The sequence below is a fragment of the Muntiacus reevesi genome, chromosome X, assembly GCF_963930625.1.
Source record: "Muntiacus reevesi chromosome X, mMunRee1.1, whole genome shotgun sequence".
In the NCBI taxonomy this organism is placed as follows: domain Eukaryota; kingdom Metazoa; phylum Chordata; class Mammalia; order Artiodactyla; family Cervidae; genus Muntiacus; species Muntiacus reevesi.
The window spans coordinates 53089104-53195283 of record NC_089271.1 but is presented as its reverse complement, the minus strand read 5'-3'; the positions used below and the strand labels follow the sequence as shown (position 1 = coordinate 53195283).

General features: G+C 40.1%; 2 protein-coding genes and 2 non-coding genes across 8 annotated transcripts; 3 read left to right on the top strand and 1 right to left on the bottom strand.

The window, feature by feature from the left end:
* Nucleotides 1–4373: 4373 nt before the first annotated feature.
* On the top strand, nt 4374–4480 carry LOC136154880 (U6 spliceosomal RNA). Its single transcript, XR_010660586.1, has one exon. It is a non-coding gene; the product is annotated as a U6 spliceosomal RNA (small nuclear RNA).
* Nucleotides 4481–5763: 1283 nt separating this feature from the next.
* TRNAC-GCA (transfer RNA cysteine (anticodon GCA)) lies at nt 5764–5835 on the top strand. The gene has a single exon. It is a non-coding gene; the product is annotated as a tRNA-Cys (tRNA).
* A 2336-nt stretch (nt 5836–8171) lies between these two features.
* On the bottom strand, nt 8172–64044 carry CCNB3 (cyclin B3). 5 transcript variants are annotated; one of them, XM_065915238.1, is made up of 12 exons: nt 63932–64044; nt 59943–60071; nt 57593–57679; nt 45333–45463; nt 41010–43791; nt 40127–40225; nt 38797–38889; nt 16278–16415; nt 12912–13067; nt 11556–11705; nt 8702–8832; nt 8172–8479 (listed from the first exon to the last, which is right to left on the bottom strand). In XM_065915238.1, the coding sequence occupies exons 2-12, from the start codon at nt 60033–60035 to the stop codon at nt 8407–8409; spliced, it is 3933 nt and encodes a 1310-aa protein (XP_065771310.1). In that variant the 5' UTR covers nt 60036–60071; nt 63932–64044; the 3' UTR covers nt 8172–8406. The 5 variants fall into 5 exon arrangements, with proteins under 5 accessions (XP_065771310.1, XP_065771312.1, XP_065771311.1 ...); XM_065915240.1 differs by having other exon boundaries at nt 16347–16415; XM_065915239.1 differs by having other exon boundaries at nt 40127–40222.
* A 15249-nt stretch (nt 64045–79293) lies between these two features.
* Nucleotides 79294–91826, top strand: AKAP4 (A-kinase anchoring protein 4). The gene is made up of 6 exons (XM_065915828.1): nt 79294–79418; nt 80457–80552; nt 87249–87299; nt 87526–87627; nt 89176–91287; nt 91513–91826. Exons 2-6 carry the CDS (start codon nt 80457–80459, stop codon nt 91666–91668), a joined length of 2517 nt encoding a protein of 838 aa, XP_065771900.1. The 5' UTR covers nt 79294–79418; the 3' UTR covers nt 91669–91826.
* The last annotated feature ends 14354 nt before the right edge of the window (nt 91827–106180 follow it).

The following is a 106180-nucleotide window of genomic DNA, read 5'->3' as shown; positions in this document are numbered from 1 at the left end:
AAATCACCACTGGTTTGTTGGATTCTCAAATTCTTATGTTCTTCTTTAATCTTCCCGCAGCTATTTACTTTTCAGTATTCTCAAACAGCTGTGCCGTGAATTCTGTCCAGGTTTTATAACTGTGTTCAGTAATGGACAAAGAGTAGCAAGTACTTAACCATCTTACCCAGAACTATAATCTAGAATTGAATTTTAAATAAATCACTCTGGTGATTATATGGAAGGTGAATTTGAAGGGAACAACACTAAAGATAGGAAGATCACTTAGGAAAGTACTATAGTAATCTAGGTAATAGATGAGATCTCAAACCTGGGCAGTCGGTAATAGAGACTATGATGAGAATGCCAATTCAAGAAATATTTAGGAGGTAAAATTGATTAAGACTCAAAGAGGTCACCCTCTTACAAGGCCATAATTGAAACATGTAAGAAATTCAAAGTGGTCAAGACTTTTTAATGGCTCCATTAAAAAATACTTAGGAATAGATAATAACAATAGAAATATAAAAATTATACTCTGACAACTGTAAAACACTGTTGAAAAGAACTACTTCAATAAATAGAAAGGCATATCATGTTGCAGCATAAGTCCTGACATTTGGATTTTCTCTTTTTTGTAATGCAAATGTCTGACTTAAGCCTTGATTGCCCAGACATCCACTTCAAAGAGGCACTCACTTCAAAGATGGCAACCTCAAAAAACATTGGTAGCCAGCCCCACCCCATTTGCTACTCCTTTGTTACAGCAATCTTATTTGATTTGATAACTGACCATTTGGACTGCTTATTTTTTCTCTTCTCTGGCTTCAAATTCCACTCTTGCATTTTAAAATTCACCAATAACGAGAGAGCCCCAGAAACCCTAGGTTCCCACCTTCAATAAAAACTTACTCACTCATTCTCTGTCTCTATGTGTGTCACTCGATCTCCCTCTCTCTCCTCTCCCTTTCTGTCTCTGTCTCTCTCTCTTTCTCTCTCCCCAAACCCTTGATCTTTCTGTGTGGGCCCAAGTATGCTGTGTATTTTCCAGGTGGTGGTGATGGTTTAGTCGCTAAGCTGTATCCAACTCTTGTGACCCCATGGATGGTAGCCCACCACCACTCCTCTATCCATGGGATTTCCCAGGCAAGCATACAGGAGTGGGTTGCCATTTCCTTCTCCAGGGGATCTTCCCAACCCAATTGCCATGACAACCACCAGAAAAACCCATACAAGGACTAAAAAGAAGTATTATTTCAGTTCAGTTGTTCAATCGTGTCCAACTCTTTGCAAACCCATGAACGCAGCACGCCAGGCCTCCCTGTCCATCAGCAGCTCCCGGAGTCCACCCAAACCCATGTCCATTGTGTCAGTAATGCCATCCAACTATCTCATCCTCTGTCATTCCCTTCTCCTCCTGCCTTCAATCTTTTCCAGCATCAGGTCTTTTCAAATGAGTCAGTTCTTTGCATCAGGTGGACAAAGTATTGGAGTTTCAGCTTCAATATCAGTCCCTCCAATGAACACCCAGGACTAATCTCTTTTATGATGGACTGCCTGGATCTCCTTGCAGTCCAAGTGACTCTCAAGGGACTTTTCCAACACCACAGTTCAAAAGCATCAATTCTTCTGTGCTCAGCTCTCTTTACAGTCCAACTCACATCCATACATGACCACTGGAAAAACCATAAACTTGACTAGACGGACCTTTGTTGGCAAAATAATGTCTCTGCTTTGTAATATGCTGTATAGGTTGGTCATAACTTTCCTTCCAAGAAGCAAGCGTCTTTTAATTTCATGACTGCAATCACCATCCACAGTGATTTTGGAGCCCAGAAAAATGAAGTCAGCCACTGTTTCCCCATCTATTTGCCATGAAGTGATGGGACCAGATGCCATGATCTTAGTTTTCTGAATGTTGAGTTTTAAGCCAACTTTTTCACTCTCTTCTTTCATTTTCATCAAGAGGCTTTTAGTTCTTCTTCACTTTCTGCCATAAGGGTGGTGTCATCTACATATCTGGGGTTATTGATGTTTCTCCCAGCAATCCTGATTCCAGCTTGTGCTTCTTCCAGCCCAGTGTTTCTCATGATGTACTCTGCATATAAGTTAAATAAGCAGGGTGACAATATACAGCCCTGACGTACTCCTTTTCCTATTTGGAACCAGTCTGTTGTTCCATGTCCAGTTCTAACTGTTGCTTCCTAACCTGCATACAGGTTTCTCAAGAGGCAGGTCAGGTGGTCTGGTATTCCCATCTCTTTCAGAATTTCCCACAGTTTATTGTGATCCACACATTCAAAGGCTTTGGCATAGTCAATAAAGCAGAAATAGATGTTTTTCTAAAGCTCTCTTGCTTTTTTGATGATCCAGCAGATGTTAGCAATTTGACCTCTGGTTCCTCTGCCTTTTCTAAATATAGCTTGAACATCTGGGAGTTCACAGTTCACATATTGCTGAAGCTTGGCTTGGAGAATTTTGAGCATTACTCTACTAGTGTGTGAGATGAGTGCAATTGTGTGGTAGTTTGAGCATTCTTTGACATTATCTTTCTTTGGTATTGGAATGAAAACTGACCTTTTCCAGTCCTGTGGCCACTGCCGAGTTTTCCAAATTTGCTCACATATTCAGTGCAGCACTTTCACAGCATCATCTTTTAGAATTTGAAATAGCTCAACTGGAATTCCATCACCTCCACTAGCTTTGTTTGTAGTGATGCTTCCTAAGGCCCACCTGACTTCACATTCCAGGATGTCTGGCTCTAGGTGAGTGTGAGTGATCACATCTTCATGATTATCTGGGTCATGAAGGTCTTTTTTGTATAGTTCTGTGTATTCTTGCCACCTCTTCTTAATATCTTCTGCTTCTGTTAGGTCCATACCATTTCTGTCCTTTATTGAGCCCATCTTTGCATGAAGTGTTCCCTTGGTATCTCTAATTTCCTTGAAGAGATCTCTAGTCTTTCCCATTCTATTGTTTTCCTCTATTTCTTTGCACTGATCGCTGAGGAAGGCTTTCTTATCTCTCCTTGGTATTCTTTGGAACTCTGCATTCAAATGGGTATATTTTTCCTTTTCTCCTTTGCTTTTCACATCTCTTCTTTTCACAGTCCAAACCACACCCCTGCTCTAAGGTAAGTCAAGAATATCCCTCCCTCTCTTTCGAATTACCCACCTTTTACACTGAACCTCTTATATATATATGATGTCTCTGCCCAAAGCAGGTTGAGAAGTTGATTTGCAAGCTAAATTCCTGCTTCTCCATTATTCAGCCAGCAGATAAAGCTTGTGCTGTTCTAGTCTTGGGGCTTCCCCAGTGGCTCAGACAGTAAAGAATCTGCCTGGAATGTGGGAGACTGGTTTCAATCTCTGGGTCAGGAAGATCTCCTGGAGAAGGTAATGGTTACTTACTCAAGTATTCTTGCCTGGAGAACCCCATGGACAGAGGAGCCTGGCGGGCTATAGTCCATAGGGTCGCAAGGAGTCAGATATGACCTAGCAACTAAACAGCAGCAGCAGCAGTTCTAGTCTCAGATTCGTTTCATTATTAGCTGTGCAAATCTGATCAGGAAAAGAACCTCCCTGGCCAAGACAAGAGGTCTGAGCCCAGGCTAGGACCCAAGCATTGGTCCAGGCAACCAATTCAGTCACATGTCCTGCTGCTGCTGCTGCTGCTGCGTCACATCAGTCGTGTCCAACTCTGTGCAACCCCATAGATGGCAGCCTACCAGGCTCCTGTCCCTGGGATTCTCCAGGCAAGAACATTGGAGTGGGTTGCCATTTCCTTCTCCAATGCATGAAAGTGAAGAGTGAAAGTGAAGTCGCTCAGTCATGTCTGACTCTTGGCAACCCCATGGACTGTAGCTTCCCAGGCTCCTCCATCGATGGGATTTCCCAGGCAAGAGTACTGGAGTGGGGTGCCATTGCCTTCTCTAGTCACATGTCCACATGCAGGAAAATGGAACTGGATTCCTATATCACACCACATACAAAAATTAATTCAAAATTGATTTAAGATCTAAATATAAGAACTATAAAACTCTCAAGAAGAAATAATGCAGGTAAATCTTCATGACCTTGACAAGCCATGGTTTCTTGGATAAATTTAGACTTCAACAAAATTAAAAGCTTTTATGCTTCAATTAACACAATCAAGAATGTGAAAAGACAATTCATAGAATTAGATAAAATATTTGAAATCATAAATATAATCCCAGATTATGTAAAGAATTCTTACCATTCAATAATATAGAAGTAAATAAGCCAAGTAAGAATGGGCAAAGAATTTGGACTGATATCTCTCCAAAGAGGATACACAAATGGCAAATAAGCGCAAGATAAAAACGTCCAACATCTTTAGCCATTAGGGAAATGTGAATCAAAATCACAAGAAGAGTGCTCACTCTGGCAGCATATATACTAAAATTGAAATGATACAGAGAGCATTAGCATGGCCCCTGTGCAAGGATGACACACAAATTTGTGAAGCATTCCATATTTCTTCTAGACAGACATTTCTCCAAAGAAGACATACAGATGGCTAACAAACACATGAAAAGATGCTCAACATCACTCATTATCAGAGAAATGCAAATCAAAACCACAATGAGGTACCATTACACGCCAGTCAGGATGGCTGCTATCCAAAAGTCTACAAGCAATAAATGTTGGAGAGGGTGTGGAGAAAAGGGAACCCTCTTACACTGTTGGTGGGAATGCAAACTAGTACAGCCACTATGGAGAACAGTGTGGAGATTCCTTAAAAAACTGGAAAAAGAACTGCCATATGACCCAGCAATCCCACTCCTGGGCATACACTGAGGAGACCAGATCTGGAGGAGACACGTGTACCCCAATGTTCATCACAGCACTGTTTATAATAGCCAGGAGATGGAAGCAACCTAGATGCCCATCAGCAGATGAATGGATAAGGAAGCTGTGGTACATATACACTATGGAATATTACTCAGCCATTAAAAAGAATTCATTTGAATCAGTTCTAATGAGATGGATGAAATGGGAGCCCATTATAGAGAGTGAAGTAGGCCAGAAAGATAAGGACCAATACAGTATACTAATGCATGTATATGGAATTTAAGAAGATGGTAACGATAACCCTATATGCAAAACAGAAAAAGAGACATGGATGTACAGAACGGACTTTTGGACTCTGTGGGAGAGGGCGCGGGTGGGATGTTCTGAGAGAATGGCATTGAAACAGGTATACTATCATGGGTGAAATAGATCACCAGCCCAGGTTGGATGCATGAGACAAGTGCTAGGGCTGGTGCACTGGGAAGACCCAGAGGGATGGGATGGAGAGGGAGGCGGGAGGGGGGATCAGGATGGGGAACACATGTAGATCCATGGCTGATTCGTGTCAATGTATGGCAGAAACCACTACAATATTGTGAAGTAATTAGCCTCCAACTAATAAAAATAAATGGAAAAAAAGAAAAAGAAAAGAAAATCACAAGAAGATAGCACTTTCATGCCCACTAGAATGGTTATAATAAAGACAGATTATAAAAAGTGTTGCAGAGGATGTAATGAAATTGGAACCCTCATACACTGCTGATGGTAATGTAAAGCAGTACACAATCCAGCAATTTCCCTCTTCAGTAAATACCCATGAACAATGAAAACATATGTGCACACACAAACTTGTACATGAATATTCAAAGCAGAATCATGCACAATAGCCAAAAAGTGAAAACAACCCACATTCCCATCAACTGATGATTAGATAAACAAAATATGCTCTATCTTTACAATGGAATGGACTTCCCAGGTGACTCAGTCGGTAAAGAATCTGCCTGCAGTGCAGGAGACCTGGGTTCGATCCCCAGGTTGGAAAGATCCTCTGGAGGAGGGCATGGCAACCCACTCCACGATTCATTCCTAGAGAATCCCCATGGACAGAGGAAGCCTGGTGGGCTGCAGTTCACAGGGTCACAAAGAGTCAGACATGACTGAGTTACTAAGCACAGCACATACAATGGAATATTTTTCATCAAAAAAAGGAAATGAAATACACATGCTACAACATGGATGAATCTTATGTTAAATGAAAGAAGTTAAACATAAAAGGCTATACACACTGTAAGATTTAACTCATATGAAATGTACAGAACAGCTAAATCTACAGAGACAGAAAGTAAATCAATGGCTGCCTAGGGTTAGGGGACAGGGATGGGGTGGGATGGGGACTGACTGCTAATGGGTATGGGGTTTCTATTGGGATGATGAAAATGTTCCAAAATTTGACTGTGATGATAAATGTACAACTCTGTGAATATACTAAAAACTACAGAATTGTACATTATAAGTGGGTGAATTATATGTCAATAAAACTGTTGAAAATGCATAAGGTTCAAAGAAAATCAGTTATATAGAACCAGAGGAATCAAAAGATAAACACAAAATCTTGATAAAGAAATAGATGTGCTTCTTTAGTAAGGCATTAAATAACAAGATTCAGGCCTAAGAGCTAACTTACTTTTGAAGTAGTGATGAGTGTAAAATAAATTTTGAGACATGTGCAACAACTACAACAAAAATGACTGACAGTTTCATTAGCATCACTAAAGAACAACGGAGGTGGAAAAAAGGAGGGAAAGTAAAACAGTCAATTGTTTCCCCTGATGAAGCTGCAGGATTCAAAAGTGGGTACAGACAAGAGATTTCCTTTTAGTGAGGTTGGAGATTTGCAAGAGGGCTTCCAGCCTAGTGCTTTTATCATGTCTATACAAAATTGGCTGTACCAGCTAAGTCACTACCAAGCAGCTTGGACCTCTCTGGCTATACCCTTCAGTCCCTCTGCAAGGCAGTGGGAGGGGACAGGTGTAAACCTAATGATATTTGGTCAACAAAACAAAGCAAGCTGGGAGACAGAATGGAAAATTAACACAATGGGTAAGAAAGCACTAAGGTAAGAAAGCATCTAAGGCACGGCATGCTCTCCCTCCTGTTTCCAACTCATCAGAGAAGGAGATATGACCAGACTAGCCTGGGGACTCGGGTGAAAATTGGAGAGTCTTCAATGACTTCCCACTCTACCAGATACCTACCTCCAGGACTAAATTTCAAAATATTTGACAAATGATAATCAGCCACAGAGCAATCACAACAGTTGCCAGTCACAACACTAGGACAGAGCCTTGGAGATCTCTTGCTATGACAGACATTACCTGATTCAGTTGCTATATGGTGGGGAGGTCCTATAAGTCCTAGAGGCAAGACTGGGGCAGTGGCTCTTCATCAACTGGCACAGAATCTGTTAATAACTGAAGTGGCAGATTCTTTACCGTCTGAGCCAGCACAGAAGCGCCGTATCAGTATACCTCACCACAAATATAGGATAGAGTAGAACCTACTGAAAGCTTTATGAAGGAAGGATTGAGCAAGTGGTTGATGCTTCCATTCATGGGACATCTTGTAGATTTCACCAGTGGAAATTTCTCCTCTTGACTGAAGGACCAAAAGAGATTTCAGTGCACCACACCAAGTTTTTTTTTTTCAAATTTAGACTCTAGAAAGTCACCTAACTGCAAAAGTAGGGGTACATTTCAGTGAAAATCCTGATCCCTACCTTTTCATCATGTTTAGTTCAGTTCAGTCGCTCAGTCGTGTCCGACTCTTTGTGACCCCATGAATCGCAGCACGCCAGGCCTCCCTGTCCATCACAAACTCCTGGAGTTTACTCAAACCCATGTCCATTGAGTCGGTGATGCCATCCAGCCATCTCATCCTCTGTCGTCCCCTTCTCCTCCTGCCCCCAATCCCTCCCAGCATCAGGGTCTTTTCCAATGAGTCAACTCTTTGCATGAGGTGGCCAAAGTATTGGCGTTTCATCATGTAGGAAGAAGCAAAGAAAGCAGGCAACCAGAAAAGGGGACTGATGGATACTGGGCCACACATCCAGCTGCCCCAGATCTGAACACTGAGGCCTGTCTGTCTGTAAGGGGTCTCTCTCTCTGGACTGCTCCCCCCAGCACCAGGGTGCTCCTTCTAGAGACTCATCCATCAGTGTACATCTAGCTCAATTCCTCTTCCTTTGAAGAGAAGGCCTTCAAATAGGGAAACTGGATAAGCCAGATCCTGAGGCACAGCCTTTACTAGGCAGGGGACAATACATCTGTGGGCTACGTATGGGGCTCCTGAGCAATAAAGGGGAAGTGAGTCATTTTAACAACAACCATCAAGTTTTATTAAATTTGTTATCAAATATTACAACAACTTCTTTTCTTTTGTAAAAAAAAAAAAACTTAAATACTTATAACAACATCAGTTTGGGAAAAGACAAACAGTATAAAAATGAGGAAAAGTGATGAAAAGACAAATCCAAAGACAGAATAAATACAGCCTATTTATGCGCCTGGCCAGCCCTGGTGGCTGCTGCCAGAATACCAGACCCTCAGCCTCAGAATTAGCAAAACTTCATATTTTTTTCCAGTGTCAACATGTCCAAGGGTGGGATTTTGGTGACTTCAAAGAAGATCCTGCAAAAGGAAGAGGGGTCTGCTCAGTGTGAAATAGGCCAAAGCAAGGAGGCTCCATGGAATAAGAGGGACATTGGCCCTTGGTTCCCTATCTTGCTTTAACTCTGGAACAGAAAGTAAGGTAAAAAAGTACCTGAATCCTTCTTTCCCCTTAAGTGAGGTTAGTCTGGGCCTCCCCACGATGAAGCATAAACCCAACCTCAACTGGAGACTGATACTTACTTGTGCGAATACTTGGAACGTACAGTCTTGAGCCTATTGCAAGAATGAAAATTCACTAGGATGTTCAGCTGCCTGACCAAGGTGCGAAGATCAGAGATCTTGTAGCCACTGTAATACTCCAGGATAGGAGCCTGGAAGAAACAACATGAACAGTCACATTTATGGCAGGAAGCAGACCCTTCCTGTCTCCAACACCCAAGTCCAAACCTCCTATCCATAGTACAGTCAGGGAAGATAGTCAAACAATTCAGACTCATACAGCACAGATATCGGCCAATCATTATAGGGTACTACCTAGAAAAATATGTTCTATCTGCAAGCTAGTGGAATGGCTATATCCATATGTACCAGCTGGATATAAGGCCCAGTCATAGGTATTTAAACTGAAATCCACTAAGAATTCAAGGAACAGGACAGACTTTATAACTTATGCACTCTCAAGTTAAGAGCCAATGGCTAGGCAAACCTCAGAACAAACTTGAGGTCCCAACAAAACAGCCAATAGGAACTTAAGGTTGTTCTTCCTCTCTGGCTCGAACGGCTATCATTTCATGCATTTATTTTCTCATTCAACTTTAAGGATGCCTAGCATGTGGCCAAAGGAGTACAGCAGAGTGCTTAAGACCAAAGATTCTGCAGGCAAGCTGCTAGGGTTCAGATTCCAGCTCCACTTACAACATGACCTTGAACCAGTTACTTAACTTCTCAGTACCGCTGTTTCTAAATCTGCCAAATGGGGATCATCACAGTAATTACATTATAGGATTAAATGAGCTAATATACATAAAGCACATGAAACAAGAGTCTAGCACATGCCCATACCATATGAGCTAGGATTAATATTAACCAAGCCTCATACACAATGCTGGGAATACAAGGATGACTAAGGCTCCTGCCCTTGAGGAGTCTGTAGTCTAGTGAGAGAGACAGACATGCACACCAAGAATTACAAAATGTGTGGGAAGTGCTACCAGGGAAGGGAGCATGGGACACTGGAGGAAGAGAGCTGTAGGACCCATGACTTTTGTCTGGGAGAGCCACAGAAAGCTTTGTAGAGAAGCATACATCTATAATAGGTGCTAAAAGTCTAATGGGAGTTCCACAGGTAGACAAAGGAAGATTTATTATTCTGCAAAGCAGGAGTTTTCTTACAACGTCTTGAATTATTCTCCCTGAACTCATTTTTTTTCCCAAATATCTTACCTGGAATTGGGGGCAGGGGATCAGAAGTCCACCAATTTGGATCCCTTTCCCTTTTACATGGCCCTGAGATACTTCTGCAGGAATCTCAGGGCTCTACTGAATATTGGAAACCACTGCCACAGGCAAAGGGCAGTCATTGGAATGCTGCTATCACCTCTCACCATTTCCTGTTAATACATTGCCTGCTCTATCCATAGGAAATATCTTATCTGCCTCCCCAAAATCACACTTATTGCCTTCACGTCTTTTCAATCATTCTTCCCTCTACCTAGAATGTCCCTTCTCACATGTTCCTACTCATCTTTCAGGACCCAACTCAAAAGTCACATTCTGTGTGAAGCCTTTCTCATATATATATATGTGAAGCCAGACTACCTGGGTTCAGATCAGGACTGATATTTAGCTGATGTTAGTACATCCACATCAAATATTAAAATACTGAAATATTTCTATGCTGGTTGGCAAGCAGTTTGCTGCCCTGAGCCTCTCAATCGTCCTCCCTGAAGACTACCAAACTTCCCCAGGATCCAAAGCCTGGGTCAGCATAGGGCCTCCAGGATCATGGCTCCAGAGCTATGGCCACACCCATTCTGATTGTAGAATAGGTATATACTTTGAACAGACTCGTAGTTCTCAAAGCCTAGCTCTGCTTCTCATTAGCCAAACATGGGAACTTATTTCTTATCTGTCCAATAGGGATAATACTGTTGATTTCATAGGGTTGTTGTGAAGATTAAGCGAGTTAATATACAAAGTGTTTAGACCACCATCTAAGCATTCAATAAATGCTAACCATTATTACATATTCTTTTTCATCATCATCACTGCCATTTACTGAATGCTTCCTCTGTCCCAAGACATTTCGGGGCCTTGTCCAAGTTCACACAACTATTTTTAAGGTTCTTTCTCAGCACACAGAGGTTATTCCATCAGTAGTGGTGCTAGAAGTTTTAGGCTGGAGGGGCCTTGGAGAGGTTGGGAAGAGTATGCTCATTTGTGAACACACTTTTTCTACTTGGATTTCATTTACATCTCAAAAAGTTCATAGTTTCCTAGAGTTGTTTTTATTCACAATTTTTCATAAAATTAAGAAAGCATCAAATATACATTTTATTTGTATTGGGGAAGGAGGCTGTGGAGGCCTTCCCCTTCAGAGAAGAGTACTATAGTATATGTCTGAGTCCCCTGTTACGTACATGGACAGTTGCTTTCACTGCTCTATTCTCTGGGTCAGTACTTGCCAAATCCTGTGCCAATGAGCTCTCCTGTAGGGGGTCAACCTTGCTGAGAAGATTGCAAGGAGCAGGGGTGGCATGGAGTATGGCAAGAAGTGGGTCTACCCCACCCCCTGCCATAATCAAAATAATTTCACATTAGTCTGTTTTGTGATATTGGGCTTTCAGGTAAGCTGTCTTTAGAACAAATGGTACTGTGACAAAGAAAAATGAAATAAAATACTTCAAAACCAGGGCTACAGAAAACCTTTAGGCAGCCAGGCCCCTAAAAGGTCAAGATGTTAAAGGATTCATAACAGCACATATGCAGCAGTTTTGTCACAGAGTCTCCCACAACCCTAACTTACACCTTCCTCCAGCTGACCCTGTGCTTTTAAATCCCTACCCAGTCTTCCCCACTGCCCGCAAGTATTTACCCAGTGTCCGAGCTCGTTCATGCAGAGGGCCAGGAAGAAGGAGGCAGCAGCAAGCTTGGAAGCCCTCTCCTGGACATAGTCATATTCCAGCAGGGTCAACTCACAGATGAAGCGGGACAAGGTCAGTGTCTTCATGCTGGCATAGACACACTAAAGGCAGGAAGAAGACTGATTCAGAAATCAACACAGAACACTGGCACCAAGCAGATGACCCCTGCACTCACTCCAGTTATCCTACCTTGGGCCTAAATGGTTCTCTGCCTGAGCAATGTACTTCTGCTACCATGACTCACACTAAGGACCCTGTCCCTAAAGCACAGAATCTTTAGGAGGGGTGATTCTGAAATCAGCAATGGTATTTGCCATCTTTAGGATCTTAAGTCAAAACACCAACTGTGCTTGTGGTACCCTCCCACCTCCCCTTTCTGTATATACCATCCTTTGAAAAGCCAAAGGCCTCCAACTGCTATCTTTGCACCAGATTTCAGACTAGAAATCTTTTGTTTTAATCTACACACACACACACACACACACATATATACACACATGTGTAATACATATATATATATTACATATATACACATATATATTTATGGGCTTCCATGGTGGTTCAGAGAGTAAACAATCTGCCTGCAATGCAGGAGACCCAGGTTCAGTCCCTGGATTGGGAAGATCCCCTTGAGAAAGGAATGGCAACCCACTCTAGTATTCTTGCCTGGAGAAATGCATGGACAGAGGAGCCTGGTGGACTAAGTCCATGGGGTCACAAAGAGTTGGACACGGCTGAGCAACTAACACTTTTCATGTATATTTATACATACACACACACACACAAATCCTACCACAAAACACACTTGTAGAATAAGTGAATAATTACAAAGTGACTTCCCCTGTAAGCAATATTCAGGTGAAGGAAGAGAACTTTGCTAGCATCTCCTCTAAACTTCCCATGTGTCCCTTCCTGATTAAAGAATCTTCTTGGGTGGAGAGGGAGGTGGGATGGGAGACCGGGATGGGGAATTTGTGTAACTCTATGGCTGATTCATATCAATGTATGACAAAACCCACTGAAAAATAAAAAAAATAAATAAATAAAAAATAAAGAAAGAAAGAATCTTCTTTCCTTCCCCTACTCTGCCCTCACCTCAAAACTTTACAGGCATACCATGGAAATCTGCAATTTTCTCTGCCCACCACCACCACCACACTCCATAAAGATCGCCGTTCTAGGAGGGTGGCTTGAAGAAACTCCCCTGTTCTGAGTTGTCCCTTTCCCTACCACTCAGGGAGCCACTCTGGGAATGGAGGGGACTAACTCAGCAGTGGGAAAATGAAGATGTGCATCCTCCCTCTTACCCTAGCATATCTGCGCAGAAAATGATAGGCGATGGGAATGTTGATATCAAATTTGAGGATTTTCAGGATGCTGGCTTCCATGGCGAGCATCTCATCTCTCTTATAAATATCATTGCAGATGTACAGGAAGTCATTCACACTAGGTGCGCAGCGCTCCTATGGGTGGAGAGGAGAGGCAGTCACAACCAGGCAAAGACAACCCATTCCTCTCTGCTTGGAGATGAAAGGCAGGGGAAGTGGGGGTGAATGATAGGAGGTAATAACATCCCCTGGAATAAACCTTCAGGGTAGCTCTTAGAGCCAGCATCTGGTTGATGTGAGCAGTCCATCTGAAAAACAAAATCAGAGACATAGGAGGAGAGAGGACAGGCCTTTTGGGGTAGATTCTTACAGCACTGGAAGTGGCACAACACAGCACATGGACTGGAAGCACTGATCTCTCTTCTGATGAGTGAGAGCCAGAAATGGGAAATCTAAGGCCTGCTCTGAGGGGAATGGAAGGAAAGAGACCACAAAAAGGGGAGCTAGAGATGGAAAATAAGCCCACACTTTGTTGCCTAGTCTAAAGAATGAATAAGGATGTTTGGGAGGGGGCACTGTTGGGGTAATAGGCACTGAAAGAGACAGAGAGATGGGCACAGAGGGAACCCAAGCTGAGACTGAAGGTGGTGGGAGGATATGCAAGGGGGGCTACACTGGGAAGATCCAGGGCAGATGGAGGGTGAGAACAACACCTCTCTCCCCATTCAGGAGCACCTTCCTATGTCCCGCCCTCTGCAGGCTGAAATTTAGCTTTGGGGTGAGGAAGAGGAGGCAGGAAGACCCCTGAATCTTTTCTCTACCTGCACCTCACTGCCCACTCCAGCATTCTTTTCACAACTTTCTCTATCTTCAGATCACAAACTGGACCAATCTTCTGGGTTTGCAGACAAGGAAATTGAGGCTCAGAGAGAGAGAGAGACTTGCTTGAGGTCACACAACCACCTAGTGACAAGGGCAGAACAAGAAATTCTCCCTTCCACTGCTCTACTTACCAGTGGTTCCTTCCTTTCTTCTCTTCTCCTATCATCTCCTTACCTCCCCTTGCAAAAGTCTTTCTGTACTTCTCAATCTTGTGAGGGGAAGATTTTCTTGCTCCAAAATACCTAGTGGGGTTCCTTTGTCCCAACAACCAAAAGCCAGGTACTCCTGGTTCCAAAATCTGCTAACAAGAGCACCTTGTACTTTCCTCCTCCCTCCTGTGCTTGGCTGGCCAGGGATCCCTAGCTTATTTTTAACCCCCTTGAGGTTGAGGCAGGAAATACTTGCTCAACCCACAAGGACATCCCTAGGTAGGCAGAGGGAGGAGGAGGGAGAAAGCGAAGGAAAAAGAGAGATGAAGGGGAGCAAGGGAATGAACCAGGAAGACAGTGAGCAGGGAAGGGAATGAGCTAGAGAGGGAAGTAGGGAACAAGGGAGAGAGTGAGAGAGGAGGAAGGGAAAGAGGAAAAAAAGCAAGAAGGTTAGGAAGCAAGGACAGGAAGGAGGGTGGGAGGATAGGAATGAGGGAGAGAGCCAGGGAAAGAAGAGGCCAGGGAGGAAAAGAGAATGGAGCAGAACAAGGAACAAGCATGAGTGAGAGGGAGTTGAGCAGAGAGGGAGCAAGGAGAGAGGGGGAACAAGGGAACCAGGGAGTAAGAGAATAGGGAAGGAAATGAGCCAGAGAGGAAAAACATCAGGAGAACGAGGGAGGGTGGGAGGGAGAAGAGAGAGAAGGAAGAAAAAGAAAGCAAACAGGGAAAGAGGGTGGGAGGAAGTTAAGGTGGGGGGGGGGGAGTCATGATGCCAGGGTACCATGGAGCAAGGATGGGAGATAGGAAGGGAAGAAGCAAGTGGGGAGGGGAGAGAAGGAACCAGCAGAAAAAGAAGGGGGGGAAGGGAAAGGGGTCAGAGGGGGAGGGGGAGGGGAGCAGGCACCAGCAGAGCAACAGGAAGGAGAGAGAAGGAAGAGCAAGAGAAAGAGTATGTGACAGAGGGAAGAGAGTTATCTAGGGAAGGAGAGAAGAGAGTGAACAAAGGAAAGGGAGGGAGGGTGGAGCATATGATCGAGGGAGAAACAGGATGGGTAGGAGGGTGGTAAGGTGGTAGGAGGGAGGGATAGAACTAGGGTAGGAAGGAGAGGATCATGGAAGGAGGGAGCAAGTGAGGAGGGGAGGGAGTAATCAAGAGAAAGATAGAGAAAAGGAGGGCTAGAAAGAGCAAGAGAGTGGGTGGGTAGATGGAGGGAGGGAGGGAGCTCAGCATGGAGTGAGTGAGTGTTCAAAGCATGGACGGAGGGATCAAGGAAGGAATTGAAAGAAGGCTGGAGGGAGGAAGGGAGCAATGGAGCAAGGGTGGAAGTGTAATGAGCGCAGAAACAGAGTAAGGGTGGAAATGGAGTGAGGACCAGAAGCAGGGATGTGAGCCAGAACTGGCACAAGAAGGAAGCAAGTAAGGAGCAAAGGAGGGAGAGTTCGAGTTAGAGAGGGAAGTACTGATCGAGGTAGGAGCTAGCGAGTGAAGAAGAGAGTGAAGAAGGGAAGTGGAAAGCTACTTAGGGACACAGCTGAGGAGCGAGCACAAAAACAAATCCACAGTTCTAAAGGTGTTTGCACTCAGTAGAAGTTATTACTTCTCTGTTCCTAAACCATAAGGTCTTATACTGTTAGCTTATCTGAAGGAAAAATGAGAGTTAAACAAGACCATTTAGCACCTGAGAAAGAGGAAAGAATCAGATAAAGTAGTTAGATGGATTATGGCCAGCTACTTGCTTTTATAATGCTACTTCAAAAGTAATTTACGTGGACTCACTATCATCTACACTAAGCTATTTTCTCTTGAATGTCTCCAGCACCTAGATTTGGAAATGCTTCCATAAACATGCAATTCAAGACTCCACCAGAAGGAGATGGAGTTGCTGGAAGAAGAAAAGGGGGTGAGGAGAGAGAATTATGGTCCTGAAGGAAGCTTTAAAAAGAACAACTCATTCAACTAGGAATATGTCCACATATACACATTTTCAAAGAGGAAACAGGAGAACTTTGTTGATGCCAGGAAACAAATACACCACCATTTGCACCCAACACCAGCTTCCCTGCCATGGAAGACAGACAAAAAATTGATAGGAAAACTTAATTGTGTTTATGAATGCAATTGTATACACAGAGATACATATATGCAAATGTATACACATGCATACATGTGTATACATGTATATAATATATATATACACATGCATGTTATACACATGCACACACACATACATATGTAAATGTATATACATACATATATGGCTTGGACAGAAATTGATTGATTAATTTCCTCCAAGTCCCATGGATTTGGTCTCACCTCAAATTTTGCTGCAATCATAAAAGCAGTGGAACCAAGGAGTTGTAACTTGTCTTTCTTGCATATTACCTTCATAAGGTAGTGATCTACCAGCTTCACTGCCAAGTACAGGGTCTCGTGACTCATCTCAAAGGTCATCTGGAGGAATACACAAACAAGGCAGGAATCTGCATGTTGTCCAACTGCAAAGCCATATCCATATGGATCTAACTACCTGGTCTGTGGTATTGAGGACATTTAACTACAAGACCTAGCCAGCTGAAACTGCTATGAGTGTAGGAAATGCTTCAGCTAGGTGCCTGGCTGTACCTCTAGTGCCTCTGAGGACCCTGGCAATACCTATCCCTACACATTTGGGTAAATGACAAATCTTACATCAGAGGGAGATGCTCTACCTTCTCTATGAGCATCTTGAGTGAACACACCCTCTCTCTTTCACCACCAAAACTTAGATTCTTGCTCTCTGAATTTGCTACTTTATAGTGTAAACCCTAAGCATTGACTTTTTGTAATGCCAGCGCCTGGCTTAAGTTTTGATTGCCAAAGTATCCACTTCAAAGAGACATCCACTTCAAGAATGGCTATGTCCAATGAACACACTGCCAGCCACAAGATGAGATAAAGAGCCAGGCCACCTTCCCCATTGAGGCTTCTTTGTTTTTGAGATCTTGGTTGGTTTTGATAACTGACCATTTGGACTGATTTTTTTCTCTTCCCAGGTTTTAAATTCTTGCTCTTATGTTTTAAATTTGCCAATAAAGAGTGAGCACCAGAAATCCGAGGCCCCCACATCTGACCCAGTAAAAGCAGAACCCCCTGGCCTGCATGTTTTTATGTGTGTTGTTTCTCTCTCTCCTTCCCTCCAACCTCAACCTCACCCTGCAGAGCCAGCTATGCTGTGTAATTTCCAGGCCCTTTAAGTAATAAACCTGTATTTTTTTTCAAAGTTTCCTATGGTTATTGTTGAAGAGTGTTTTGCTATCATAATACGAACCACAGAGGGTAGTCCAGCCATGACATTAGTTATTGATAGGCTGAGACCAGCACAAAAAACACTATTACCTCATACAATGAACTCCCAAAAGAGATGTTTATTTAGCTCTGAAATAAAGGGACTTGTTTATTAGTTTATTCATTCATTAGTTTCTCTTCCCAACTAGATATGCTATTAGAATATATGGACCGGGAGCAAGTACCAATAGCACAGTTTGTAAGTGAGCTGAGGGGCTAAAGAAGCCAGAAAAAGATTAAAGCATTAGTAGTATAACCTTCCTTTCCTTCTTTCTCTTATTTATCCTTATTCTTGCCTTCACCAACTCCAAGAAACTGTCTCCTATAGCCCTAGTCCCACAGTTAGTGCTAGCCCATTTGGCATCTTTGTGCAAATTAGAAAAAAAAGGTGTCTCTCTGGGTGAATGCAACCCTACAGGCACACATCTTATCAAGTAGACAATACTTTTATATAAATTAGCAAAAGGTGCCCTTGTCTCAGGGCATAGCAACCCCATAGTCAGAATGCACAGCTTAGCAAATAAGGATATTAGCTGGATTCCAGCCTGCTTTTGCCTTGGCTAGAAGCTGTGTGTAGGCACAATTTGCACTCATGGTCGTCCTACACAATCCTCACAGAGGCTTCTTCCTCATAATACCTTGGGTTCTTAGGATTCAAAAACAATGCAATCTATACTAGCCCTGTAATAGGGAATAACAAATCTGACTCCATATTGGGTCTGTTTCTTTTACTTTAACCTTTGTATTCTGTTCCTTACTCTACAAGTTGATTAACTTGTAAAGAGATGTTGCCTATAGCTTAAAGTATACATAATGGCCCATCTGCAGGAATCCTGCCCCCCTCCAGGCCTGAATGTTAAACTAAAATAAATTCAGCTCAAAGGAAACATCCTGACTCAGTCCACCTGTGAATGACTGCCAGAAAGAAAAAATTAACATATCCCCCAGTGGCAGAAACCAGGAAATATTTGCAACACGGGTTATGGCCTTTTACTTTACCTCTCACCTCCCCCACTTATGGCCTTCTACTTTACCTCTCACCTCACCTACTCTTTGTTTTATAAAAGAAACTATCATCCAGACCCTGGCAAGATGGTTCAGACTTCCAGCCTTCTGAATAAAGGTCACTATTTCTTGCCCCAACACCTCATCTCCCAATTGATTGTATTGTGCAGCAAGCAGAATGAGCTTGGACTTGGTAACAGTCCAACACCTTAATCAATGTGTGAATCCCCTCTAAAATCTCCACCAAATACTCAGTTTCTGCCACAGAATCTCCAAATATAACCTGGCTTTAACAGAAACCAGAACCTGATTTTAACAGAAAATTCTTCTTTCTACTGAGTAGAAATCACCCTTAACGTAAGCTTACTTACTTCTTTGGGCCTCCTTTTTCATTGCCTAATATTATTGACCAGAGGCTAGATAACCAAATGGAGGTCTATGAAAAGCAATGGAGAAATGGATGTATAACTGGATGGGTAAATAATTACCATTCAGCGATAGATATATTACATTTCTGAATAACAGAAATACCATGAAGCTTTTCTTATTGCTCCTGGGATATGGCCTGGATGTTCTCAGAAATCTGGCTTTATTGGTTTCCAACTGCTTCTGCAATAAATTACCACACTCAGCTGGTAAATAATCTGCTGGCAATGAGGGAGACCTGGGTTTGATCCTTGAGTTGGGAAGATCTGCTGGAGAAGGGATAGTCTACCCAATGCAGTATTTTTGGCCTTCCCTGTGGCTCAGCTGGTAAAGAATCTGCCCGCAATGCAGGAGACCTTGGTTCAACCCCTGGGTTGGGAAGATCCCCTGGAGAAGGGAAAGGCTACCCACTCCAGTATTCTGGCCTAGAAAATTCACAGTCCATGGGGTTGCAAAGACTTGGACACGACTGAGCAACTTTCACTAGTGGCTGAAAACAATACAGATTCATTACCTTACAGATCTGCTGGTCATAAATCCATTGGGATTGCTGGATTAAAAAGTGCAGAGTGTTAGGGCTATGGTTCATTCTGAAGGTTCTAGTAGAGAATCTTTTTTGGCTTCTAGAAACTGCCCATATTCCTTGGTTTGTGGTCCCTTCCATCTTCAAAGCCAGCAGTGGCCAGCGGAGTCTTTCTCATATTGCATCACTCTCTGCCTCTCTCTTCCACATTTAAGAACACTTGTGATTATAATTGGGCCCACTTGGATAATCTAGTATAGTCACGTTACCTTAAATTCAGCTGATTATAATCTTAATTTCATAGTTTAATTTTCCATTGCCATATAAGGTAACATACTCAGATTCTGAGGATTAGGATGCAGGCATTTTATTCTACCTACTACATTTTCTAATGGAACATACAAGAAAGGGATGGGGAGAGTTCATGCAGATGAAGAGTAATGACTATTACCTCCAAGTGTCAAGAAATTGAGGTCAAATAATTACAGGAAAAAAAGTATAAAAATGAAAAACAGCAATTCTCTGAGGATGACTTTGTGAGCAAACAAAGCTAGTGGATGCATAGCCTCCTTGCAGTACCTCACAGGCACCTGGCCACTCATGCAGTACATCATTATCAAACGATAACATCAAAAAGAGTAGGTAGTATCCGAATGAATTGTTGAAATGTGGAGTCAACAAATATTTAAATTAGCAGCTGTGTCAGTTACAGCACTCTTCCTTCCTTGAAAGTGAGATGAGACCCTTCTAACATAACTACCACTTGGGACTACACAGAACAATTCTAATCCTTCTTGTGACAGCCCCTCAGCTACTGTTTTAATTATTATGTTTCCTATACATCTTCATTCTAGACCAAATAATTTGACTTCCTCTATTTTTCACATGATATGGTTTTTCTGACTGCTCAGAATCAGGCTTCAAATCAGGAGCCTAACTTTGTGCCAGTTAGAGAAGAGTGGGTAATTCCAACCAGCTACACAAAATGAGGACAAGCTTTTCATCACAGGAGCAAGGTTCTCTCCCTCATGACTGTCTTTGTCTAGCATATCCTTCCAATCTTCCAATTCTTCAAAAAAAAACTATTTTCCATATTGGGAAATGGATAAGAAGAAACAAAAGGAAGTGATAAATCAATCAAAACTATAGAAAATACAAAGATTACTTTTAACATTGAACTTAATCTTAATATATGTTTAAAATATGTGTGTATGTATTCATATATGTTAGGAAGCATATATGATAAAATTCATCCCAAGTTCCAAAACTCAAAGACCATCTTCTATGAAGATGAATAAACAGAGAAAAATCTATGAGATATATGAAAAAGAACAAGTAATTTTTCAAGGAGAAATGCTTTGAGGAACCAGAGCAAGTGTCTATGTATTGAAATCTTTTCACTCCAAAGATCTAGAATAAACTTTTTAAAAGTAAACTCTCAGTGCACCAGCCCTGACACCCTGTCTCATGCATCGAACCTGGACTGGTGATCTATTTCACATATGATAATATACATGTTTCAATGCTAGTCTCTCAAATCATCCCACTGAGTCCAAAAGTCTGTTCTTTACATCTGTGTCTCTTGCTGTCTCGCACTGGGATGACTCTGAGGGATGGGATGGGGAGGGAGATGGGAGGGGTTTCAGGATGGGGAACACATGCACACCCATGGCTGATTCATGTCAATGTATGGCAAAAACCACCACAATATTGTAAAGCAATTAGCCTCCAATTTAATTATTTTTTTAAAAAAGCAAACTCTCAACTAGATCTGAGAGAACACTGAATCTATGAAAAGAGAATACTCCAAGATCAAGAAAGACTAATTTCTAATGAAAAAGTAGCTGCTACTGCTGCTGCTAAGTCGCTTCAGTCGTGTGCAACTCTGTGCAACCCCATAGACGGCAGCCCACCAGGCTCCCCTGTCCCTGGGATTCTCCAGGCAAGAGCACTGGAGTGGGTTGCCATTTCCTTCTCCAATGCATGAAAGTGAAAAGCGAAAGTGAAGTAGCTCAGTCCTGTCTGACTCTTAGCCACCCCGTGGACTGCAGCCCACCAGGTTCCTCTGTCCATGGGATTTTCCAGGCAAGAGTACTGGAGTGGGGTGCCATTGCCTTCTCCGGAAAAAGTAGCTACATAAATAAAATGCAATAGAGGCAGTGAACAGTATATTAGATTATGAAAAAAACCAAATCAATGATTCAAAGGCCACTTTAAGAAATTCTCCCAGAAGTGAGAGGTAAAAGAAAGTCGAGGATAATGAATAAAAACTTGAGACTCAAGGAGAACAGATTTTGGAGACACACACACACACACACACACACGGGAAATCAAAATGAGAGAAAAATAATAAATAAAATTTCTTCTGAGCCAAAGAAAGACTGAATCTTTAGAGTGAAAGGACCCACAATATACCACATAAAACTGAAAACAGATCTGCATATAGACATGTAAAAATAATTATTTATAGGGAATGTAATATATTAAATAATAATCTGAATCTAAAAGTCTAGATTACTTTGATTAAAAACAGGAGAAGAAATAAACTCAAAGTATGCACATTATCTTATCTTTCTTGAGAGTAAATTAATAGGTCAGCTCCAAAGGGGTAGGTTAAGTAAGCAACAACAATATCCATATGGAAAAGAATGAGATAGGTGTATACTTATATGGGAAGATTATTAAGACTTATTAAGAGAAAAGAGCAAGTGGCACATGACCTATTCATGTAACAAAAGATATCAAAAAACCCACACTCAGTAAAAAGCTATATTTTTATATATGCGTGTATGTATATGCATTCATGTATTATTCATATAATTCAACATTTTTAAAGAAATCATAGTCAAATACTTAATAGAAGTGATAAGACAAAAAAGATACATTCTAAATTATAGTTATCTCTGAGAAATAAGGATAGAATAAAACAGTTGTTTTTGTACATACACACACACAAACATATGAATACACACATACTTTAACCATGTATTAATTTTGTAGCTTAAAAAATTGTATCGAACAGAGTGGTTAAGGTGAGATGGAGGGGGTGAAGAAATGCCAGGATAAATTAATTAAAACAATGATTATGGATGGTTATCACATTGCTCTTAGACTTTGATAAGTTAAGCAGAAAAAATAAATTAGCATATAAATTATACAATAATTATTAAGCCAAAATTAATTGATATAATGATTCTTGTACCCTGAAGAGAATACATATTTTCTTCAAACATCAGTGAACTATTTACAAAAGCCCATTATATCTGAAGCCATGAAGAAAATCTCATTAACTAAAAAAAAGCAGAAATTATCATTCAGGTCACATTCTCAATACACAATATAATAAATCTAGAAATTGACAATAAAAGGATAAACCAAACAAACTAAAGACAAGCAATGCATTTGAAAAAATCATAAGCATCATTCTTAAAAAAGCCTGGCTCAAAGGGAAAATAAAAATTGCAAAATTATTGAGAAAAAACAAGATAGCTACAATACTATCTTTCAAAACTGGTAGGATATAGTCAGAACTTTACTTAGAAAAAATATATATATAGTTTTGGGGTTTTTATTATGAAGTCAGAAAAAAGTTAAAATAGACTAAGCACTCATTTTAAGATGCCAGGGAAAAACAGCAAATAAAATTTAATAAAATAAGAATAAAATAAAAAGGTGAAAGCAGATGGTAATGAATTTCATTAAAAAGAGAGTTATGTATTTATCCATGAGCTGGTTCTTTGACCAGAGGACTGTATCAATCTTTTTTGATGAAAAGGCATGCAAATACATGGGAGAGAGATTACACATCACACACATTTTGAATGAGAAAAGAAATAATTACAAAGGATTGTAAAAGAATACCATGTGCAATCTATAGTAATATCTGTGAAAATATCCATGAAATCAATGATTTTTAAGGAAATATAAACTACAAAAATGACTCAAGAAGAATAATAAGACATTAGGTGTGCAACTTTCAAGATGGCAGAAGAGGAAGATGGGGAGATCACCTTCCTCCCCAGAAATGTATTAAAAATACATGTGCACATGAAACAACTCATACAGAACACCTTCTGAATGCTGGCAGAAGATCCCAGACTTCCAAAAAGGCAAGCCAATCTCCTCAGAATGAGGTAGGGCAAAAGATAAAGATAAAAAGAGACAAAGGAGTTTGGAAGAGGGACCTGCACCCAGGGAGGGAGCCATGAAGGAGGAAGAGTTTCTGCACATTTGGACACCCCAGCACGGGTGGGGATGGGGAGAGCTTCAGACCCTCAGGGGGAATGCAGCAATAGGTGCTCGGAAGGCAAAACAGAGAGAATTCACCACAGAGATGTTGTCAGCCAGCACTTCCCAGCCAAGAAGCACCTTGCACACCCACTGTGGCAAGAGGGGGGCTGGATGCTGAGGCTCAGGCCTCAGGGCTCAGGCCCCAGGGAGAAAACTGGGGTTGACTGCTGTGCAGATACTCTGAGGGGCTAGTACAACACAGCTGAGGGAGTCCAGGAAAAAGCCTGGGCCTCCCAGAGAGGCAAGAGTTTGTTGCCGCAAGAACCCCTAACTCCCCAAGCTCACAGATCCCAGGAACCCACCTCCGAGAATGCCAGAGGTGGGATAAGCAAGGGCTATGAGCTGCCTGACCCCAGAGGAAGATATGCCTGGCTGCCACCAAAGTATGCCAAGCCAGCAAGAGTGCCAGAGGTGGAACTAGATGTGACTGCAGTTTACAATCCCAGAGGGAGAATGCAAGCTGACTGGCCACTGCCAAGGCCTCAAAGCCAGGGGGAGTGCCTGAGACAGGGACTAAATGCCACCACTGCAGTCCTGACCACAGAGGTAGTAGCTGCGACCAAGTCATAAGCAGGCAAAGGTTACTGCCCACACCTCCCGGGGAGCCTAAACAGCTTGGCTCTGCCAAGGGACATACAACTCAAGGCTAATTCCCGTGGGAGAGCACATGACCCACCTCAGACGTTAGCAACTTCCTACAGGCCTGAGTCCCAGCAAACAGTCCCCAAGCACCCCAACTATGGCCTCCATAACCCTCCCTCTCCACAGCCCAACTGAGCAAGTGGGCCCTAAAAAGCTGCTACCTTTACCCCCACTAGTTTGGGTGGGGAAGAGACACAACAGGGTGGCCTACAAGCAGAGCCAGATCTAAAATCAAAGTGGAGGACCAGGGGCTGTGTGAGAAAAGAGGAGGGAGGGAATAAACTCCTGCAGTTGCAGCTGCAGTGGATTACATGCACACAATTAGCCTGAGACTGTGGAATTTGCAGGCAATTGTGAACTTTGGGAGCAAGCACAACCTGGAGTAAGGCCAGATCTGAGTCTGAGCTGACCCCACAGCAGGTCCAGAGACCTTCCTAGAAATATTGAAGGACTTCCTCAGTACACAGACTGGCTGGTGTTCACTATGTGGAGAGGACAATGGCGGAATTAGAGCACATTCTTCTTTTCTTGTATTCTTCTAATGTTGTTCTTTATTATTCCTTTAATTATTTTTATCTTCTTCCTTTTTAAAAACATCTTATATTTAAATACTTATTTTATTTTTTCCTATTTTTGCAGTACTCTTTATTGTGCACTTTTTCCTTCTTTTTGATTTTGTATTTTTGCTAGTCTAGTTTTTAGTATTCTTTTACACTTACGGGTTTGTCTATTGGCTTGATTGCTCTCTCCTTTTTGATTCCTGTTTTTATTCTTTTTTTGTCCTTTTTCTTTTTTTTCTCTTTTCTCTTTATAAGGGAAGTTTATAGCAATACAAGCCTACCTCAAGAAACATGAAAAACATTAAATAAACAACCTAACCTTAAATTAAAAGCAACTATAAAAAGAAAAAAACCCCAAAATTAGTAGAAGGAAAGACATCATAAAGATCAGAGAAGAAATAAAAAGAAACAAAAGAAACAACAGCAAAGATCAATAAAACTAAAAGCTGGTTGAAAAAATAAACAAAACTGACAAACCATTAGCCAGATTCATCAAGGAAAAAAGGGAGAAGACAAATTAGAAATGAAAAAGGGGAAGTTACAACAGACAATGCAGAAATACAAAGGATCATAAGAGACTACTGTAAGCAACTATATGCCAATAAAATGGACAACCTAGAAGAAATGGACAAATTCTTAGAAAAGTATAATCTTCCAAAATGATTCACAAAAAATAGACAACATGAAGAGACCAATCACAAGCACAGACATTGAAACTAATCAAAAATCTTCCAATAAACAAAAGCTTCACAGGCAAATACTACCAAAAGTTTAGAGAAGAGCTAACATCTATCCTGCTCAAATCTTCCAGAAAATTGCAGAGGAAGGAAAACTTCCAAACTCATTCTACGACACCACCACCACCCTGACACCAAAACCAAACAAAAATACCACAAAAAAGGAAAATTACAGGTCAACATCACTGATGAATATAGATGCAAAAATCCTCAACAAAATTTTAGTAAACAGAATCCAACAACACATTAAAAGGATCATACATCATGATCAAGCAGGCTTTATCCCAGGGATGCAAGGATTTTTCAATATATGCAAATCAATCAATGTGATACACCATATCAACAAATTGAAAAACAAAAACCATATGATCATCTCAATAGATGCAGGGAAAGCTTTATATAAAATTCAACAGCCATTTATGATTAAAACTCTCCAGAAAGTAAGAAGGAAAATATCTCAACATAATACAGGTCATATATGACAAACTCACAGGAAACATTATTCTCAATGGTGAAAAACTGAAAGCATTTCCTCTAATATCAGGAACAAGACAAGCGTGCCCACTCTCATCACTGTTACTCAACACAGTTTAGGAAGTCCTAGCCACAGCAATCAGAGAAGAAAAAGAAATAAAAGGAATCCAGTTTGGAAAAGAAGTAAAACTCTCACTATTTGCACATGATATGATACTATACATAGAAAACCCTAAAGATGCCACCAGAAAATTATTAAAGCTAATCAATAAATATAGTAAAGTCACAGGATATTAAAATATACAGAAATCCCTTGCATTCCTATATGCTAACAACGAAAAATCAGAAAAATAAACCCACGCACTTATGGGCCATCTTATCTTTGACAAAGGAGGCAAGAATATACAATAGAGAAAAGACAGCTTCTTCAATAAGTGGTGCTGGGAAAACTGGACAGCTATGTATAAAAGAATGAAATTAGAACACTTCCCAACATCATACACAAAAATAAACTCAAAATGGATTAAAGACATAAATGTAAGGCCATAAACTATAAAGCTCTTAGAGGAAAATATAGTCAGTACATTCTTTTGACATACATCACAGCAAGATCCTCTTTGACCCACCTCCTAGAGTAGTGGAAAGAAAAACAAAAACAAACAAATGGGATCTAATTAAACTTAAAACTTTTTGCACAGCAAAGGAAGCAAGAAACAAGTTAAAAGACATCCTTCAGAATGGAAGAAAATAATTGCAAATGAAACAACTGACAAAGGATTAATCTCCAAAATATATAAGCAGCTCATATAGCTCAATATCAGAAAAACAAACAGTCCAATAAAAAAATAGACAGAAGACCAAAACAAACATTTCTCCAAAGAAGACATACAGATAGTCAATAAACAATGAAAAGATGCTCAACATTACTAATTATTAGAGAAATGCAGATCAAAACTACAATGAGGTATCACCTCACACCAGTCAGAATGGCCAAAATTAAAAAAAAAAACTATAAACAATAAATGCTGGAGAGGGTGTGGTGAAAAGGGAACGCTCTTGCACTGTTGGTGGGAATGTGAATTGATACAGCCATTATGGAGAACAACATGGAGAGTCCTTAAAAAACTAGGAATAAATCTACCATATGATCCAGTGATCCAACTACTGGGCATATACCCTGAGAAAGCCACAATTCTAAAAGACATATGTACCCCAGTGTTCATTGCAGCAGTATTTACAACTGCAGCAGTATTCCTGGACATGGAAGCAACCTAGATGTCCATTGACAAATGAATGAATAAAGAAGATGTGGTACATGTATACAATGGAGTATTATTCAGCATTAAAAAAAAGAACTTGATTCAGTTGTAGTGAGGTAGATGAACCTAGAGCCTGTTACACAGACTGAAGTAAGTCAGAAAAACAAATATTGTATATTAACGCACATATATGGAATCTAGAAAAATGGTATTGATGAACCTATTTGCATTGAAGGAATGGAGACATTGATGTAGAGAATGGACTTGTGGATACAGTGGGGGAAAGAGAGAGTGTGACAAATGGAAAAAGTAACATACACATACATACACTACTGTGGGTAAAATAGATAGCTAGTAAGAAGTTGTTATATAACACAGGGAGCTCAGCCTGGTACCCTGTGATGACCTAGAGGGGTGGGATGGGGGAGGGGAGAGAGGCTTAAGAGGGAGGTGATATATGTACAATTATGACTGATTTGCATTTTTGTATGGCAGAAACCAACATAACATTGTAAAGCAATTTTCCTCCAGTTAAAAAATAAAACCTTAGGAGGCCAATAACCATCAATGTTATTAGAAAAAGTTACCAAAGAGTGACACACACAAATAGCATCACACCTCAATGAGTTCATGAGCAAGTTCTTCAAGGAAAATGTAACTCCTGTGTTAAATTTAATACTGTAGGAAAATTTCCCTAATTAATTAATTTCCCTTATTAATTAATAAGCTAGACTGATCCTGGTACCAAAACTGAATACAGATAGCATCCTTTACACCAAAAACTTATAAAGGAATCTCTAGGTGGCGCCAGTGGTAAAGAACCCCCCTGTCAATGCAGGGGGCATAAGAGACATGGGTTTGATCCCTGGATCGGGAAGATCCCCTGGAAGAGAGCATGGCAACCCACTCCAGTTATTCTTGCCTGGAGAATCCCATGGACAGAGGAGCCTGGCAGACTGCAGTCCAGAGGGCTCCAGAGTCGGACATGACTGAAGTGATTTAGCATGCATGTATGTGTGATTATAGAAGCAAAATTCTAAATGAAGTATAAGTACATCAAATCCAAGAGTAAATTAAATAAACCATGACTAAGTTCAACAGAGTAGATGAACACAAAATATAGAAAAAATTAATTTCTTTCTTAATATGCTAGCAATAAATTTTTAAATTAAGGAAAAAAGGATAGGAATTCCCTGGCGGTCCAATGGTTAAGAAGCCACCTGCTACTGCAGGGGACACTGGTTCAATCCCTGGTCCAGAAAGACTCCACATGCTATGTGGCAATTAAGCCCATGTACCACAACTACTGAGCCTGGGCTCCAGAGCCTGAGAGCTGCAACTACTTAGCCCACAAACTGCAATTACTGAAGCCTGCACACTCGAGAGATCATGCTCCACAACAAGAGAACCAACCACAATGAGAAGCCAATGCACTGCAACTAGAGACTAGCCCCTGCTTACCACAACTAGAGAAAACCCTCACGCAGCAATGAAGAGCCAGCACAGCCAAAAATAAATGAATAAAATAAAATATTTTAAGGATAACACCCATAACATTTAAAAATTTCTCAATACCCAAGAAAAACATTTTTAAGTCAGTGAGACTGATATGAAGAGAATCTTTTAAAACTTAATATTGTAAAAGAAGACCTGGTAACAAGATAGATACAACATAACTGGCTTGGAAAACTCAATATTGTAAAATCTGTGAATTCTCCTTTTTTTTTTTTTTTTTTGAATTCTCCTTGAATTAATCCCAACAGGCTATTTTTGAGAACTTGACAAAATTTTTCTACATCTCACCTGGAACAATTAATGTGTAAGAATAACCATGAATACTTTGTAAAAGATTAGTAAAGAGGTAATATATGTATTAAAAAAAACTACAATAATAAAAATGGCATACCACTGGTGTTAGAATAGATAAACATACCAAAGAATAGTTGGAAAGACCATTAACAAAGCCAAGTATATGTAATTAAAGATGTCATTTCAAACCAGTAGCTAATGACAAACAATAAATGGTATTAGAATAAGAAGAACTGGGTTGGAGAATGGTGTATAAAGGCTGACACCAAAACCAAAATAAAATCCAGATAAAGATTTAAATGTGAACATGAAACTATAAATGTTCTAGAAAAAATTCAAAGAAATATTTATATAATTATGACTGAAGAAGGCTTTTCTATGAGAAACAAATCTTAAAATCACAAAGGTAATAATTGATAGACCTGACTACTTAAAATGTCAATGCTCCTATACATCACACTAAAATAATACATTAAAAATGTCACTTAGTCAGTACAGTTCAGTCACTCAGTCTTGTCCGACTCTTTGCGACCCTATGAATCGCAGCACGCCAGACCTCCCTGTCCATCACCAACTCCAGGAGTCCACCCAAACCCATGTCCATTGAGTCAGTGATGCGATCCAACCATCTCATCCTCTGTCATCCCCTTCTCCTCCTGCCCTCAATCTTTCCCAGAATCAGGGTCTTTTCAAATGAGTCAGCTCTTCACATCAGGTGGCCAAAGTATTGGAGTTTCAGCTTCAACATCAGTCCTGCCAAATGTCACTTATCAGAACTCAAAAATATAACATCTGATGTTGCTAAGATTATGAGAAAATAATCACTTTTATTGAGTACTGGTAAAAGTACAACTGCATTGATCACTTGCTATTCTTTGGAACTCTGCATTCAAACAGGTATATCTTTCCTTTTCTCCTTTGCCTTTCACTTCTCTTCTTTTCACAGCTATTTGTAAGGCCTCCTCAGACAACCACTTTGCCTTTTTGCATTTCTTTTTCTGGGGATGGTCTTGATCCCTGCCTCCTGTACAATGTCACGAACCTCCGTTCATAGTTCTTCAGGCACTCTGGCTATCAGATCTAATCCCTTGAATCTATTTCTCACTTCCACTGTATAATCGTAAGGGATTTGATTTAGGTCATGCCTGAATGGTTTTCCCTACTTTCTTCAACTTAAGTCTGAATTTGGCAATAAGGAGTTCATGATCTGAGCCACAGTCAGCTCCTGGTCTTGTTTTTGCTGACTGTATAGAGTTTCTCCATCTGTGGCTGCAAAGAATATAATTAATCTGATTTCGGCATTGACCATCTGGTGATGTCCATGTGTAGAGTCTTCTCTTATGTTGTTCGAAGAGGGTGTTTGCTATGATCAGTGCATTCTCTTGGCAAAACTCTATCAGCCTTTGCCCTGCTTCATTCTGCACTCCAAGGGAATATTTGCCTGTTACTCTAGGTATTTCTTGACTTCCTACTTTTGCATTCCAGTCCTGTATAATGAAAAGGACATCTTCTTTGGGTGTTAGTTCTAGAAGATCTTGTAGGTCTTCATAGAACCATTCAACTTCAGCTTCTTCAGCACTACTGGTTGGGGCATAGACCTGGATTACTGTGATATTTAATGGTTTGCCTTGAAAACAGAGATCATTCTGTCGTTTTTAAGATTGCATTTTGGCCTCTTTTGTTGACTATGATGGCTATTCCATTTCGTCTAATTTTGGTCATCTGAGTTAAACTCACCCACTCCAATCCACTTTAGTTCGCTGATTCCTAAAATGTTGATATTCACTCTTGCCATCAAAGATGGGCTCAATAAAGGACAGAAATGGTATGGACCTAACAGAAGCAGAAGATATTAAGAAGAGGTGGCAAGAATACACAGAAGAACTATACAAAAAAAGATTTTCAGATAACCACAATGGTGTGATCACTCACCTAGATCCAGACATCCTGGAATGTGAAGTCAAGTGGGCCTTAGGAAGCATCACTACAAACAAAGCTAGTGGAGCTGATGGAATTCCAGTTGAGCTATTTCAAATCCTAAAAGGTGATGCTGTGAAAGTGCTGTACTCAATATGCCAGCAAATTTGGGAAACTCAGCACTGGCCACAGGACTGGAAAAGGTCAGTTTTCATTCCAATCCCTAAGAAAGGCAATGCCATACTAACACATATATATGGAATTTATAAAGATGGTAATGATAACCCTATATGCAAAACAAAAAGAGACACAGAAGTACAGAACAGACTTTTGAACTCTGTGGGAGAAGGTGAGGGTGGGATGTTTCAAAAGAATAGCATGTATATTATCTATGGTGAAACAGATCACTAGCCCAGGTGAGATGCATGAGACAAGTGCTCAGGCCTGGTGCACTGGGAGGACCCAGAGGAGTCGGGTGGAGAGGGAGGTGGGAGGGGGGATCGGGATGGGGAATACGTGTAACTCTATGGCTGATTTGTGTCAATGTATGACAAAACCCACTGAAATGTTGTGAAGTAATTGGCCTCCAACTAATAAAATAAAATTTAAAAAAAAAAAAAAAGAAAGGCAATGCCAAAGAATGCTCAAACTTTCAGTGCACAATTGCACTCATCTCACACACTAGCAAAGTAATGCTCAAAATTCTCCAAGCCAGGCTTCAACAGTACGTGAACTGTAACTGTGAACTTCCAGATGTTCAAGCTACATTTAGAAAAGGCAGAGGAACCAGAGATCAAATTGCCAACATCCACTGGATCATCAAAAAAGCAAAAGAGTTCTAGTAAAACATCTACTTCTGCTTTATTGACTACACCTTTGACTGTGTGGATCACAACAAACTGTGGAAAATTCTTAATGAGATGGGAATACCAGACCACCTTACCTGCCTCATGAGAAATTTGTATGCAGGTCAGGATGCAACAGTTAGAACTGGACATGGAACAGCAGACTGGTTCCAAATCAGGAAAGGAGTACATCAAGGCTGTATATTGTCACCCTGCTTATTTAATTTATATGCAGAGTACATCATGAGAAACGCTGGACTGGAACAAGCACAAGCTGGAATCAAGATTGCTGGGAGAAATATCAATAACCTCAGATATGCAGATGACACCACCCTTATGGCAGAATGTGAAGAAGAACTAAAAAGCCTCTTGATGAAAGTGAAAGAGGAGGGTGAAAGAGTTGGCTTGAAACTCAACATTCAGAAAACTAAGATCATGGCATAGATGGGGAAACAGTGGAAACAGTAACAGACTTATTCTTTTGGGCTCCAAAATCACTGCAGATGGTGACTGCAGCCTTGAAATTAAAAGACACCTGCTCCTTGGAAGAAAAGCTATGACCAACCTAGACAGCATATTAAAAAGCAGAGACGTTACTTTACCAACAAAAGTCTGTCTAGTCAAACCTATGGTTTTTCCAGTAGTCATGTATGGATATGAGAGTTGGACCATAAAGAAAGCTCAGCACCAAAGAATTGATGCTTTTGAACTGTGGTCCTGGAGAAGACTCTTGAGAGTCCCTTGGACTGCAAGGAGATCCAACCAGTCCATCCTAAAGGAAATCAGTCCTGAATATTCATTGGAAGGACTGTTGCTGAAAGCTGAAACTCCAATACTTTGTCCACTTGATGCAAAGAACTGACTCATTTGAAAACACCCTGAAGCTGGGAAAAATTGAAGGCAGGAGGAGGAGTGAATGACAGAGGATAAGATAGTTGGATGGCATCAGCGACTCAACGGACATGAGTTTGGGTAAACTCCGGGAGTTGGTGATGGACAGGGAGGCCAAGCGTGCTTCAGTCCATGGAGTCACAAAGAGTCGGACACAACTGAGTGACTGAACTTACTGAACTGAAAAGTACAATTGGGCAAGACACTTCAGTAGCATAGTTGTCTATACACAATTGGGTAAATTTAATTTTTTAAAGCAATAAATATTTATTGAGAGCCCCCCAAAATAGTTTCCTACACCCACAAAAATTTAAATATTCATTGTGTTGGTCTAATACTTCTATTCCTAGTAATTTATTCCAGAAAAACAAAAGTACATTTATGACCAATGCAAATATATGCATGTTCACTACAGGGTTATTGGAAATAACCTATATGTCCATTAATAGGAGGCTGAGTAAATAATTCCAGTTGAAGAACAGAATACTACAGTCTAAGGCCATACCACCCTGAATGCACCCAATCTCATCTGAACTTGGAAGCTGAGCAGGGTTGGCCCTGGTTAGTACTTAGATGGGAAAACAGAATACTACACAGTTGACAAAACTGATGTAGAAAAGTCAATTTAACTAGAAAGATATTTGCAATTACATGAGCATTGTTACATGAGAAAAAAAAGCAAGTCATAAAGAACTATGAAGAGGTCATGACAATCCTAAAAATATATGCTCATATGCTCTAAACAACAGATTTTCAAAATACACAAAGAAAAAAAGTGACAAAACTGAAAAGAGAAATAGACAAATTCATAATCATAGTTTAAAACTTCAATACTCTTCTCTCAATAACAGAATTAGTTCATGGAAAATCAGCAAAAATAATAAGGAAATTAACAACATGAACCAACTGAATCTAACTGACATTTTATAGAACACTCACTCCATCCAACACAGCAGGATACACATTCTTCTCAAGTGCATATGTAACATTCACCAAGACAGACCATATCCTGAACAATAAACCTTAATTTTTTAAAAAAATAATTAAAAATCATACAAACTGTTTTCTTTGATCACAGTGGAATTAAACTACAAATCGATACCAGAAAAATAATAGTGAAATCTCCAAACATTTAGAGATTAAACAAACTTCTAAATAGTTCAAGCAGTTAAAAGTGGTACTTAGGGAGAAATTATAGCAATTAGGTGCTTATATTAGAAAAGAAGAAAAGTCCTAGGACATCCTGGTGGTCCAGTGGTTAAGAACTGGCCTGCCAATGCAGGGGACATGGGTTTGATCCATGGTCTGGTAATATCCCACATGCCATGGGGCAAGTAAACCAACGTGTCACAACTACTAAGTCCACTTGCCTTAGCGTCCGTGCTACACAACAAGAGAAGCCCCCACAATGAGAAACCCATGCACCACAACTAGAGAGTAGCCCCTGCTCACTGCAACTAGAGAAAACCTGTACAACATCAAAGACACAGCACTACCAAAAATTAAATAAATAAATATTTTTAAAGAAGAAAAGAATTCTGAAATCAATAATCTGCTCTTCTACCTCAAACTAGGAAAAGAAGAGCAAATTAAATCCAAAGCAAGAGAAAGGAAACTGTTAAAATTAAAGCAGATATCAGTTAAACTGATAAGAGAAAAATAAAGAAAACAAGTGAAACCAAAATCTGGTTCTTTGAAAAGATCAATAAAAATGATAAACTCCAAGCAAGATCGATAAAGAGAGAGAAGACACAAATTACTAAATATCAAGGATGAACGACTAAATAATCAGCAAATACTATGAACATAAATTCAACAACTTAAATGAAAGGACCAATTCCTTGAAAATCAGAAACTTCCAAAAGTCATCTGATATAATAACTTGAATAATCACATTAAAGATGTTGGCAAAGAGAAAGACACACAGATCAAGGAAACAGAATGTAGAAATAAGTACAAAAATAGGCCCGCACAAATAAGGCAAACTGTTTTTTGGCAAAGGTCCAAAAACAGTTCAGTGGCGAAGTATATTTTTCCACAAAAGGTGTTAGAACAGTTAACCATATGCAAGACAATGAACTGACTTCAAAACCTTTATACCTTATAGAAATTCAACTCAAAATGGATTATAGATTTAACGTTAAAGCTTTAAAACATTCATACAAAATATAGGAGAAAATTTCATGACCTAGGTTTAAGCAGAGTTCTTAAACATGACACAAAAAGCACAAGGCTTTCCTGGTTGTTCACATGGTAAAGAATCCGCCCACAGTGTGGGAGACTTGTGTTCAATCCCTAGGTTGGGAAGATCCCCTGGAGGAGGGCATGGCAACCCACTCCAGTATTCTTGACTGGAGAATCCCCATGGACCAAGGATCCTGGCAGGCTACAGTTCACAGGGTTGCAAAGAGTTAGACATGACTGAGCGACTAAGCATAGAAAGATAACATAGAAAAATTGAACTTTATAAAAATTAAAAACTTTTGCTCTACGAAAGACACAGATAATAAAAAAAAAAAAAAAACTGGTGGGATATATTTGTAAATCACACATCCAACAAAGGATTTGTAACCAGAACATATAAGGAACTCTCATAAGATGACACAAAGAAAATAAACTATCCAATTTAAAACTGGGCAAAAGATATAAACATTTCACCAAAGACTACTTCATACAAGCAAGTAAGTATGTTCAACATTATTAGCCCTTGAGGAAACACAAATTAGAACCATGGTGAGATTCCTCTATAAATCTATATGGCCAGAGTTTAAAAACAAACAATACTAAGTGCTAACAAGGATGCAGAGCAGCTAGAACTCTCATATATTGCAAGTAAGAATGCAAAATGATAGTCACCCCGTAGCACTTTCTCATTAAGTTAAACATACACTTATATGACCCAGAAATCCCACTCCTGGGTGTTAATGTTGGAAATAAAAACTTATATTGACATAAAACCCTGTACATTAATGTTTATAGACATTCTTCTCACAGTCTCAGAAACTGGAAACAACTCAAAATGTCCTTTAATGGGGGAAGGTTTAAACAAACCTTGGTACATCAATACCATGGACTACTACTCAGCAATGAAAAGGAATGAACTGTTGATACACACAACTTGTATAGATCTCAAAGGAATTATGGTAAGTGATAAAAGTCAATCACAAAAGGTTACACAGTATATGATTCCATTTATATAACATTCCTGAAATCACAAAATTACCGAAATGGAAAGCAAATTAGAAGTTTCCAGGGACAGGAAGGTGAGGGGAGGGAGATGACTGTGGCTATAAAAGAGTAAAACAAGGGATCATTCTGGTGATGGAACAATTTTGTATCTTAACTGTGGTATGGTGCTTATGAAACTTACATGTGTGATAAAATTATATAGGCTAAACACACACACACAAATAAGAGCATGTAAACTGGTAAAATATAAATAAAACCTCTGGACCTTGACTGTGATATTATATGACAGCTATGCAAAATGTTACCACTGAGAGAAACCAGGTGAAGGGTACACAAGACCTCTCCACATACTATTTTTTTTGGTAACTTTTTGTGAATCTATTATTTCAAAATGTTAAAATTTCATAGAACTGTATACCAAAAGTCAATTTTACTAATTATTTTAAGATATAAAAATTAAAGTTACAAAAATAATATATATAGGAACACATTTTCTACAACTGTGATTCCCTATCAAAGGTAACATTAGCATGGCTTATAGAACTTAAAAAATATATGATAAGTCTCAGACAGGACCTGGGCATCTGACTCCGTGATCAGTGTACCATTTTAAAAATGGGGGGATACACCTCCCAGAATATTGGAAATAAAACGAAACAAATGGGACCTAATGAAAATTAAAAGCTTCTGCACTACAAAGGAAACTATAAGTAAGGTGAAAAGACAGCCCTCAGATTGGGAGAAAATAATAGCAAATGAAGAAACAGACAAAGGATTAATCTCAAAAATATACAAGCAACTCCTGAAGCTCAATTCCAGAAAAATAAATGACCCAATCAAAAAATGGGCCAAAGAACTCAACAGACATTTCTCCAAAGAAGACATACAGATGGCTAACAAACACATGAAAAGATGCTCAACATCACTCATTATCAGAGAAATGCAAATCAAAACCACAATGAGGTACCATTACACGCCATCAGGATGGCTGCTATCCAAAAGTCTACAAGCAATAAATGCTGGAGAGGGTGTGGAGAAAAGGGAACCCTCTTACACTGTTGGTGGGAATGCAAACTAGTACAGCCACTATGGAAAACAGTGTGGAGATTTCTTAAAAAACTGGAAATAGAACTGCCATATGACCCAGCAATACCTCTTCTGGGCATACACACTGAGGAATTCAGATCTGAAAGAGACACGTGCACCCCAATGTTCATCGCAGCACTGTTTATAATAGCCAGGACATGGAAGCAGCCTAGATGCCCATCAGCAGACGAATGGATAAGGAAGCTCTGGTACATATACACCATGGAATATTACTCAGCCGTTAAAAAGAATTCATTTGAATCAGTTCTAATGAGATGGATGAAACTGGAGCCCATTATACAGAGTGAAGTCAGCCAGAAAGATAAAGAACATTACAGCATACTAACACATATATATGGAATTTAGAAAAGTGGTAACGATAACCCTATATGTAAAACAGAAAAAGAGACGCAGAAGTACAGAACAGACTTTTGAACTCTGTGGGAGAAGGTGAGGGTGGGATATTTCAAAAGAACAGCATGTATATTATCTATGGTGAAACAGGTCACCAGCCCAGGTGGGATGCATGAGACAAGTGCTCGGGCCTGGTGCACTGGGAGGACCCAGAGGAGTCGGGTGGAGAGGGAGGTGGGAGTGGGGATCGGGATGGGGAATACGTGTACCTCTATGGCTGATTCTTGTCAATGTATGACAAAACACACTGAAATGTTGTGAAGTAATTAGCCTCCAACTAATAAAAAAAATTAAGAAAAACAAATGGGGGGATAATAAACACACATGAATATTAACACTCTGTAGGTTGTGGGATCATAAGTAATTATAATTTCTTACTTGGCTATAATAAATGTGAATTTTTGTGCAATAAAAATAACAAAAATTTTTTTTTAAATTCAGTTCTTCATTCCAGCTGGTCTCTAAAGAGTCAGACATGACTTAGCAACTAAACAACAACAAATAATTACTCCTAGTTTCATGCCATCTGTGAATTTGATGAGGTGATCTTCTCTGTTCTCATCTATATCATTTAGAAAAAATGTTGATCAAAACAAAGTCCACTGACAGTCTACTAGAAATCTCTTTCTTGTTTGGTAATGATCAGCAATATTTGTGATCAATTTTACTTATTTAAGATCTACTCAGATTCTATTTTATCTAATTTACTATTTTTCATCATTTCCAAAGAATGACATTTTCATGCTTTGCTGATGTTCAAATATACCATGTCTACCACATTTCCCTGGTTTGTCACTCCAAAGTGAGCCTGAACCATTACTCTGGTATTTAAAGGATATTTAACAATATTACCTTTTCTTCTGCTGAACACAGACTATGCCTTTTATTTCCTTGCAAACTACAGAGCAACCCCTTCAATTCTATTCATTCAGCAAATATTCACTGACACCTACAACATCCAGGTACTATTACACCTTCATTAGTGTAAAGTAATAATTAAGTATTCACAACAATATTCCCTCAACAGTCAATTCTGAACAAACAGCCATCTGTCCTGTTTGGGGCTATACTGTCCTTCCTATTTACTCATCCCATCCAAAGCTTGAAAGACTTTGTTACTGGCCCTTATCCAATCACTACGTATACTTCTACAAGATTTTTAAAATGACTGAACTACCATAGCATTATTACCATTTGTAGAAATCTCTCTCCTTCCACTGGGTTCTCACAGTGTCTTATTAACAGTCTACTTTGTATTATTCTTATCTACCTGCAAGTCTTATCTTGCCCTCTAGGTCATAAGCTTCCTGAGGGTAGGAATCCTGGCTTATTCAGCTCTGGAGACCCAGTAAATTTTTACTGTGTTTGAGACCTGGCAATGCTGAGTGAATAATCAATAAAGAGAATAGCAGCCCCTTAAGGCAGCAGTTGTCAGGCTTACCTGCACCTCCACCAACCAGTCCACAAGAATGGCCCTCATGTTACTGTTGATATCAGTCTGCCTGGTCATATATTTTTTAAGTATAAAATTTTCCTGGCAGTAAGAAAGAAATATTAACAGATAAACTCTTCTTGTAGTTCAAAATTATAACTTAGGAAAAACTATATGCAACTAATATCTAAAAACAAATTATAACTTAAGTAATTTCTTCACAGTTCTAACTCATTATTTTTAGCTGGTATCAGATAGAGGCAGAGCAAAGTATCCTTTCCCAGACAAGGTCAGTTATCCTTGGGAAATGAACACACAAGATATTCAAGTGTCAGGGTGGATATTGAGGTATCTAGCAGAATATGAAATATAGGCAGGAATACACCTATGACTATAGATGAATACCAACAAGATTCTGCCCCTTCTTTGCAATTCAATCAAAAGCACAATACCATTCTGTATAGAGGAGTCCTTCTCAAACTTTAACATACATATTTGAAAGATACTTGAGGATATTTAAAATTTAGAAAGTCTGGGTTTCTGCATTTCTAACAAGATCTTAAGTGAAACCAATACTGCTGAGCTAAGGACCACACTTTTAGTATAGCAAAATTATCTCTTGCTTCTTCCAAGATATACTAGACAAAGTATAGGCTCTGGAGTCAGTTCATCTATTACCATGTCTCTAGAGAAAAGATGAGACATTCATCACTCCTCTTATGAATGGCCTGCTAAAATTCTAGTTAGTACATAACCTTGGTCCCATCTGTTCCACTGAGAGAGAAAAGAAAATTTGGAATTGATGAACATTAGTGGTAAAGGAGACTGGCAGATTTGAAAGGAGAAAGAAAATTTTACCAGGTTGGAGAGCTGGAACAAAGAGTCTGGTTTTATATGCAATGCCAGAAAACTGCATAGAGAAGGGGAAAGATCTCTAAAAGCAGTCACTCAGAAAGGGCCTGCTTGACAATTTTTGTGTCTGAGATTACCTCCTAAGCAATTAGAGGTGCAGGTTTATGGTTTCTAAGGTAATTAGACTTTAGTTCATATCCCAGACCTACCACACACTAGTTGTTTTGACTGAGCAGTTTCCCCCAACTATAAAAAGGAGATAATAATACCTACCATCATGAAGCTATTGGGAGAATTAAACAAGATAATTTTCATAAATCCTTTAGCACAATGTTTAACTCATAGTATGCTACCAGAAAACGTCAGTTGCTACTGTTATTATTTTCCTCATCATTATTATCTCCCCTTTAAAGCTGCATTTGAAGGATGTATGGTAAGGAAATGAGAACTGGAAAATCATTTCCCCTCACCCCCATCCCCTACATACCTCTCTTTTCTTCATGTAATTGAAGATATCCTTAGCATATACTGAGCTGAAAAATGGATCGCTGCGGTCTATGTCAGTATCCCCCACTGGGGTCACCTGCTTGGAAATCATCAAAAAGACATATCAGGAGAAAGATTCCAAGAGAAGCTTACACACACATAAAAAATTACTCCTTTCTTCCCACTTTTATCTTCAGCTCAAGCCTTTGCCCTGTAATCCTCATACTGTTAAGTCACCAAGAAATACTTAATCCTTGTACATACCTGCTCTGCCCTAAGAACCAGGCACTATTATTACAGGTAAGCACAAGATTCTCCAAGAGAGACATTGTGATCTTACAATCTTCCAGCTTATGTCACCTGTTATGTTTCAATGCTTTGGTTGGGCCCAGTTCATCTTCTTGTTAGCCTTTTCCTCCCTTCTATACCTTTAACTAGGTTATTTTGCCTACATCCAGGTTGTTTCTCCTCCCAAGTACCAAATCTCACCTCATTTCCCTTCTAATTTACAACTTATAAACCATCTTCCTTAGAAGATGCCTCTGTGAATTTAACTCATCTTTAGCTAAGGTACTATGTAATGCAGATTGCAATTACTAAGAAAGGCAATTTCCTGAAATTGTCTAACCACTACTGAAATACATACACACAGAGTATTCCAGACCCTTGAGGGTGTCCCTGGAATAAGTACTTTCTAATGGCTCAGGTATATCACTATGCCAATCATGAAGTCAAGAGATTCTACAAGGCCAGTTTGGTTTAGTATCACTTACTATATACAACTCAATTGCTTAGGAAGGCAAAAAAAAATCTCTTTGCTAGCAGAAACCTCCAGGACAACAAAGAACACTTCATCTAATTTAAGAAGAAAGAAAGCAGAATACCTCCTGCTGTGATCTCTTGTCATCAGATGAGAAAGGTTTATTGGAATTGGATTCACAAGTACTGGACTTGCTTATGGTACTGCACGACATGGTGATGGTGTTGGACAAGCCTGTTCCAGATTCAGGGGTGGCATCTGGGCTGGTTTCAATTTGGAGAGTGAAATCTTTGAGAAAGGTGTCTTCTTTGTGAGTGAGAGTCTTTTGCAAGACCAATGGCTCCTTCCAGACAGCCTCCTTCTCAATCGTGGAATCATCCTGCAAGGCCAAGGACTCCTTCAGGATGGCGTCCTTTTCAATGCTGGGCTTCTCCTGCAAGGCTTGTGGCTGCTTAATAATGCCCTCCTCTTCACTGGTGATGTTCTCTTGCAAGGTCAACTGCTTTTTCAAGAGGAACACCTCTCCCTGAGCAGTGGGCTGCTTCTTAAAAGATGATTGTCCCTCTATGCTGGCTGCTGCCTCAGGGGAGAGCTTTTCCTTCAGAACCAATGGTTTCTCAAAAAAGAATTTCTCTTCAGTGGTGCTTTTCTTCTGCAAAGCCAACGGCATCTTCAAGAAGTCCACTTTGCTATCAGTCTTCTCCAAGACCAAGGACTTCTCCATGGTGAACAGTTCCTTAATATATGATTCTTCTTTAGTGGTGATATTCTCCTGTAAGGTCAATGGCTTCTCTGAGAGGGACGCCTGTTGCAGAGAGGTGTGTTTCTCTTTCAATACAGATGGATCCTGGAAGAGGAGCCCCTCTTCCATTGTAGACTTTCTTTTTAAGGGTAACGACTTCTTAAAGAGTGACTCCTCTTCAGAGGTGGTTTTCTCTATGACCATGTTCCACTGAGTGATTTGCCTCATTTTTGGAGATAATGGTGTCTTGGTAAGAACTGCCTCATCAGTTGAAGACTTCTTCCTACATGATTCTGGCATCATAAAGGAATTCTTACCTTCAGCAATCATATTCTGCAAATCCAACAGTTCTTGGCAGATAGACATTATTATTTGAGTGGCACATGTTTGCTTCGTTAAAGGTAATGACTCCTTGGTAGAGACTGCCACATTTGTGTTATGTGTCTTCCTAAATGATAGTGACTCCATAAGAAATTCATCTTTACTATCTATTCTCTCCTGTAATGCCCAAGGCTTTTTCAAGGCAGCCATATCCCCCTGAGTGGTGTGCTCCTCTTGCAGTGCAGATGGTTCCTTCAAGAGGGACTCCACCTCAGTGGTAGGCTCCTTAATGAGTGATTTCTCTTCAGAAATGGTCTGCAATACTAGTGGCTTGGTCAAACAGGACTTACCCTGAGTGGTACACTTCTTTAAAGATAACAGCATATTGGTGGAGGTTGCCTCCCCAGTGGTAAACTTCTTAAAAGTCAAAGTCTCCTTTTTAAGTGATTCCTCCTCAGTTGGAGTCTTCTGCAAGACCAAGGGCTTCTTCAAGATGGATGCCTCCTCTAGAATGGTGTGCTTCTCCTGCAGTGCTGATGGCTCTTGGAAAAGGGATTCCTTAGTGGTAGTTGACTTCTTAAAGGGTAATGGCTCCTTAACAAATGACTTCTCTTCAGATGTGACCTTCTGCAATACTAGTGGCTTCTTTAAGTGGTATATCTTCCCCTGAGTAGTATGCTTCCTCTTTAAAAGTAGTGGCGTCTTGGGAAGTGTTGCCTCCTTAGTAGTGTGAGTCTTCCTAAAGGAAAGTGGCTCTATAAGAAAATCATCTTCACCATCTTCCTTCTGCAATGCCAAAGGCTTCTTCAAAAGTGTCACTGCTCCATCAGTGGTATGCTTCTCTTCCAACACTGAGAGGTCCTGGAAGAGGGACTCCTCGTTAGAGGTAGGCTTCTTTTCAAAGGAGAGTAACTGGCTAATGAGTGCCTTCTCTCCAGAGGTGGTCTTCTTCAATATTAATGGCTTCTTCAAGTAGGTCATCTTCCTCTTACTCTGAGTAGTGCACTTTTTCTTTAAAGGTAATGGCTTCATGGTGAAGGTTGTCTCCTCAGTGGTAGATTGCTTCTTAAAAGCCAATGGTTCCTTAAAAAGTGATTTCTCTTCAGTGTCAATCTTCTCCTGAAAGGCCAATGATTTCTTCAAGATGGATAATTCTTGTTCAGAGGTGTGCTTCTCTTGCAGTGCAGGTGGTTCCTGGAAAAAGAACTCCTCAGCAGTAGGCTTTCTCTTAAAAGACTCCTTAGTGAGTGGCTTTTCTTCAGAGGTGGTCTTCTGCAGTACTAGAGGATTTTTCCTACAGGACATCTTCCTCTGAGTGGTACACTTTTTCTTTAAAGATGATAATGGGTTGGTGGAGGTTGCTTCCTCAGTTTTAGGCTTCTTCCTAACATTCTGGAGCTCCATAAAGGAAGAATCCTCTTCAACACTGACATCCTGCAAAGCCAACTCCTCCCCCGAGCAGGACTGCTTTCCCTGATATCTGCACATATTCTTTAAGGATAATGTCCTATTGGTGATGGCTGCCTCCTCGGTTTTATGCTTCTTCCCAAAAGTCATTGGCTGTTCAACATCACTGTCACTCTTCCCCTGCAAGGACAGTGGCTTCTGCAAGAGGGACATTACCCCCTGATTTGTGCACTTCTTTGAAGGTAATGACCTCTTCAAGAGGACTGCATCCTCAGAAGTGGGTTCCTCTTTTAAAACGAATGACTTTTTGAAAAGAGATGCTTCCTCAGCATTGGGTGTCTTAGAGCTGGTAGACATATCCAGGGTGAACAGATTATCTATACTGTTTGGCACCATGGTGGTTGAGACTACTACTGGTGAGAGTTCTACGTCATATCTGCAACGGAAACAATGTCTGGGTGAGAAGAATGTAGTTCCTAGAATCCTTACCTATCATTTCATTTTGTCACTACACTTACTAAATGTATGGAAAGGGAAAGGACTGCAACCCTAAGAGACAGACTAGAGGGTAAAAATCAATGGGTAACATAGTAAATCTACTAAGTAGCATAGTGTATAGTTTCTATGATCTAGGTCCTCACACTTTTCTAAAAAAATTCCCCCTGAAATCCTTATCTTGCTTTTTCATATATGACTTATTACCTTAATTTATATAAAAAAGGCTTTTATTATAATACTTAGCACATTGTATGAGTGATTTGCTTATGTATCAGTCTCTCTCACTAGCTGCATTTGTCTTTGTCTATCAGCACTAAGCATCTGGTGAAACTCAGATTGAAATTAATATTGTCTGAAGGCTTATGAGAGAGGATTATAAGAGAGAGGCTTATAAAAGGCTTATGAAAGCTTATAAGAGAAAGTTGGTCTGGTACTTAATGTTCATGGTATCTAATCATATTCCCTTCACCTTAGGTTATTCACAAGATGCTTTCCCAGTGAAGGTAATAAAAAGACCAAAATAAACATCTGTTGACATGTGTTAGATGCAAAGCTTTGTTTTGAATAGGACTGCACTTCAATTAGAATGATTAACCTGGTGTGACCAAATCACTGGATGACTAGAAATCAGAACAAGAAAAGAGAATTATTGGTAAATATGATCGATCTGAACAAAAGTACCTCAAAAAAAACTAGATATTATATGATTCCATTTATATGAAACATCTAGAGGAGACATATCCACAGAGTTATATCCATAACAGATAGTAGACTGGTGGGTGTCTGGAGCTGGGAAGGGGTGGGGAGGAAGACAGAAAGGGGGACTGGGAAATCTAGTCTTCCTAAAAGAAGTAATTCCCACTGGAATGAGGAGAGGATATAGAAAGGCCTTACTCCACTTTCTAACTCTTCTTGCAATGAAAGTTTTCCTAGGAGTAAATCCTTTTCCCAAATCTTAGGTGAGAATACGCATATCTACTTGCAGAACCTGTGATCAGTTCCCTAAAAACAGCTGGAAAACACACATTTTTGGCCTAAGGAGACAGTACTTTCTCTAGAGTAACAAGAAACAAGCCTCCCCCTAAGGCTTCTTAAGGGATAAGCAGACTGGCAAGCTATTAATCAGCTGCTGAGAATCCCCTGAAAATTGGCTCCATACTCACGAGCCCAGACTTGCTCAATCAGGAACTGAATCACCAAAAGAGAGAAAACATGAACACAAGATCTCTTGGCAAATTCCTCAATGACAACAGCTCTTTCAATATGCACACAACATGGGGGTGAGGGGCAGAGGGAGGGAGAGACAAGAGGCCTAGAATTCTTTAGCAACTTAGACCATCTAAACACCCAGGGTTAATATAGTACTCATCACTGGGGCTCACTAACAATGTTCTCAATGGGGACAAAAGGCAGTCGAAAGGATGTCACTCCCTCTCCTTTACCATCTAAAGTAATGCCATCTGAGTTCTCTCTACTCACCTTTTTATATTCATCTTATTGTTTTCAGGCAACCGATTAGCAGATGTGTTCCTATTTCTCTTCTTAGAAGTATCTTTAACAAACTCATTATTGGCTTCCTTCTTGGGCTGGACAGGTTGACTTTGAGGAGCCTTAAAAAAAAAAAAGGTGGGGGGCGGGGGTTGGTCAGGAGAAGGAAGCAAGGAAATGAGAAATGGAGAAAGAAAACCTCAAATTACTCAAAAAGTGGTTCTTATAAGAAAGTCCTCCTGTCTGAAGGCCAAAAAAAGGCTTTTGAGTGTGGAATCTGTAAAGAAAAAAAAAAAAAAAGAAAAAGAAAGTCCTGACCTACGTCCTCACCCTGGACGCCTTGTTTGAGTGTTTTCAGAAACACCAATCAAAATATCTCTCAACCAGTATGGTACTGGTGCCAACTAATCATGATGGAAGCTAGCAGTACAGTAGTCCTGGTACATATTAGCTAAATTGCAGCCCTCAATGATTTCAAGATACATAGAATATAGTGTTGATCTCCATACTGGTTGACAAATTCCCAAAAAGGTATTTTGTAAAAGTCACATTCCATTTTGACCCCATAAGACATTCAGAGGGGGGAAAAGACCATATAACTGGCTTTGCTGCCTGAGAATGCCAAGATCAACTAGCGTTTCAGGGAAGACCTCTAACACATCACTATCTATGATACATCTATCCCATCTCACTGAGGGGATATTTATTTAACATGGGGCTCTGGGGAGCTCCACCAAAAACTCTAATCATGACTAATTCTATTAAATAGTAGAAGAAATCACAGGACTGTGAATAACATCAATAAAAAATCATTTTAATGGTTATGCCTTTAAAATAAAACAAATTTAATCTAATTATATTCCAAATAAATACCATAACCACACTGAAGGACAAAAGAAAGAAAACAGAAGAAAATACAAGAAACAGCTAATCCAAGTAAACACAGGCTATATACCCTCAGTATATACACCCTCAATCAGGATGAGTCTGTGGGGTGGTAGGAAATATCACAAATCTGTAACTCTTTTTAATAGGTGTTTTTAATACGGTAGTGCGGAAGAAGTAATTCTGAAACTTTTAGATGTATTATAGTATTGAGTAAATATGCTGATGATCTTGGGAACCATGGTTCTCATTGTAAAGAAGGAACATACAACTATGGATTGAGGAATATAAGAAAGAATCCTGTGCATTGGAATGGGAGATGTGTAGACTCATGATTTCTTACACAGGTATATGTATATATGCATCTGAATATATAGGAGTGTGTGTTACTTGTATATATAGATATATGTGTGTATATATATCTTTAAGTACAGATATGTGTGTATGTATAATGTATATGTGGGCTTCCCTGGTGGCTCAGAAGTAAAGAATCCGCCTGCCAATGCAGGAGTCCCAGTTTCATCCCTGGGTCAGGAAGATCCCCTAGAGAAAGAAATGGAAACCCACTCCAGTTTTCTTGCCTGGAGAATCCCATGGACAGAGAAGCCTGGTGGGCTACAGTCCATGGGGTCACAAAGAGTTGGACATGAATTAGTGACTAAAAGAACAAAAAATATGGAGGGGAGGAGCCAAGATGGTGGAGGAGTAGGATGGAGAAACCACTTTCTCTCCTAGAAATTCATCAAAAGAATAACTGAACACAGAGCAAACTTCACAAAACAACTTCTGATAGCTAGCTGAGGTCATCAGGCGCCCAGAAAAGCAGCCCATTGTCTTTGAAAGGAGGTAGGACAAAATATAAAAGATAAAAAGTGAGTCAAAAGAGCTAAGGACGGAGGTTCGTCCCGGGAAGGGTCTTAATAGAGGACGTTTCCAGACACCGGGAAACCCTCGCACTGGCGGGCCTGGGGGAAGTGTTTGAATCTCAGAGTTTGAATCTGACTGGGAGGGATACAATAAATAAAACCCACAGATTACGAGCCTAAAAGCAACTCCCAGTACAAAAGTACCCCAGACGTCCGCATCCGCAACCAGCAAGTGGGGGCGGAACGGAGAGGAGCGGGCGGCATTACTTGGGGCAGGGTCCGGGTCTGAGTGCCCTGAGGTCAATCGGAGGGAGCTTTTGTGAGTTCCCAGCTTGAACTGTGGGTCAGCAAAAGAGAGAGAGAAAATTAACCGGCCCGAACACACTGCCGGCCGTTCGCAGAACAAAGGGACCGAGAAAGTCCTGAGAAGAGCTTGCAGGCTGCGGACCGGCCCAGCCCCGCCGGAGGCAGGAGGCAGGGGGGAGGGGAAGGGGGCAGGCTCGGCCCCAAAGACCACATCCCCTGCCGCACTGCAAACAGGCCTCCAGTTTCTAATCAAAGACCTCCTGAGATTCTGGATGGCCGACATCCGCCGGGAGGGTCGCAGCGAGACACAGGGCGCAGGCACCCGACCGGCATGGGCGGGGACTGGGGCTGGGGACGCGGAGGGCAGAAGGCGCATGCACCCGACTGGCGCGGGCGGAAACTGAGGCTGGGACCGCGCAGGGCAGAAGGCGCGCTGCACGCGGGGAGAGAGCGCCCGACAAGCGCCTGGCTGCCTGAGCCACTCGGGCGGCCTAGGGACAAAACGCAGGCGCAGCTTTGTGTACTGCGCTTTTGTGGATCACCCGAGGGCTGGAACCGCGCACAGCGTGGGGCGCGCTCCATACAGAGCAACTGGGAGCCTGAGCAGCGCAGACGGAGAAAATAGTGCCAGCCCCTCCCCGCAGCACGACAGAACTAGCTACCTGATTAAGAGTCCACCTCCGCCCGCCTGTGTCAGGGCGGAAATTAGGCGCGGAAGAAACCGGCAACAGAAGCCAAATAAACAAAGGGAACCGCTTCAGGAGGGACCAGTGCAACAGATTAAAATCCCTGAAGAAAACACCTACTTCACCGGAAGGGCCTGTGGATATCGAGAAGTGTAAGCTGGAACGAGGAGATATCTGAAACTGAGCCAAACCCACACTGACCGCAACAGCTCCAGAGAAATTCCTAGATATATTTTTTCTTTTTTTTTTTAAATAAGAAAAAAAAATTTTTTTTTCTTTTTTCTCTTTTATTTTCCTTTAAAACTCCCTATTACTCCCCCATTACTCCTTAACTTTCATTTTCATAGATTTTTACGATTTTTTTAATTAGGTAAAACAATTTTTTTTTCTTTTTCTCCTTTTATTTTCTTTTCTTTTTTCTTCTTCTCTTCTATTTTCTATTTTTCTTTTTCTCTTATTTCTTTTAAAGTCCTCTAGTACTCCTCTTACTACTCCTTAATTTTCATTTTCAATACACTATAACCTTACAGAAAAAAAAAAAAAAAGAAGAGAAGCCCTATTTTTAAACCAAACTTCATATATATTTCTAAAATTTTTTGTATGTTTTGGTTTTTGTTTTTAATATAGTATTTTTAACCTCTACTCTAGATTTTTAATTTTTGTTTTTCAATATATGATATAAATTGTGAACATTTAAGAATCCAATATTCAGCTCCCATTTTTATTCAGGAGTGTCTTGATTATTCTCTCCCAATCTTGACTCTCTGTTTTCTACCTCAGAACACCTCTATTTCCTCCTTTCCCCTTCTCTTCCCAATCCAATTCTGTGAATCTTTGTGGGTGTCTGGGCTACGGAGAACACTCTGGGATCAGACAACTTTGTAGATCTGTCTCTCTCCTCTTGAGTCCCCCTTTTTCTCCTCCTGCTCATCTCTATCTCCCTCCTCCCTCTCCTCTTCCTCATGTAACTCTGTGAACCTCTCTGGGTGTCCCTAACGGGGGACAAACTTTTCACCATTAACCTAGAAGTTTTATTATCAGTGCTGTATGGTTGGAGAAGTCCTGAGACTATAGGAAGAATAAAACTGAAATCCAGAGGCAGGAGACTTAAGCCCCAAACCTGAGAACACCAGAAAACTCCTGACTACATGGATCTTTAAGTAATAAGTGACCGTCCAAAAGCCTCCATACCTACACGGAATCCAACCACCACCCAAGAGCCAATAAGTTTTAGAGCAAGACATACCACGCAAATTCTCCAGCAACGCAGGAACATAGCCCTGAACGTCAACATACAGACTGCCCAAGGTCACACCTAACACATAGACCCATCTCAAAACTCATTACTGGGCACTCCACTGCTCTCCAAAGAGAAGAAATCAAGATTCACGCACCAGAACACTGACGCAAGCTTCGCTAATCAGGAAACCTTGACAAGCCAATCGTCTAACCCCACCCACTGGGTAAAACCTCCACAATAAAAAGGAACCACAGACCTCCAGAATACAGAAAGCCCACTCCAGACACAGCAATCTAAACAAGATGAAAAGGCAAAGAAATACCCAACAGGTAAAGGAACATGAAAAAAGCCCACCAAGTCAAACAAAAGAGGAGGAGATAGGGAATCTACCTGAAAAAGAATTTAGAATAATGATAATAAAAATGATCCAAAATCTTGAAAGCAAAATGGAGTTACAGATAAATAGCCTGGAGACAAAGATTGAAAAGATGCAAGAAATGTTTAATAAAGACCTAGAAGAAATAAAAGAGTCAATTAAAAATGAATAATGCAATGAATGAGATCAAAAACACTCTGGAGGGAACCAAGAGTAGAATAATGGAGACAGAAGATAGGATAAGTGAGGTAGAAGATAGAATGGTGGAAATAAATGAAGCAGAGAGGAAAAAAGAAAAAAGGATCAAAAGAAATGAGGACAACCTCAGGGACCTCTGGGACAATGTGAAACGCCCCAATATTCGAATCATAGGAGTCCCAGAAGAAGACGACAAAAAGAAAGGCCATGAGAAAATACTCGAGGAGATAATAGCTGAAAACTTCCCTAAAATGGGGAAGGAAATAGCCACCCAAGTCCAAGAAACCCAGAGAGTCCCAAACAGGATAAACCCAAGGCGAAACACACCAAGATACATATTAATCAAATTAACAAAGATCAAGCACAAAGAACAAATACTAAAAGCAGCAAGGGAGAAACAACAAATAACACACAAAGGGATTCCTATAAGGATAACAGCTGATCTATCAATAGAAACGCTCCAGGCCAGAAGGGAATGGCAGGACATACTGAAAGTAATGAAAGAGAATAACCTACAACCTAGATTACTGTACCCAGCAAGGATCTCATTCAGATATGAAGAATTCAAAAGCTTTACAGACAAACAAAAGCTGAGAGAATTCAGCACCACCAAACCAGCTCTTCAACAAATGCTAAAGGATCTTCTCTAGACAGGAAATGCAGAAAGGTTGTATAAACGTGAACCCAAAACAACAAAGTAAATGGCAACGGGTCCACACCTATCAATAATTACCTTAAATGTAAATGGGTTGAATGCCCCAACAAAAAGACAAATATTGGCTGAATGGATACAAAAACAAGACCCCTATATATGCTGTCTACAAGAGACCCACCTCAAAACCAGAGACACATACAGACTAAAAGTGAAGGGCTGGAAAAAAATATTTCACGCAAACGGAGACCAAAAGAAAGCAGGAGTTGCAATACTCATATCAGATAAAATAGACTTTCAAATAAAGGATGTGAAAAGAGACAAAGAAGGACACTACATAATGATCAAAGATCAATCCAAGAAGAAGATACAACAATTATAAATATATATGCACCCAACATAGGAGCGCCGCAATATGTACGGCAAACGCTAACAAGTATGAAAGAGGAAATTAATAGTAACACAATAATAGTGGGAGACTTTAATACCCCACTCACAACTATGGATAGATCAACTAAACAGAAAATCAATAAGGAAACACAAACCTTAAATGATACAATGGACCAGCTAGACCTAATTGATATCTATAGGACATTTCACCCCAAAACAATCAACTTCACCTTGTTCTCAAGTGCACACGGAACCTTCTCCAGAATAGATCACATCCTGGGCCATAAATCTGGTCTTGGAAAATTCAAAAAAAATGAAATCATTCCAGTCATCTTTTCTGACCACAGTGCAGTAAGATTAGATCTCAATTACAGGAAAAAAATTGTTAAAAATTCAAACATATGGAGGCTAAATAACACGCTTCTGAATAACCAACAAGTCATAGAAGAAATCAAAAAAGAAATCAAAATATGTATAGAAACGAATGAAAATGAAAACACAACAACCCAAAACCTATGGGACACTGTAAAAGCAGTGCTAAGGGGAAGGTTCATAGCATTACAGGCTTACATCAAGAAACAAGAAAAAAGTCAAATAAATAACCTAACTCTACACCTAAAGCAATTAGAGAAGGAAGAAATGAAGAACCCCAGGGTTAGCAGAAGGAAAGAAATCTTAAAAATTAGGGCAGAAATAAATGCAAAAGAAACTAAAGAGACCATAGCAAAAATCAACAAAGCTAAAAAGCTGGTTTTTTGAAAAAATAAACAAAATTGACAAACCATTAGCAAGACTCATTAAGAAACAAAGAGAGAAGAACCAAATTAACAAAATAAGAAATGAAAAGGGTGAGATCACAACAGACAACACCGAAATACAAAGGATCATAAGAGACTACTACCAGCAACTCTATGCCAATAAAATGGACAACTTGGATGAAATGGACAAATTCTTAGAAAAGTATAACTTTCCAAAACTGAACCAGGAAGAAATAGAAGATCTTAACAGAACCATCACAAGCAAGGAAATCGAAACTGTAATCAAAAATCTTCCAGCAAACAAAAGCCCAGGACCGGATGGCTTCACAGCTGAATTCTACCAAAAATTTAGAGAAGAGCTAACACCTATCTTACTCAAACTCTTCCAGAAAATTGCAGATGAAGGTAAACTTCCAAACTCATTCTATGAGGCCACCATCACCCTAATTCCAAAACCAGACAAAGATGCCACAAAAAAAGAAAACTACAGGCCAGTATCACTGATGAACATAGATGCAAAAATCCTTAACAAAATTCTAGCAAACAGAATCCAACAACATATTAAAAAAATCATACACCATGACCAAGTGGGCTTTATCCCAGGAATGCAAGGATTCTTTAATATCCGCAAATCAATCAATGTAATACACCACATTAACAAATTGGAAGATAAAAACCATATGATTATCTCAATAGATGCAGAGAAAGCCTTTGACAAAATTCAACACTCATTTATGATTAAAACTCTCCAGAAAGCAGGAATAGAAGGAACATACCTCAACATAATAAAAGCTATATATGACAAACCCACAGCAAACAATATCCTCAATGGTGAAAAATTGAAAGCATTTTCTCTGAAATCAGGAACGAGACACGGATGCCCACTCTCATCACTACTATTCAACATAGTGTTGGAAGTTTTGGCCACAGCAATCAGAGCAGAAAAAGACGTAAAAGGAATCCAGATAGGAAAAGAAGAAGTGAAACTCTCGCTGTTTGCAGATGACATGATCCTCTACATAGAAAACCCTAAAGACTCTTCCAGAAAATTACTATAAAACTCCTAGAGGAGAACATAGGCAAAACACTCTCCGACATAAATCACAGCAAGATCTTCTATGACCCACCTCCCAGAATATTGGAAATAAAAGCAAAAATAAACAAATGGGACCTAATGAAAATTAAAAGCTTTTGCACCACAAAGGAAACTATAAGTAAGGTGAAAAGACAGCCCTCAGATTGGGAGAAAATAATAGCAAATGAGGAAACAGACAAAGGATTAATCTCAAAAATATACAAGCAATTCCTGAAGCTCAATTCCAGAAAAATAAATGACCCAATCAAAAAATGGGCCAAAGAACTCAACAGACATTTCTCCAAAGAAGACATACAGATGGCTAACAAACACATGAAAAGATGCTCAACATCACTCATTATCAGAGAAATGCAAATCAAAACCACAATGAGGTACCATTACACACCAGTCAGGATGGCTGCTATCCAAAAGTCTACAAGCAATAAATGCTGGAGAGGGTGTGGAGAAAAGGGAACCCTCTTACACTGTTGGTGAGAATGCAAACTAGTACAGCCACTATGGAAAACAGTGTGGAGATTTCTTAAAAAACTGGAAATAGAACTACCATATGACCCAGCAATACCTCTTCTGGGCATACACACTGAGGAATCCAGATCTGAAAGAGACACGTGCACCCCAATGTTCATCGCAGCACTGTTTATAATAGCCAGGACATGGAAGCAACCTAGATGCCCATCAGCAGATGAATGGATAAGGAAGCTCTGGTACATATACACCATGGAATATTACTCAGCCGTTAAAAAGAATTCATTTGAATCAGTTCTAATGAGATGGATGAAACTGGAGCCCATTATACAGAGTGAAGTCAGCCAGAAAGATAAAGAACATTACAGTATACTAACACATATATACGGAATTTAGAAAGATGGCAACGATGGCCCTATATGCAGGGCAGAAAAAGAGACGCAGAAGTACAGAACAGACTTTTGAACTCTGTGGGAGAAGGTGAGGGTGGAATGTTTCGAAAGAACAGCATGTATATTATCTGTGGTGAAACAGACCACCAGCCCAGGTGGGATGCATGAGTCAAATGCTCGGGCCTGGTGGGCTGGGAAGATCCAGAGGAATCGGGTGGAGAGGGAGGTGGGATGGGGGACCGGGATGGGGAATACGTGTAACTCTATGGCCGATTCATGTCAATGTATGACAAAACCCACTGAAAAATAAAAAAAAAGAAAAAAGAAAAAAAAAGAACAACAAATATATGTATTACATCCAGATATTTCCTAACTCTCTCTACAGAAAGGGCAGAAAAAGCAGATACCTCAGTAGCACACCTAGCACTGAGATCTTGGTCTCTAGTACTATTCCCCACTCAAAGGAGCAGGAATTCTTTGGAAAAACAGTTGACTCCCTGTCTGAGATAAAAATAGGCACATGATGAGTCTGAGATATCCTGTTATGCTGGAACGAAAATGCTCAAAAAAATGATGAGAGTATGTCACAAAGACACAATAATTAGATTCAAGGGGACCCTAGTGGCCAAATCTGGGACAATTTGAACACCAAAATAATATAATAATGAACAACAAACCACTGAAAAATAAAAATTCATAAGTCTATATTAATAATAAACAGGGAAGAAGGGAAGGCTCTGCTTATAGAATGCCAAGGGCAGATTGGTAAATGGGGAGCAAGAGCTACAGCTGAAAAAATCGCCATAAAGGCTGGGTTAGGCAAAAATCATCTGGGTACTAAATCTAGGGGGCATGTTGATGAAAAGCAGTTATTTGCAGGCTCTTAAGAGTGTGTCCCACAGACTGTTAGTTGCAAGAGGGAAAAAATCAGTCATTATACAGTAGAGAAACCAGACAACATCTTGACTGGGTGATCAAAATTAACCTCACCAATGAGTGACAGATGGACATTGTATGCCTCCAGCTGTGATACCCTAAGGACAGACCATCACCTATACAGTACTCTAGTCATGTATAACACCAATCTAATCCCATGGAAACATTAGAAAAACATAAAATGAGGAATGTTCTACTTTTTAAAGGGGGGTTGAGTGGGACTTTATTCTTCAGAAATGTCATAAAAAACAAAGAGAAGCTATGGAAGCATTCCAAATTAAAAGAAGCTAGAGACATGACAAGTAAACAACCCTAGACTGGATCCTTCCCTGGAGGGGGAAAAATGCTTATAACGTTGACTACAAAGTCAATGGGAAGGATGGGAATATGGGCAACAAATTACATAAAAACATTACATCAGTGTAAACTTATGAAGTTGACTGCACTACAGTTATATAAGAGTACTTCTCTGAGGTAATATACACTGAAGTACTTAGGGGTAAAGGCCCATGATGTATGTAAGAAGATGAGATAAAATGTTAATAATAGGTGAACCTAGGTAAAAGGTATATGTGTGTTCTTTGTATTATTCTTTTTGCAACTTATTATAAATTTGAAATTATTTCCAAATGAAATATAAAAAATTATGCCTTTGTATCATCATATCATAATAAGCTACAACAATCCAGCAGATAATTTTTTCTTAGGCCCTCAGGTTGTTGTCCACTTCTGCTCTTCAAAGAGTTTGGCACAGTTTGTATTTGAATTTCACCTAAAGATTTACAAACTCCTTCTGTGTCCAGCCGAGATCCACAATTGGAAAAGATGTACATTCTTGGCAGGAGAGAGGTGGAGACTCTAATTCCCAGAGTGAAACTTTCTACTTGCTATATGTGAAGGTTCAAAGCACTAATATTTTCAGATCTAAGTTCAAGGGGATCTTTACCAGTATTTCCCCATAATTCTTTCACCGAGAAATAGTAAAATAGAGATGAAAATCCTACTGACAAAAAAGAATTTAGGAAATAGACCTTATCTCCTCATCCAATGGCTCAGGATCAGCTCTAACAAATCAAAAGTCCTTCCCATGCTGGAAGGATAAAGGAGAGGGAAAAAAGAGAACTCATAGCAGACTAAATAACTAAAACAGATCAGCTCCTTTGACCAGCCAGAACCTCACTGTGGTGAATGCTGAGGAGAAGACAGATATGGGGACATGAAGACATAGTAATACTGACAGGAAGGAGCAAATCATCATAAAGGGAACCCCCAAAATTCAGAGAGAAAGGAGTCCTCAACCCTCAAAGAGATGAGCTCAGACATCTGCAGAAATGTTCAATCCTGGAATGACCTAGGATATTGTAATGACGGAACTTTCTCTGGAAAGCACCAAAGACAATTCAAAATGACCAGAACTTGAAGGCAAAAGGGGAAATGGGCTTTCTGAGCTTCTGAAAAGCTAGAGGCAGAGATACTTCCCAGGGATGCCTTGCTTTCCTTACCCATAGAGTATGTGACCTAACAGATGGTGAATTCAGTTGGAGAACCAGGAGAGTCCTAGCATGTATTTCCTATTAATTTGTTTGTTCTTTACTGATGATGACATAAATTTCACAAACAAAAAAGTACTGAGACACAGCAGAGAAGTTTCTCATATGCTGTTAGACTTTTCTTTGCACTGCCATCAGGGACTCTGGAGGCCAAGGGAAACTACACTAAGACAGGCTGCATCTGCTCCCGACTCATGTGACTACCTTATCGCAACAGTTTCAAGAGCCATGGTAAAATAAGTCAGGAAATGAATCTAACTTTACAGGTCTGTGTGGGCGGCAGCTCTTTCAACCAGTATATAGTAAATCTGATTATGCAGAAAGCTGTAACACAATTACACATGTTGTAATCTGCATGGGGGAAAGACTGGTTTAACACAAAAGTGGTCACATGGCATCTAAAGAGCAGAGATATAAAGAAGATAACTTTGCCAATGCTTATCCAAGCCTGCCCAAGGCAGTAAAATATTATCTAGTAAAAGTAAGAATTCTGGTAGCCACAAAAGGACACTCTATTACAGAGGGCAGGACAGGCCTCACTAGGGTTCTGTATCCTAGATAAAATGCACTTCAAAACCAACACTAGCCAAGTCTTCATCTGTAAAGGGGTTATAGTTTTAGTGTCTGCCTCATAGGATTTTATGAGTATTAAGTGGGTGGATACATGGGACAATGCTTAGAATAGTGCCTGGCATGTGGTAGACACTCAGGAGGTATCAGTTACTACTGATTTCTAAGACCAAAGGTTACCTATATTCAATTAGTAACATTCTAACTATTAAATTTTATTTTTTGCTAGTACCTTAATAATACCAGAAGGGAGGTAACTTCGAAGTAAACTCAAGAATTCTAGTCACAATTGAGTTTCTAGATATCCCTAGTCGAAAACCAGATAATGGAACTGTGGTCATCAATGGTTCTGTACATCAGAGGGCAATTTTGATTGTCAATATGACTGGGATGCTGCTGGAACTTAATGCCAGGGGCCAGGAATGCTGGTTGCAGTCAATCCTACACAGTAGAAAAGCTGTCCTATTCAAAAATGCCCATAGTGCCTGAACTGATAAACACTGCCCTAGACTACAATGAATCCACCATAGTATTGACACTTGCCTCCAAGGCCAAGGCAGCCAGTCGAGCCATCTCTGGACTTTACCTAAATGCAAGATTCCATAGTTCTTATATCTATCTACAATTTCACATCTGGTCATCATTCTGTCTGCTGCTTTCAGAGAGCTCCACCAATTAATACAGATGGTATGTGCCAGCAGAAAAGCCCCTACAGTTTCTGAAATTGGGTCATTGATTCCAAAGAAAATTGGAATTGGCTCTCAGCAAATAAAATTGGCTCTCAGCATTCTACAGATGGTCAGGTTTGGTAAACTAGAAAGGTCCCTCAAGGAAGAGGTTGTTTGAACCTTATGCAACACCATAGGATTAGTCTAGCATACTCACATTGGTGAGATCTTCAAAAGCTGATCTCTTTTTGAGTGGTCCCTGAGGTGAAAATGGAGATATCTTTGCTTGGTACTTCTCATCTTTCTACAAAAATAAAAGAGGTAAATGAGTATATCCAATTGTGAACAGTCTTTTCAGGGACTTCAGGTCATCTTTGGAGCTCAACAAGGAAATGCCTGAACCGCCAAGCAATTGGGAATACCTATAATAAACCCTAATAAATTACAACAAAAGAAAGTTTTGGCACTCACTGCTGCTTAGAGAGTCCCTGAAGGAGGTAATAATCACTGATGATGGTGACAAGGCTGTGAGGAGACAGGACAACCTTCAGTGTAACTCTTAAAATGAGCAAAATAGCTTGGTGAAGCTAATTTTCTCTCTTACTCCTCTCATATCTATGGCTATCCTAGCCAAGATTAATCATGACCTTCACCACCACCTGGCAACTCCCAGTCATTAATTTAATATGGACATTCCCAGGTAAATTAGTTCAATAATTTAACAAAATTTAAGTGTCTCTTATGTTAAGTAGTTGATTTAAGACATTCTCAATAAGGATAATCACACACATACCTAGATACTGATCCAGGATCAGTCCTTTACTAGTGACTGACCTTGGAAAAGTCACTTAATTTCTGAACCTCAATTTTCTCATCAGTAAGACTGGAAAGATGACCTACTTATTTGAGGATCAAATAAGAGAATACATGTTTTTTAAAAGTTTATATAAACTGTAAATGGGCAGAAATAGTATTTTTAAAATATATGATCCAATGTGATTTCAAACCTCATAAGGAAAATTCTGTATTTTAAGAAAGGAGTTTGGTAATTCATACTTATCCCTTTTAGTGTATACAAAGGAGGAATGGGGAAAAGGAGGCAGGGTGAATATTTTGGAGCAAACGGAGCTTTCTTTCTAGCTAGTGTTTATCTGAAATGCCTTATCCCACTACCAAATGAGCAAGACTATCTCTATGGGGTTAAAGGTTAAGGTAAATCACACTGTAGGGTTTCTCTATTCCCTAACAGTTTTTGTTTGGTGAACGTGTCCTATGTATCAGATTTACTTTATGAATTGAGAACTCTGCCTTACCTATGTCAGAGAGCTGTTACAATGTGAAACAGAACACTGAGGTCAGACCATTTATTTTCTGTTTCTCTCTTTACATTATGTACAGTTAGTACATGACACAGTAAGTGATTAGAAACTTAGAGAATTGGATTCATATTACAATAGACCAATTCTAGTACAGTGGAGCAATCCTGAAAGAGCTGAGAAGAATTACTTCTGTTTTTTAACGGTTCAAGCTAAGAAATAAGTAAACTATTAGTCTTTCATCTAGTTAATGATAAATAATCCTAATGGAAATAATTAGCGAAGAATAAATTATTTTCTCACAAATTAGCTAAGAAATTAACTATGGTCTGCTATCCCACTCCTACTTAATATTACTGGCAGAAATAACCAGCCCCAAATAAAATTAATGGTGAAACTGAATCCTATAAAATTTATATTTGCAAAATACACCCTGAGAAAGTTGGATTTGGAAAAATAACTGCCACAAAAGAAAATGTAGAGTGGCACAACTCTAATCATAAAATTTGATATGAACAAAAATTTGATCAATATATCAAATCTTTCTTGCCAAATTTACATAGGAAAAATACACTTGTTTTCCCTAACCTCTGAGAAAACCATTTTAGTGAGACAAAAATGAAAATGATTAGAAAGTGTTTATCTGCACTGAGAGAAAACCAATCAAGGAAATTAAATTGGCCTAATGATGTTTGCTCCAGGAAACACTTTCTTAGCAACAATTCATCAGTGTTAGTAAAATTCTGATTAAAATATGACTGATGGCAAACACAGACCAACACAAGCTCGGAATGTCAATGTCAAACTATTCACAAGGTCAAAACAACAGGCTCAAAATGGACCCATTCTTCAAATTTAATAGCCTGTAAAAAGCATTATAATACATTTGTTGACCTAATCATCATACTCTCCCCAGGATGTACTAAGCAGCCACCTGGCAAGGTGCTTTGAGCCTGTCAGAGAAAATAAGAGTTTAAATGGGATCACTAATGAGAACTGAGTATTGTTTGCTTTTGAAAGTTGTGGAGGACACCCTTCATCTTAGCCATGCACTTAAGGGAAAGAAGAGTTTATGCTTTCTCCCCAAGTTATAATTTGCTGGTCTCCTCCAACTACAAGGTTTGCCATGCCTTCTCACTTTCTCAGATTAACCACACGTATTCCAAAAGATATAGAGGGGAGGATAGGGAGTAAGCCAACACAGAAAAGAGGCTAAATGAGACACTACTGGGAGGGACAGCTTGCTCTAACCTTTTCAGATGGTTCATGATCACTGGGCACAATGCTGGACTGAGATTTCCTTGTCTCATGTTTGGAGTGTTGGGGTGGTAGTGGCAGTGGCATTTCTTACAGATTCAGCAGCATCTATCCAAGGCAGGGCTGCAATCAGAAAGACTCTTTAAAACATTCACCAGAAACATCACTGATTCTCTGGAGATACTTGAGAAAACCCAGTCTCTCCATAACATCCCTAGGAGAAAACATACTTCGATGTTAGTAGATCTGGGATCAAATCTTGGTTGTACCACATTTAACCATGGGCAAGTGACTTAACCTCCCTGGGCTTCAGTTATCTCATCTGCAAGATGGAGGTAAGTATATGCATCTTTGCAGGGCACTGTTCAAATTAAATGAGATAACTCTGTGTAAAAAGCCAAGCACAGTGCCTGCCACCCCCTGTGGGTACTGGGACTGTGGCCTAGCCCCTAGCTTAGGCCTAGGAACACTAGAGGAAAATTAACAGTTGAAAAATCAAGAACATGACAAATCACATAGTATGGAGGCTCACTGGTAGGGTTAATGTTCTTTAAAAGGCATGGGGTCCTGGCCCCAGCAATGATGATGCTACAGAGAAGGCGAAAGAATACACTGCACGCACACACATGCAGAATAGGCCAGAGGATATTCTAGGCTGCATTCAATCAAGAAACTGCAGTCCAGTTCCAGACATCTGGTTAAAAAAAAAAATCAAATCAAAAGATAATACTGGAGAAAAAAAAAACAAAACAAAAGATAATAGCAGAAGGAACTTACTTGGTGAAAATCATTTGACATAAAAAATTTAACAGTCATTACAGAACTTAGGAGAGTCCTACCTTCACCCCACCTCAATGTGGGACCCCATTCTATACTCCTTAAGGTTCTTTTAGCTTGTGAGTTCTCAAACTAAACTAAGAACTCACAATCATAACTTGTGATATACTTAAGTGTCTTATGATACACTTAAGTGTCTTACAAGCACATTAGGAGGAATCAGTTCTTGAATATAAAAGACACCCTTCCCACTCAGATACAACTGCCCTTCTGAACCCACCCATATTCAGTCTCCAAGTTCAATGACATTTGACAAAGAACAGGCTTCCATTAAGAGAGACCCTAAAGGCAATGCAACAAATTTATGTACAAGATACATCAGGCAATGGAGATAAACACAAATAAATCATGGATCTTATCCTAGAAGCATTCACAGGCACAGCTCTAACAGCAAAATATAAATGTGACAAATGATTTACTAACAGTAGACACAAAGCACTTTAGAAACATAATGGAAAGTCAGTAATCATGTGGGAGACGGGGTGGAGGAAGGCTTCACAGAGGAGACTATATTTGATCTGGACTTAATATGATAAAAAGGTTCCCAAGTAGACAAGTGAGCTTTCCAGGCAAAGAAAGCCAGAGCCCAGGCAGAGGCTTGAACGTGTAGAGCACAGCAGGTTTGGAAACATCCAAGGTGCCTGGAGTGTGAAGTATAATGTGTTGGGAGGAGTTAGAAAGAGGCTGAGAGCTAGGCTGGGACCATGCTGTGAAGACTGCAGAGAAGATTGCAGTTTGAGAGAAAGGTTGAAGAAAAAAGAAAGGCTAACTTGGGTTTTGCTTTGGATGGACAATATTAAACATTTTGTTGGTTGAGGAAAAGTCAGTACAAATAAGTGCCTTCACATTTATTATGTCAATTAATCCTCCCCAAGCTGTGAGGGTAAGCAGGGCAAGTATAATTCTTTCCACTTCATAGTCTCAGATGAGTTAAAAGTTATTTACTACACAGGACAAACTATTAAGCAGCATAGATCACCCAGCTCTTTCCAGGGCTCTTTTCTAAAATACCATGATGTCTCTGTATGTGAAAAAGATTCCAAAACAGCCCAGAGAATAAACTGAAAGGCCACAGAGTGGTAGTATGAGGAGTAATGAGGAGTTAGAACGACCACAGACTTCTTTTTAAAGAAGTAATTGGGCTTCTAAATCAGCCAGTTAAGCATCTTTAAGCCTCAGTTTCCTCATTTGCAAAAGAGCTATGCACCACCTCTTACTTGCAGAGGTATCGTATGGCTCAAATGTAAATTTGCACGTGCAAAGCTTAACCTGGTACGTCCTCAGAATAAATGGTGCGTCTTACTCTCCTCCTCTTCCTCCAAATCCAAACCCATTTTCCATTTCATCCCTCAAAACTCAGCCAAGCAGAAATAAAGCTAAATTGAGTGAACCCAGCCTTAACTGGACTGTATGAAAACCACTCACTCCACTATTATTGTTCACACCTCATACAATTCTCTATGGATGACCAAAGACTCGGGTTCTGAAATCTTTATCTTTCAAGTGGAAAGAAAAAAATCAAACTGGAGTCAACAGGCCAGAAAACTTTTGGCTGATGACATCACAGCATGACTAAACCTCAGAGAAAATCAGTTTTCAGATGATGGTCATTTATCACTTTCATTATCCTGAACAATAATCTGGCTTAAGTAACTAATTTTCCTGCCACGAGGAGAGGGGAGAGGATTGACACCACCAAAAGCATGTTTTCATAAAAGGACACTGCAGAACACTCTCAGCTTCTACTACCTACAGAACCCTTAGCCTTATTTAGACAAGAAAATTAGAATCCTCTCCACTTTCCAGACTTTCCTTTTCCACTGCTGATGAGTGTTAAAGGCTCCACCAGCTATCCCAGGGCTGGTGTTGAAACCCACACAGGGACAAGTTGGCTTGTTCAGAAGCCCAACCGCTCAAAGTCCAAAACTGTAGATCAGAACAGTCTCAGGAAACAGTAGCAACTTCTTTTTATATACAAAGGCAGATTACAGACAGCAAGACACTGGGGAGAGAAAGCAGCATGATGTCAACGAAAGCAGCACTAAGCTGGGGAGGATGCCTAAAGTGTAGTTCTGATCCTGTCCCTAGCTGGCTGAGTGACATTGGACAGGTCCCTTTTCCCTCTCCAGGCTCCCTTCCTTCACCTAAGAAAATGAGACAGTGAGACTAGAGTCTCCTGGACATTTAACCATCGTCAATGGGCCAGCAATATTGGCATCACCTGGGAGCTTGTTAGCAATTTAAAACCTCACTCACCAAGCTAGGCTTTACCAAATCTGAAAGTGGAAGTTAACTTCCCCTGGTGATTTGTATGCACTTTAAAGTTTAAGAAGCATTGTTCTTGGATCCCTTCAACCTCTGACATTCTAGGATTCCAGGAGGACCACAGCAGAGAGCCATGACAAAGCCTGAGCTGGATGGGACTGAAGGTGAAAATCTTAAGTCTCACTAACTCTCTTCTATCACTAGCTAGTGGAGACAACGGTGCTTCCCAGGTGGCGCAGTGGTAAGGCACTCGCCTGCCAATGCAGGAGACACAAGGGACTTGGGTTCGATCCCTGGGTGGGGAAGATTCCCGAGAGGAGGAAATGGCAACCCACTCCAGTATTCTTGCGTGGAAAATTACACGGATAGAGGAGCCTGGCGGGCTATAGTCCATGGGGTCGCAAAGAGTCAGACACGATTGAGCACACAACTGACGGACTGACTGGAAACAAGGGAGAAAAGACACGTTTCCATCCCCCTTCATATCCTTCAACCTGTAGTTTAAGATATCCCTCACGTTGCATTCTCTAACTTAAGTACGTTTTGTAGGTTAAATTGATCTTGTACAGCTTCACTTGTGAAAAGACTACAGAAATGTACTCTGATTCAGGGATGCGCAGCGGGAGCTCCATTTAAAAAGCCGGGAACCAGTTTGGGTTTTGTTTGTGTATTTTGCCATCTCACCCTCTAATACACACTCCCTACCCAACGTCGGACAGGACTCTCTCCGCAGGCTGCTGACTGACAGGAGAAAGCAAAAGTTTCGTGGGAAGACTCATTCAGACAAAAAAGTTACAGGGACTGGAGTGAGCCTCAAGGACCCACCCGCGGGCGACAGAGCCGGACATTCGAGGAAGTAGTACAAGTTCAAAGGCTCCTACCTCATATCAAGATTGAGGGCAGAACAGGAAAGATCACGGACGCACTCCTAGGCCAGGTGAGGCCAGGGAAATGACCGCAATGCTCCGCGTTGCCGCAACCGGCGTCTATCTCAATTTATCCAAGCGAATTTTGAAAAGTACAGCCCAGGAGGAAGAGCAGTGGTGATTGGCCAGCAGGGGCCAATCAGCGTGCCGTTGAGACTTGCGCCAGCCTAGCAAGGAGGGGCGGGCTGGATATTTTCAAAGTGAACTCTGAGGCTAATAGACTTGCCAATGGGGCGTGGTTTCGAGTACCATTGGTTGGAGCGGACTGGACTGACAAAGGAAGTACTGGGTCCCTTTAAAGATGTGTTTTCATTTTTTTTTTTTTAAATAACCCTGCCGGAGGATGAAGAGAGTGGATGCATTACGTGGTGAAGTCCAGAGCAATTAAAATATTAATAAGCTTTGGAGAATTGCCTGGCGATCCAGTGGGTTAAGACTCGCTGCTTTCTCTGCCCTGGCCCAGGTTCAATCCCTGGTGGGGGAACCAAGATCCCGAAAACCGCAGGGCAGCCAAATAATAACAACAACAATAATAATAAGCTTTTATAGAGTCAAACGTTAACTCTTGCTGGTTTCACAAATGGCCTTGTGATGGAAGCAGAGCAGAAATTATTGCCCCTATTTTATGGATAGCACCCATAGTGCAGATAGCTAATAGTAGCTAACATTAATTGAACGCTAGTTCTTGCTGATTGCTATAACTTTTTAAATTGTTTTAAACATTGTCCCAAAAGGTAGGTGCTTTTATTATTGCCATTTTACAGACACAAGAAAATTGTAGCTTGCTAATTGCATGCGTGCTAAGTTACTTTAGTCGTGTCCGACTCTTTGTGACCCTATGGACTGTAGCCTGCCAGGCTCCTCTGTCTATGGGATTCTCCAGGCAAGAATACTGGAGTGGGTTGCCATGTCCTCCTCCAGGGGATCTTTCCGACCCAGGGATCAAACTCATGTCTCCTGCAGCACCTGCATTGCAGCCAGATTCTTTACCTCTGAGGCACCGGTGAAGCCCCATGCTTGGTAACTGCCCAATATCAAAATGCTGCATTTTGGCAAAGCGGTACTACCACTGGTATTCTCGTTTATTTCGTTAGTACATTAATTAATTCATTCAGCATTTATTGAGCACCTGCTTTGGTCCAGGAGCTAGAAAAAAATATATGAGTAACTGACAAAAGACTTGAAGAGTTTATCACCCTGCTCTATGTTCTGAGGAGGGAAAGAGAAAAGTGGAGATGCCAGGAATGAAATCTAAGAATTCCTGCATATACAGATACTCTACTACTAAACTACATTTTTACCTTTATTATTAGTCCATTCTCCTTTTACTGATAGTATCTCATAGCTTTTACATTAAAGGGAAAATAGTCACATGATCCCAGGCCCTTGCCTCTTTTTAATTTCCCTAGGTTATCACATATAAATCCATGACTTTAAATATCACCTAAAAGCTGGCCCTGAACTCCAGACTCATAAATCCAATTGATTATTCCACATCTCCACTTGGATGTCTAATAGATATCTCAAACTCAACATATTCACAACCTCACCAAATCTAATCCTTCCTCCAAGGCCCCCCATTTCAGAAAATGGTACCATATCAAGCCTGTTAATCAAACCAGAAACCTGGGTATCATCCTTGATTCTACTCTTTTCCACCACCTTAACCTCCCAAATCCAATCCTTCAGCAAGTCCTGTTGATTCTACCTCAAAAATATATTTTATATCCATCCACTTCTCTCCATCTCCACTACCACCATGATCTCTCAATGGGACCACTGTCAAAAGCCTCCAAGCTGCTCTACCCCTTTCCAATCTGGCTCTTCTGTAAGGCAAATACAATACAATGATACAATCAACCTTTTAAAGAAAACAAAAATTATGTCCCTCTCCTGCTTTTGTAGTTACCCACTGAATTAAAATCCAAACTCCTTACTGTGGACTACAAGTCCCATCTATCTCACCAACCCCATTTCATACCACTCTCTTTCTCATTTACTCCATTCCAGCCATAATGATCTTCTTCCCAAACTTTGAATATACAGAAAATCACACTCCTTGGGATCTTCACACATGATGTTCCCACTGTCAGAAATAGTCTTCCCTCTCTTCTTTAAATCACTTGTTTTTTTTTTCTCATGCTTTAAAGTCTCAGCTTAACTATCCTCTCTTCAAAGAGGCCTTCCTTGACCATGTTATCTAGAGTAGGGTTCTTCTCCCACTCCCTTATACTTTATCTCAATCCTTACATTTCTTTTAGAGTAATTATTGCAATTTTTAATTGTTGAACCTACCTCATCACTCAAGAATGCAAGCTCCACAACTGCAAGGACCACAGGTGTTGTGCTCTATCTTCAGTGGTTAGCTTTAAGAAGAGTTCACATTTATCAACTGCTTACTGTATGTGTAACACTGTTTTGACACTCACAACAATACAATAAATTGTTACTGTTTCTGTTTTGCAGAAGGGTTTCCCTGGTAGCTCTGCTGGTAAAGAATCCACCTGCAATGCAGGAGACCTGGGTTCCATCCCTGGATTGGGAAGACCCCCTGGAGGAGGGCATGGCAACCCCACCCCAGTATTCTTGCCTGGAGAATCCCCATGGACAGAGGAGCCTGGCAGGCTATAGCCCATGGGGTCACAAAGAGTCGAACACAACTGAGCGACTAAGCACACAGCACATTTTGCAGAAGAGGAGCTTGTAGTAACTTGCCCAAGATCACACAGTTAGTAAGCTATTAGATTGGGATTTAAACCCAAGCAGTCTGATTCCAGAGACCAAAGGCAAAGCACTACCCCATACCTGTCTCCTGGACAGATGACTGAAAAATATTTGTTAACCAAGTAAATGGGTTATCTTCCTTTAAGGGTCATCGCTGTGGACAAGCAGCCTGCTGGTACGCACTATAAAGGAAATATAATATTAACACAAGTCACTACAAATCTTCTTTAGCCAAAAGAGGAAAAGGTACATCCACCAAAACAACAGCAACACAAAAATCACAAAACAAGAAATTTATTTTTCCTATTTCCTTCCAGTTTTTCACAAAAAGAAAGAAGTTATTGAGTAAAAATTATAATTTTTCCAAAAAAAAATTCTCTCAACTTTCAAACTTCCAGTTGACTTAACCTTTCCTTTGGGCAGCACTCAGAGAGAATACTAAGAAAAGAAGAGACAGCTCTTTGACACTGCCATTTTCCAATATTTCCCTCCAACCTAGGCATACAAAATTGTTATGAACTCTCCTGTCCCCTCTCCACTACATTCCTGTATTAAAACCTGGTAGGAAACATCTGCTCTTATCTACTTCACTTTAACATGAAAATATATTTCATATGGATCCAACATTTAATTGTGAAAATTAAATCATGGAAATATTAGATAAAATATAAAAAATATTTTTATAATCATGAATAAAGAAAACCTTTCTAAACAGGAAAAAAAATTAGAGATTTTTGAGCAAAAGTCTCAATAACATTAAGTAGTATTTGGCAAAACAAGTAAACAAAAACAAGGTTAAAAAAAATCTAACAACAAACTGGCTAAAAACATTGTCAACACAAGTGACAAAGGAATAATTTCCAAAATGTACAAAGAGAACTGCATGATCAACAAGAAAAAGATGAACTATCCATCAAAAAAAACTGACAAGGAAATGAACAAATAGAGAAGAAATACAAATTGTCAATAAACATAAATATATGCTCAGTTTCACTAAAAATACATGTAGATTAAAACAGCAATGCATTGTTTTGTTTAGGATATTGGCAAAATTTTAATAGATTAATAATAACTTCTGTTGGTAAAGGGGTGAGTAGACAGGAACTTGCATTGTTGGCAGAAATAAAAACTGCTGCCAACTTTAGGAGCGTTATTTGAAAATATATAGTGACTTTTAAAAGTTTGAACCATTTTACCCAGAGACTCTACTTCTGGTAATCTTTTCTACAAAAATATTTATTCCAAGAAATAGGCTGAAAGTTTTCCAAAATTGAGAGAGACATAAACCTACATTCAAGAAGGTAAGTAAACCCTAAAGAGGATAAACCCAAAGAAATTCAAACAAAAACATCATAATCAAACTTCTGAAAACTAAAGACAAAAAAAAAAAAAAAAAAAAACCTTGAAAGCAGCAAGAGAGAAATGATACCTTTCTAATAGAGCAAAATTTTGTCGAATGACAATAGAAACCACACAGGCCAGAAAAAGGTGGCAATGTTTTTCCAGTACTAAGAGGAAAGAGCTGTCAGTTGGCAACTGAGAATTCTATATCCAAGGAAAATATCCTTCAGAAGTGAAGGGGAAATGAAGTCATTCTCAGATGCTCCTCTTAAAAGAACAGAAAGTTTACAAGGTAGAAAAAATAGTCGTTGAAGGAATCTTATATTAATAACATAAGGGAGAAAGAATTGTGGAAAGAGTAAAAATACAGGTAGATACAATTGACCCTCCTTCTGATACTGCTTTCTCAATTATGTCTGAGAGTTATAGCAAAATGTATAACACTACCTGATGCAGTTCTCAATATATGTAGAGGAAATATTTAAAACAATAATATCAATGTAGGAGGATAAAGGAAGGAAAAGTTTTACACTCCCTCAAACTGATAAAACGTCAACTGCAGTAGACTGTGATATGTTGTGCATATATAGATGTTGTGCATAATTAGAACATGCACTGAAAAAAAAGCTATATACAACACAACATCCAAATAAACTCTGATTTTAAAATGGACAGAAGTCCCAAATAGACATTTTTCCAAAGGGGAAATGCAGATGGACAATGGGTACATGAAAAGATGCTCACACTGTTAATCATCAGGGAAACGTAAATCAAAACCCCAATGAGATAGCACCTCACATCTGTCAAAATGGCCATCATCAAAAAGACAATACATAACAAAGTGTTTGTGAGGATGTTGAGAAAAGGAAACCATAGTACACTGTTGGTGGGAAAGTAAATTGGTACAGCCACTCTGGAAAACAGTATGGAATGTTCTCAAAAAAACTGAAAACAGAACTACCATATGACCCAGCAATTCCACTCCTGGGTATATATCTGAAAAACAAAACTAACTCTAAAAGATAAGATACATGTACATTGATGTTCATAGGAGCATTATTTACAAATTGCCACGGTATGGAAGCAACCTAAGTGTCTATCAACAGATAAATGGATAAAGATGATGTGAGATACACACACAGACACAGACACACACACACACACAGAGACACACACACACACACACACACACACACACGGAATACTATTCAACCATAAAAAGAATGAAATTTTTCTATTTGCAGCAACATGGTTGGACCTGGAGGGTATTATGTTAAGTAAAATAAGTCAGACAGAGAAGGACAAATACTGTATGTGATTTACTTATATGTGAAATGTAAAAAAAAAAAAGAAAGAAACAGTAAATATAACAAAAATGAAGCAGGCTCAGAGATATAGAAAACAAACCAGTGGTTACCAATGGGGATAGGGAAGGGAGAGGGGCAATATAGGGACAGGGAATTGAGTCACAAAACTATCATATATGAAATAAGCTATAAGGATCTCTCCAAGAAAAATGGAGATATCAAAGGAACATTTCATACAAGGATGGGCAAGATAAAGGACAAAAACAGTAAGGACTTAACAGAGGCAGAAGAGATTAAGAGGAGGTGGCAAGAATGCACAGAAGAACTGTACAAAAAAAGATCTTGATGAGCTGGATAACCACAAAAAAGTGGTCACTCATCTACAGCCAGATATCCTAGAGTATGAAGTCAAATGGCCTTAGAAAGTATCACTACCAATAAAGCTACTGGAGGTGATAGAATCCCAGCTAAGCTATTTCAAATCATAAAAGAAGATGCTGTTAAAGTGCTGCACTCAATATGTCAGCAAATTTGGAAACCCCAGCAGTGGCCACAGGTCTGGAAAAGGTCAGTTTTCATTCCAATCCCAAAGAAGGGTAGTACTAAAGAATGTTCAAACTACTGCACAATTGTGCTCACTTCCCATGCTAGTAAGGTTATGCTCAAAATCCTTCAAGCAAGGCTTCAGCAGTACAAGAACTGAGAACTTCCAGATGTACAGGCTGGATTTATAAAACGTAGAAGAATCAGAGATCAAATTGCCAACATTTGTTGGATTATAGAGAAAGCAAGGGAAATCCAGAAAAACATATATTTCTGCTTCATTGACTATACTAAAGCCTTCGATTGTGTAGATCACAACAAATGTAGAAAATTTTGAAAGAGATGGAAATACCAGATCCTCTTACCTGTCTCCCAAGAAACCTGTATGTGGGTCAAGAAGCAACAGTTAGAACCAGATATGGAACAATGGACTGGTTCAAAATTGGGAATGGAGTAGGACAAGACTGTATATTGTCACTCTGTTTATTTAACTTATAGGCAGAATACATCATGTGAAATGCCAGGCTGGATGAGTTACAAACTGGAATCAAGATTTCTGGGAGAAATAACAACCTCAGATAGGCAGATGATACCACTCTAATGACAGAAAGTGAAGAGGAACTAAAAAGAGCCTCTTGATGAGGGGAAAAAAGGAGAGTGAAAAAGTTGGCTTAAAACTCAACATGAAAAAAAACTAAGATCATGGCATCCAGTCCCATCACTTCATGGCAAATAGAAGGGGGGAAAATGGAAGCAGTGACAGATTTTCTCTTCTTGGGCTCCAAAAACACTGTGGATGGTGACTGCAGCCATGAAATGAGAAGACACTTGCTCCTTGGAAGGAAAGCTATGACAAACCTAGACAGTGTATTAAAAAGCAGAGACATTACTTTGCCAACAAAGGTCCGTATAGTCAAAGCTATGGTATTTCCAGTAGTCATGTATGGATGTGAGAATTGGACCATAAAGAAGGCTGAGTGCCGAAAAATTGATGATTTTGAACTGTGGTGTTGGAGAAGATTCTTGAGAGTTCCTTGAATAGCCAGGAAATCAAACCAGTCAATCCTAAAGGAAATCAAGCCTGAATACTCATTGGAAGGACTGATGCTGAAGTAAGGTGAAACTCCAATACTTTAGCCACTTGATGCAAAGAGCCCACTCATTGGAAAAGAGCCTGATGCTGGGAAAGATTGAAGGCAAAAGAATAGGGCAGGAGAGGATGAGATGGCTGGATAGCATCACCAATTCAATGGACATGAACTTGGGCAAACTCTGGGAGACAGTGAGGGACAGGGAGGCCTGGCGTGCTGAAGTCCATGGGGTCAAAAAGAATAGGATACAGCTTAGCAACTAAACAACACAACAAGCTATAAGGATATATTGTACAATATAGTCAATATTTTATAATAATTATAAATGGAGTATAACCTTTAAAAATGGTGAATCACTATATTAAACATCTGTATAATCTAATATTGTAGATCAACTATACTTCAATTTTAAAAATCCATATAATCCACCATATTAACAAGCTAATAAATCCACACACACAAAAAGAAAACTATTAAAGCTAACAAGTGAGCTCAAGGTTGTAGGATACGAGATCAATATACAAAATTCAATTGTATTTCCATACACTAGCAAGGAACAATCTGAAAATGAATACAATGGTGTCAAAAAGAATAAAATAGTCCAAAATAAATTTATCAAAAGAAGTACAAGACTTGCACACCGAAAACCACAAAACATCTTTGAGAGAAATTAAAGTCTTAAATAAATGTAAAGACATCCCATGTTCATTGGTTGGTATACTTAATATTGTAAGATGGCAATTCCCCTCAAAATGATCAATGCAATCCCTATCAAAATCTGTGTAGAAAAGAGTTAATATAACAGGCCTGAGAATGTTATCATTTGAAAATCCTGTTGGTAAGTTTGGTCCTTGGCTAGGATCTGGGAACCTGGATTTGGGGAGGGTTCCTACCACCTTAATTGATCAGAATAACTCACTATACTTTCCCTGTTTGTGCAAACAACATGGTTTCTGATGAACACCATCTTTCCTCCTGGGACTCTGGAGTTTTGGTATGTGCTAGGCAGAGGGTGCCTGCATGACCAGCCCCCAATAAAAATCCTTGATACCAAGTCTCTAATGAGCTTCCTTCCTTCGTGAACAACATTTCACACATGTTGTCACAACTCTTTACTGGAAAAAAGTTATGCTAAGTGAAGGAAGTCAGTTACAAAAGACCACGTACTATATGAGTCCACATATTAAATGTTCAAAACAGGCAAATCTATAGAGACAGAAATTAGAATGGTGGCTGTCTAATGCTAAGGAGGTACAGGGTTGGGGGAACTGAGGTGTGATAGCTAAAGGGTACTAGGTTTCTTTTTTGGTGATGAAAATGTTCTAAAATTTGTTATGGTGATATTTGCACAACTCAGTGAGTATCCTAAAAATCAATGAATTGTACACTTACATGAAGTATGTGGTATCTAAATTACATTTCAATAAAGCTGTTATAAACATAACAGTGGCTAATAAAATATATCGGTTCTTTTTAAAAATATTTTATTGAAGAGTGGAAGGAAACACTCAGTGGAACTAGTTAGGGAGGTATTGAAATAAGCCAGGCATTTTGGACCAACATAATCCGGTATTTTTGGCTGTGGCCAGGCACTTCTGTCTGGTTCTGGGCATAGCAATTCTTGAACAACCATTACCAATGGTTGTCTTTCTTTTCTTATTGAAAAAGAATTAACATATAACATTATATTAGTTTCAGGTGTACACACTAATGTTCAATTATGTAAATATCCTTAAGCACTCATTAATATAGACCAGCCTAGTGCTATCTCTTGCAGTGTAAATGAAAATGAATAAAACACAGTCATTCTCCTGAAGCAGTTCTGTATTTGGAAAGATAAGGCTCCTAATGAAATAATTACAACACAAGGCAGAGTGTGATAAGCCCCAAAGCAAGCTGAATATAAAACTAAAAAAAGCTTCAGAGGACACATGCTGAGTGATTATTTTAACACAATTACTACCATCAAAATCACTCTGACATCACCAAGACTGATTACCGAATGGCTAAGTACGTGAGGCCCTGTTAGGTTCTCTACGGAGTTGGACTGTCGCTGTTTCCTTGAACCTATACACATCTTTACGATGGGGCCATTAAGGAAACGTATAAATAAATACAACATATACAAACAGTTTTTAGGACGGGGAGTGAGTCTAGCAGGTAGGGACTCACCAATTTGGAAGACTCGCCAATGCGGGAGACGTGGGTTCGATCCCGGGGTTGGGAAGATCCCCTAGAGAAGGAAATGGCTACCCACTCCAGTATTGTGGCCTGGAGAATTTCATGGACTACAGTCCATGCGGTCGCAAAGAGTCGGACAAAACTGAGCGACTTTCACTATGAGGGCTTCCCTGATAGTTCAGCTGGTAAAGAATCGGCCCACAATGAGGGAGACCTGGGTTCCATCCCTGGGTTGGGAAGATCCCCTGGAGAAGGAAAAGGCTATCCACTCCAGTATTCTGACCTGGAGAATTCCAAGGACTGTATAGTCCCTGGGGTCGCAAAGAGTCGCAAAGACAAGACTGAGCGACTTTCACCTCACTTGGCAAAGCAGGCGTGCGCACAAACACGTTTTCCAAGCAGCTGAGACCCCCTAGTGGTCACATGAACTCATTACCCTCTTTGTCATCTTGACTCGAAAAAGAGGCAAAAGAAGGTCTAAGCCTGATAGCCCCGCGGGGCCACACTACACGCACAAAGCAGAATACTAGGGTAGTCTTCATCCTATTTTAATGATCCTTAAGTTGTGCGTGTTGGAGGAGGAGGGAACCCTCTACAGGGTCTGTGAGGGTACCTGAGAGGTTTCGTGCTCCAAGATCCCCTTCCTCTCCTCCAAGGTCTTTGTTTAAAACATTCACTCGCTGATAATGACAATATCTGGAGGGAAGGATAAAAACTCTGTCACCAGTTAATACTATATTTTAAGTATTTTTTGTCAGATGTCCGAGAGAAGTTTGTGGGTTTGACAGAGAAAAAAAATCCGATTAACAGCCGAATTCCCTCAGCCACATCTCCAGCTCTCACACAGGATATAATTATATATTTATATGTTTATATGTATATGTATAAGAGCAAAAGGCTCTTAATACCTAGAAAAATATGTTTACCTTTAACATGTCACAGGGGAGTGGAATAAATGCTTTACACTGAATAGGAACTCCCCATCAATCAGAAACGAAAACAGAAAACAAAACCCAGAAAAAGGGCAGAGAGTGGGGGATACTAACTGCTTCGGAATAATCGCCTCGGAACAACCGCCTCAGCAGCACCTCTTCAGAAAAAACCGCCTCAGGAAAAGCGATATCCGAGGTCTTCTGACCGACCCCACCATTCTCACCAGCAGGGGGAGCAGTATTTGGTTCAGTCAAACCTGAAACCACAAGATGGGGCCAAAAGATCAGAATAGGTACCCTTCATACTTTTTTCTCAAGGAACTTCTGCGTCTGGGACCTGAGAAGAATGAAAAGCCTACGAATCTCTATGCACACACAGACACCCACGTCCGAGATGATGGTAGTGACCAGTGTGAGACCACCACCAAAATGGCCGTTTCTTTCTTCTCAGGTCCAAGATGCAGAAGAGAAATTCCCTGATAGAAAGTATGAAGGGTACCTACTTCAGAAGGTTGTGTGAGAATTAAATGAGATAATGCATGCAAAACACAGTACAAGGCAATTTTCAGGCCTCATTCCAGACCTGCAGAATTAGAAACTCTGGGATAGGGCCCAACTATCTGTTTGTTTGTTTGTTTAACTTTACTGATATGTGTGTGTGTGTGTGTGTGTGTGTGTGTGTGTGTGTGTGTGTGTGTGTGTGTGTGTGCACGCACGCGCATGCGCGCAGTCGCTTCAGTCATGTCCGACCCTCTGGTACCCAATGAACCATAGGTTCTCTGTCCATGTGGTTCTCGAGGCAAGGACACTGGAGTGGATTGCCCATACCCTCCTCCAGGGGATCTTCCCAATCCAGGGATCCAACCAGTGTCTCTTAAGTCTACTACATTAGCAGGCGGGTTCTTTACCACTAGCACCACCTGGGAAACCCTTACTGATGTTTACTGGTTTATAACTCAGGAATAGCCAAAAGAAGGGATATAAAAGGTAAGATATGGGGTGGGGGTAGGTGTATGCAGAACCTTCATGCCCTTTTCAGATACATTACCCTCTTGACCCTGGGAGCTCCCCACATGTCTATTTTAACAAGCTCTCCAGGTGATTCTGAGGCACACTCAAGAATAAGAATTATTACTCTAAGAAGGCTGCCCCCTTCGATAACTGATCAAGATTTTTGTCATTATTACAGATTTCATGACTATATGGCTTGTTTCCTGCCTGAAATTCAAAGCCATCATTTGTTTCTTGAGCCCAACTGTGTGCCCAATAGTGTGACAGAAACAGAAAGAGACAGAGAAACTGCCCTCCAGGCTTTCAATGTAGGTGATCCAGGAATAGGGAAAGTTAATTAACTCTACAAGGCCAGATCTAGTCAATGTCTGATGAATTATACGGACAATAAACAAATGGTCTGGGAAATTTCACAATTATAAGGGGGAGGGCCTGACTAGAAATGGTCACTGCCAAGCCAAGCCCACCCCTCAAAATAGCTGTAAGTCATTTTATACAAGGCAAAAGAACAGATCTTAGCTGCCTAATTAAGCCCCTGCCTAAAAGAAAATCACAAGATATCTAAGAGTCTGCTTTCCTTTAATAGCTGCCCCCGAAATTAAAAAAAGAGAGAATGTTTATAGCTTTTAAAGTCCTTTATTTTCTCCCTCCACTGCTTCAATCACTCATAGGAAAGGACAGACAGATATGCACAGTACAGTCATAAATGCTTGACAGAAGTAATTATGCAGCACCATTACTAAGATGTTAAAATAACTATCTAATTTTTCATTGTAGTATGTTTGCATGTAACTGCTCTAAATGACATTGTGTATTCTCATGGTTGGAGAATAAGGAGAAAAAGAAGTGAATTTTCCATTTGTATTGGTCCACAGTAAACAATGTCTGATAATCATTAGCATCACGGCCCATTTTCCAAATGGTCACAGTGTCATCACATAAGCTAAATTAAGTAGGCTAAATCTAAGTCTGGAAGATCCTTAATGGAACTAACAGGCAGACAGTAATTTCATAAAGGCTGATTGTTCAGCTTATTTAAATTTCATTTCGCCCTTATTCATAATAATTACATTACAGGCACAGGTCCCATTTTTCTTAATAGCTCTTTCAAACCAAATGCAAACTGAAAACATATTTAAAGTGTTGACTTGTATAATTATTCTCAAGTTTATGTGGAAGAGATGTTTGGGTAGAATAAACAAGGTTAGAAAACAGATGATGATGATTGGGGGAGAGAATGATAACCAAATGTTGTGTGCCTAACATCTCTATGTTTGATTCTTAAAGGCTAACCTAAGTGTATACTACTTCAAACATACTCACACACTAACACAGCATATTCCTTCTTTTGACTCTTTGAGTATCCCTTCTCCCCCATCTATCCCCATCTCTAGTCAGTACAGGCCAGTCTGAGAGCTTTAGCAACTTGAGAGACGCTCTTGTTGGATATACTGTAACCTATGACTAAACTTCCTTATATTTCATTATTGGTTTCCCATCCCATCCAAATGCTGCTCTTGTTTGTTCCTGGTTAGCCTCCAAGATGACAGGATTGGGATGTCAAGGGACAGGCCTCTAATTATCCATAATAGTTCCCTCTTTGTCAGTTAGGTGATTTCATCAGACATTTTCCAGACAGAGATCACAGTTGTTCTCTTCTGGGCTGCGGCGGGTGTGTTATAGCTTTGTGTGTGTGTGTGTGTGGCTGTTGTCTGTTTGTTTTTATGTCAGGGTATACATTCTTGTGACTGAAGAATAAATAAACATTTTCTTTCTTTGCTTCTTATTCCACAGACATGAGCCAGACACGGGAGCTCCAACGTTTTCTTTAATCATCAAAAGTTTCCCTGACCAAAGAGTGGTATAGGAAAAACAAGTCCTGTATTAAGTATTCTAACCCATTACCATTGACAAAGATGCCTTCCTTGACCCAAACTTATTTTTTAGTAAAAGTTGTATATATTTAAGGTATATAACATGATGGTTTGATATAGTCAGGCTCCTCTGAGCTACATTCTCAACTAGGCCTCAACCTTGGCCTAGAAAGAACTATAACCTTCAGCACAAACAATTTCATCCACTCTCTACATTAAGAGACTTGAACAAACATCAGCACAGTTTCCATCAATTCAAGGCCATGTCGCTAGGATGATGATACCAACCTTTTAAAAATGCCTGAGAAAGTTCAAAAGTGCCAAAAGAATTTACTGTTTATTTCAGCCAAAACCTGACTATAGCCCCCTGATCTTCCTTTTCTCAGAAATTAACTTTAGAAAACTTGTAATTGTAAATCTTTTCTCTGTCCCTTTGAAATGTATCTTCTATAACCCAGGAAAATGTTTCTCAAAGGCCTGGGAGTCATCCCTTTGAAATATAATCATCAAGAAAGACAGGTCCTTTGTCTCCCAGTCTGTATGGAAGGGTAGGAATCTAATTTTGATAAGCACCAGTTAGCAAACACAGATGGTCTGATCACATTGATTAACCTCCCACCCCACAGATTTCCCTCAGCACTCCTCTGTCCATGGAATTTTCCAGGCTAGAATACTGGAGTGGGTAGCTATTTCCTTCTCCAGGGGATCTTCCTGACCCAGGGATCGAACCCACACCTCCTGCATCTCCTGCTACTGACAAGCAGATTCTTTACCACTGCACCACCAAGATTTTACTTCCTCTAGCATTTCCCAGCACATTAAAGGCCTTTTGTTTCAGTGGATTGAGCTCTGTTCATCTGAATTATCTCCCTTATTTCAGTAGCCTGAATAAAATAGGTTTTGCCACCTCAAACAAAAGTCCAGCTCTGTTTGTCTCTGATGACATGAACTGACAAGATCAAAATTGTACAGGAGGTTTAAGACATGTAATGTGAGGTAACAGACAAAAGAAGAAATGAAGGTAGAACCAAGGATTTGAAACTCTATGATTTACTTGTTCATCTTAACTGATTTTTAATTTAGATATATTTGTTCCCATGAGGTTAAGGTGAAGACTGGTGGAGAAAGGACAAGGAAAAAACAAGATAAAACTTGGGCACAATAAGAGGATTTGGTTACGGGCTAATGTTTCCAAACTGGGGCTAACCCAAAGGCATCTCAAAGTGTAATGGATATTGCTTTAAGAAATACTGTAGCCAGCAATCTGTCACTGACCATAATGGAAAAGAATAAGTGAGGCTCAGGTCTTTTCATGGGTTGAGGAGTATGTGAAGGGCTGATCCAGACCCAAGTGGATTGGCTTTGGGGAGGGGGTAGCTAATTATGTCTCATGAAGAAAGGTTAAAGTTTGCTGGATCAAGTAGACACTAAGGACAAAGTCCCTGATTGTGCTGTCACTGTTCTCCATGGAAACAGTGATGTCATGAAGTGTAAGTTCTGGTACCAACTGGCAATCAAGTCTTTAGGAGGGTATGGAGGGTTGAGGAAAGCAGCAACATCTTGAGTCAAGCTGAAAGGGTCATCACAAGTCCAAATTTAAAAGAAAAAGCCATTCCAATGTCCTACAAAATAACCTATTCTGATACTACAAAGGTAAGGGCATCTTCTTCCTTCTTTTTGACCAGCTACTGGGATGTCTTAATGGTGAGGTGAAACTATAGAAGGGGCTAAGGCCGCCTCAAATTTTCTTTCATATTTTTATTCAGGATACCCAGAAAGGACTTTAATGTTTCTCTATTTCTACATAAATCCAAAGATTTATTGCCACATAACTCTGAATTTCTTATTTCCAAAGGGAAATAAGCTATGATAATTAATACTGTTTTGCTCAGAGAAGCTGGTGGTCATTCTGTATATGAAAAATAGAGACCCCACCACACTGGTAACTAATTTGACTAGATGGCTCTGGAAGTCTAGCCTGAAGAGGAACGAGAAGGGGGATCTTAAGGCCTTGTGAACGTGAAGGGAGGCCTTAAGGATCTGTGAATGTGAAGGGAAGTCTTAAGGAGTTGTGAGTAGGACAAAATATAAAAGAAATATGTGTACCCTTCTGGACAGAACAGAAAAAGATGTGTTGTACAGTAGACAGCCTGATATGCTTTTTACATGGAGGGCTACTGAGCTTGCCAGCCTGCCCCGCCTCTGCTGGGTCGCTATGGTTTCAGGCATTATGATTCAACAAACCCTGATGTCACAGGCCAGGGTCATAAGCAGCAGGGAAGAGCCTGGCTCCCTCAGTCTCATCCAACAGCTGACCGGGGTGGCAGCCAGCTGCACGTGCCCAAGAACTTGGCACTGCCCACTTCCATCTCAAGGGGCACATCTCCCTTCTAGGTGGCACATTTTCAGCCTAAGTCTAAAATAACTTCATTATCAAGGTAAGAGTTCATAAATTTTCTTTTTTACAGTTTTTTTTAAGGATTTGGACTTAGGCTATCCAAATCATGAGGGACCTCTGTGCCTCCCCCTTCTTCTTGAAGGGAGAGTCCAAGACCTTAAGGGAATGAGATGGAGGGGAGTGGGGAGGATGGCAAAGAGTTGAAATGTAGTAGTATCCTGTGAAAGGCTAGCCATCAGAAGATAGTTATTAAAATGTTGAGACTGAGAGAGGCAGAGGGAAGGAGAGAGAGGGAGGGAGGGAGGATGGGAAAGGAGAAAGAGGGCAGAGGAGGGAGGCAGAAGGAGAGAGGGAGGAAAAGAGGGAAGGTGGAAGGGAGGAAGAGAAAGAGGAGGAGAGGAGGGAGAGAGAAGTGTGGGAGGTGTCAAGGGGTTTGAAGGAAGTTGGCAGAGTTTATTTTCTCTTTCAAAAGTAAAATTAAACTTTGTCCTATGGGATCAGGGTCTGATCTTCCCTCAGACATTTGTCTCTTAGTTATACTTAATAGCTATTAGACTGAGCGGTCTCAATGTTCAGAAACTTGTTCTATATGTTGAAATCTTTATTCACTTTACTAGTATTGACCTTAGTCTTCTCCAGTGGCCCTGTGTGGTAAGTATTATAGCTGTTAACCTAAGACATGGGTTAGACTAGGTTTAGCTAAAATTCAGTTAAAGGGAATGAGGTGAACTTGACTCCCCTACAGTGCATAGACCCCCTTTTAAATTTGTTTCCCAGGCTGTCATTTTTCCTGACTGGCATTTTCCCAAGTTAATATGATACTCCCTTGGTTTCAAATAGTTGGTGTGGGGAATCTAAATTAAAGAAGACCATGGACTGAGCTAAAAGATAATGATCTTGATTTTCAGGTCCAAACATTTCAGAGTGTCTTTCCCCCATGGCTTACCCTATCAGTTCCCAGCCTAAACCTTATATGAAACACAGATGGGTTTTAGAAAGCCCTCCAGGGATTCTTAACCACTTCAGTTTCTTAAAATCATATATTAGACTTTCAAATTTATTTTGTTTCTCTTTTCAGATGTCTGATAATATTGACTGGTTACACAGCCGCAGGGGCGTGTGCAAGGTTGATCTCTACAGCCCAACAGGACAACAAGAGCAGGACCGGAAAGTGGTAAGACACAAAAATGACTCCTACCAAGGAGTGGAAAGGATTGGTGTTTGGGTATAGATATCGTGGAGCCCAGGATAGGCTAATGGATGGATAGTAACCTCTCCACAGATTCAAGCTCAGTAAGGTCTGCGGGGGGAATCAGTGTGGTCATAGTTCACACAGTGACAATTAAAGGGCCAGATGAGTGATGCAAAGGATCTGGGGGGCTGGGCAGGCCAGGGAGGGGGGAGTCTGAGGGGAGTGTGGGGAGGTGGTTGCCTAGTTACCAGCCTTTATTACCTCACACCTCTGAGGTCATAATGATGTTGCCTAGCTACCAGTAAGCTGCCCCAAAGCTGGACTCCCTCAGGGGGGCAAAACATTTCATGCTATGTTTCCCAAACTAAGAGTGATTTACATAGTACTTCATATTTTTATCATGTTCAAGCACCACTCATACTGTTATTTAATATATATTTCTACAATTTTTAAATGTATTTCTTTTACATTTGGAGACTAATTAAATTACAATATTATAGTGAGTGATGCAAAGGATCTGGGGAGCTGGGCAGGCCAGGGAGGGGGGAGTCTGAGGGGAGTGTGGGGAGGTGGTTGCCTAGTTCCCAGCCTTTATTACCTCACACCTCTGAGGTCATAATTTACAATATTAAAAAAATAAAAAAAATTTTTTAAAAATTTAAAAAAATAAAAATAAATAAAATTTTCAAATGTATTTATTTTACATTTGGAGGCTAATTAAATTACAATATTATAGTGGTTTTTGCCATACATTCACATGAATACAATTTTTAAATGTATTTATTTTACATTTGGAGGCTAATTAAATTACAATATTATAGTGGTTTTTGCCATACATTCACATGAATACAATTTTTAAATGTATTTCTTTTACATTTGGAGGCTAATTAAATTACAATATTATAGTGAGTGATGCAAAGGATCTGGGGAGCTGGGCAGGCCAGGGAGGGGGGAGTCTGAGGGGAGTGTGGGGAGGTGGTTGCCTAGTTCCCAGCCTTTATTACCTCACACCTCTGAGGTCATAATTTACAATATTAAAAAAATAAAAAAAATTTTTAAAAAATTTAAAAAAATAAAAATAAATAAAATTTTCAAATGTATTTATTTTACATTTGGAGGCTAATTAAATTACAATATTATAGTGGTTTTTGCCATACATTCACATGAATACAATTTTTAAATGTATTTCTTTTACATTTGGAGACTAATTAAATTACAATATTATAGTGAGTGATGCAAAGGATCTGGGGAGCTGGGCAGGCCAGGGAGGGGGGAGTCTGAGGGGAGTGTGGGGAGGTGGTTGCCTAGTTCCCAGCCTTTATTACCTCACACCTCTGAGGTCATAATTTACAATATTAAAAAAATTAAAAAAATTTTAAAAAAATTTAAAAAAATAAAAATAAATAAAATTTTCAAATGTATTTATTTTACATTTGGAGGCTAATTAAATTACAATATTAAAAAAAACAAAATTAAAAAAATTAAAATAAAATAAAATAAATTACAATATTATAGTGGTTTTTGCCATACATTCACATGAATACAATTTTTAAATGTATTTATTTTACATTTGGAGGCTAATTAAATTACAATATTATAGTGGTTTTTGCCATACATTCACATGAATACAATTTTTAAATGTATTTATTTTACATTTGGAGGCTAATTAAATTATAATATTATAGTGGTTTTTGCCATACATTCACATGAATACAATTTTTAAATGTATTTCTTTTACATTTGGAGGCTAATTAAATTACAATATTATAGTGGTTTTTGCCATACATTCACATGAATACAATTTTTAAATGTATTTCTTTTACATTTGGAGACTAATTAAATTACAATATTATAGTGAGTGATGCAAAGGATCTGGGGAGCTGGGCAGGCCAGGGAGGGGGGAGTCTGAGGGGAGTGTGGGGAGGTGGTTGCCTAGTTCCCAGCCTTTATTACCTCACACCTCTGAGGTCATAATTTACAATATTAAAAAAATAAAAAAAATTTTTAAAAAATTTAAAAAAATAAAAATAAATAAAATTTTCAAATGTATTTATTTTACATTTGGAGGCTAATTAAATTACAATATTATAGTGGTTTTTGCCATACATTCACATGAATACAATTTTTAAATGTATTTCTTTTACATTTGGAGACTAATTAAATTACAATATTATAGTGAGTGATGCAAAGGATCTGGGGAGCTGGGCAGGCCAGGGAGGGGGGAGTCTGAGGGGAGTGTGGGGAGGTGGTTGCCTAGTTCCCAGCCTTTATTACCTCACACCTCTGAGGTCATAATTTACAATATTAAAAAAATTAAAAAAATTTTAAAAAAATTTAAAAAAATAAAAATAAATAAAATTTTCAAATGTATTTATTTTACATTTGGAGGCTAATTAAATTACAATATTAAAAAAAACAAAATTAAAAAAATTAAAATAAAATAAAATAAATTACAATATTATAGTGGTTTTTGCCATACATTCACATGAATACAATTTTTAAATGTATTTATTTTACATTTGGAGGCTAATTAAATTACAATATTATAGTGGTTTTTGCCATGCATTCACATGAATACAATTTTTAAATGTATTTATTTTACATTTGGAGGCTAATTAAATTATAATATTATAGTGGTTTTTGCCATACATTCACATGATTAAATTTTTAAATGTATTTATTTTACATTTGTAGGCTAATTAAATTACAATATTAAAAAAAATTGAAAAAAACAAAAAAAATATAAAAATAAAAATAAAATAAAATAAATTACAATATTATAGTGGTTTTTGCCATACATTCACATGATTAAATTTTTAAATGTATTTATTTTACATTTGGAGGCTAATTAAATTACAATATTATAGTGGTTTTTGCAATACATTCACATGAATACAATTTTTAAATGTATTTATTTTACATTTGGAGGCTAATTAAATTACAATATTAAAAAAATTGAAAAAAACAAAAAAATATATAAAAATAAAAATAAAATAAAATAAAATAAAATAAATTACAATATTATAGTGGTTTTTGCCATACATTCACATGAATACAATTTTTTTTTTTGTTTGCTGGAAGATTTCTGATTATAGTTTCAATTTCCTTGCTTGTGATGGGTCTGTTAAGATTTTCTATTTCTTCCTGGTTCAATTTTGGAAAGTTATACTTTTCTAAGAATTTGTCCATTTCTTCTAAGCTGTCCATTTTATTGGCATAGAGCTGCTGATAGTAGTCTCTTATGATCCTTTGTATTTCTGTGTTGTCTCTTGTGATCTCTCCATTTTCATTTCTAATTTTGTTGATGTGATTATTCTCCCTTTGGTTCTTGATGAGTCTGGCTAATGGTTTGTCAATTTTATTTATCTTCTCAAAGAACCAGCTTTTTAGCTTTGTTGATTTTTGCTATTGTCTCTTTTGTTTCATTTACATTTATTTTTGCCCTAATTTTTAAGATTTCTTTCCTTCTACTAACCCTGGGGGGTCTTCATTTCCTCCTTTTCTAGTTGCTTTAGGTGAAGAGTTAGGTTATTTATTTGACTTTTTTTGTTGTTTCTTGAGGTAAGCCTGTATTGCTATGAACCTTCCCCCTAGCACTGCTTTTACAGTGTTCCATAGGTTTTGGGATATTGTGTTTTCATTTTCATTCATTTCTATGTATATTTTGATTTCATTTTTTATTTCTTCTGTGATTTATTGGTTATTCAGAAGCGTGTTGTTTAGCCTCCATATGTTGGAATTTTTAATAGTATTTTTCCTGTTATTGACATATAATGTTACTGCATGTGGTCAGAAAAGATGCTTGGAATGATTTCAATTTTTTTTTAATTTACCAAGGCTAGATTTATGGCCCAGGATGTGATCTATCCTGGAAAAGGTTCTGTGTGCACTTGAGGAAAAGGTGAAATTCATTGTTTTGGGGTGAAATGTCCTATAGATATCAATTAGGTCTAGCTGGACCATTGTGTCATTTAAAGTTTGTGTTTGTTTAGTTGATCTATCCATAGGTGTGAGTGAGGTATTAAAGTCTCCCACTATTATGGTGCTGTTGTTAATTTCCACTTTCATTCTTGTTAGCATTTGCCTTACATATTGCGGTGCTCCTATGTTGGGTGCATATATATTTATAATTGTTATATCTTCTTCTTAGATTAATCCTTTGATCATTATGTAGTGTTCTTTGTCCCTTTTCACAGACTTTGTTTTAAAGTCTATTTTATCTGATATGAGTATTGCTACTCCTTTGTTGTTGTTGTTGTTGTTCTCAATTTGCATGAAATATCTTTTTCCAGCCCTTCACTTTCAGTCTGTATGTGTCCCTTTTTTTGAGGTGGGTCTCTTTTAGACAGCATATATAGGGGTCTTGTTTTTGTATCCATTCAGCCAGTCTTTGTCTTTTGGTTGGGGCATTCAACCCATTTACATTTAAGGTAATTATTGAGAAGTATGGTCCTGTTGCCATTTACTTTGTTGTTTTGGGTTCGAGTTTATACACCCTTTCTGTGTTTCCTGTCTAAAGAAGATCCTTTAATATTTGTTGAAGAGCTGGTTTGGTGGTGCTGAATTCTCTCAACTTTTGCTTGTCTGTAAAGCTTTTGATTTCTCCTTCATATTTGAATGAGATCCTTCCTAGGTACAGTAATCTGGGTTGCAGGTTTTTCTCTTTCATCACTTTAAGTATGTCCTGCCATTCCCTTCTGGCCTGAAGTGTTTCTATTGAAAGAAGAGCTGTTATCCTTATGGGAATCCCCGTATGTGTTATTTGTTGTTTTTCCCTTGCTGCTTTTAATATTTGTCCTTTATGCTTGATCTTTGTTAATTTGATTAATATGTGTCTTGGGGTATTTTGCCTTGGGTTTATCCTGTTTGGGACTCTCTGGGTTTCTTGGACTTGGGTGACTATTTCCTTCCCCATTTTAGGGAAGTTTTCAACTATTACCTCCTCGAGTATTTTCTCATGGCCTTTCTTTTTGTCTTCTTCTTCTGGGACTCCTATGATTCGAATGTTGGGGCATTTCACATTGTCCCAGAGGTCCTGAAGTTGCCCTCATTTCTTTTCATTCTTTTTTCTTTTTTCCTCTCTGTTTCATTTATTTCTATCACTCTATCTTCTACCTCACTTATCCTATCTTCTGCCTCCTTCTTCCCCCTTCTTCATGTTTTTTTTTGTTTGTTTGTTTGTTTGTTTGTTTGTTTTGGCTTCTTCTGTTTGCAGGTCTCTTCAGTGTCTAATTTCTGCCCTGACAAAAAGGGGCAAAGGTGGTCACTTGTTCAGTTGTGCTGTGGGGAGGGAGGAACACTGCAAACAAATATCACTGAAGTGTGTGGGGAGTGCTCTCAGTGTCTTGGCCACACTAGGTTTGTGTCCACTCATAGCGTGTGTGCTTTCCCAGTCTACACTGCTCAGACTTCAGATTGCTCTGCAGTGAAACTGTCTGAAGTGGGCCCTGGGTTGCGTGTGTGCACTTCCCAGGTCTAAGTCACTCAGGTTCAGGTTCTCAGGTACTCCGTAAAGGCACAGGTTTGGTTGGGTCTGCATTTTGTTCCCTTCCCAGGTCCGAGTAGCTCAGGCGACCAGGTGCTTGGCGTGTGTGTCTCCCCAGGTGAGGTGCATCTTATCGCCTCCCTGGTCCCAGGCTAGATTTCCTGGGTGGCAGCAGGCGCACCCTCTCAGGTGTGCCTTGTGTCTCTTCTGGAGAGCTGATCTCTGGCTGCAACCCTCCCAGCGGATGTTAACAGTCCAGAATCCCAAGAAGTCTTGCTTAGCTACTGGAGGCCTACTTGCAGTTTGGTAGAGGATGCCGTCTTTGGGGCCGACTTTGCCCCTTTCCGGCTCTTGCTGCTGCCCACCTGTCTCCCTACCTCCAGCAGAGAATGGGCTGGTCTGCAGCAGGCTAGCTCTCCTCTGGTATTTGCTCAGTCCTTTGTTCTCCTTTTGAAGATAATGGGCTGCCTTTCTGGGTGCCTGGTGTCCTCTGCCAGCATTCAGAGGTTGTTTTGTGGAATTTGCTCAGTGTTCAAATGATCTTTCGATGAATTTATTGGAGAGAAAGTGGTCTCCCCATCCTATTCCTCCATCATCTTAGGACTGCCTCCTCTACAGTGTTTTAAAAATTGACTTACATTTCAAAATTACCATCACTCTAAGCACTGTTATCCATAATATGATAGATTTGATATTCTAGTATGTATTTTCCTAATGAATAACAATTAAAAAGCACATATTGAACACAAAAATGCTTACCCATGGGGCACCTAAAATCTATGTTATCAATAGTAAAAACACCACATTTTGGCAACAGCAGAAAGTGCTTCAAACTGGGAGCCAGTTATAATACAAGTTCTGCCTTTGAGTTTATGTCAGTTGGGCAAATCATCTCTCTTTTTGGTTTTCTCAGTAAATGTGGATACTGTATTTTGAACTCTGTCTCTTTCACAAGTAAGTATTCTCACTTAGAACATGTAGTAACATTAAGATTCTGTCTGCCTAATAAAAATCACTTGTCTGTTGTTTATTGCATACTTAACTATATCCAGGCACTCTCCTAAAAGCTTTACACACACTATCTCAATCAATTCTCACAAGAACTGATAAGGTAAGTGCTACTATCATCTTCCAGGGAAATTAAGACCTTTTCTTTGTAATTTTTCTAAATTAACCCTCCTAATTTGATGCAGATATGCTTTGTCGATGTGTCTACCCTGAGCGTGGAAGATAAAAATTCTAAGGTGGGTACCCTCTGCTCCCCTCAGAGTTGGAATGGGCGGGAAGCTTCCAAGAAGGGTTATCAGTGACAGCATGAGAAAGGGAAAGGTTGTGGCAGAGGGTGGAGAGCTGGAGGGGACTCAGGTGGGAAGCCATCATTCTTGCTTTGAAGTAGTAACCTAGGGGGCCAGATTGAAAAAATCTCAAAAAAGCAACTTTTCACAAAAATCTTATCTCTTAATTCCATAGGATGCTACTGGTTGTAGTTCAGAAGGTGACTTAGACCTGGAGAGTCTAGAAGAAAAAGAAATTATTGTGATCAAGGATACTGAGAAGCAAAACCAGTCTAAGGTATAGACAGCCTCTGAGTCTAGCCTTTCTCATTCCCAGAGCCCATTGCTGAATCTGAGGGCTCTGGTTCAGAGATAGTAAGAGAATTATTGTCAAACAGACCCAAAATTTTAACACTATGGCATTCTAGAGAACACATTTCCTAAGTTCAGAGTTACGGTAAGTTCAATGCCCATAGTAAGTTCACAGTATCTCACAATGACACTAATCATGGAGGCTCAGAATGCCCTTTCTTGATTTCAAGTAACTCCTGCAAACAGAATCTTGCTGTGATTTTCTTAACAAAGATACGGGCTTATAAGCAAGATTATTTGCAATGTTCTTTGCTGGTTTGTAATGGACTTGTGTGTCCCACATTGCCCAGTGTCCAAAACAATAGGGAAGATATGGAGAAGAGAGAATCTACAACAATCAAACACTGTAGTTGCCTGGTCTCCACCCTGTTAGACGTCGAAGAGATTACCTAGGCTAGTGGGTACCATAAGTTTAAATCAATTACATTTGCACACCACTATCACATATGGAATTCTTTTGTTTTTGTGTAAATATACCAAATTACACCTGGTAAGCTGGTTTGGGGTAGGCATTAGTGCACATGATAATTCTCACAGTCCTAGAGGCCTAGAGTAGCTGATAATTGGAACAAGATACTTGGTTTCAGTGCAAAAGAGTTAAATATTCCTTGTTCTGTGTTCCCAGGCTCATATTATGATCAGAAACATCATTTCTGACCCCAGATGCCTTTGAAGCATTTTTTACATGTATTATTATGAAAGTGGACTCTAAGGAAGGGAAAACCAGTTATAAAATATTCTCCAAAGGGTTTTGAGTTCAGTTAGGGGTGGCCAACTTCACTTTGGAGTCTTAATAGAAGGATACACCTGGTGTTTGTTTTTAAAAGAGGAGCCTGTATTTACAACACACAATGTAGGTCTCCTTGATTGTAACTTAAGCTAGATGTGGCAGTGACAAGGATATTAAGAGACAAACTGATATACATGCATATTTTTACATATTTTACACATGTGTACTGAATATTCATACTACCATGCACATGCTGGCCTATACAGATAACATAATACAATGGGTATGATGTCAGCACATTATGGCACATGCTTACACACAGTGACATCACACATGCACACTGACACACATATGCACACACGTACACACAGGCACATTTTCACACACAATACCGACTGACACATTCACACTCATGAGTTGATATATTAATGTGCATATACACACACAACAGAGACACTGACACATTTTTGACATATATTGTGATAAGTTCACATACTCAGATGAAATTGACAAATATATTGATAACACTTATGTGTAGTTAAATGTACAAATGTATATACCCTAAGTTTTTGTCACTGCCACTTGTGCTTGAATGTGTATTAATGGATATAATTGTGTGTTATGTGCCCATGAAAATTCTAAAGGCCAAATCCTTAATCTGCACAACTTCAGAGATATATTTTCTAAATAGGGGAAAGAAGTACCTATCCAAACTCTTATGGATGGGTGTTGTTCTTTTTTTAGATGGAGGGATCAGTATGTCTGTTCAAACAAGCTCCTTCTGATCCTTTAAGTGTCCTCAGTTGGCTTCTGAATGATCTTCAAAAGTACGCCCTAGGTTTCCAACATGCACTGAGTCCCTCAGCCTCCAGTTGTAAACATAAAGTAGGAGAGACAGAGGGAAGCTGTCAAAAATTGCCTTCTGGGAACTGCTACAGCGTCTATGCCGATCGCCTGAACATAGATTATGTGAACAACGAACCTCAGAGTCATCGTCTGGAGATGACAGCAGCCAAAAACACCAACAATAACCAGAGTCCTTCCACTCCTCCAGGCAAATCTCCTAGTAATCAAAAGGCAGTTATCTCCCCTGATGGAGAATGTTCTATGAATGATATATCCTTTTACATCAACCGATTGTCTTCTCTGGTAATCCAGATGGCCCGTAAGGAAATCAAGGAGAAGTTAGAAGGCGGGAGCAAATGTCTTCATCATTCGATCTATCCACCCAGTGAGGACAAAGGGAAAAACAGCCCTCGCAGTGCTGTGAGCAAGATCGCTTCTGAAATGGCCCATGATGCTGTAGAAGTGACCTCTGCAGAAATGCGGGGCACTGGGGAGGAGTGTAGGGATGGTGGTCGAAAAACCTTTCTGTATAGTGAATTATCCAACAAGAACAAAGGCGGAGACAAACAGATGTGCCAAAGAGACAGCAAAGAGTTTGCAGATTCCATCAGCAAAGGACTCATGGTTTATGCCAATCAAGTGGCATCTGATATGATGGTTTCTGTTATGAAGACCTTGCAAGTTCATAGCTCTGGGAAACCAATTCCAGCTTGTGTGGTCCTGAAGAGTGTGCTACTGAAGCATACCAAAGAAATTGTGTCAGACTTGATTGACTCCTGCTTGAAGAACCTACATAACATCACTGGGGTCCTGATGACCGACTCAGACTTTGTTTCAGCTGTCAAGAGGAATCTGTTCAATCATGGGAAACAAAACGCTGCTGATATCATGGAGGCTATGCTGAAACGTTTGGTCAGCGCTCTTCTTGGTGAAAAAAAGGAAACTAAGTCTCAGTGTTTGTCATATACATCCTTGAAAGCCGGGTCCCACGATGCCAAATGCAAGAACCAAAGTCTTGAATTTTCAGCTGTGAAGGCTGAGATGAAGGGAAAGGACAAGGGCAAAGTGAGACAAGAGGAATCCAAGTCTTTAACCAGTGCCGAGAAAGTCAGTGAACATATCCTCAAGGAGAGCCTGACTATGTGGAACAAAACGCAGGGTAATCAAGGCAAGATGCCTACCAAAACCTGTCCCCATAAGGAGGAAAAAGAGAAGATCAGCCCTTCCACGGATTCACTGGCAAAGGACTTGATTGTCTCTGCCCTTATGCTGATCCAATACCATCTGACGCAGCAGGCCAAGGGCAAAGAGGCATGTGAAGATGACTGTCCACCTGGTACCATGAGCTATATGACCCAGAGTGCCCAATATGAAAAGTGTGGAGGTAGCCAAAGTGCTAAGGCACTTTCAATGAAACATCTAGAAACTCGTGGAGCACCTGGACCATCCACCTCTCTGAAGGACAATCAACATCTGGATTCCCAGAAGCTAGATATGCCAAGCATGGTTCTATCACTTATTCAAAAACTGCTTAATGAGAGCCCCTTCAACTGTGAAGATCTATGTGACATCAGAACAAACAAATCAACCTCCATGTTCAAGAAGGCTGACAGAGTGGATGAAGGCCAGGACAATCGAGAAGTTGACTTTATCAGTGGGATGAAGCAAGTGAACCGAAAATTTATAGATCAGCTGGTAGAATCTGTGATGAAGCTGTGCCTTATCATGGCTAAGTATAGCAACAACGGGGCAGCCCTCACTGATTTGGAAGAGCAACCATCCTCATCCAACAACTCTGTTTACCAGGCCAGTGGCCCCAGAGGTAGTCATGAAGCTGGGATGAGTCAGAGCTACCAAGACTCTCGTGGACCCGAGGTGATCGTCAGTAATCAGTGCTCAACAAGCAGCTTGCAAAAGCAGCTCCAAGCTGTCCTGCAGTGGATTGCAGCCTCACAATTTAACGTACCCATGCTCTACTTCATGGGAGACAATGAAGGACAACTGGAGAAGGTAAGCAATAGCAACACAAGGAACAAGAAGAAAGGGGGCTGGAATGGGTAGGGATAGGGAGGCAGTATTGTACTCAGAGCAGTCCATTCTTTTTTCAGTCTATCTTTTCAGCCTTTAATCCAAGAATCATAGGCAGAAAGGTGGGTGGGGTGTAGGTGACTTTCTCCCTCTGGGTCCAGGCTCTAAAAGCATCACATGATTCAAGCTATCTCTGCTCTCTTGCAGCTTCCTGAAGTTTCCGCTAAGGCAGCAGAGAAGGGGTACAGTGTAGGAGATCTTCTTCAAGAGGTCATGAAGTTTGCCAAGGAACGACAACTGGATGAAGCCGTGGGAAACATGGCTAGAAAACAACTGCTAGACTGGCTGCTCACTAACCTGTGAGCCAACAACTCCTTTGCCTCCTCTCCCTCTCCATTTACTTTCCGCCCCCAGCAGCATTCCGTCCCAGCTGAAACACCCCCTACCATCAGGCCAGTGAACTGCACTCTATGTGATTGTATTTCCCAATACATCATCAGTTGGACTGTGCAAATGTAGGGTGTCCCCAACTAGCTGGGCAAAAAAATGAATAAAAAAAATTTAAAAAAATGGTGCCAGTGTGTTCTTGGTCAGATATATCTAAAGCAATTGGGTCCAATTTCAAGGAATGGTGATACAGTGTTGGACTTGTGTCCATATCTCACCCTGGTTTATTTTCTAGCAACCAAGACACAGGTATAACCCATGTCCAAGTTCCTAAGTCATCTGGCTTATCCAAATCTCAGTCCACAAGTTATTTAGAGGTTTGCCACCATGGCCTCCCTGTTCTTCCAGAATTATGCACATAACTTGATAATCCCCCTTATAATCCCAAGAATGCAGATTTCTTGGTCACTTTTAAGAGTTTGAAGATGGGAACCTAGATGAAAAACAAACTTCAGAAAATATATTACTCCCAGGGTCCACTACACATAGCTAAACACTACCCAGAAATACATCAGGATCCAAACGTTCCCACACACACAAAGCTTCCTTATAAGTCATTTCCTTCAACTGATGAGGTTTCCTTATTTTCCAGCAGTTTGAGAAAAATTTGCAGAGAACAAAGCTAAAGAATGATAAATTCTTCACAGCCACCCTATGTGAATCCCAATATCTCCTTTGAAACTAGCACTAAATTCCTAGATTTCTTGTATACTTCTCAGAAGTCCATCACAATGCTATAATTCATTACAAATCAGATCAAGACAGTGTTTCCAGCCCTGTGGTCCTCTGTTGGCTAGTTTGCATCATTCTGGACTCAAAAGTTAAAGCTTTGGACTCTTACTAGTTTCATGGCCTTAGAATCATCTAGGTAGACTCTGAGCCTTTTTATTTACCTGTAAAATGTAGACAGGGCTTCCCAGATGGCTCAGACAGTAAAAGAATCTGCCTGCAGTGCAGAAGACTGGGGTTCAATCCCTGGGCCAGGGAGATCCCCTGGAGATGGAAATGGCAACTCACTCCAGTATTCTTGCCTGGAGAATCCCATGGACAGAGGAGCCTGGCAGGCTATAGTCCATAGGGTTGCAAAGAGTTGGACACGACTGGGAGACTAACACACACAAACAAAACGTAGACAAAGTTACCTTCTCTGTTTACAGATTAAACTAGAGGAATAGATGTGATGATGCTCTGTAAGAAGAATCTTTTTTTTTTTCTGACAAAGCAAGAGACTATTGAGAAGGGGCGCCTGGGCAGAGAGCAGGAGGGTAAGGGAACCTAGGAAGACTGCTCTGCCACATGGCTCACAGTCTCCAGTTTTATGGTGATGGGATTAGTTTCTGGGTTGTCTCTGACAAATCATTCTGACTCAGGGTCCTTCCTGATAGTGCATGCATTGCTCAGCCAAGATGGATGCCAGCAAGAATTCTGGGAGGTCGGTAGGACATGTGGCATCTCCTTTTGACCTTTCCCAAATTCTTCCAGTCGATGGTGGCTGCTTAGTTTAGTGTTCCTTACCAAGACGCCCTGTTGAAAATAACTCATGCAAATGGTTACTATGGTACCTGGCCAGGGCAGATGATTTGAGTCAGTTTCCCCTCACAACTCCCCCTGGGGGACTTTATACTCAAGATAAGTGAAAGTCACTCAGTCATGTCTGACTCTTTGTGACCCCATGGATTATACAGTACATGGAATTCTCCAGACAAGAATACTGGAGTTGTTGTAGGAAGGGGGACCCCTTCCAGGGCCTGAAACTGGGCTCTTGTCTAACACTCAGAAATGAATTGTCTGAGGAGACACATATGCTGACAAAGCAAGGGATTTTATTGGAAAAGGGTGCGTGGGTGGAGAACAGTAGGGTAAGGAAACCCAGGAGAACTGCTCTGCCATGTGGCTCACAGTCTCAAGTTTTATGGTGATAGAATTAGTTTCTGGGTTGTTTTTAGCCAATCATTCTGACTCAGAGTCCTTCCTGGTGGTGCAGGCCGTGTTCAGCCAAGATGGATGCCAGTGAGAAGGATTCTGGGAGGTGGTCAGACATGTGGTGTCCCCTTTTGACCTTTCCAGAACTCTTCCGGTTGGTGGTGGCTTATTAGTTCCCTGTTCCTTACCAGGACCTCCTCTCATGTAAAACAACTCATGCAAATGGTTACTGTGGTGTATGGTCAGGGTGGGCGGTTTTAGTCAGTGTGCTTCCCCTAACAGAGTGGGTAGCCTTTCCCTTCTCCAGGGGATCTTCCCAGCCGAGGGATTGAATCCAGGTGTCCCACATTGCGGGCAGATTCTTTACCAGCTGAGCCATAAGGGAAGCCCTATACTCAAGATACTTCTTGGGAATTGGGGCAGAGGGCCGGTTCCCCTGTAGTTACTTTCAGCTGATAGTGGGCATACGTAGCCCTGCCTAGTAGAGGCTCTCCACCTGACCTAAATAGAGGTATTCTGTGCCTAAAACCAACATTCACCCTCATAGTAACAACAATTTAGCCTGAAACTGTTGGACCCTGTCAGAGATGAAACAGACCAGGAGCCAAACAGGAGGCCTAACAGAATGGTCATCACCGGGCCCCAGAAAACGAAGGCAAAATTTGGCATGAGGGCTGCAGGGGGTGACTTTCTTCTGAATGGTTGGTGGTGAAGTAATAGGGTGGTGGTGGTGGTTTAGTCACTAAGCTGTGTCCGACTCTTGCCATCCCATGGGCTATAGCCCGCCAGGCTCCTCTATCCACGGGATTTTCCAGGCAAGAATACTGCAGTGGTTTGCCATTTCCTTCTCCAGTGGATCTTATAGTGCTCCAGGAATCTAGCATTCAGCTTGAAGTTCCCATCCTCCACCTGGGTGGGGTCCCAGTTCTACATAACTCAAAGATATTGTTATGCATATTACTTGATTCTGAACTGGGATCCTGCCCCAAGGCTGTAATGCCACTTGACTGCTCCTCCCCTATTTCTGAATCCCCTCCCTTCTCTGATTAGCAACTGTTTGAATCTGCCGTTTGGAACTCTGGGAAGGTCAGGAGGTTGAATGAAGCCTATATCCTACAAAAAAAACTGGAGACACAGAAAGGATTTGTAGTCCAGAGCCCCAGAGTCTTGCTCAGTTTTAATTCAGGGAACTGGGCAACTATGGCTCTGGCAACTTCCTGTCAAGATGGAACATAGTGCTGGCTCAATTTGGAGAACCAGACATTGAATTGAAAGTATTTCTGATTTCCAGGTGCTGGATCTGAGTCTTGTATGATTAAAATCTCAATCCCTTGACTGCGATTGTGGTGTAACAGACCAAATTACAAATGACAAATGGAATTTTAATAGACAAATTTCATTTCTTTTCAGGGGAATAAGCCTGAAACCCAGTCTGGACCTAGCACTTTGGGGAGACTTGTAGCCAGGTAGCCAGTTGTCTAGTTTTATGAGTAGGTTTTAACTTTTAATGGAGTGTTAACATATAGATTATAGGTGCTATGGGGTCACAAAGAGTCAGACAAGGCTTAGGATGAAACCACCATCACAAACAGGGTCTATTGGTTATCATACATCTCTCCTCTTTCTGTTAATGTATGATCTAAAGCAATTTCCTTGTCTAGAAATGTAATGGTTACAAGAGGAGACATTTAAAAAGTAAGGTTGCAGTTACTAGCTTCCAGCAGACATTGTTTTGAGAATGTCAGTGGCATCCAGTGGCATCCAAATCAAACACAGCTCAGAAAATGTAAGTTCTTAGCAATACAAGGACTTGCCTGAAATTACATGTGTAGTATTACCTAGTTATTTCCTTGGATGGCTGAACCATAACTACACAATTTTGACTTTTATTTGTCATATTCTCAATAGCCAAAGCAGATGTCACTGTTAACCATGTTAGTATTTCTCTAGGTATAAGAAGTTGTAAGAATTGGGGCTCATAAAATCTTCCCCTGAAAATATCTAACTCTCTGAAGAGTGCCTCATTCTTGATCTCCACCCTGAACTCCTTTCAGGGGGTGTTGAAGGTCAGCAATTACAGTGGCCATGATTCAATCTTTGCAGAGGCAGATAGCCAGGGCCTCTTCATGGTAATAAATTTGACCATGGTTTATGGCGAGGTCGGAGGGGGCACATTTCATGACCATTTTATCCCACAGTGCTGGAAATGTTCTTTCCCAGGTGTGGCAAAGGTAACTCAATGTGTTGTTAGTGGACTAGGCCATAAAACAATATCCAAAATTCTCTGGACCACCTGCCTATATAAGCCTCTTCTGCCCTAGGGAAATATTTCCTCTTGTTGTTCCCAAAACTAGAGTTACACTTACAATCACTGATCTCATATGGAAATATATATTATTGTATCAGAGGCTCAGTAACACATTTGGTAATGTAAGAAAGATCAATTTTATAAAACAGGTGAAATATAAATAACATAGCTAGCAGTATTAGTAAAATCATAAGTAATAATTAAGTCAAGAACTTCCATCTCAGTAATATCCCACGTCATCTGACTTGGTCTATTCTGTTCCAATCTTGATCTTTCAAAGAAATTATATATTGGCATTGTCCACAATGCACACAGCCCAGTTTCTTAGTGTTACTAGACTGATTGGGCTTCTCTGGTGGCTCAGATGGTAAAGAATCCACCTGCAATGTGGGAGACCTGGGTTTGATCCCTGGGTTGAGAAGATCCCCTGGAGAAGGGCATGGCAACACATTCCAATATTCTTGGCTGTAGAATCCCCATGGATAGAGGGTCCTGGCAGGCTACAGTCCATGGGGTCGCAAAGAGTCGGACATGACTGAGCAACTAAGCACTAGACTGATTACCCTTAGTATGATTTAATTGTTCCCAACATAGAGACTTTAAACTTAAATTACCATGGCTTGGTGTTATCTACATAAATTCATCCCGTAATTGTGGAAGATTTTATTCCTTGGCTGAAACTTCGCTTGTTGCTTTGATTGAGCTTATGTAATAGAAGAAAACATATTTACAGCCAGAGTCAGAGCAGGCATTAATTGGCCAGTTGAGGGAATGCCATCTGGTAATATCAACAGTGACCTGAACATAACTATAATTTTCCTTTTAAGGTAAATTTTCTCAGGGCCAACCAATTAGAGCCTTGGAGTACAGGATTTCACCAAGGTAACCCAGAAGGACTAGACACAGGTTAATTGGCCACAAACCCAACAATTGGATTGATTTCTAAAAATAGTTTAGGATCATGCCTATGATAGAAAACCATTTGATTCATATGCAAATATCCAAGAAGTCAAGAAAACATAAAGGATCATACAAGCCACAAGTTGAGAATCTTGGGCAAGCTGTCTATTTCTGATATTGTCTTCTTCTTGTCCTGGTGTGAGGATAGTTTCTCCTCTGCTTGAGAGTCATTTCCTCTCCATAGTCCAGTCCACTGCAGGGGCCCTTTGTGAATGGAAATTAATTCAAGAGTCAACTTCCGTCAGTTTCACTGTACTTAGATAGTTAAGAGTATGTGAAAAGGATCCTTCCATTCAGGTTGGAGATAGTCCTTAAATTATGTCTTTTTGCTGTTGCTGTTTAGTCTGACTCTTTTGCACCCTCATGAACTGTAGCCTCCAAACTCCCCTCCTCATGGGATTTCCCAGGCAAGAGTACTAGAGTGGGTTGTCATTTCCTTCTCCAGGGGATCTTCCTGACCCAGGGATTGAACCCGTGTATCCTGCCTTGGTAGATGGATGATTTACCACTGAGCCACCAGGGAAGCCCTATGTCTTTTTCAGTATGCGTAATCCCCTGGTTGTAGGTCATGAGGCATCTAATCCCGTTCCAAAAGTTCTTTCTATAAATCTTTGCAAGAAGAATCATATTACAAATGAGGTACAGAATGGAAGCTGTACCTCTCACAGCCCATGGTTACACAGTTGCAAGTGCTCTTGATGCATTCCAAAACTGAAAGCAAAATTCTCTGAGTGTGGGACCTAGAAAAGCACATTTTGAGGGAGATAAGAAGCACAGGCTCTCTGTCTATCAGATCTAGTCCCTTAAATCTATTTCTCACTTCCACTGTATATTCATAAGGGATTTGATTTAGGTCATACCTGAATGGTCTAGTGGTTATCCCTACTCTCTTCAGTTTAAGTCTAAATTTGTCAATAAGGAGTTCATGATCTGAGCCACAGTCAGCTCCAGGTCTTGTTTTTGCTGACTGTATAGAGTTTCTCCATCTTTGGCTGCAAAGAATATAATTAATCTGATTTCGGTGTTGGCCAGCTGGTGATGTCCATGTGTAGAGTCTTCTCTTGTGTTGTTGGAAGAGGGTGTTTGCTATGACCAATGCATTCTCTTGGCAAAACTCTATTAGCCTTTGCCCTGCTTCATTCCTACTTCAAGGCCAAATTAAATTTAAGGGACTAGATCTGATAGAGAGCCTGACGAACTATGGATGTGACATTGTACAGGAGACAGGGATCAAGACCATCCCCATGGAAAAGAAATGCAAAAAAGGCAAAATGGGTGTCTGAGGAGACCTTACAAATAGCTGTGAAAAGAAGAGAAGCAAAAAGCAAAGGAGAAAAGGAAAGATATTCCCATTTGAATGCAGAGTTCCAAAGAAAAACCAGGAGAGATAAGAAAGCCTTCCTCAGCAATCAATGCAAAGAAATAGAGGAAAGCAACAGAATGGGAAACACTAGAGATCTCTTCAAGAAAATTAGAGATACCAAGGGAACATTTCTTGCAAAAATGGGTTCAATAAAGGACAGAAATGGTGTGGACCTAACAGAAGCAGAAGATATTAAGAAGAGGTGGCAAGAATACATAGAACTGTACAAAAAAGATTTTCATGACTCAGATAATCACAATGGTATGATCACTCACCTAGAGCCAGACATCCTGGAATGTGAAGTCAGGTGGGCCTTAGAAAGCATCACTATGAACAAAGCTAGTGGATGTGATGGAATCCCAGTTGAGCTAATTCAAATCCTGGAAGATGATGCTGTGAAAGTGCTGCACTCAATATGCCAGCAAATTTGGAAAACTCAGCAGTGGCCACAAGACTGGAAAAGGTCCATTTTCATTCCAATCCCTGAGAAAGGCAATCCCAAAGAATGCTCAAACTACTGCACAATTGCACTCATCTCACATGCTAGTAAAGTAACGCTCAAAATTCTCCAAGCCAGGCTTCGACAATATGTGAACCGAGAACTTCCAGATGTTCAAGCTGTATTTAGAAAAGGCGGAGGAACCAGAGATCAAATTGCCAATATCTGCTGGATCATCAAAAAAGCAAGAGAGTTCCAGAAAAACATCTCTTTCTGCTTTATCGGCTATGCCAAAGCCTTCGACTATGTGGATCACAATAAACTGTGGAAAATTCTGAAGGAGATGGGAATACCAGACCACCTGACCTGCCTCCTGAGAAACCTGTATGCAGGTCAGGAAGCAACAGTTAGAACTGGACATGGAACAACAGACTGGTTCCAAATAGGAAAAGGAGTACGTCAAGGCTGCATATTGTCACCCTGCTCATTTAACTTATATGCAGGGTACACCATGAGAAACGCTGGACTGGATGAAGCACAAGCTGGAATCAAGATTGCCGGGAGAAATATCAATAACCTCATATATGCAGATTACATCACCCTTATGGCAGAGAATGAAGAGGAACTAAAAAGCCTCTTGATGAAAGTTAAAGAGGAGAGTGAAACAGTTGGCTTAAAGCTCAACATTCAGAAAACTAAGATCATGGCATCTGGTCCCATCACTTCATGGCAAATAGATGGGGAGACAGTGGAAACGGTGTCAGACTTTATTTTTTTGGGCTCCAAAATCACTGCAGATGGTGACTGCAGCCATGAAATTGAAAGACGCTTACTCCTTGGAAGGAAAGTTATGACCAACCTAGATAGCATGTTAAAAAGCAGAGACATTACTTTGCCAACAAAGGTCCATCTGGTCAAGGCTATGGTTTTTCCAGTGGTCATGTATGGATGTGAGAGTTGGACTGTGAAGAAATCTGAGTGCCGAAAAATTGATGCTTTTCAACAGTGGTGTTGGAGAAGACTCTTGAGAGTCCCTTGGACTGCAAGGAGATCCAACCAGTCCATCCTGAAGGAGATAAGTCCTGGGTGTTCATTGGAAGGACTGATGCTGAAGCTGAAACTCCAATACTTTGGCCACCTCATGCGAAGAGTTGACTCATTGGAAAAGACCCTGATGCTTAGAGGGATTGGGGGCAGGAGGAGAAGGGGATGACAGAGGATGAGATGGCTGGATGGCATCACCGACTCGATGGGCATGAGTTTGAGTAAACTCTGGGAGTTTGTGATGGACAGGGAGGCCTGGCGTGCTGCGATTCAAGGGGTCACAAAGAGTCGGACGCAACTGAGCGACTGAACTGAACTGAACTGAAGAAGCACAGAGACTAACTTTGACAACTTCTTCACAATGCCTGGACCAGTCAGAAGTAAAGGCAGGCCTCTTCAAAGCAGGAATTTAAAAACTCCCCAGCCCTGATAAAGTTAATCAAATGTTTTCCAGTCGTATCCCCACTCCATGAAAAGTTTTGGAGTTGAGCCACCACAGATCCTTCTCTTTGTCCTTGAAGAAAATCCTTAATAAACAAATCCTGGGACCAGGGCTACATTTCTGATGACTCAATCCTCCCTGAGCACAGCTGGGTCCCATAGTAATTTACTTTATTGATTAACTTGGCTCTTGACTTACTCTTGATTTTTATTATGAGGCCGCCTTGGGGATTCTTTGGAACATGGAAATAGAGCAAAGGAAGCTATATGTTCTGTTAAATGAGGTGCGTTGGGGCAAAATGGTCTCTAAAGGCCCTTCCAACTCTGATATTTGAGGATTCTAAGAGTTTCTCTTCCATAATTTCTCACGGAAACTTGTGTGGATGAGGTAAGATCAGGGTGAGGAAACTTGATTTTTGCCAGAGCTGACAGACTCCAGCAGAGAAAGGAATGCTTTGGGCCAGAAAGGGCCCTGACAAGAGTCTGGAGGAGCTCAACAGTCCTTGGGTTTATTCCTGCAGGGTGAGACCCTGGCCTTTCACCTCTCTAAATGGAGAAGTGATCCCAGGCATCCTATTAGCAATGTGGCTGTGCTCAGTGTCAGCAGCTAGAAAAGGACAAGGGCTTCTGCTGAGCTGAAAGCCTGGCAAATAGTAGGAGAGGGATGACAGGAGTAGGAGAAGGAAAACATGATTATTTCCTGGCAGGCATCATCACTGGTTTGATATTTCTGACAGTTTTAGCCTTTCTGAACATCTGGCCTCCATTTCACAAAGTTGTGAGCGGAACTCATCTGAGAGGTTATCACAGGGTCAGGCCTAGGCTGAGGTGAGGCAAAGAGAGGAATTTGCCTCAGGGGCAAAATTTGAGGGGGACACCAAAAACAAGCTCGGTAATCAAAACGTTCTTTTAAAAAATTAATTGAAGTAGAGTTCATTTACAATGTTGTGTTAATTTCTGCTGTACAACAACGTGACTCAGATTGGGTTTCTCGGATAGCTCAGCTGGTAAAGAATCCACTTCCAATGCAGGAGACCCTGGTTCAATCCCTATGTTAGGAAGTTTTCCTAGAGAAGGGATAGGCTACCCACTCCAGTATCCTTGGGCTTCCCTGGTGGCTCAGATGGTAAAGAATCTGCCCGCAGTGTGGGAGACCTGAGTTCAATCCCTGGGGAGGGGAAATCCCCTGAAGGAGGGCATGGCAACCCTCTCCAGTATTCTTGCCTGGATAATCCCCATCGACAGAGGAGCCTGTGGGCTATAGCCCATGGCATTGCAAAGACTCAGACATGACCGAGTGACTAAGCACACACACACACACACACACATATATTCTTTTTCATGTTCTTTTCCATTATGGCTTATCATAGGACATTAAATATAGTTCCCTGTGCTGTATGGTATGACCTTGTTGTTTATTCATCCTGTATATAATCATTTGCCTCTGCTAATTCCACATTCCCTAAATCAATAATTTTAATGCATCATTTAGAAATCACAATTAATGTAGGGTATCAAAATGTCAAAAACTGTGATACGAAGGATTAGTAATAATGCCAGGCCAAAACATAATGAACATGAGGTAAAAGGAAAAACTGGTAAGACATTTTATGGCGGGGACCACTTTATGAGAGATTGCCAAGGCAGTATTTAGAGAATGTATAGCCCTGAAAGCCTGCATCAGTACAAAAAAGCAACAATGGATTACTGCCTAAAGAACTTAGGGAAGGAACAAATAACAAATCAAACAAGCTTAGGAAAGGAGAAATAAAATTTGGAGCAAGAACAAAAAAACTGAAAGGCAAAGCTTCACTTAAACCTTTAAAAAAAATTAAGGATGAGGAAAGGGGTATTGCATGCTCTCTCTCTTGCTTGAGTATATCTTTCCAAGGGCTTCTCTGGTGGTAAAGAATCCACCTGCCAATGTAAGAGACAGGAGATGCGGGTTCAATCCCTGGGCCAGGAAGATCCCTTGGAGAAGGAAATGGTAACCCACTCCAGTATTCTTGCCTGGAAAGTTCTACAGACAGAGGACCCTGGTAGGCTACAGTCCATGGGATCACAAAAGAGTCGGACACATCTTAGCGACTAAACAACAATAACATATCTGTCCAAACCAAAGCTCGAATTAGATTAATCCTGGTTAAAAACAAGTAGCACACAAGATTGCCCTGATTAAAATTCAAGTTAAAAATAGTTCAGATAATTAAAGAAGAAAAATAAGTAAAAAATAGAAATATAGGGGCAGTACAAATAAAAATGACACATTAGCAAATGATATGTTTGTACATCCATGAAAATCAAATCCCCAGATACAAGAGGTAATGAATAAGCTTTGAAAAGGTATAGAATAGAAAACACTTGTGAGCTGTAAGAGTTTGCCATCAACTATAAAACAATTTCAGTTGCTTTTCTCCCCACTGACTTGAAGACATGTAAAAAGTCCAGCAGCTCCCCTGCACTAAGGTCTCTGTGGTGTCAGAACATGAAAAAATCTGAAAGAATTGACTGAATTTCTATATCCTAGAGCCACCTAGCCAGAAAGAAGAAGGCTAATTACCATAGTGACAATAATATTAAACACCTAGGTATTAAAGAAGGCAAGAAATGATATTTACAGAGCACTTATTGAGTGCCAGACAGTACTTTTAAAAACTTTGTGTGATGGTTTGTTATTATCTGTTTTATACAGCTGTGAAATTAGCAGGTCAGGTTTAAAGACCCTTTTAAAAGTCATACAATCAGTAAGCAGGAGAGTTGGGATTCAAATCCAGGTTTGCCTCATGCCAAATCCTATGTTTTTTCCTTTCTATTACACTGTCTTCCCAATAATTCCGAATCCATGTTTATCAAACAACTATAATACATGAATGAGTAAAAGAAAGGAAAAACAGATAAATAGAAAAATAGGCCATGCTCCTGACTAGTAAATTTAAGTAAAAAACAAAACACTTTCTAATTCAATATATGTTTCATATAATGCCAATTTAAATTTTTTGGGATGATCTCAAAGTATCTCCCTCAAGATAGCTATTACTTGCCAAGGGGAAAGAGCAACTTTCTAATTGATGAGCCTACCAGTAACACCTTAATTATGTGATCAAGGTTGACATTATCAGTGAAGACATATTTATATAATGCACCTCCTGATATAACGTCAACAGACGGGCATGTCACCTCTGTGGCATTCTTGCCAAAAAGCCATAACAGCAATCTAATTATGAGAAACTACCAGATAAACCTTAATTGAGGGACAGTCTACAAAATAGCTGACCAGATGACCACAGTTGATTCCAAAGGTTTATGAGGGACCATTTTAGAGTTATGGAAATGTCAACTATATATCTTGATAAGAGTTATGTATACATTTAATACAGGGGTATGTATTTCTCAAGACTGATCAAATTGCACACTTAAAATTAGTGAACATTATTCTATCTAAATTATATCAATAATTTATTTTAAAATATATATCATTGTTCAGTCACTCAGTTGTATCCAACTCTTTGCAACCCCATGAACTGCAACATACCAGGCTTCCCTGTCCTTCACCATCTCCTGGAGTTTGCTCAAACTCATGTTCATTGAGGCAATGATGCCATCCAACCATCTCATCCTCTGTCATCCCCTTCTCCTCCTGCCTTCAATCCTGCCTCCTCCTCCTGCTTGTTGTGACCCACACAGTCAAAAGATCTAGTGTAGTCAGTGAAGCAGATGTTTTTCTGGAATTCTCTTGCTTTTTCTATGATCCAACAGATGTTGGCTATTTTATCTCTGACTCCTCTGCCTTTTCTAAACCCACCTTGTACATCTGGAAGTTCTCAGTTCACATATTACTGAAGCCTAACTTGAAGGACTTTGAGAGTCACCTTGTTAGCATGTGAAATGAGTGCAATTGTGCAGTAGTTTGAATATTTTGGGCATTGCCCTTCTTTGGGATTATAACAAAAACTGACCTTTGCCAGTCCTATGGCCACTGCTGAGTTTTCCAAACTTGCTGGCATGTTGAGTGCAGCACTTTAACAGCATCATCATTTAGGATTTGAAATAGCTCTGCTGGAATCCCATCACCTCCACTAGCTTTGTTCATAGTGATGCTTCCTAATATATATAATTCTTCCTAATATATATAAATAAATATTATATATATATTTTAAAATATAAGTAAGTGTTAGTAACTCAGTCATGTCCGACTCTTGCAACCCCATGGATTGTAGCCCACCAGGCTCTTCTGTCCATGGGATTTCCCAGGCAAGAATACTGCAGTGGGTTGCCATGCCCTCCTCCAGGGGACCTTCCTGGCCTAGGGATCAAACCTAAGTCTCCTGCATTGCAAGCAGCTTCTTTACTGTCTGAACCACCAGGGAATTATATTTTTAAATATATCTAAGGTTCTTGCCTGGAGAATCCCAGGGACGGGGGAGCCTGGTGGACTGCCGTCTATGGGGTCGCACAGGGTCGGACACAACTGAAGCAACTTAGCAGCAGCAGCAGCAAAGTTAATACCTTAGGAAAAAAATTCCCTACACTGCTCACAAGTTTTTTGCTCTTCTGCCTCTTTCCAGAAAGTTTCCAATTCAGCAAGTCTTTCTGACTTCAGATTGTCAGTTCAGTTCAGTTCAATCTCTCAGTCATGTACGACTCTTTGCGACCACATAGACTGCAGCACACCAGGCCTCCCTGGCCATCACCAACTCCCAGAGTTTACTCAAACTCATGTCCATTGAGTTGGTGATGCCATCCAACCATCTCATCCTCTGTCGTCCCCTTCTCCTCCCACCTTCAATCTTTCCCAGCATCAGGAACTTTTCAAATGAGTCAGTTCTTCTCATCAGGTGGCCAAAGTATTGGAGTTTCAGCTTCAACACCAGTCCTTCCAGTGAATATTCAGGACTGATTTCCTTTAGGATGGACTGGTTGGATCTTCTTGCAGTGCAAGGGACTCTCAAGGGTCTTTTCCAGCATCACAGTTCAAAAGCATCAATTCTTTCTTTATAGTCCAACTCTCATATCCATACATGACTACTGGAAAAACCATAGCCTTGACTAGACTGAGCTTTGTTGGCAAAGTAACGTCTCTGCTTTTTAATATGCTGTCTAATTTGGTCATAACTTTTCTTCCAAGGAGTAAGCGTCTTTTAATTTCATGGCTGCAGTCACCATCTGCAGTGATTTTGGAGCCCCCAGAAATAAAGTCTGACACTGTTTCCACTATTTCCCCATCTATTTGCCATGAAGTGATGGGACCAGATGCCATGATCTTAGTTTTCTGAATATTGAGCTTTAAGCCAACTGTTTCACCCTCTTCTTTCACTTTCATCAAGAGACTCTTTAGTTCTTCTTCACTTTCTGCCATAAGTGTGGTGTCGTCTGCATATCTGAGGTTATTGATATTTCTCCCGGAAACCTTGATTCCAGCCTGTGCTTCATCCAGCCCAGCGTTTCTCATTATGTACTCTGCATATAAGTTAAATAAGCAGGGTGACAATATACAGCCTTGATGTACTCCTTTTCCTATTTGGAACCAGTCTATTGTTCCATGTCCAGTTCTAACTGTTGCTTCTTGACCTGCATACAGATTTCTCAAGAGGCAGGTTAGGTGGTCTGGTATTCCCATCTCTTTCAGAATTTTCCTCAGTTTATTGTGATTCACACAGTCAAAGGCTTTGGCATAGTCAATAAAACAGAAAGAGATGTTTTTCTGGAACTCTCTTGCTTTTTCAATGATCCAGCGGATGTTGGCATTTTGATCTCTGTTTCCTCTGCCTTTTCTAAAACCAGCTTGAACATCTGGAAGTTCATAGTTCACGTACTGTTGAAGCCTGGCTTGGAAAATTTTGAGCATTACTTTACTAGCGTGTGAGATGTGTGCAATTGTATGGTAGTTTGACCATTCTTGGCATTGCCTTGTTTGGGATTGGAAGGAAAACTGACCTTTTCCAGTCCTGTG

Excerpts from the sequence above, each read along its gene's own strand:
- CCNB3 (XM_065915238.1), bottom strand. The coding sequence starts at position 60,035 with ATGCCACTGCCACTACCACCCCAACACTCCAAACATGAGACAAGGAAA. Across the intron at positions 57,680-59,942 it reads ATCATGAACCATCTGAAAAG|AAAGATGAGAAGTACCAAGC; the intron begins GTTAGAGCAAGC and ends TTATTTTTGTAG. Across the intron at positions 8,833-11,555 it reads TGAACGAGCTCGGACACTGG|GCTCCTATCCTGGAGTATTA; the intron begins GTAAATACTTGC and ends TGTTTCTTCCAG.
- AKAP4 (XM_065915828.1), top strand. The coding sequence starts at position 80,457 with ATGTCTGATAATATTGACTGGTTACACAGCCGCAGGGGCGTGTGCAAG. Across the intron at positions 80,553-87,248 it reads AAGAGCAGGACCGGAAAGTG|ATATGCTTTGTCGATGTGTC; the intron begins GTAAGACACAAA and ends AATTTGATGCAG. Across the intron at positions 87,300-87,525 it reads TGGAAGATAAAAATTCTAAG|GATGCTACTGGTTGTAGTTC; the intron begins GTGGGTACCCTC and ends TTAATTCCATAG.